The 111,893-nt window shown below is 38.2% G+C and overlaps 1 protein-coding gene across 1 annotated transcript; it reads left to right on the forward strand.

Moving 5' to 3' along the window:
- The first annotated feature begins 13,005 nt into the window (after positions 1–13,005).
- Positions 13,006–83,507, forward strand: MCCC1 (methylcrotonyl-CoA carboxylase subunit 1). Its single transcript, XM_079100868.1, has 19 exons — positions 13,006–13,170; positions 16,734–16,780; positions 18,579–18,715; positions 23,201–23,296; positions 38,801–38,922; positions 39,431–39,578; positions 39,661–39,782; positions 46,492–46,603; positions 47,844–47,925; positions 49,366–49,493; positions 61,559–61,742; positions 64,066–64,175; positions 65,876–66,092; positions 67,333–67,419; positions 72,056–72,105; positions 74,850–74,987; positions 76,268–76,375; positions 78,971–79,042; positions 83,154–83,507. Exons 1-19 carry the CDS (start codon positions 13,082–13,084, stop codon positions 83,280–83,282), a joined length of 2,178 nt encoding a protein of 725 aa, XP_078956994.1. The 5' UTR covers positions 13,006–13,081; the 3' UTR covers positions 83,283–83,507.
- The last annotated feature ends 28,386 nt before the right edge of the window (positions 83,508–111,893 follow it).

The raw sequence follows: 111,893 nt of genomic DNA on the forward strand, positions 1-111,893 counted from the left end.
TAAGAATGATGTTGGCCATGGGCTTAGCATAGATAGCCTTTACAATGTTGAGGTATGTTCCTACTATTCCTATTTTTTTCTAGTGTTTTAAGCATGAAGAGGTGTTTTTATGTCAGCATCTATTGAAATAATCATGTGATTCTTAACTTTAAGCCTATTGATGTGATGAATTACTTTATTGATTTCCAGATATTGGATCAACCTTGCATCCCTGGGATAAACCCCGCTTGATCATGGTGCACTATATTTTTAATATATTTTTGTATGCAATTTGCCACTATTTTGTTAAGGATTTTTGCATCTATGTTCATCAGGGATATTGGTGCAAAGTTTTCTTTCCTTGATGTGTCTTTGTCTGGTTTTGGTATCAGAGTGATACTAGCCTCATAGAATGAATTTGGAAGGGTTCCTTCCTTTTCTATTTCCTGTTATACTTTGAGGAGTATTCGTATCAGTTCTTTTTTAAAGGTCTTGTAGAATTTGACTGAGAATCCATCTGATCCTGGGCTTTTCTTGGTTGGTAGGCTTTTGATGGCTTATTCTATTTCGGTGCTTGAAATTGAGCTGTTTAGATTGTGTACGTCTTCCTGATTCAGTTTGGGAGGATCATATGTCTCTAAAAATTTGTCAGTGTCTTTGATATTTTCTATTTTGTTGGAGTATAGATTTTCAAAGTAACTTCTAATTATGTTATGTATTTTAATGTTGTCTGTCATGATCTTTCCTTTTTTATCATGAATTCTTGTAATTTGAGTTTTCTCTCTCCTTCTCTTTATTAGTGTGGCTAGGGGTTTATCAATTTTGTTTACCTTTTCAAAGAAAAAACTTTTTCTTTTGTCAATTTTTTGAATTGTTTCTCTTGTTTCAATTTCATTGATTTCAGCTCTGATTTTATTATTTCCTGTCTCCTACTATTTTGGGTGTTGATCTGTTCTTCTTTTTCTAGGGCTTTGAGATGTAATGTTAGGTCATTTAGTTGTTGACTTTTTATTTTTTTAATGTATGAGCTCAATGCAATGAACTTTCCTCTTAGTATTGCTTTCAGAGTGTCCCAGAGATTTTGATACGTTGTGTCCCTCAGCAGTAGGGGGGCAGGTGGACAGGCTCAGCTACCAGCCTCGGTCCTCGGTGCCGGGGCAGGTTGGGGGCTCAGCACTGGGTCTGTCCTCAGTGTGTGTGGGGGCATCCAATCTCCATGTTGAGGGGCGGGCAGAAATCCGCTTATGTTCTTTGTCTTGATTATTCCTGCTCCAGATTTACTAAATACTAATAAGTAGATGTCTACAGACAACAGAATTAAATAAACAAGCAACAATAACCATGACCCTATCAAACACGTGTGTCAGCCACTAGCCTCAGCCATTTACACACATCTCATTTAATCCTCACAATTCACAGATTAGGAAACTCAGATTTAAGGGCTACAGACCACTTAAACGCCATGTACTTAACAAGTGGCAGAACCAGAATGGGATTTCATGTTAGTCTGGTAGGAAGGTCTTTGATGTTTTCATGATACCGAGTTGCCTGCCAGAACAATGACACTAAGTGCCGCCCTGCCTCCCACCCTCATCTGCTCCTTAATGTGGGTGGGGTGGGGGTATGGATTAACCCAGAATCATGAGACCTTAAGGTAGTTGAAAGATTGCAGATAATGAAATAGTCCATCTTTAATAAACTTTCCAGGCTCCCGAAAGAGACTGAGAGCCTCTGTAAAACATTAGTCAGTTTCTCACTTTTATTTTTTATCTGTGGCTGTAAAGATGAAGGAAAGCAATACCCCTCTCAAAGTTCCTTCAAAAACCAAGACTGAGGGCTGGGGAGATAGCTCAGTCGGTAGAGTGCTTGCCTTGCAAGCACAAGGCCCTGGGTTTGATCCCCAGCCCTGCAAAAAAAAAAAAAGAAACAAAAAAACAAAAACCAAGACTACAGACCAACTCTTCTTTCTTGAATGTGGATATCGCCCTCTTGTGGTAACTTGCTGCTTCTGTATTTTATAGTCCTTTTCTATTATAATTCAATTTATTCTGCAGAGCAGCCCACTAAGAGTTGTATTCCTGCTGGGTTTTGCTACTAAGGAAAGGAACAGAGTCAGAATATTAGCGGCAAAGACCGCATGACCCTAACTTCATTAGCAGGGGGACATTCAAGTCAACCTAGAGAACATACTGACATTCCCAACTTGATTCCTTGTAAATCCATAGGGTCGGTAAGGTCCTAACTTTAGTCTTAATGGAATATTAAATTGTATTAAAAGATTTTGTAATAAAAATTTATTTTGAAGATTCATTCATGTCGTTTATTTCTTGTAATTAGTTTTTGTGCTATTTAAATTTTTCTTTTCCTTTTTTTTTTTTTTTTTTTAAACTAGGCACTGAACCCAGGAGCACTTTACCATGGAGGTACATCCTCAGTCCTTTAATTTTTTTTTTTTTTTTAATTTTGAGACAGGATCTCACTAAGTTGCTGAGGCTGGTCTTGAATTTGTGATTCTCCTGCCTCAGCCTCCTGAGTCACTAGAATTACAGGCGTACGCTACAATACCTGGTTAAAATTTTCTTTACCATCTTCCTTTATATGGATGTTGTTGCTTGAATCAACAAATTAAGTCAACTTTCTATAAATGAATTATTTTATTCTATTCTCCACTGTCACATTATTACTCAGTAGGAAGACCCTATTGGGAGAAGCTGAATGCCTGCCAAGAAAAACCACATTCAAGTTATAGACAAGATCTCTCAACTCAGAATAACCAACTGCATACTGTCTAAAGTGCCACCATTAGTGGCCCATTCGTTCATACAGTCAACACTGATGAAGAACTTATTCTGATAGGGGCTTAGATGAATAAGAGGTCCTGTATTAATTATCTATAGTGACCCAGAGAGAGACAAAATAGTGTCTGCTATAACCTAGTCACAGAAGGGGCATCATCTGCTACCATTTGAATGTTGAATGTTCCCCAAAGGTCAAGGGGTTAAAGGTTGGTCCCCAGGGTGGTGTGACTGGGAAGTGCCCTGGATCTTTAAGAGCTGGGTCCTTCTGGGAAGTCCTTGGGTCACGGAGGTGGGGGATTGTCCTGGAAGAGGATTGTGGGACCCTGGTCACTTCCTGTCTCTCTTCATGGTTCCTGACCCACAGAGTGAGCAGTTTTGCTCCACCATGTGCTCCCACCATGAGGTGCTGCCTCACCAGAGGCCCAAAGCAATGAGACCACTGCATCTTGGACTGGGACTTCCAAAGCTGTAAAGCTGAAATAAACATTTTCTCTTCTAAGTTAATTTTCCCTGGTATTTTTGTTATAAGAGCTGACTAACACAGCTTCGCTTCTCTGTATTCTGTAGGTCATAATGTGGGGCCGGGGGCTACACAAGGGTGTAAATACCAGGAAAGGGAGAAAGCACTGGTGGCAACTTGGATGTCACCTGCCTCCCAGCCCTACTGTCATGGTGCTCACTGTGGGATTTGAGCTTAACGGGGACTCACATAAATAAATTCCAGTATGGGTGCTGAGAAAAGTGGCTAAATAAGAACCTATACAAAGGGTGATGAGAGAAGAGCCTTTCCAGAGGACTTCCAATCTGGCACAGGTGTGCCGTCTCCCCAGGAAAGCAGCCTACCATCACAAAGGCTGTTGGTGGCCCTTCTCCACAATGCTAGTGTTGAGTTCCCTTTTAATTAAGGCCAGCGACCAGCATGGCTCCCACCCTCCCCAGTCTGTCTACCTTTGTTCTCCTTAAGCAACTTTTCCTGCTTTACTGAATCATGGATCCCAGTGGGTCCTCCCTCTGGACTACAGTTTGGCCCTCTAAGTCAACCTCAGGTCCATAGGCCATTGGAAGGCCTGAAAGATCTGAGGATACAAATGATGAGCTGATTCCTGACACAAAACTTTGTTTCTCTAGAATGATTCACTGAGGGTTCTCCAGAAAGAAAGAGAGAGAGAGAGAGAGAGAGAGAGAGGGAGGGAGGGAAGGAAAGAAAGACAGTAGGATATATATGTGTGTGTGTGTGTGTCTGTGTACACACATGAGTGTGTATGTTTGGAATCTCAGACAAAAGTTGGTGCTGCACTCTTGAGGCTGAAATACTTTTTCTCGGGAATATAGCAGGTTTTGCTCTAAGACCTTCACCTCATCAAGGAGAATCTCCTTTACTTAAAGTTAACTGATGGTAGATGATAACCACATCTAGAAAATATCTTTATAGCTACACAGAGTACTGTTTGATTTAAAAAACTGGGTACTATAGCCTAGTCAAGTTGACACATTAAACACTCATGCTTTGGAGAAAACTAAAATATGGGTTTCCCCCAAGCTTTCTCCTCAGTCACCTTTTTCAACATCCCCTCCTTGGTGTTCCGGGTGGAAGTGTAACAGACAGATCTCAAACCTAACCAGTTGAAAACAAAGTCTCCATCTGTATCCTTCACCCTCCAAACCCTCTCATCTGCTTCTTCCTCCCATCTCAACACCACTTGTCTGGGTTCCAACAGCACTGGAGGCATCCTCATCCTTCTCTGCCTCTCACCTTCTCTACTCAATCCATCAGCACGTCCTGTCCTTACTGCCTTTAAAATGTATTGTGATCTAATCACTTCTCACCCGGCCACCACCTCAGTCAAAGTCCCCATCATCTTTCTCTCACGCCACTGTAACACTCTTTTCTTCTGGCCACCTGGAGCCCACTCTTTAAAACATAAACCAGATCACATCCTCACATCAGCCGTCCGATGGGAAGCCTTTCTATGGCTTCCACTGTGGGAACCTGCCAATTCCAGGCCACCTTTGCCCTGATCATAGGCCCTGCCTCTCTCGCTGGCTTACACATCCAGCCTTGCTGACTTGCTTCCATGTAGGCCTCCTCAGAGGGCCATGGCTTGCCCCTGTCCAGTCCTTTATGTTTACTCCTCTTTATTCAGGACACAACACCACCCAGAGTAGACCCACTACTCACCCCTGTCACTCTTAATCTCAGTACCTTGACCACATTCATCATACACAAAATGATCTAATTTATTTGTTGTTATTGTTGTTTCTGTTTCCCATCTGCCATGTAAGTTTTATGAAGAGGCAGGGGACATGGTGTAGGGAGTGGAGAACAGTGACTGAGATTGGGGGCTCTCTGATGACCTCATGGCTGTGGCCATCTGGTGTCTGGGATAGGATGCCTAGCTCCTTTGGTAATGCTCTGCATGAGGAGGCTCTGCAGAAGAGTCATCAACTTCAACCTTGATCTCAGGCACACAGTTCCCAGGGATAGAAGAATTCTCATGTGAGACAGCCACAGTGTTTCCCCAGTACTGCTACTCCTGAGCCTGCCCTCTTGACAGTAACTTTAAACAATGAAACTTTTTGAGAGCTACACAAAGCTTCTTACATTGCACTTTGCAACTGTGGATTGCCACTGCAGAAAAGCTGCATGGATGTTTCTAAGTTTCTGTAATTTTCTGAGTACAGAGAATAATGCTTGCATAGTCTTTAACTTGATAATGAGACATAAATAAATATTTCTGCCTTAACTCTTTAGATCTGCTTCACCATCAGAGAGCAGCAATCCACCTGATCCCAGCTTTATCTTCAAAACCTGAGTGTGTGAGTCTTTACTTTCTAATTCCCCATTGCCCTTCACCCTGGAACCATAAGGACGCAGTAGGCAGTGCCATCTACTCTCTGTGTTCCAGCCTGTGATGGCCATGAGCTCAGCTTTGCAGACCTCTAACAACAGGATGTCAGCCAAGGGTCCCAGTGGCTGAGTTCAGAAAGCTTTTGTCATGTTTCCACCAAAGCCACAGCATCTTTCATGGCCAGCTCCCAGTCATGAAAATGGTGGGGATACTAGAGTCAGACCATTCTTGGGGTTCACAGCCCTCATCTGACAGTTGATTTTGGCTGGGGGACTTCTCCGCTGCAGGCAAGGTCTTCCCAAACTTTCTTCAAACTGAATAGCTTCCACCCAACCTTCTCCCCTTTCCCTTCATGCAGGTTCAGCCCCATGAACTCCTTTGGCTGCCTTACCATCTTCTCCCACAGGCTTTTCTCCTAATAAAATTCACACGTTGGCATTTTCTTTTGGAAGACCTGATCTAACAAGTGGTACTGATTGTGGCCCAAGAAAAGAGGCAGGAAGAAGGGGATTTGGAACCAGCTCACCCTTTACCTAACAGGTGGGGGAGACACTGTCTTGTTGATAAGTGAGCGCAGAGTCCCTGGCTCTAGGGGGCAGCTCAGTTGCTAAAAATTTCCTTGGTAGTGACTTAGAGAATATATTTATTTTTTATTTTTTATTTTTTTTGGTACTTGGGATTGAACCCAGGGGTGCTCAACCATTGAGCCACATTCCCAGTCCTTTTTATTTTTTATTTTGAGACAGGGTCTCACTAAGTTACTCAGGGCCTTGTTAAGTTGCTGAGGCTGGCTTTGAACTTTAGATATTCCTGCCTCAGCCTCCTTAGTCACCAGGAGTACAGGAATGTACCACCATGCCCAGGAAATGAGCACATTTGCTAAGGGATGGCACTTGGAAGCCTGGAAAAAATGATGGCCAATGCTCAGCAAGGTGGAAATTCTATAATTACCCTGGTAGATGGTGGAAGTAAGTAAAAGGAAGTTGAAGAAAGTAGGCATGTTGGAATGAATATATTTTATAAACTCAAATACACATTGGAGGATTATTTTCCCTGGGAGGCTCAGAGAAAGCATCCTTTATTGAGGCTATCACAAATATATTGGTGACAGGGTCACCAACATCACTAACAACTTCAGTGTGGCTCTCTACTAAAGTAGAGATGGTAGGAAAGGGGACACAGAGCTGGAACCACAGGAATGATGGGCCCCCATCATTCAGGTAACACAAGTCAGGAGAATGCCTTACCACAACAGATGGCAAGGTCAGAGCAGCAGCCAAGGGAGCTTGATTTGTGGGGGTGGGGGATAGAGTTAATGGAGCATGACATCCTCAGGAGCAAAAGAGATGAACAACCAACATGGTGCCACCAAACTTCTATAACAAGAACAACAAAGCAGGAATGGAGGAGCCGGAGGCTAATGGTGTTCACTCCCATAAAACTCCAAAAGTCCTAGCTCAGTTTTTAGAACTGAGTCAATTTTCAGATCTGGAACCCAATGGTTAGATGTGACAATGTCCCTAGGAGGAAGGGCCTATGAATATTTTAGTGGTTTTTTTTTCCCCCAAGGGGAAGTGGGACTGGACACTTACTCAAGTGACTGTACACAAGAAAAGGAAATAACCAGATATTCCAAGCACTATTAGAACAGGGTCTGAGTTGATATTGCTACTCAAAGACCCACACTGTCATCACAACACTCCTGATTGATACAGGAACTAAAAGAATCAAATAATAAAGCTCGTGGTGGATTCAATGGATGTGCAAACCTATTCAGTGGTCATTTTTAAAGACCAAGAGCAATAAGAGTCTATATATTTAGCAGTTGGAGTAAACCTCATATTGGGCCCCAGTCTGGAGAATAAGATATTTTTATTAAGAAAAAAAAAAAGAAGAAAATAAAAGAGCTATCATTGTAGCAAAAACCAAGTGGAAATCTCTGAAATGCCTTCCCCCTTGTCCCCACTGAAATAATAAATAAAAAATAATTTGGTGTTCTGGAGCAGGGTGGCAGAGATCAGTACGACCATTAAAGAACTACAGAATTTCCAGTCATTTCTCTGTTGAATTCATTAGTCTGGTCCCTGCAGAAGCAGAATGGACCCCAGAGAATGATTCTAAATTCTTGCAAATGTAATCAAATAATAATCTTGACTGCCGCAGCCATCTGATGGGGGATCATTGCTATAGCAGATTAATAAGACCACTAGTACATGGTAGGCATCTATTGATATGGCAAATATGTTTTTTTCCATTCCAACTACAAAGAAAATCAAAACCAGTTCATATTCATGTGGAACAAACAACAATATTCACTTACAGTTTTGCCTCACAGAATCGTTAACTCTCCTGTCCTCTGCAATAATGTAATCCAAAGAGACCTGGACAAACAGAGACATCCTAAAGGACATCACACTGATCCATTCCACGGACATCATCCTAACTGGACAGAATAAGCAAGAAATAGTTAGTATGCTGGAGACCTTGGTAAGAAAAATCTTTATAAAGATAAACTTTATAAAGATTCAGGAATTGTTTTCAGTAAGTCTTTAGGGAACCAGGGGGTCAGGGATATGCCAGAATACGCCTCCTTTCCACAAAGAAGGAAGTACAGAACTTGGTGGGTCTCTAAGAGTTCAGAAAGCAACATTCTCAAATCTAGGAAAATTCCTCTGAACCATTTAATAGGTGACCAAAAAAAGTTACCAATTTTGATGGAACCAGAGCAGGAAAACAAATTACAGCAGGTCCAGGCCACAGTGCAATCGACCCTGCTGCTAGAGTCACAAAGTCAGACAGATCTTATGGTGTCAGAGGTGGGAAAAGGTGAGATATGAAATTTTTGGCAACTCCAGTGGGAGAATCATAATATAAACCTCAGTCACTCTGAGCAAGGCCAAGGGCATGCCATTTGCCGCAGAAATATATCCCCTCTGAGGAACAGCTCTTGGCTTGTTACTGGGTCCTGGAACACTTGGCCATAAGTGATGATGGTAGAACTGCCCATCTTGAGGTGAATTCTGTCAAATCCACTAAGTAATAAAATCAGACCAGTCTAGTAATTTATTGTGAGATGAAAATAGTATATCTGTGATCAAGCCCATTTAAGATCAGAGGGCATGAATAAGCTTCTTGAGCAGATAGTCCAGACCCTGCTGGGTCCCTCCACTGACTTGCATCAATTTTTTGGAGGGATGTGGACAGGGAAACATGTAAGCAATTAAAAATGGAGGAAAAGTCAAAATTGGTTTATGGGTCAGTAGATGAGTGCAAGCACAAACTGGACAGCAGCTGCTTTGGCTACAGTCAGAGGTGGCCCTGAAAGAGAGTGGGGAAGGGAAATTGACCAGCAGGCACTGCAGCAGGCAGGGCACTGGTCATCCAGTGTGGAGGGAAAAAGTGTCCAGGTGAGAAAACACAGAGATTCCTGGACAGTGGTGACCCAGCTATCTAGCCAAAGGTCTGAAAGAAAAGGATTTCAAGATCAGAGGCAAGGGCCTTGGGGGAGAAGTGTGTGAGTGGACAGTTTACCATAGGCATTAAGTGTGAAGATTTTTGAAGATCACATGTTAGTACCTGCCAAAAATCAGCTGCCATGAAACACTGAACAGCTAAGTTTAAAAAAAATTTTTTTTAAATATCCAGTAGAGTTCAGTGACCTCTGTCATTCAAAAATAGAATCTTCACAATGGGCATGTGAATGGAGTAGCTATGGCAGCAGAGATAGAGGCTATGTAGGACCCAGTAGCATGGCCTCCCACTTGCCAAGACCAGTCTAACTAAAATGAGATACTATTTCATAACCTCCAAAATCACTAAAGATGTAAATATTGGTGAGAACTGTCATTCATTGCCAATAGGAGAGTAAAAAGATACAACCACTTGCCAGGGTTTGGCAAACTTTTTCTGTTAAGGACAAAATAGTAAATATTTTAGGGTGGACAGTTTCTATGGTAATGGCTTATTTTGCAATTGTGGCATTAAAGCAGTCATAGATGGTACATAAACAAATGAGCATGGCTAAATTCCAGAAAACTTTACTTATAAAAACAGGAAACCTGGGACTGGGGAGATAGCTCAGTTGGTAGAGTGCTTGCCTTGTAAGCACAAGGCCCTGGGTTTGATCCCCAGCACCCAAAAAAAAAACAAAAAAAAAAAAAAAACAGGAAACCTGATCATGAGCCGGAGCCTACTGACTGTATGCCATTACCCAGAAACTTGCCAACTAAGTACACATGCGTATGTTCACAGAAAGAGGTGAAAAAAAATCCTCTTGGCAACTTTATCTAGGATTAGCCCAAACCAGAAACAAACCAAATGTGTCTCATCAAGAGAATGGACAAAGTGTGGTATTTTCATGTAATAAAGTACACACACATAAATTAAGTTCATAGACATTATGTTGAATAAAAGAAGTCTACCACAAAAGAGCACACTCAGTGTATTGGTTATCTTTTGCTGTGTAACAAAATCACCCCCGAAACTTAGTGGCTTAAAACAACAGCTATTTATTTAGCATGACTATATAGGTCAGTAATATGAGCTGGCCTTGATGGAGCTCTTCTGATCTTGGCCAGGTTCACTCATGCTTGTGCGACCAACTACTGAGACAGCTGGTCCTGGCTAGTACAATTACCAATTTACATGAAATGCCAGGGTCAAATGACCATGTTCAAACAGATCAAGAAGATGCAATCAGCAAAACCCAAACCCAGAAGCTATAGGATAAACTATCACATCTAATTTTTTTTAAATAATCAAGGAAATTAGATGAGAAATTAAAGAACCTATAGGCTAGTAGAATCATAAGAATTCTATCAGCCAAATGTAAAGTTTGAACTTTTTAAGAGAATCTGGTTTAAACAAATGCAAAAATTAAATTTTAAAAAATTTTAATGAAGAAAGAAAAAGTTATAAAACAAAGAAACTTGAAAATCAAGTTTGTCTGATGATATTAAAAATTATCATTAATATTTTAGGTATGATTATTATATTCTAACTACTTTTTAAATTTCTTGCTTTTGGATTTATATGTTCTGAGAAGCACATGGGTGAAATTTAATGATGGTTGGGATTTGCCTCAAAATAATTTGCTGGAAGGTGGAATTGGATGGAATAGAAATGAAAAAAAAAATTAATCGGTAATTGTTGAAACTGTATAATGGGAGCAGGGATATGTTATATAATTATATCTACTTTTATATATGTTTAAACCTTTTAATAATAGAAAGTTTTTTAAACCAAGGAATAAAAATTGAAATGCATGGAATAAAAATTTAAATGTATGGAAGAAAAATGTCCTTTTTTGGCTGGGTGTTATGTCTGTTGTGCTGGCAGGAACTTCGGCTGCTTTCTTCTGATGTTGAATGGCAGAGCAGAATGGGGAAGCATATGCCTGCATCCTTGATAACAGTATTGAGCTATTGAGTTAATCAGTCCTGGAAACTGTCTATCTTCTATTTTTGTTATGTGAGATGATAAGTTTTCCTCATTTGGGGTTGAGTGTTCTGTGACTTACAGGCAAATGCATCCTAACTGACATAGGGAATGACATGAAATTTGTGAGACTGACAAGATCACAGAGTTTAATCAAAACTGTGGCACTGATGATGAAGAAAATATCTGAGCCTCTTTCAGATACTGGAAAGTCAAGCCAGGATACATTTGTTTTCAGTATCACTGAGCCTTGCTCTACTTTACTAAATGGATTTTCAGACTTATAGAGACAACCAGAGCACTTTCATTTTTTCGAGGAATATGTTTTTTGAAATTCAGGAAAGCCAAAACAATGCTTCTAAAATTGTCTATTTTGAATGGTTATGTGTAATGAAATAACATTTTAACACAAAAAGTTACAATACAAAGGTGTGGCTATTCACAGAATAATTATAAGATAAAAGCAAAATATTAACTTAAGATCTTCTGTAAGGGGTATAGTTCAGCCCAGAAGCACAGGTTCAAATTTCTGTCCATCTAATCATTGTCTTTTAGGGACTATATAGATGATGGTCTAAATTTAAGACTTTTTATGAATGGAAAGTCTGGGTTGCTAGCCCTCTAGGACCTCCTGATCTTTCTTGCAATAAGAATAACTTATATGTATATAGTATTTTACAGTTTCAGAGGTCATTTGACATAAATTATTTAATTTTCAAAATGGTCCATGAGGTAATGTGGGCTCTTGGGGAGAGAGAGAAAAAAAGACCCTTAGTAAATAAAGACCCAAACTCTGAGCATGACCAGTCATGCTTGTCTCTTCAGTTAGATGAACAAAACCTCCTGCATATGCTTGAAATGGATCAACTAGAACAAAAACATAATTAATTTGAATGTCACCAAATTCAAAGACATGCAAGGTGCTCACAAATGATTTATGACTAAACTGACCGAAGAGAAACATGTGAACCCCAAATGGGATTGGGTTTTCAAAACCTGCCAGAAAAGTGGGAATTTAGCATTCTTTGACTTCATATTTGCTAATGGGTAGTGAAGATGGTATATTATAATACTGTACATTTAATTTATATTTATCTCATTTGATAAAAGGTTATGTGCTTTTCATATTTATTTACCTTTTTTACTTGTTTTTCGATATCTGTGATTTTCCCTGGTGTGTGTTGTTGTTTGTTTGTTTGTTTGATCATGTCAAGTGTGCATTTTTCTCCATTTATTTATTTTGGTACTAGGGATTGAACCCAGGGGATCTTAACCACTGAGTCCCATCCCCAGCTCTTTTTATCTTTTATTTTATTTTGAGATTGGGCCTCAATAAATTGTTAAGGAACTTGCGATTCATTTGCCTTACTCACCCAAATTGCTGAGTTTGCATGCCAGTGGCACTGCTCCCAGCGATTTATTAGCCCTTTGGTATTGTTTTCTTAATTTCTTTATATTTACTAATTTCTTCCTTCTGTTTTCCTCGAGTTTATTTTTTTTTCCCTAAACTTTCAATTGCATGTTTAATCTACTATGATTTTTCGTATGGAGCTCTTCTTTAGCTATATCAAATAAGCATCTATATATCGTGTTTACTACATATAGTATCTTTATTACTCTCCACCCCCATTTGACTTTCTCCCCATGGCTCGGGTTTTTCATGGAAAAGGTCACACGGGAATGTTCCTACCACTGAAGCTGAACCAAAGAGGAGGAAACCGGAGGCTCAAGGGAAAAAACAGCACGGCGCCCTGGGAGGCGCAGGAGAGAACAGACCCTTCCCGGAGTAGGCGCGGACCTGCAGGGGCGGGGAGACCACACCCCCGAGGGCACGCGGCCCGGTCGGCCAATCGTCACCACCGAAGCCTTCCTCTATTCTTTGATTGGCTTTCGTGGAGACGCCCCCATTCTTACTTGGAAGGGACGGTGGCCCGCGAGGGACAGTACTTTTAAGGTACTGAAAGGGCTTGCGTGCGTGGGACGCAGCCTCCTTTCTGCAAGCAGTCAGGCTCCCTGGATATGGCGGCGGCCTCTGCAGCGTCAGTACTGCTGGTGGCGGCGGAGAGAAACCGGTGGCAGCGTCTCCCGGTCCTGCTGCTGCCCCCGAGGTGACGGCGGCCGGAGGGGCGGTGGATCAATGGTCGCGGGCTAGGGCAGAGGGTGCATGGACCGCGTGAGATGTGGGAAGTGCGGAGGGACCCCAGGATCGCAGACTGGGAAAGGACTGAAGGAAAACCCCAGCCGCTGTCCGGGGGTTTCTGCCTTCAGCCTCTGCATCCGAAATGAGACATTGCCCACTCATCCCTTTCTCTTCCCGCATCCACACTTCAACCCGCAGTCTTGTTTTTTCCATTTACGACGACTTGGGGAGAGATGAGCTGGGCCTGCCACCCTCCATGCCTCTCTCGACACTGTGCAACTCCTAGCCGTTTACTTTGTGCTTTCGCAGCACTGCTTGTGTGGTAGCGTTATTACAATCCCGATTCTAATGAAGCTCAAGGAGACCAATGACCTGCCCAAAATCGCACAACTAGTAAGAAGCGGGGCCTGGACGTCCTCAAAATTCATTACAGTTCAGCTCTCCTATCCAGATCAAAGAAAGACTCCTGGGGTTTTTTTTTCCCATTGCTGGAATGAATTAGGTTAACAAGAGTAAATTCACTTTGCATAAGGCTGAGACATTTTGCCAAAAGCTCTGTACCCAAGTTGGAACAGAACTATCTATCAAATGACTCACTCGAGTAATCTGACTCCAGATTCATTTCAAATTTGAGCTCTAGGCATCAGTGATGATTACTTTGGCAGTGAAAATACCCTCAGATTTGTAGGTAGCTTGCTTCTTTATCTTTCTTTGCTTCTGTGTTATCATCTTCCACCTTTCTGGAAAGACAGTGTAGCTTAGTGCTCAAAGGCACAGCCTGCAGTTAGAAGGTTGGTTCTAAGCTTAGCGACTCACTAGGTGTGTGACCTTGGCCGAGTTACTACTTACTATCTCTGCTTCACTTTTCCTACCTAGGAGGAGATGATGCCAGTATCCTTAGTTGTGTAAATTAACATATGAAGAGAAGTTTAAACAGAATCTGATCCATTTCAATCATTTCATAAACAGACTCAACTGTTTAGATAAACGTGTTTCTTTGCTTTTATGTTCCACAAGTGATTGTAGCTGCTTTGGACTTTCAGTTACTAAATTATAGGACGCACCCCAGCAAAACAAGAACGTTGGTGAAAGTAATATTAGTGCTCTTCTCTTTCTCCTGGCTTTTCTTCAGTTCCCAGGGATCTTCGGAACACTACCACAGACCCCTTTCTCTCTTTTCCCTCTCAAAGTTTATGTATTTCCTACAGAGTGATTCTTACAGTAGTTGTCAGCCTAGAAAGTGTTAAAGCTATTGATTGTTTATAGAATTTTTTTTTAAGTTGAATAAGTATAAGGATTTTACATTTCTTTTCATGCCATGATTCTTGGATAGCTTAGAGAAAAGAATCTCTAGTGGTGGAGTTCTAGGCATGAGAATAGAAACTTTCTTGAATCAGGGTATATTTGTTTCACGGAAGCAACTTCTTAATTTTGTTTAAGTCACTCTTTTAAGTTGTAGCTTAGATAACTGTGCAAAATGGAATAGACCAATCAAAACATTGTTGAAATAGAGGATTGTAGTGGTATGTCTGTCTCCATCTGTTTTTACTAGAAGATGACAGAAGAAAGCGTTAAGTCAATAATGGCCTCGTAATCATCAAGTCTTGAGCTGGATTAAACAAGAATCAGCCATTTTCTAGAAGCATCTTAGGACAGGCCTTAAATCTTATCATTAACCTACCTGAAGAATACAAAAGAAAGACAATGCTATAAGCTAGAAAATACCTTATAAAAATCAGAAAAGAGGATCTTCCTTGAAGATCAAGAAAATGAAGTCAACTGAATTGGGAAGATGTGGGAAAATGACATTCTTCTGGGGAAACTGTCTTAGAGAACTCATGTGCCAAATCTGAGTGTCTTCCCACCAGTCTGTCACGGATGGCAGCATCCAGTTGAATGTGTATTATGTGGCAATGAGTATATAGAGTCACTACAGTGATCTTGCCTCCCGCATCTCTGCCCCAGCCCAATACTAGTCCTGTTCAGTTACATAGTATATATAAAAGATGTATATACTGCTACATAGTTATACAGTATCTTATGTACACTAAGTGGTTTTATCTTGTGCTTTATGAAGGCTTTATAACAATGGTTTTGCTACATCTTCCAGATATAGATAGAAAAGATTAAGATGGAATTGTTTCTGCAATTTGATTTCCCAGCATATTCTTTCTTAACTGAAATCTAATGAATATTACACTTTTTTGTTCTCAAAGTAAATCTTACCTGCTTTCCATCAGCTCTTGGTTAATGCTTCAATGTTAAATAACTGCATGAACAGGTATTGTGGAACTTAAAAATTATCATAGACAAACATGAACTTTTACCTAGTTAAGACAGCTCAAACAAGTTATTCCTCCTACCAGTTGCTCTACTTTCCTTTAATACAGGGACTTGGAATTGAATTATATATTTTTTAAACTGTGTTGTGTCTTCGAGATCACCTCTTACAGTCCTCTCTTATATAAGAACACTGAATACAAGATGTAAGTAAGGCATGCATCCCTAACTCATGGGGCTAATATCAGTTCCTGGAAGAGCAAGAAATCTTACATGATTTGTGGCCCCTTAGAGCTCAGTCCTGGCAGGGCACAATGGTACAAACCTGTAATCCCAGCGTCTTGGGAGGCTGAGGCAGAAGGATCTCAAGTTCAAAGCCAACCACAGCAAAAACAACTCAGACCCTGTCTCTAAATACAATACAAAATAGGACTGGGGATGTGGCTCAGTGGGCGAGTGCCTCTGAGTTTAAACCCTGGTACCAAAAAAATAAAAATAAAATAAAATGAAAACTCAATCCTACATATAAAATCTTATTTCATAGTTTTAAAGTTTTCTCATGAGGAGGGTAATAGTGAAAAAACAGTTGAGAAGCACTGATATCAGGTGACTTGAGCCTAGGCAAGCTGATCATTGATAGGTCTCCGATGGTCACTCAGCTCTTCTGGCCCCATAGCAAGCATTCTTTCTCTCTGCTGTCCTTCAGCTTCCTTCCCTTTGCTTCTCTGTTCTTAATAGCAAACCTGTCCTATCAGGATTGAATTCTGCTTTTTTTTTTTTTTTTTAACTATAGCATATTTTTAAAAAATAGAAGAGAAAGTATCAAAATGTAAGATTAGTTATCTTTCATGAAACGTCTGATTATGTATATGTATTGGGTAGCATTTACTGAGAGTTATTTTTTTTAAAGTTTGAAAAAAGCTGAAGTAGATGATCCTGAAGCACCTTGGATTTTTAATCTCTGATTTTATGTTTAAATGTCAGCGTCCAGCGTAAACCAGTTAGGTGACTCATTCAAGGACTTTGTAGTACAAGAGGAAAACGGCCAGAACTCTAACTCCTGATTTCTAGATTAGTTTTCTTTCCACAAAGAAAGTCTTACTAAATCACTTTGTTAGTGGGCTTAAGTTTTAATTTAGATTGTATCTGGGGTTGGTTTCAAGTTTTTAAAAATTTAGATTATTTTGAAAGAACAGTGACTGATATTGTGTTTTCTGATTAATTTTTATTCTATTTGGGTTGGTTTTATAGGAAATGGATTTGGAAGCAAGGAACCGTGAAGTATGGAACAACCACAGGTACTGACGGACTTTGTTGGTTTTGCTTCAGACTGTGAACTAAGAAAGAGGCATGTTTAGTTTGGGTGTGGTGGTGCACACCTGTAATCTCAGTGAGTTGGGGGGCTGAGGCAGGAGGACTGAGTTCAAAGCCAGCCTCAGCAACTTAGAATCTAAGCAATTTCATGAGACTCTTGTCTCAAAAAAAAAAAAAAAAAAAAAAAGGATTGGGGATGTAGCTCAGTGGTAAGCTTCCCTGGGTTTAATCCCCTATACCAAATCAAAAACCAAAAACTAAGAAAGAGATATGTTTAACCTTTAATTCATGAATAATAGAATTAGTTTTCATAAACCTTTAAAGTTTGGGATTTTCATGATAATTTTCTTACCAATTTTTAAGTCAGGTTTTCACTTCTTTTATATCATATGCCTCTTGCTGTTTAAAGTACAGTGGGTAATAATGGAGAACATTTTATATCTATGTTGTTATTTCTGTCTGTTTGACCCTTGTAATAGGTTGAATTGGAAAAGCCTAACTATGGTGGTTGGTACTTTTCAAACTGTTCTTTTTAAGTAGCAGAATCTTTTTTTTTTTTTCAAATAGAATTTTATGTGGAATTTCCAGTTATAAAAAATGGATGTATAATAAAATTATAAATACAATAAATATTACAATAAAAATATAATACAATTATGACTTTTATCCACCCTGTTTCCAAATACACACATAAATACTGGATCCCAGCAGCCCTTGTGATTTCAGATAACTCTTGAGTTCTGTGGATCCCCACAGGAAAACACTATTTTAAATTATATGAAGCTTTATTTTTTTGAGAATGGCTTTATTATAAGCTATCAATATTTACTTCTATTGATGATAGAAGTGCCTTTTATATGTTAATGTAATAGCATGTCATTATGTGACTGATGTCAGGCAACTGATGCAATAGTCATTTATATTTCAAGAGAACCATACAACCTGTGCACCTAGGAATAGAGGCAAGGGAACAGAATAACTCAGAGCTCATGTTCTGGAGTCAGGCAGACCTGAATTCACCACTTATTTTAACTTTATAATTTCAAGAGAGTAGTTTCTGTTTAAACCTTAATTGCATCTTTAAAACTGAGATAATGACAACAGTGTGAATATTTGATCCTCCTTATCCAGAAGTTTAACCTCTATGGGTTCTGCATTCATGGAATCAAAAAACAGCTTATAGAAAGTTTTCAGAAAAAATAATTATATCTGTACTAAGCAGGTACAGACTTTTCCTACATAATATAGCATAACAACCATTTACATAGCATTTATGTTGTATTAAATAATCTAGAGATGGTTTAAAAAATACTGGAAGACATGTGTTGTATGCAAATACTATACCATTGTGTAGAAGGGACATGAGCATCCAGGGCGTGTTGTATCCACATGGGTTCCTAGAAACTATCCTATGAGGATGTCCAGAGACACTCAGGTTGAATCTTTAGCATAAGACCTCAGGCATAAAAAGTGCTTATTAGATATTTGTTATTATTAACTAAGATGATTTTAAGGTATTATGATTTTGTCTTTGGCATAACAAAGCATGTTTTAATTTTACTTTAAGTTTAAAAAGCTAAGTAATTTAAGAATTTACTTCAGTAGGAATATCTTGAATTTCAGTGGAAAGAAATGCACTACTATTTGTTAAAATGATAATATTAGGTGTTGTTATGCTGATTTTACCAGAACAAGTCTTTATCAGCTGGTTATGAACATTCTCATTCTCCTTTCTTACTTCTCAGTAACGTTTGTGTGTGATCTTCATGGTATTTTAAACAGGAAGAAACATTACCAAGGTCCTCATTGCAAACAGAGGAGAAATTGCCTGCAGGGTGATGCGAACAGCCAAAAAAATGGGTGTGCAGTCCGTGGCTGTTTACAGCGAGGCTGACAGGAATTCCATGCACGTCGATATGGTATGTTGTTAAAATCTGGAAGCCAGGTCTTGTAAGTGATCACATTTGTTTTGTTGTGTTAGTTTCAGTTCTTTATGATAGTTGATATTTGCTAGGGTTAACAGGGTTTAAGTAGCTAATAATTAATAATCACCAATAATTCTAATTAAAAAAGACCCAACTACCCTGAAGTTTGGGTTATCAGTTATTACTAGCTATCATGCACCAGGCAGAACCCAGTCATGAGTGAATTCAGCTATTGGCCTCATTTAGCCTGCAGCAAGACTTTAAGCACCCACAAAAATTCATGGGGACCAACTTCTCCTGGGCTTTCATCACTTTACCACCCACCTGTTTACCACCCACTTGTTCACAGCAGATGAATTTGATTTCACAGAGAAACTAGAATTGAACTTCCACCCACAGAATCTGCATCTCAACCACGTCTGCATCCATCCTATTCCCATCCCGTGCCCGTCATCTGTCTGGATACTGGAGTCCTTCTTTTTTTGTCTTTTTCAGACTCTTCTCAAGCTGGGGATGTAGCCCAGTGGTAGAGAATGTGCTTAGCATGCAAAAGGCCTGGGCACCATCCCCTGCACCACAAAAGAAAGAATTTTCCCAAAAAATAACTAAAAGCATAAATGTCTCATCATAAAAAATGATATGTAAACCAAATGATGGGTATGTTAATTAGCTTTATTTGATTATTTTACATTATATAGATATATCAGAAATCATATTGCATCCCATATATACACAATTATGATTTAAAATATTAATAAAAAGAAATTAAGAGCTGGGGTTGTGGCTCAGTGGTAGAATGCTCACCTAGTACACCTAAGGCCCTGGGTTCAATCCTAAGCACCACATAAAAATAAAACTAAAAAAAATTTTTTTAATTAAAAAAAAAAAGCAAAAAAACAAATTGATATCTTCCGACCTCAAAAAACATCTTCCATATTCAGAGCTGTCTTTGGTCATTCTCCACTAGATCCTTCCTACAACTGTACACTGTACAGTTTCTTCATCTTCATGACTCTTGGCAATCCCCCATTACCCTCTCCCCACTTACCACTCTTTCTCTTCTCTAGTTTATTGCCAACTGAATAGTCATTTGCCCTACTCTTTTCTCTTCCTTGCCGGCCATTCTCTTCTCAACCCATTCCTGCTCAGCCTATGTCCTCAACCCTCTATTGACACTCTCCCTACCAAGGTCACTAAAATATCCATGTCTGAAAATCTGGTGGAGTCTTTTCAGGTCTAATATGACTTGACCTCTCAACCTTATTTAACATCATAGTAAACTACTCCTTTCTTTTAGAAATAAATTCTCCTGGCTTTCATGATCTCTGACCCTTCTGTCCTCTCACATTGTCCTTTTCTGGGATTTGATCCTTGACTTCCTTCTTCTCTCACTCTGTGCTCCCACTCTAGGTCATTTCACATAGTCTTTCTAACTTGGTGAAGAACTCCCAGGTTTGTTTCTAGTCCAGACTTCCTTTCGAGCTCGATACATAAACACCTAGCTACTCACTCCATAGCTCCACTTCGACGTGCCACCAAATTAGTATGTCTGACAATGAACTCTGACCTTTTATCTGTACTGAACCTGTTTTTCTTGCAGTCTTCCCTTCTGAGAGGATGATGACATCTTTGCTTATAAAAGTAGTAACACCATGGGCTGGGGATACATCTCAGTTGGTAGAGTGCCTACCTCGCATGCACAAAGCCCTGGGTTCAATCCCCAGGACCACAAAAAAAAAAAAAAAAAAAAATTGTAACACCAGAGATTTGAACATCTCTTTTTTCTCCCTACTCTATATACCCCACCTTCACCCCTCCCCCAAATCACCAAGTGCTATTGTGAATTCTACCTCCCAAACATTTCTTCCCACTTCTTCCTGCCCTCTCCTACCTGCACCTTAAGTCAAATCCCTGTCATCTCTTGCCTGGTCAAATGCTGTAGCCCCTTAATTAGTACCCCCGCTTCTACCCTTGACACCCTTCTACAATCTGTTTTCTACATTTCAGCTAGTCTAAGAGTTTAAAATAAAAATTTGGTCATGTTACTCCTCTGCTTTAAATGCTTTAAGTGGTATGACCTGCCAGGTTAGGAATAATTTAAAAGGTATATAATACTCAGTGTTGAAGGGAGTTAAAATGGTAAAACCATTTCAAAGGCTATTGAACCAGGAGCTAGAACCAGGTGCATATCTGTCAACACAAACATTCCTCTAGGTTTGTGTCCCAGAGACACATTCACATATATCTTCAGAAGAGGTTTGTACAAGAATGTTTCCTTCAGCCTTACTCATATCCAACTTTTTTTTTTTTTTTTTGCCACTACAATCTAAATGCACGTGAAGAAGTTCATGTTAAAGGAACTGTAATGCCTCCATACTGTGAACCATATGTGCAACTGTTACACAAAGCCGAGTAGACATGTGTACTAACAGTGAAGCAGCTCCAAAACATGCTGTTGGCGAGAAATGCAATTGCAGAAGATAACTATATAGTATGATTAAACACTAAAACTATGTGTTTATATAAATATGAATAAATAAGTAGGAATATGGATATAGAAAAATATGACTCAAACTGGTCATAGTGGAAGTTAGATCCAGAAGGAGATTGCAGCTGAGAGAGGGTAGGGAGCCAAAGACTACGTTGCCTTTGTATTACTGTTCACATTCTTTAGAATGGGAATGAATTTGCATTTTCTGAAACAAAAAGCTTAATTTTTTCCCCCACGTCTTGTTATGTGTTTCTGTAGAAGGAAATCCAAAACTTTTTAACCTGCCCCAAGGCCCTGTGAAATCTGTGCCCTACAATGTTGTCTACTCTCATCTCTGGTCCCTTGATCCTCCTTCACTATTCCAGCCACACAGGCTTATACTGGATGCTCAAAGGGTCAAACTTCTTCCCACTTCACAACTTTCATGTATGGACCTTTAGGAAGGTTTGCCCCATCTCCATTCTTATTCCCAAAACCATGATCCATCCATGTGCCAGGCCAAGTCCTCATCATCCTTGAGGAACTTTCCCTAACCTTCCCTTCTCACTTGTCCTGACCACTTTCAGACCAGATCTGGTTTTCTTCCTATCTCTGTTATGTACTTGGTTTTTCCTCAGGGCCTTCTTTTCCCCCTACATTTTTATTGGTGCATTATAGTTGTACATAATGATAGGGTTTGTTATGACATATTCACACAATATAAACAATATAATTTGGCCTTGGGGCCTTTACCACAGTTGTCATTAGGTATATGAATGCTTAATGACTGTCCCTCCCTCTAGACAGGGGCATGGTCTTGTTTACTGCTGTTCAGGCTGCTCCCACATCAAAGCATGGCACATAGTAGGTATTCAGTAAACTTTTTGAATGAATGAATATTTTTTCTCTCGTCTGCTGCAAAGGATGCTATTATTATGTGAAAGTTTTAAGGGACAGTATAAAATAGTTGACAAATGTATGGAATGAGTGTTATCATAATCCAGCCATTATGTAAACTTCAGAAAACTTTTACTCTTCTCCTGCTGTATATATCAGTTATATATTTTGTTTCATATCAAATTGTAACTTTTTGGCATTGCATACATGTAAGATTATTATTGTTACTAATGATACCTGATATATGACTGTTGCTTTCTATCGTAAGACTTTAATTTCATTTTAGTGTGTGGTTTATGTATAAAAACCACATACAAAAGATTATAAGACTGGCTTACTTTTATAATATAAGCATGAGCTGATGTTTTAGTCAGCTTTTTCACTGCTGTGACTAAAAGGATCTGACCAGCACAATTAGAAGGAAAAGTTTATTTGGGGGCTCATGGTTTCGTAGGTCTTAGTCCATAGAAAGCCAGCTCCATTCCTCAGGGCTCAAGGTTGCGACTAAACATCATGGCAGAAGAGTATGGCAGAGGGAAGCAGCTCACATCATCAGAAAGCAGAGAGAGAATCTCCACTCCGGAGATACAAAATTTATACCCCATAGACACGCCCCAATTTCCACCTCCTCCAGCTACACCCTACCACTTCAGTTACCACTCAGTTAATTCCTATCAGGGGATTAAATCACTGATTAGGTTAAAACTCTTACAACCCAATCATTTCTCCTCTGAATCTTTCTTCTTGCATGTCTCACACGTGATATTTCGGGGGACACCTCACATCGAAACCATAACAGCTGGTACTTCTGTTTCTCAATCCTTACATTGTCTGTCCATAAGGAGGTAGCATTTTTTTTTTTTTATAATCATAAAATAACTCTGAGGCACAGCTGGGAATGTGGTTCAGTGGTAGAGCGCTTGCCTAGCATGTGTGAGGCACTGGGTTCGATTCTCAGCACCACATAAAAATGAACAAATAAAGGCATTGTATCCGTCTACAACTAAAAAAAAAAAAAAAATTTGTTTTTAATAACTCTGAAGCAGTTCTAAGAAGCGTTTGAGTGTGTACTAGCCACGCCATCTTTTAAGCAGGTACTATTTCTTGAACAGGCAGATGAAGCATATTTCATTGGACCAGCTCCCTGCCAGGAGAGCTACCTCTCTATGGAGAAAATTATTCAAGTGGCCAAGATCTCTGCTGCACAGGTAAGACTTCTGAAGAGATTTACAAGAAGAGTAAGTTTTCTATAATTTGTACAAAATTATATTTGTCGAAATTATTTTCTATTTTTAGCCAAGATGTTTTAATATGGTTTTGGGGTTGTCATTGTAAACTAAGCACATCCCTTTTCATTCCTCTTCTTCACTGAATCCCGTGTACTTTAGATCTTTTCAGAAGTAAGTAGATGGAGGGTCTGAACTGTAAATTAAATTTGAGAGAGATTTCAGCTCTTCTATCTTCAAAACTAGGTGCTAGGAACATCAGACCCTTTGGGAAAATAGATGGTGCTCTAAATTACAAAGTAAAATATAATGAAAAGAGAAATCTTTTCCCCCTTGACTTCTAGGTTTCATTGTAGGGACTCAAGATCTGTTTTCCAGTATCCCAGGCTCAGAATTTGAATATTATTACTTCATCCTTCAAAATGAAATAGGAACCAACTTGTATGGAATCTTTCTTTGAAATGGTTCCAGAAACAGTTCTTTTTGATTATACAGCCAGATCTTTTGATCTCTTATCTGGACTAATGAGTCTCAGCTGATTTCCCTACTTTTAAATCTCTTACCAATTCAATCAGTTCTCCATACTTCTGGATGAACATTTCTTAAACAGGGTTCTTAATATCTCCTGCCTCTCCCCCTACCCCATTAAAAAAAAAAAAAAAAAAAAAAAAACTCTGCCCTTTCTTATCTTAGCTTTCAGTTTTTAAATCTTTGGTGGTTACAAAATAAAGTTCAAACCCTGTAGCATAGCATTCAAAAGAGTTTCAGATATGATCCCATTCTATGTATCAAGACTTACGTTTGGGGCCAGGGTGTAGCTCAGTGGTAAAGCCCTGGGTTCAATCCCCAGCACTGCAGATAACTACAAAAACCCTAAAGAAACAACTTGTGTTTCATTTCCAGTTCTGCTTCTTTACACACTCTGCTATTTCATCTCTGCATTCGCTGATTTGGGTTCCACCGGCCTCGAGTGTCTCTTCCCCCTTCCCCTTCATTCAGGCATTTATTCTTTCAGCCAGCACTGATTGGTCTCCTGTTTTGTGCCAGTTTCTAAGCATGGATGCAGCACTAAATAAGATGAAGAGAGTTGCATCCCTACAAAGCTATGCTGTATGTGGGTGAGACAGATAATAAACATTTAAACAAATAAAGAATAGAACAAGCAGAGTACTACTTAGTGAGAAGAAAGTAAAGTAGAATAAGCAGACAAAGACTGGGTGGGAGGTATTTTTAAATAGGATGGTCAGGAGCTAACAATGGAATAAAGACCTAAACAAGCCAGGAATGGTGACCTGAGTTGCCTGTAATCCCAGTGACTCAAAGGCTGAGGCAGTAGGATGGCAACATTGAGGCCAGCTCAGCAACTTAGCAAGGCCCTCAGAAACTCAGTGAAGTCCTGCTTCAAAATAAAAGATAAAAAGGGCTGGGGATGTGAATCAGAGGGTAAGCGTCCCTGGATTCAATCCCCAGTACTGCAAAATTATAACAATTATTTCATTTAGGCTGATCAGCCTCCTTATTTATCCTTTAAGAAACCTTAAGAGTTGGGCTGCAGTTGTGGCTTAGTGATAGACCACCTTCCTAGCATGTATGAGGCACTGGATTCAATTCTCAGCACTGCATGTAAATAAAATAAGAGGTTCACTGACAACTAAAAAATTTTTGAAAAAAAAAAAAAAAAAAAGAAATCTTAGAGTCAAAAACCCACTCCCTTTTTAACAACCATTCTCTGCAACCATTTTTTAGTTTAAGTACCAATTCTCTAGCAAATATATGACATGCAAAATTCCAGAGAATTTATCAACTCTGTATCTCTTTGGGTTAGTATAGTGTTAGGTACTATAACACAAATAATGAGAAGGTAATAGATACTATTTTGAAAAGAATAAAGTATTTTTTAAAATATCAATTTCACTTGAGTATTCAAGATTTAAAATAACTTGCAAAAAATTACAGATAGTGATGAAAATAAATGACAAAAGGATGAAAGACTAGTAATATGGAGAAAGAAGATTGAAATTAAATCAGAAAACTTAGATCTAGGGGCCGGGGTTGTGGTTTAGTGGTAGAGTGCTCACCTAGCATGCATTAGGCACTGGGTTTGATCCTCAGCACCACGTAAAAATAAATAAATAAAAATAAAGCTGTTGTGTCCATCTACAATTGAAAAAAAAAAAAAAAAAAAAGAAAGAAAAGAAAAAAACTTAGATCCAGTAAGGATACTTTACTTCCTGGCAATCCTGATCAGAAAGGAAGTTTAGTGGGTTTAACAATTTATAGGGCTTCCCCCTAAAAAGGGTATGTGTCAATTAGAAGAGGAAATCTTGCCCTAACTCTGATTTTGAAAAAGAAACTTGAGGGTCATTGTAACAACATTGAATAATACATGTATACTAATTTAAGCAGAGTTTGTCAAAACTGTAGAGTTGTTCTTAATGTGACCATTTTGATGTAGGCACTTTTATAGGAACTAGGGTAAAATTTACAAGTGAACTAAATGGCTGCTGATGTAAAATGACATAGCCCTATTCAGAGACACTAGAAGTTGGCAGAGATTTAAGGGTAGGTATGTTAGTCAGCTTTCCATTACTATATAACAAATATCCAAGATAATCAACTTATAAAGGAAAAAGGTTTGTTATGGCTCACAGTTTTAAAAATTCTAGTCAATGTTTTGTTGGCCTTGTTGCCCTGGGCAAAATAACACATCATGCTGGGAGTATGTGGTGAAGCCAAACTACTCACCTCATGACTGGGGAACAAAAGAGAAAAAGGAAAAGACTAGGGACCACAATCCCCTTTGAGGGCACACATTCCCAGTGACCTAAAGACCTCTCCTTAGGCCCCACCTCTTACAGTTCTACTACCTTCCATAGGTTGGGGACCATACCTTTAACACATGGACCTTTGGGAAAACTTATCTAAACCACAGCAACAGGAGATCCCATTGTTCTGCCTTTATTAATAAAGTCATAAACTTCTCAAGGCTGTTTTGGGTTTGCAGTTGTACTCTATTTTCACAAGGAGATAGCTGTTTCTCTCTGAGATTTATCTAGTTCATCAGAGTTCATCAAATTAATTATCTGCTAAAAAAAAAAAAAGGAAGCTAGCAATGAATACTTCAGAAATGAGATTATGAAAACAATTAACTTTCATAACAGCATCAATAAGATCAAATATGAAAAGTTAACACAAACAGTTCAAGACCTATGTACTAAAAACTCTAAATCTCTAATAAAGTGTTGCTGAAAGAAGTTTTAAATGAATAGATATATCACCAAAGGACTCAATATTGGTAAGAAGGTAATTCTTTCCAAATTAACCTGCATATTTCTTTTTTATTTTTGTTTTTGGTATCCTTTTGACACTAAGCAAGCACCTCACCACTGAGCTACATCCCCAGCCTTCTTTAAAATTTTATTTTGAGACAGGGTCTTTTTGCTAAGTTGCCCAGGCTGGCCTCTAACTTACAGTTCAACTGCCTCAGGAATTATATGCATACACCACTGCACCTGGCTTAATGCATTCGTTATCAAAATCCCAGCAAGATTTTTTTTTTTAGAAATTGGTAAGCCAATCCTAAGTTAGCCTACTTGTACTGGCTAAAACAATTTAGCTATACTAACTAAAACAATTTTGAAAAGACTAACAAATTTGTAGACTTTGACAGTTTCAAAACCACTAAAAAACTATAGCAACCAAGACAGAGTGGTATTAGTATAAGGATAAATATATAGGTCAGTGGAGCAGAATAGACAGTCCAAAATTAAACACACACACACACATACATACTATATATTATACAAATTAATATGGAAAGAATTGCCATCTTACCAATATTGAGTCTTCCAATGATATATCTATTAATTTAGAAACTTCATATATATATATATATATATGAATATCTGTCTGCAAAAAAGGTGAAGCTAAAAGTCTAGATCTTAGAGCCTTGTCTCATACCTTACACAAAAAATTTAATTTGAAATATTTTATAGACCTAAATACCAGAGCTAAAACTAAAAAATTTCTAGCTAGGAGAAAATTGTTGAGGCTTTGGGTTAGGCAAAGATTTCTTTCTTAGGCTACTAAGAGCAAGATCCATAAAAGAAAAAAGTGATAAAATGGTCATCTTCAAAATTTAAAATTTTGGGACTGGGGTTGTTGCTCAGTGGTGGAACACTTGTCTGGTATACATGAGGCTCTAGGGTAGATCCCAAGCACCACTGAAAGATATGTCCTTTAAAATATATAAAACTTTTGTTCTTCAAAGAAAACCATGTAAGAACTTAAAGACAAGGTTCTGACTGGGAGAAATGTGTTCAAAACATTTATTCAATAAAAGACTTGTATTCAGAATATATAAAGAGCAATTATAACTCAATGATGGAGCAACCCTTGTTTTTTTAATGAGAAAAGTATTTGAATCAATACTTAAGTAAATAAGATGCACAGGGCTGGGGAGGTATCTCAGTTGGTAAAGTGCTTGCCTTACAAGCACAGGGCCCTGGGTTTGATCCCCAGCACTGCAAAAAATAAACAAATAAATAAATAATAAGATGCACAAATGTCCCACAAACCCATTAAAATATGCTTAAAATATTAGCTATTTAGGGAAATACAAATTCAGTGACCATGAGATATCACTTCATATTCATTGGGATGCTATAATCAATTTAAAGGACAGATAATAAAAAGTGTTAGTGAGGATGTAGAGAAATTGGAACTCTCATACGTTACCTGTGAAAATGTAAATTGACACAGGCACTTCGTTTATTTTATTTTATTTTTTTATTTTTACAGACTGCATGGGTACAACTTTTCATTTCTATGGGTGTACACAATGTAAATTCACACCATTCATGTAATAATACATATACATAGGGTAATACTGTCTGTCTCATTCTACTATCTTTCCTTCCCCCCCCCCCCAACTCCATTTTCTTCTACACCATCCAAAGTTCCTTCATTCTTCTCTTCACCCACCCGGCCACCCCACCTCGTTATGTATTGTCATCCACTTATCAGAAAACATTTGGCCTTTGGTTTTTTGGGCTTGGCCTATTTCACTTAGCATGATATTTTCCAGCTTCATCAATTTACCAGCAAAAGTCATAATTTTATTCTTCTTTATGACTGAGTAGTATTCCATTATGTGTATGTACCACAGTTTCTTTATCCATTCATCAATTGAAGGGCATCTTGGTTGGTTCCACAATCTAGCTATTGTGAATTGAGCTACTATGAACATTGATGTGGCTGCATCACTGTAATATGCTGATTTTAAGTCCTTTGAGTATAAACCAAGGAGTGGGATAGCTGGGTCAAATGGTGGGTCCATTCCAAGTTTTCTGAGGAATCTCCATACTGCTTTCCAGAGTGGCTGCACCAATTTGCAACTCCACCAGCATTGTATGAGTGTGGCACAGGCACTTTGGAAAACAATTTTGTTGTTACCCCAAAACTTAAAGAGTTAACATGAAATAGTAACTCCACTTCTTAGGTATATATCCAAAAGAAATGAAAACATAGCCAGGCGTAGTGGTGCACACCTATAATCCTAGCAGCTTGGGAAACAGGAGGATCCAAAGTTTAAAGCCAGCCTCAGCAAAAAACAAGGGACTAAGCAACTCAGTGAGACCCTGTATCTAAATATAATACAAAATAGGGCTGGAGCTGTGACTCAGTGGTCGAGTGCCCCTGAGTTCAATCCCCATCCCCCTACCAAAAAAAAAAAAAAAAAAAAGAAAGTAAAGAAAAGAAAACATACAGGCATACAAAAACTTCAACATGAATGTTCATAGCAGCATTACTCACAATAGCCAAAATGTGCAAACGACCTAAATATGCATCAATTGAAGAACGGATAAATATAATGTGGCATTTCCATACTATAGAATGTTATCTGATAATAAAAAAAGGGAGTACTGATACATGCTAAAAAATGAATGAACCTTGGTAACATTATGTTCAATGAATGAAGTCAGTCACAAAAGACTAAATGTATTGTGTGATTCCATTTATATGAAATGTCCATGATTAAGCAAATTTATAGAGAAAGGAAGATCAGTGGTAGCGTAGGACTAAGAGGAAAAGCTGCTGAAAGGCTTGGGGTTTCTTTCTGAGGTGGTAAAAATTTGCCTAACTTGATTTTACTCAGTATCTTAGATTACTGGGTTGGTTGCACAACTCTATGCATATACTAAAAATCATTGGATCGGATGAGTTTTATGGTACATGAGTTATATCTCCATAATGATGTTTAAAAGGTGCAGTACCAGCACATATCCACAAGAATGCCTTAAGTCAGAAAGACTGACAATATAATGTGTTGACCTGGATATGGAGAAACTTGCACTCATCATATATTGCTAGTGAATGCAAAAGAGTACCACTGCATTAGAAATCAATTTGACTGTTTCTTTAAAACTTAAACATATAATTATTGTAGATAGGCCAACAATTGCACTCATGGATATTTACACAAGAGAAATGAAAAAAATATGTTTACAAAGACATATAGGTATATGCAACATTATAATAACCCCAAAGTGGAAAAATATCCAAATAAATAATGTGATATATTCATGCAATAGAATCTATACTATAAAAAAGAAATGAGCTCCTGACACATACAAGAACATGAAGTTATGCTTCATTAAAGAATCCAGACACAGCTGTGTGCAGTGGTGCACTCCTGTAATCCCAGCACCCTGCTCAGGAGGATTTTGAGTTCAAAGCCAGCCTCAGCCACTTGGTGAGTTGTTAAGCAACTTTTTTTTTTTTTTTTTTTCACAGTAGTAGTACTTTTTTTTTTTTTTTTTATAAACAAATGGGATACATATTGTTTCTGTTTGTACATGGAGTAACAGCATACCATTTGCATATTCATAAATTTACATAGAGTAATGATGTTTGATTCATTCCATTATTTTTTTCCTTCCCCCCCACCCCTCCCACCTCTCTTTTCCCTCTATACAGTCCCTCCTTCCACCATTCTTGTCCCACTCCCACCCCCCATTAAGTGTCATCATACACTTATCAGTGAGATCATTCCTCTTTTGGATTTTTGAGATTGGCTTATCTCACTTAACATGATATTCTCCAATTTCATCCATTTGCCTGCAAATGCCATCATTTTATTATTCTTTACATCTGAGTAATATTCCATTGTATATATATACCACAGTTTCTTTATCCATTCATCAATTGAAGGACATCTAGGTTGGTTCCATAGTCTGGCTATTGTGAATTGAGCCGCTATGAACATTGATGTGGCTGTATCTCTGTAGTGTGCTGATTTTAAGTCCTTTGGGTATAGGCCAAGGAGTGGGATAGCTGGGTCAAATGCTAGGTCCATTCCAAGTTTTCTAAGGAATCTCCACACTGCTTTCCAGAGTGGCTGCACTAATTTGCAGTTCCACCAGCAATGTATGAGTGTACCTTTTTCCCCACATCCTCTCCAACACCTATTTTTGCTTGTGTTCTTGATAATCGCCATTCTAATTGGGGTGAGATGGAATCTTAGGGTAGTTTTGATTTGCATTTCTCTTATTACTAAAGATGTTGAACATTTTTTCATATATCTGTTGATTGCTTGTACATCTTCTTCTGTGAAGTGTCTGTTCATTTCCTTAGCCCATTTGTTGATTGGGTTATTTGTATTCTTAGTGTAGAGTTTTTTGAGTTCTTTATATATTCTGGAAATTAGGGCTCTATCTGAAGTATGAGTGGCAAAGATATTCTCCCACTCTGTAGGCTCTCTCTTCGCATGGCTGATAGTTTCCTTTGCTGAGAGAAAGCTATTTAGTTTGAATCTATCCCAGTTATTGATTCTTGATTTTATTTCTTGTGCTATGGGAATCCTGTTAAGGAAGTCTGATCCTAAGCCAACAAGGTGAAAATTTGGACCTACTTTTTCTTCTATAACATGCAGGGTCTCTGGTCTGATTTCAAGGTCCTTGATCCATTGTGAGTTGAGTTTTGTGCAGGGTGAGAGATAGGGGTTTAGTTTCATTCTGTTGCATATGGATTTCCAGTTTTCCTAGCACCATTTGTTGAAGAGGCTATCTTTTCTATATTGCATATTTTTGGCACCTTTGTCTAGTATGAGAAAATTGTATTTATTTGGGTTTGTGTCCATGTCCTCTATTCTGTACCATTGATCTACCTGTCTATTTTGGTGCCAATACCATGCTGTTTTTGTTACTATTGCTTTGTAGTAGAGTTGAAGATCTGGTATTGCGATACCCCCTGTTTCATTCTTCCTGCTAAGGATTGCTTTAGCTATTCTGGGTTTTTTATTCTTCCAGATGAATTTCATAATTGCTTGCTCTATTTCTGTAAGGTACTTCATTGGGATTTTAATTGGAATTGCATTGAATCTGTATAGCACTTTTGGTAGTATGGCCATTCTGACAATATTAATTCTGCCTATCCAAGAACATGGGAGATCTTTCCATCTTCTAAGGTCTTCCTTAATTTCTTTCTTCAGTGTTTTGTAGTTTTCATTATAGAGATCTTTTACCTCTTTGGTTAGATTGATACCCAAGTATTTTTTTTTTTTTTGAGGCTATTGCAAATGGAGTTGTTTTCCTCATTTCCCTTTCAGCTGTTTCATCACTTCCGTATAAAAATGCTGTAGATTTATGCGTGTTGATTTTATAGCCTGCTATTTTGCTGAATTCATTGATGAGGTCTAGAAGTTTTCTGGAGGAGGTTTTTGGATCCTCTAAATATAGAATCATGTCATCTGCAAATAGTGACAGCTTAATTTCCTCTTTTCCTATTCGTATCCCTTTAATTTCTTTAGTCTGCCTAATTGCTCTGGCTAGAGTTTCGAGGACAATGTTGAATAGAAGTGATGAAAGAGGACATTCCTGTCTTGTTCCTGTTTTTAAAGGGAATGGTTTCAGTTTTTCTCCATTAAGAATGATGTTGGCCATGGGCTTAGCATAAATAGCCTTTACAATGTTCAGGTATGTTCCTACTATCCCTATTTTTTCTAGTGTTTTCAGCATGAAGGGGTGTTGTATATTGTCAAATGCTTTTTCTGTGTCAATTGAAATAACCATGATTCTTATCCTTAAGTCTATTGACATGATGGATTACGTTGATTGATTTACGGTTGTTAAACCATCCTTGCATTCCAGGAATGAACCCTACTTGATCGTGGTGCATAATTTTCTTAATATGTTTTTGGATACAGTTTGCCAATATTTTGTTAAGGATCTTAGCATCTATATTCATCAAGGATATTGGTCTAAAATTTTCTTTCCTTGATTTGTCTTTTCCTGGTTTGGGTATGAGGGTGATATTAGCTTCATAGAATGAGTTCGGTAGGATACCCTCCTTTTCTATTTCCTGGAATACTTTGAGAAGTATTGGAATGAGTTCTTCCTTGAAGGTCTTGTAGAACTCAGCTGAGAATCCATCTGGTCCTGGGCTTTTCTTGGATGGTAGATTTTTAATGGCTTCTTCTATTTCATTGCTTGATATTGATCTGTTTAAATCGTGTATGTCCTCCTGGTTCAGTTTGGGAGGAGCACATGTCTCTAGAAATTTGTCAATGTCTTCGGTACTTTCTATTTTGTTGGAATATAGATTTTCAAAGTAGCTTCTCATTATGTTCTGTATCTCAGTGGTGTCTGTTGTGATATTTCCTTTTGCATCATGTATTTTAGTAATTTGAGTCTTCTCTCTCCTTCTCTTTGTTAGTGTGGCTAAGGGTTTATCTATTTTGTTTACTTTCTCAAAGAACCAACTTTTTGTTATGTCAATTTTTTGAATAGTTTCTTTTGTTTCAATTTCATTGATTTCAGCTCTGATTTTAATTATTTCCTGTCTTCTACTACTTTTGCTGTTATTCTGTTCTTCTTTTTCTAGGGCTTTGAGCTGTAATGTTAGGTCATTTAATTGTTGACTTTTCATTCTTTTCTGGAATGTGCTCCATGCAATGAATTTTCCTCTTAGTACCGCTTTCATAGTGTCCCAGAGATTTTGATATGTTGTATCATCATTCTCATTGACCTCTAAGAATTTTTTAATCTCCTCCCTGATGTTTTTTGTTACCCATGTTTCATTCAATAGCATATTATTTAGTCTCCAAGTGTTGGAGTAATTTCCTTTTTTTTTACTTTGTCATTGACTTCTACTCTCAGTCCATTATGATCTGATAGAACACAAGGCAGTATCTCTATTTTTTTGCATTTCCTAAGGGCTGCTTTGTGGCATAACACATGGTCTATTTTCGAGAAGTTCCATGTGCTGCTGAGAAGAAAGTGTATTCGCTCATTGATGGATAGAATATTCTATATATGTCTATTAAGTCTAGGTTATTGATTGTGTTATTGAGTTCTATGGTTTCTTTGGTTGGATTTTGTTTGGAAGATCTATCTAGTGGTGACAGCGGTGCGTTAAAGTCGCCCAGAATTATTGTGTTGTGGTCTAAGTGATTCTTGAAATTGAGAAGGATTTGTTTGATGTACAGGGATGCACCATTGTTTGGGGCATAAATATTTACCATCGTTATGTCTTCCTGATTTATGGTTCCCTTAAGCAGTATGAAATGTCCTTCTTTATCCCTTCTGACTAACTTTGGCTTGAAGTCCACTTTATCTGATATAAGGATGGAAACCCCCGCTTTTTTACTGGGTCCATGTGCGTGGTAGGTTTTTTCCCATCCTTTCACCTTTAGTCTGTGGATGTCTTTTTCTATGAGATGAGTCTCTTGCAGGCAGCATATTGTTGGGTCTTTCTTTTTAATCCATTCTGCCAGTGTATGTCTTTTGATTGATGAGTTTAGGCCATTAACGTTCAGGGTTATTATTGAGAAATGATTTGTATTCCCAGTCATTTGGCTTATTTTTGGTTTTTAAGTTGGCTTGGTTTCTTCTTTGAGTGGTTTTTCTCTAAGGTAGTTCCTCCCTTTGCTGACCTACATTGTTGTTTTTCATTTCCTCTTCATGAAATATTTTGTTGAGAACATTCTGTGGTGCAGGCTTTCTATTTGTAAATTCTTTTAACTTTTGTTTATCATGGAAGGATTTTATTTCATCTTCAAATCTGAAGGTTAGTTTTGCTGGGTATAGGATTCTTGGTTGGCATCCATGTTCTTTCAGAGCTTGAAATATGTTGGTCCAGGCCCTTCTAGCTTTTAGAGTCTGGATTGAGAAGTCTGCTGCTATCCGTATTGGTCTCCCCCATATGTAATCTGATGCTTTTCTCTCGTGGCCTTCAAAATCCTATCTTTATTTTGAATGTTAGGCATTTTTATTATAATGTGCCTTGGTGTGGATCTGTTGTGATTCTGTGCATTTGGTGTTCTGCAAGCCTCTTGTATTTGATTTTCCATTTCATTCTTCAGGTTTGGGAAATTTTCTGATATTTCATTGAATAGGTTGTTCATTCCATTGGTTTGTATCTCTGTGCCTTCCTCAATCCCAATAATTCTTAAATTTGGTCTTTTCATGATGTCCCATAGTTCTTGGAGATTCTGTTCATGATTTCTTACCATCTTCTCTGTTTGGGCGACTTTATTTTCAAGATTAAATATTTTGTCTTCATTGTCTGAGGTTCTGTTTTCCAAGTGGTCTAGTCTGTTGGTGATGCTTTCCATTGAGTTTTTTATTTGGTTTATTGTCTCCTTCATTTCAAGGATTTCTGTTTGGTTTTTTTTTTTTGAGAATCTCTATCTCTTTGTTGAAATGATCTTTTGCTTCTTGCAGGTGCTCTTTCAGCTTATCGGTATTATCATTCATTGCCTGCATTTGCTCTCTTATCTCTTCCTTTGCTTCGCGAATCATCTTAATCATGTATAATCTGAAGTCCTTTTCTGACATTTCTTCTAACATACTGTCATTGAATTCTATTACTATAGAATCTAGATTTGTTCGGATCATTTTCTTCCCTTGTTTTTTCATGTTGTTCATGTATCTTCCCCTCTAGCGCTGCAGATCTGGGGTATTGCAGATTTCCCCCTATAGGCTTATAGTGGCCCTATAGGTGTCCCCTTTCTTTAAGGGGAGATCAATATTAGCAGTACCCAAATCAGACACTATGCAATCCTAGACCAAATAGCCCCTATGGGGACAATAACATCATGTAAATAGGGGAGAAAGCGACTCTGAGGGAACAGGTAAACAGAAGGAAAAGAAAGCAAGAAACATAAAGAAATAAAAACTTAAATTTTTTTTTAAAAAGGAGAAAAAAGAAAATCTACTGTATAATAGTCATATACTAATGAAACCTCCCAGTGTTCAGTAGCCTGATGTATGAGAGGTACCTGACAATGAGCTTCAAGCCTCCAGCAGGCGTCTCAGGATGGGATTTGCCCCACCCGAAGATCGGAGCTATGGCTTCCAGGATTATCCAAGATGGCTGCTCTGGCTTCCAAATGTGTTGGCAAATGGGGAGCTGCAGCTCAGGGGTGGATGTGGTCAGCTGGAGGTCCTGGAGACAGGATGCAGTTGGTCCGGCAGTGGTCCTGGAGGTCGGGTGTGTTTGGTGTGGTTGTGGGATCCAGGAGGCCGGGTGCAATCAGTTGGTGTGGGTTCCTGGTGATAGGGCACAGTCAGTTGGTCTGGGGGTCCTGGCGGCAGGGTGCAGTCAGTTGATGTGAGGGCCCCAGAGGCAGGGAGTGATCGGTTGGGCTGAGGGATCCTGGAGACGAGGCTCAGTCAGTCCGGCCAGGGGTCCTACAGGGCCTGGCTGTTGTCTCAAAATGGGGGCAGCCACGTGTAATCAAACCTGCAGGTACTGTAACAGTGAACTTCCAGGCAGCAGCAGGCAGCTGGTTCTCCACTGGCGGTCTGCGGTCTGCTGGTAGCTGTCGGACGATGGAGAGGTGAACCTCGAGCGTTGGGTGATGGATAGGGGCAAGGCAGGCGATGGACAGGCGAGAGGCAGGCAAATGGTGGATGACAAACGCCTGACAGTGAGCAATCTGCTCTCAAAAATGGCATCGGTATGTTGGCAGATTACAGGTGATCACAGCAGACAAATGGGGTAAAGAGCAGGGGATCGATAAGTAGCAAAAACTGCCTCACCGAGAAACAGATATCCTCTGCTTGAATCTGGCTTTGCGGAGCGACAAGGAACACAGCCTCCCTCTAGACCGCCATCTTGGATCAGTGTTAAGCAACTTAATGAGACCCTGTCTCTAAGAAAATATAAAAAAGGGCTGGGGATGTAGCTCAGGATTGAGTGGCCCTGAGTTCAATCCCTGGTACAAAGAAAAAAAAAAAAAAAAAAGAACGAATCCAGACACATGTACAATTGTCTTTATTTAAAATTTTTTACATATAAAAAATTTCCATATAAAACTATAAAGACAGGGCTGGAGATACAACTTGGTTGGTAGAGTGCTTGCCTCGTATGACAAGGCCCTGAGTTCAGTCCTCAGCACCACCAAAAAAAAAAAAAAAAAAAAAACTACAGAGACAGAAGACAGATGAGTGGTTGCTTGGGTCCCGAGAACAGGGATTGACTGCATTTGGGCATGTGGAAGTGTTTTCAAATGATGCAAATATTCTAAAACTAGATTATAGTGATAGTTACACATAAGTTTACCAAATCTATCAACCTATAAGTAGGTGAGTATTATGTATTACAAGTCAAAAACCAAAACCACCAAGGAAGACTAGGAGATAGACCTGTTTTACTTTGCATGTCATAAATGTTTGACCATCTCATATAAAAAACTAAAACTGAACTTTGAAACTCTAAACTGAGTGCAAAATGTTACCATCCAGGATTATCTATAACCAGATTTTGTTGTTTGCTGCCAGTAGGATGTGGATTATTCTATTTGTATGAATTTCCCAGACAACTGGAGCTTACCCCTTTAATTTGAAATGTTTTTTGAACTTAACTATTTTGAAATAGGGTTGTCTAAGATTTTTTCTTTTTGCATTCTCTTTACTATAATTATAATACATCCTTATTATTTTATTTTATTATTTTTTAAATAACTTTTTAAAAATATTATTTTAGATGTTGATAGACCTTTATTTTATTCATTTATTTATATGTGGTGCTGAGAATCGAACCCAGTGCCTCACACATGCTAGGCAAGCGCTCTACCACTAAGCCATAATCCCAGCCCCTATCCTTATTATTTTAGAAAAACAAATATGCCCGGGTCACTGATGTTGGAGAGAGAGAGTTGCTTCATCCCTTATTAAATCACCCACACCTCTTCCTTTTGGCTGACTTTTGTTTCCTGTTTGCTGTCAGCATGTTTACTCTTAGTAATCTTGCTGCTCTCGGTTACTGATTTTCCTTTCTATGGGCTAGAAAGCCAGACAAGTAAATCTAACAAACTTCATAAAGTAGAAGTGACTAGACTAAAGTCTAAGGGCTTCCTCTTTCACTAAAGTACATAAAAACTCTACTACCTGACTTTTTGCTTGTTTCTAAGCTTGTTTCTGGAAAAATAACATTGGCAGATAGTAACCTGAAGCTTATGAGGTATTAATGTGCTAGTGCATTCTTTTCAGCTTTGGATATTGCGGTTTCAGTTCTAGGCCAGTTGTCCACAAATATAGAGTAAACAAAACCCTATTACCCTGTGCTTCTTGACATTCTTCTCTAATACTATTATTCTTTTTACTTTTTCCCCGGTATGGGGATTTGAATCCAGGGACTCTTTATCACTGAACTATATCCTCAGTCCTTTTTATTTTTTATTTTGAGACCTTCCAAATTACTGGGGTTACAGGCATGTGCCATTATGCCTGGCCCTAATAGCATTTTTTTTTAATAAAATATAGATTTTTCTGTGCCATCTGATCCAGAAATTCCACTTCTAGGTATAAACCTAAGAGAATTTCAAGAAGGGACTTAAACAGATACTTTTATACACCAATGCTTATAGCAGCATTATTTACAATGGCTAAAAGGTTGAAGTAACCCACATGTCCATCAACAGATGAATGGATAAACAAAATGTGGAATATACATACAGTGCAATATTATTTAGCCTTAAAAAGAATGAAATTCTGATACATGCTAAAATAGGGATGAACTTTAAAAACATTATGGTAAGTGAAGTATGCCAGACCCAGAGGGACAAATATTACACAATTCCATTTATGCAAGGAACATAGACTAGACGAATTCATAGATAGAAAGTAAAATAGAACTTACCGAAGACTAGTGGAGAGAAGGGTATGGAAATTATGTTTGGAATGATGAAGACATTCTGGGGATGTAGCTTAGTGATAGTTTCATTGGCCTGGTGTGCAGACCCTGTTTTCCCCACCACCGGAAAAAAAAAAAAAAAAAGTAGATTCTTCTGGCTTATATAAGACTTCTGAACTATAGTTTGCATGTTCCAGACATCTCTTGGGAAGCAGTTTTGATAGAGACCATAGCGTTCCTCTGGCAATGTGTAGAGAAGCCTTCCTGGAGGAATATAGCTTCACCTGCATCAAAGCTCTGCCAGTTGAGAACTAGCTAATAGTTTGTCATTTTATTTCTCACTTCTAGGCTATCCATCCAGGATATGGTTTTCTTTCTGAAAACGTGGAATTTGCTGAACTTTGTAAGCAAGAAGGAATTATTTTTATAGGTCCTCCTTCATCTGCAATTAGAGACATGGGCATAAAGAGGTACATATTGATATCTTTTTAAATATAACCAAAGAAAGTTCAATTAAAAGTTTCCTTTACCTGTAATTGGTGTTTTAACTATATCCTTTTGTTGTCATAGTCATAAGTTATTTATCCACAATGTAGGAAAATAACATTGAGTTACAGAAATATTCAAGTAATTTTTTTTTTTTTTTTTTTTTTTTTGTAGTGCTGGGAATCGAACCCAGGGCCTTGTGCACGCAAGGCAAGCACTCTACCCACTGTGCTACATCCCCAGCCCTTAGTGTTTCTAATCAATATATTAATTTTTTTTTTTTAACTTTTGTTCAAAAGGTGGGATAAGCTACACAAAATGAGGAAAGGTAACTAATAGACATTTTAGCATACGTATTAATATTTGTTTTCTCACACTGTAGTTCTTCCTTTACCTATAGCATTCTTTTTTTAAAAAGACTGCCATTGTAATCTTTGTGGTTCTTATGAAAGATTTATAGAATTGGGGCATCTTGGTGTTCTTACTCTAAAGCACATCCAAGTCCATAATGGCCGCTGCCGGGGTGCCCGTCGTGGAAGGTTATCACGGTGAGGACCAGTCTGACCAGTGCCTGAGGGAACACGCTGGCAGAATCGGTTACCCCGTCATGGTTAAAGCCGTCCGCGGTGGAGGAGGAAAAGTAAGGCCGTGGGTGCTTGCCTTTGCCGCTTCAGGGGAGTCTTCTTTAAGCCAGAGTCATGGCCCTTCTTTTCCTTTCTCAGGGCATGAGGATCATTAGATCAGAAAAAGACTTTCAGGAGCAGTTAGAGTCAGCGCGGAGGGAAGCTAAGAAGTCTTTTAATGATGACGCCATGCTGATTGAGAAGTTTGTGGACACGCCAAGGTGGGCTGAGCTTTTTTTTTTTTTTTCCTGACTCAGATTTTTTAAATTAAATTATAAAAGTAATACATGCACATTCTATGATATATAAAATTCTAGGAATAAATGAGTCCATTAAGTTCCTCAGTCCCAACCTCTGATGTAACCACTGAATAGAAACATAGGTACATATAAATGCAGAAAAAAATACAAAGAATAGTAAACAAAATAATATTATATATTAATATTGTATCCTATTCTATACTAATACATCGTTGGCCTCTTTCCATATCAATAAAATGTAGTTTACCTCACTCTTTTTATTGGTGGCTTAATGGTTCCTTATGTACTAGTAATTCATTATGTTTCTTAGTGGTAGAATTGAAGGTTTTTTAATATAAAAAATTTCTTGTAAGAGATTAAGCTATATTTATAGAACTCTGAGCATCTGTTGAGGTGGAGATAGTTACCCAGATTGAACTTTAAATGCTAAGTTAATAACAATGCCAGCAGCTAACAGTGAAATTGTGTTTACCATGTGCCAGATTTTAAGTATTTTATATATACTAAATATTTGCTGTTCTGATTCTAACGGCAGGTACTACTATTCTCAATTTGCAGGTGAAGACAATGGGTAACAGAGTAGTCATGCTATTTGTCTGAGTTCACCCAGCTGTTAAGTGGTAAAGCTGGAACTTGCTGTGTGACTCTAACATTCATTCTCTAAGTCACTATGCTAAACTGCTTCACTAGGTAGCATTGCAGCAAATGCCATGGGGAATTTTTAAACATTTTGTTGTTATCTGAAATTCCTGTTTTGTTTTGTTTTTTTTTAATTGCTTTTGGGGATCAGGGATTTGATACCAGAGATTGAACCAAGGGCCTTTGACCACTAAGTCACATATATAGCCTTTTTTTTTTTTCTTTTGAGACATGGGCTTACTAAGTTGCTTAAGGCCTTGCTAAGTTGCTGAGGCTGGCCTCAAACTTTCAATCCTCCTGCCTCAGTCTCCTGAGTTACTGGAATTATAGGCTGTGTCACTACACCTGGCTGGAATTGTTTTTATGTCTGTTATTTAAAATAAGACACTTATTTTAAAGTTTCCTATTTCGTAGATTTTTGTGGCAATTTAAAAAAAATACATATGACCTGCAAGTGGAATGAAAAGAATAATTCATTTTGGAGCCATGACCTGAAAGAGATTTACCTTTAATTTAATGAACTTAAAGTTTAGACTCTTATTTTATATGAGCCTCTTCCAGGACTCCCTACCTAATTATGTATTTTTAATTTTATCTTCTTTTCCTGAAGGAGGGACCCAAACTGTTTTTATTTCAGGCCCTACAAAACCTGAGCACAACACAGTAAATGAAATTTAATTACAGTTTGATAGTAAAAAAAAAGCAATAGGAGAGTACAGCATGAGCCACTTCTTGGTAGGAAGTAAGGCAAAAATGGAAGAGGTTCTAAATTAAATTAAAGTTTCTTTCCTCAATATCTTTCAAGAAAGAATAGGCTATCCATCCAAATTAGCATGCTCTTGAGTTGTAGAGGGATCAGCTCTAGCTATTTCAATAACTACAGCTCAATGCCTATGCCATTTTTTCTTGAAGATGTAAATTCTTTACTTGTGGAATATTAGCTATACAATGCCTCCAGTTGTAATTTATTCTCCCAATACCTGGAAAATTCCTGGGGAAGAAGGACCTGCTGATATATAGCATTTTATTTCCTTGTATATATTACTTGGCATACTACTTTCCTCATAGTAGTTACTAGTATTTTTTTAAATATAGAAGTAATATAAATACATTTTAAAACTGCAGGAAAATACAGGAGATAAAACAATAAAATACCCTGTAATCTTATTCTCCTAATATAAGTATTAGCATTCCTGTTCTGTAATTTCTAGCAGTAACATTGGAATATCATAATCATACTGTATATACTTTATATACTACTAAATAATTACCTGTTGAACTAATAAAATGTCAGAAGCTGGTAAGGGTGGTGCTGACAACTGAAAATGTAGATATCAAGATATTTTACAAATCTGATCAGAACTATTAAGCTTATCTGAGAGATTGGGATAGGAAAATATCTTCAAAGTATACTATTTTAGAGGGGAAAATATCACATTTCTTCCTCAATTTGCATTCAATGCAAATGTAAAATGATGGATTAAAAATATAAATAAGAGGGTTTGGGATTGTAGCTCAGTGGTAGAGTGCTTGCCTAGCATGGTTGAGGAACTGGGTTTGAGCCTCAGCACCACAAAAAATAAATAAATAAAAGAAAGGTTAAATTCTTAAAAAAAAAAAAAAAAAAAAAAAATATATATATATATATATATATATATATGTTAAAATTTTGGTAGTCTTAGAAAACATCAAGGCACTCCTGATAGAATCCAGCCAGACTCCAGCAATGGCTGAATTGGAGCCACTGGGATTTAATGCACCTCCTGATTCTCAACCACTTCTAAACACTGTGTTCCTGAACCACCAAGTTAGATAAAGCCACACAGAAAAGGGTCCATCAGAAAAAGGAAAAACAAGTGATTGGGTGACTACAGAAACCACAACAGAGAACCCAGTCTTCCTTGAGCTTTCCTTGTATATTAAGTAGCCAAAGTAAAGGTGTTTCCATCTTCTGAAAATGCAGAAAAGAGCTGCTGTGTGTCCCTGGTGTGACCCCAATGTGTTCCCTTCATGGCCTCCAGCCCCTGCTGTAGTGTTTCCTTCCCTGGGACAGCTAGAAGATGAGGAAAAACCAGTGAAGTGGTAGAATTTACAATTGGAAATTGATAAATAGTTCAGCTCCAACATGTAAAGAGCTTGAAAGTCATTGCTTCCATCCAGAAAGCAAGCAGAAAACTGAACAAAACAAAAGATAAGCAACATTTAGAGCACTGGTGAACACCACACGGAGCAAACCACCACTCAGAAATCTGTGCAGGCCTGTGAGTTCAGTGCAGCACAGCTGAGATCAACCTTGAAGCAAAAGCTGCTGGAGCTCAACACATCGTGGGAATTTTGCCAAATGCCTGGAGGCTGAGTGTGGATTAGACTGAAAGAGAGAGACCCCATGGGGCACAGATTGAGGGTCCGTTCCACCTTCATGAGCTTTAACTCCAAGAACCCCATTAAGTACTCACAGTGAAAATCCAAGGAAAGTTTCCTTATGATTTGGAGCAGTGGGCAGAGGGAAAGTAACTATTTTGAAATAGACTCAGAGCATTCTGTTCTCCCCAGCAAAAGGATTCCTGACTCCCAGGGAAATGTTGCCAGAGCCTCTTCTGTGCTGGGGGAAAGACAGCTAGCCAGCTCTAACTCCTCTAGCCCTTCTGTTTCATATAAGGGGAAAACATTTTTAAAAGACTAAGAAACACTTCTGAAAGTCACAGCACAAACACAGGCCCACCAAGAGACCATTTCATCACAAGATTATAGAATGCTTTTCCTCCCCCACACTCTACTACCACATTGCTATGTTCTGAATGTTTATGGCCCTCCAAAATTTTCATGTTGAAACCTAACTCCCAAAATGATGATACTCAGAGCTGGGGACTCTGAGAGGTGATGCGACCTTGAAGGCCCCATGCTCCAGAGTGGAATTATTGCCCTTCTAAAAGGCTTGAGAGAAACCATTTGCCTCTTCTCTTTCTGCCACATGAGGACACTGAAACAAGGCACCATTTATAAGGAAGAGGCCCTCACCACACACTGAATCTACTAGCCCACCCATCTTGGACTTTCTCTCCTCTAGAACTGTAAGAAATACATTTCTGCTATTTATAAATTGCCTAGTCTAAGGTATTTTGTTAGGGCAGCAGGAACAGATTAAGATACATCACGAGGGCTCCAGCAGAGTAAGAGTGAATCATAACTGAAGGAGCTATGAAACACAGACAGTAATTAAGAACTTTTTGGGAAACCCAAAGACAGTAGAGGTTAAAAAAAAAAAAAAATGAAACAAGGACACTAGAGGAAACTGAAACTTCTGGTATCTCCAGCCACTGCAAATGTGAAGCACAGCCTACTTCCTAACCATTTTAATGAAAGACATCACTAAAGTTCTCTTTACCTCAGATCTTATTACCTGATATATCATGTCCTACTTTTAACAAATAAAATTACAAGGCATGCTAAGGCCCAGTAAAAGTACAGTCTAAAAAAACAAAGTAAGCTTCAGAACCAGACTGAGAGTGACACAAATTTAGAAATGATCAGATAGGGAATTTAAAGTAACTGATTAATATGTTAAAGGCTTTAATGGAACAAGGAGACAACATACAAGAACAGATGGGTAGGGCTGAGGTTGTAGCTCAGTGGTAGAGCACTTACCTAGCATGTGTGAGGCACTGGGTTCTATTCTCAATCCCACATATAAATAAATAAAATAAAGATCCATTGACAACTAAAAAAATATATGGGAAAAAAAAAAAAAGAACAGATGGGTAGGGCCGGGGATGTAGCTCAGTGGTAGAGGGCTTGCCTAGTATGCCCTTGGTTTTATCCCCAGTACTACACGCATGCACACACAAGCACACATACACAAAGACAGATTAGGTAAGCAGAGAGGCGAAAATTCTAAAAAAAAGAATTTTTTAATGATAGATATCAAAAACACTCTCCCAGGAATACATGCATTTGATAGGCTTATCAGTAGCCTAAACTGGGAATACCCAAGGACAGCATCAGTGATCTTGAACATATATCAATGGAAACTCCCAAACCTATATGGAAAGAGAAATAAGAATGAAAAAAAAAAAAAAAAAAAAAAAGTCAAAGTGAAATAACCAAGAACTGTGAGAGTTTTAAAAAGTATAAAACGTTATTTGAATATCACAAGGAGAAGAGAAAGAGGAGCAGGAGAAATATCTTCAGATATTACTTCAGTAATAACAGCCAAGAATTTTCAAAATTAATAACAGACACCAAATATAGAACCAGGAAGCTCAGAAGAGGACACCAAGCAGGTTAACTATCTACACATGTGCATTTCGTATTCAGACTTCAGGAAATGAAAGGTAAATAGAAGGAAGCTATGGGGGGCGGGACACATTACCTATGGAAGATCAAAGATGATAAGCAATCTCATCAGAAATCTTGTAAGTAAGAAGAAAGTAGAATGAAATATGAAGTGTTAAGAGAAAAAAAAAGCCCTCCTAGCTTCTGTATCCAGCAAAATCATTCTTTAAATGTGAAGGCTGAATAGTCTTTGTAAGAGAAATTAAAGTTGAGGAAATTGGTCACCAGAGGACCTGTCTTGCAAGAGATGTTCAACAGAAGCTCTTCAAAAAGAAGGAAAACGATATAGGTCAGAAACTCAGGTCTACATAAGAAAGGAAGAGAATTAGAGAAGGAGTAAATGATGATAAAGTCTCTTCTCTTTCTTATTCTAAATTGATCTAGCTGATTACTGCAAGGGGCTTGGGATGTGACCCAGTTGTAGAGCACCTGTTTAGCACACGTAGGGTCCTGGGTTCCATCCCCAGCACCACACAAAAATAATAATTATAGTGACAACAACGTGTTTGATGATTTTAGCTTCTGGATAAATGAGATGAACAGGAAATGATCAACAAAGCAAGAATTTTTAAAAAAATTATCTCCATGTATTTTGTCAAGAGAATGTGTTAGACGAGTTGGAAAATTTTAAAATGGAACATTCAGGAAAGATAATATGTGAAGACAATGAATGGTTTCAAGTAGTTAAATGAGGTGCTTCATGAAGTAAACAAAAATGAATAGAAATGACTCATTGTGCTGAAATAGTACATTTACAAGACTTCCTGGTTTTATTTCTCTATGTTTGTCAACTTTTATTTCAAAAAGTAATGGAAAACAATTGCATTCCACTCATTTCCACATTCGGGTGGTGAAGATGTGAGTTGATCTGTTGTGTGGATGTGTCAAAACAAACCTGCTGATCAACAAATGGCCTGCCTTAACCTTATTTTCATAAGTACTGTGTACTTTCACTCTTAATATCATTTATCTTAATTTTACCATTTTATTCTCTACATTAAAGTGCCTGCGTGTGCGTGGTTTTGGGTATTAAGCCCAGAAGCACATGCTCTACTCTTGAATTATATTCCCAGCCTGTGTTGTTCTTAAAATACTAATGATCTATACTTATTATTTCACTTATTTCTTAAACTTTTTGTGGTTAAATCATTTTTATTTCAATCTTCCATAGTTTATAAAATCTGACCATAAGAGCTACTCATTAAAAGGTTCCATTGGTGGTGAAACATGTGAAATACGACTAGTTTGTGATTTGTTTTTATTTTTATTTTTACAGACTGCATTTTGATTCAATGTACACAAATGGGGTACATCATTTCATTTCTGTGGTTGTGCACGATGTTTGTGATTTTTAATATAGTCAAATGAATCGATCTCTTCCTTGACAATTTGTACTTTTTGTGATTCACCCTTATTTTTAGTCTCCTCTATTTTTAGTCTTTTTCTTATTTGCCAGTCATTTCATATATGTAAATATTTTCTCTTTAATGTTTATCATATAAGCGAAACTTTTTCATAGAGTTTTCATGATATTATAGTTCTGTTTGTAAATCCATAATCTCTATTCCAAGGTCAAAAATTAGCTCTTCCTTAAAGAAGGCAAAAATCAAGGAATCCTTGCCACCATGGCCAACGGTTTTGAGTTAATTAATGTAATATTTGTCACCCCTAAAATACGTGTGTGTTTGCTTTTAAATAGGCATGTGGAAGTCCAGGTATTTGGAGATCATCATGGCAATGCAGTGTACTTATTTGAAAGAGACTGTAGCGTGCAGAGGCGACATCAGAAGATCATTGAGGAGGCCCCAGCGGTAAGGATGTTGAAAGGAATTAGTAAGCATCTTTATAGTGTAAACCTTATCTTCACATCAGAAATCTGTGAAGCTAGTGACTCCCACCCCTCAAAGTCCTGCTGGATGATAGTTTCCCAGCAGTGATGTAATGATAAGGTCTCCCTGCAGATGAGGAGGGCATTGGTGACCTGGGGCTACAAACAACAGGGTCATGTTCTTTGTGGGTGGAATCTGGGAAAATCTACTCTGATCAAGTGTCTGATTTAGAGTGAGCAGCTGGACAGTGAGGATTCAGTGCACATTTTAAGTTGTAATTAACTAGAATCTATTAAAGCAATGGAATGGAATGCTCAGGTTAATTGAATGTGTTTTTTATCGAGAGAACATTTTTAGCAACTATTTTAGACGTTCCTAAGATATGTTAGCCATCTTCCTACCATAAAGAGGAGGAAAGAGGGTCAACTCTTTTGCCCCTAACATTAACTTTTTTTTACATATCTCCAAGTCTTGCTCTTAATAGGTTTAGGTTGTTGTCTGGGTTAAGACCAACTGTGAGGACTTTGTATTTTTGAATTTATATTTGTTTTGGTCCTGCTACTGCCTTGGGTTAGATACATTTTTTTGTTTTGTTTTGTTTTTTGTTTTTTTTTCCAATAAGTGTTTCCAAAAAAATCAGGGATGTGAGATTTCTAGTTTTTCAATGTAATTTCTGTTGCAAAGTACATTATACCATTTGAAGTACATGTCAACAATAATTTCAGTAAAGCCTATTTTCAAGCAGTGATTGCTTAAATGTATACCTAAAGAGCACTGTTGTAACACGTTAAAAACTTTCCTTGTTTATTCATTTTATGAACCTTGCTTATTAATTTGGAATCTTTATGGGTTCCTTTTATTTCAAGAAATAATTAGGCGCATGATTCAGATTACTCTCATTCTGAGGCAAAATGAGGGTCATTGAAAGTTTTCATATTAATACTTGTAATTTTTCATATAGGTATAAAAGTTATTCTGTATATGACATAAAGGTAAGCAAATATGCTGAGTGATACCTATGATTCAAAGAAATCACAAGTAGAACTATTAAATTTTAGTATATTGACAGTTAAACTGTCTTGAGAAAGTATATAACATTAACTTTTTATCTTTATCTTTTTAATTCAGTTATTTGATACCTAAAGTGTAATATTGCATTTTACTGGAAATATCCAGTAAGAAAAGGTACTAAAGAAAAAATTTTTTAAATTTTTTTTCACAGCCTGGTATTAAACCTGAAGTAAGACAAAAGCTTGGAGAAGCTGCAGTCAGAGCTGCTAAAGCTGTAAATTATGTTGGAGCAGGTATGTTAACTGAAGTGTCAAAAGTAATTTATTTTTGTTTCAGAAAGAAAGAGAAACATACTGTTGAAATCAGTGACTTCAAGCTTCTTTGATTATATCCACAGTAAAAAAATACATGAAAAAAACTTTTTTATAGTTGTAGATGGACAGCCTGTATTTATTTATTTTTATATGTAGTGACTAAGGATTGAACCCAGTACCTCACATATGCTAGGCATGTACTCTATCACTGAGCCCCAGCCCCAGCCCCAAGAAATACATTTTATATTGAGACCCATTGTGCACACATAGGTGATTGTAATTGTATATATACATATTTGAAACAAATATTTCACCATTACTTGCCCTGATTACATATGAGTTTTTATATTTTCCATTCCTTCTCTATTTATTTTGGTACCAGGGATTGAACTCAGTGGTACTCAACCACCGAGCCACATCCCCAGCCCTATTTGTTGTATTTTCTTTAGAGACAGTGTCTCACTGAGTTGCTTAGTACCTCACTGTTTCTGATACTGGCTTTGAACTCCAGATCTTCCTGCCTCAGCCTCCTGAGCCACTGGTTTTACAGGCATGCACCACTGTGCTCGGCTTCCTATTCTATTTTTAAATAAAATTACTGAACTTATTTTTTGCTTAAAGTTTGAAAAATAAACTTAGAGTAGTTTTTGGTTTGGGGTTGTCGTTGTTTTGTTTTTGCATTGCTGGGGGATTGAACCCAAGTCCTCATGCATGCTAAGCAAATTCTCTACCACCGAGCTACATTCCCCCACCCTTTAGAGCAGTTTAAGTTCACTGCAAAATTGAATAGAAATTCACAGAGTTCTCATATATACCTACACTTAAAATAAGGTTAGTTGTTTAAAATTCAACCTTAATATATGTAAGGGAGGCTTGCCTAGCATGTGTGAGGCCCTGGATTTGATCCCAGCACTGCAGGAAAAAAAGTGGGGCGGGCATTGTAGGTCTTTATAGAGTGCTGATAGATAAAACGTTAATATATGGCTTAGTTGCTAGACTACCTTTTGGTGTGTCACCTGCAAAAGGGAACTTCCAAGAAACTTCCACAGTCAGGGGAAAAAATGTGGTTTTTTTCCCAGAGAGTTGGAATGAGATGGGATATCTGGGGATCGTGGTACTGCAGTGCAGCCACACATGGTTCAGTCATGCTCTCACTACAACAGCTGAAACTGATTCGTAATTTGGGCTTACCATTTGCTCACAGACCCAAATATACTTTTCCATTGCTAAATCTTATGCAGCCCCCTATTTTTACCTGACACTTATTTGCTGCTGAATGTGAGATGTTTTCTTCCTTAAATGAAAAATGTTTACCATTAATTAAAGACATCAGTAGGACTCAATATGCTACATCATGGAAGATCTTGATTTGCTACTGACTTAATATTATCAAAAGGTAACTTGTATTTTATCTTCTAGGAACTGTGGAGTTTATTATGGACTCAAAACACAATTTCTACTTCATGGAGATGAATACAAGGCTGCAAGTGGAACATCCTGTTACAGAGATGATCACAGGAACTGACTTGGTAGAGTGGCAGCTTAGGGTGAGAATATTTTTTCTTTTGAAGATCAGTCTCGAAGGAGCTAGGATGCCATTCAGTGGTAGAGTACTTGTCTAGCATGAATGGGGCCCAGAGTTTGACCCCCAGCACCACATACAGATAATAATAATAGTAAGTAAAGATCAGTCTTGAAAATATATTACCTCTGGCTTCCTAAAAGAGGTATCACTTTGCTGTGATGCTGTTGGCACTTTAGGGACTCCAGTTCCTAATTTCATTTAGACACCAGACAAACCAGCAGTTTAGGTTCATCACTTAGAGTTGTGATAAACATGGTCTCAAGGCAAAGCTTTGTGGTCTATTTAAGGCCATTCTGGCCCATACCATCATTAGATTTTAGAGGCAGGACAGATGCCAGCCAAAATGAAATGAGTTTAAGGCAGACTTGAGAATGAAGAGCCAGAGAATGATCTAGACCAATAGAATGAGCCACATAAAGTCTTGATTTGTAAACCGTTCCCAGCTCTTGAGTAAATGTTCATTCTAGTAGCTATTCAGAGTAAATACTTAGAAACTTTTAAAGCATTTTGACATGGCTATGACATGCCTTCTATATTTTACAAAAAGAAATACACCCATAACTATTCTTTTACTGTGAATTGTTTGAGAATCACTAGTATAAACCAGAGTTTCCTAAAACATATCCTTCAAATATTAATAATAAAAGCTTAGTCTGTTTTTGTACTCTTCATTGAAAACAGGTGACTTTTTAAATTCCCCCTCTTTTGATTCCCCTTTGTTAATATGGAAGAATGTATTTGTTAGTTTTTTGCAACGTTAGGAATTGAACTCAGGTACTCACACATGCTAGACAAACACTCTAAAACTGAGGTGCATCCCCAGCCCCAGCTCCCCCAATTTTAAGTAGTATCAGTCTAAATTATGTTTTTCCATGCTGTGATATTGAAGTCTTGATTATTTTAATACCTTTGTCTTTTCAGAACTCCCATGGGCAATAATGTCATGTTCCTTTTGCGGTCTCTTGGGATGTTTGGTGGTTTTAACAAACCAAAAGATTCTTCTAGGCCCGTTTAGCCTTGGTACTAATAAAAAAAAAAAAAAAAAAAAAAAAAAACCAGATATATCAGGCCAGTAAGTGGTAGTGAATATCAGGAAGAACTAGTGAATTAGAAAATTTCTGGCAAGAGTGATTATGTTTCCCAAATTCAAAGAAATGGAAGATATTTTTCTCTGAAGCAATAACCAAGAGAGTCTAGACCTTTGAAATCATAGAGGATAAAAGGTTTCTAAGGATGGAGGAAGCAGAAAGGTTTTGGATATGAGGGAAATCGGCATTATTTCTGAAACTCAGGAAATTATAATAGCCTATCAAGTTTCTTCAGAAAGAGAAGGCTTTCGTCATCTGAGGAAAGAGTCTTAGAAGAGTTAGGGAAACTGCTGGAATCGTCTTACAGAGTTCAGGGCATAGTCTGGTTTCCAGGCAAAAGGGAACCAAGGGAATTCTCCATTTGATGAGTTGAAGTTTGAGCTCAGAGACCTGCCTCTGGAGGCAAAGGCGTCTTAGAATGTGGGTTCCTTGATGTGGGCATCCTGGTTCAGGCTACAGGTAGAGATGGTTACCAGCATTCAGAAGCTGGTGAAAACATTCAAGGTCAGGGGTTCCAAAGGGTCACTATATAAGCCTCAGAGAACCCAAATGGCATAGAATTCTAAGTACCTACAGGCCTAGTTGGGAACAGTCTCTCTTGGGCTCAGATGGAAACAGTCTCAGGAAAATAGGCAAAAATAACACAGCTCAAAATGGGTCTAAATGGTTAGAAATAGATCACATCTTAGAATATGGATACATGGCCATTCAAATTTTTCTTTTTTAAATATTTTTAGTTATAGATGGACACAATACCTTTATTTTATTCATTTATGTGTGGTGCCAAGTATCAAACCCAGTGCCACACACATACTAGGCAAGTGCTCTACCACTGAGCTACAACCGCAACACTCAAATTTTTCTTTTTTATATTAAAAACAGATAGAACTCTTTATTAAAATGTTAAAGATAATTTCATTAAAAGGATAGGAATGAAATAATACCAAGTAACACATAATGCTTACTGTATGCCAGGCATTTTTCTCTGAAGCATGGAGAGGGTAATCCATTAAGTTCTAAGTTTTCAATTCTGTGGATATTTTAACAGACACAGATGCATTAAAATGGTTTGGAAATCACAATCTAGGGCTAATATATCCCTTATTATCATAAAAACAAAAATGTAAATTTTCCCACATGTAGGACACTGGGATAATGTAATATCTTTTACATATATATAAACCATCTTATAAATAGTACATTTGGCAAATAATGACATCCTTTTGTACATTACAAAATATACAAAGAAACAATTTTCATGACCTCTTAAATAATTAATTTTGGCAGAAAAGAACAAAATACTTGTAACCTTCAAACAAAGGATTGTATTACATTTTTTGCATGTGGTGTCAGTTTCACGTGATATGGTTTGTTTTGGCATTGTCCTTGTTCTTGCCATTTGAGAATAATACAGCTTCTCATGTCAACTGATATGATATCATCTTGGACATGAGTAGGTCTAGGAGTATTGCATGCTCTTCCTGAAGATGGTTTCTCATTGCATCTTTTAGGTATGCTAAGCAGACGTTTCTTTTGAAGTCCAAAAAATTTTTCTTTCTTTCTTTCTTTCTTTCTTTCTTTCTTTCTTTCTTTCTTTCTTTCTTTCTTTCTTTCTTTCTTTCTTTCTTTCTTTCTCTTTCTTCACAGTTGTGTGAATAATCCATGCATTTACAATTCACATATCAATTACTTGAGTGAACAAAAACCAAAGCCATTTTTACCTCTAACAGAAGTAGAATATTTGGAAGTCAACAAATCATGGTTGTGCATAGCACCACTGAGATTGTTACAGGCACCTACTGTCTTTGAGTCACACTGACTACACTCTTTCTTTTTCATTTCCACTGTTGAACTTTGCCAAGTTGTCCCACTATGTCATAATTCAATCCAACAATGACATATTTATTATTTAACCACTTTGCAATGAGAATTTCATTATTTGTATCAAATATGATCATATGACCCACTGACTTGTTTTTCTTCATGGTGCCTCTAACTTGGAAACAAATATTTCTTCCTCTTTCTTTTTTTTTTTTTTTTTTTTTGAGGTGGAGTGCTGGGGGCACTCAACCACTGAGCCACATCCCCAGCCCGTTTTTGTGTTTTATTTAGAGACAGGATCTCACTGAGTTGCTTAGGGCCTCACTAAGTTGCTAAGGCTGGCTTTGAACTCACAACCCTCCTGCCTCAGTTTTCTGAGCTGCTGGGATCACAGGCTTGTGCCACCTCACTCTGCAGAATTCAATATTTCAAAGGTGTACCAACAAGTCATACTTAGTGAATAAATTGCCAAAGGAAAAAAAAAAAAAAGCATGAGTGGGTTCTCTATCACTTCAAACATTTATAGAACTCCCTTACTCCCAAGCAAAGGCCCATCATTGGGTTCTTCTCGAGCACTTTTTCCAAGTTAAAGTCATAACAATATCTCAATGTTCCTCACTGTGCCCAGAATGTGTAACCAAATCTTATGGGCTTACCTCTTATAAATTGTTTCAGTGCATTGTGTCCATAATATCTGATAATCATTTTATCCTCTGTCAAACATTCTTCAAAGAAACCAAAGGTCATGATGACTTTTGAATCATCTTTATTAGAAGATGAATTTGAAAACATTTATCTTCCATGTTGTCATTCATTATTGTTGAAAAAATATATGATACTTTCCAGCTCCTGGAAATAATTTCTTGACATTGCATTTTGATACTAGACATACCCAAATCTTCATCAATTGATCAGTAGTTTCTTATGGAAGCCAGCTTATGATACTTTTGTTATGAAAATGTAATAATTCCTAGAAGTATTTAACTCATCTAAGTATTTCAAATGTGTGCTTACCTTCTGCAGAATAGTATGCATCATCTATTTCAGGTGTCAATATTTCTTAAAAAATCTCCAGGCTGGCCAGGTGCGGTGGTACATACCTGTAATCCTAGTGACTGGGGAGGCTGAGACAGGATGATTGCAAGTTCAAAGCCAGCCTCAGCAACGGAGAGGCTCTAAGCAACTCAGTGAGACCCATCTCTAAATAAAATACAAAAAAAAATAGGGTTGGGGGTGTGGCTCAGTGGTTGAGTGCCCCTGAGTTCAATCCCCAGTACCAAAAAAAAAAAAAAAAAAAAAAACTCCAGGCTGAAATACTCTAATGGAATTCCTCATTTTTCTCAAGTATTCAGAATCAGTGTTTTCTATAATACATTCTTTTTTTTTCCCCTTTTGTACCAGGAATTGAACCCAGGGGTATTTACTCACTGAGCCACATCCTCAGCCTTTATTTTTACTTTGAGACAGGATCTCACTAAGTTGCTTAGGGCCTCGATAAATTGCTGACTTTGAACTTGAGATCCTCCTGGCCTCAGCCTCCCAAACCACTGGAGTGCACCACCACACTTGACTCTAATATATTCTTTTGAGTAGGGATACACAGGTCACAACTTGTCAACAAAATAACCTCAAGTAGCAATGCATTAGAGTTTGTCATGTAGCAGTACAGTGCATGATACGTTACTAAGAATATACATTGTTTCTGTGTCCTATTTATAGGACAACAGCTTTTGAACGTTGATCATTTGAAATACAATGCATTCTTTGAAATAAAATCATGACCTAGTTCCAGAAAATACTTTAATGTGTGCATTTCCTATATTACATATCAGTTATGTACATAATATTTTGTTTAGTTGAACATTTAGTAAAAGTAACTTTTGTTGTAAAATTTGTGCCATTTTCACAATGAATTTTAAAATATTTCAAACACTCTAATCATTACCTATTACTTTCCTCAAAAGAATAGGACACTACAAACATAATAATTATTCCAAAGTTACCATTGGTAAATGGTATATTTGTTGCTCAGTTTAAGTTTTTAATAGGTGTCCCACATCTGGGATGATGAGACCAAAAGCATGCCCGGGTCCCAATGAGTGTAGAGACAGAGTTTGAACCCAAGGAGTAAGGAATGAAGTACTACCATAACGGCTCTCAGTTCCTTTTCCTCTCATTCTCAACAACTGTGGTTCCTGATCTTTCCTATTTATAGATTCCAAGAGATGAAACATTTGCTTCTGTTTTATACTTACCTGTTTAGCTCAGGACATCCTAAGTTACTGAGAGTCTTTTATCCTGTATCTATATGACTTCCTCAGGTTGTCATTATCTCATCTTGAGGAAACGCTTGAAGAAGAGGGTAAAGAGAGAAAGTGACCAAATATGCTTCATTAGCCTTTTCCAAGTTATACTAGTTGAAGAGAAAAATTCATTGTTTTTGTACTTAAGAGTCAAAATAGTAATAATTATAGTAGCAATAAACAATACAAATGAAACTGTTTATAATCTGGTATTACACATAAACATAATAAACTTAAAACCCATGATGTTGGGGCAGGGGCTGTAGCTCAGTGGTAGAACGCTTGCCTAGCATGTGTGAGGCACTGGGTTCAATCCTCAGCACCATGTAAAAATAAATAAATAAGACAAAGGTATTGTGTCCATCCACAACTTAAAAAAAAAATTTTTTTTTTAAGTTTTCAAGAGGTGGGGAATGGACTGTTAAAAAAACAGGCCAATAAAGAGGGCAAAAACTTGAAAAAAAAAATGGTGTTCCCTTTCCCTTTATCACTCATTTGCTGATGAAGATTACAGTGTAGGATTCCTAAGGTCAGCATACTTCTTTCATGTCTGTGAATGTAGTCCTAAACATCAAGTAGTGATTTATTATAAAGAAAGATTGAGGCGATCCAAGATGGCAGACTAGAGGGTGACTGCATCTCCAGTCGCTCCAGAACCCAGGATTCAAGAAGGGGAGGCATTGAGAGACTCGGACTAAAATAGAGCCCGGGGTGAGTCTCCCCCACTGGGTGAAGCTCGGCCTGGGCGGCAGGCCCGGATAGGGACGGTTTATCAGAGTAGGGCAGGGCAGCTAGAGTCTTCCCCTGGCAGCCCTGCGCACTCTGGCAATGGGCTCCTCCCACACGGTCAGCATCTCGGAGCAGGCCCCCCAGTGAGAGCCTTTCCACACAGAGCCAGCTCCAGGCCCTGGAACCAGTAGCGGGCTAGGGGCAGCTTTCTTCAGAAGCACTGCATTATCAAGTTACTCCAAGGCTTCAGGCTACTGAAGGCTGGGAGGTGATACACTAGAAATCTACAGGGACACTATAAGCCAATAGAGGAAATCTGCAATATCTCAGAGTCCCACTGACATCTGACCAATATGAGAAAACAAGGGAAGAAAATGTCCCAAACAAACCTAGATACTATATCAATAAAACCCAATGACAGCACAGCAGAAGAAATGTCACAAAGGGAGTTCAGAATGTACATAATTAAAACAATCAGGGAAGCAAACGAGGAGATGAAAGAGCAAATGCAGGCATTGAAGGAGGAGATGAAAGAGCAAATGCAGACATTAAATGATCCCACCAATCAACAGTTAAAAGAGCAAATACGGGAAGCAAGAGATCATTTCAATAAAGAGTTAGAGATACTAAAAAAAAAAAAAAAACAAACAAACAGAAATCCTTGAAACGAAGGAAACAATAAACCAAGTTAAAAACTCCATAGAAAGCATAACCAATAGAATAGAACACCTGGAAGATAGAACCTCAGACATTGAAGATAAAATATTTAATCTTGAAAACAAAGTTGACCAAACAGAGAAGATGGTAAGAAATCATGAACAGAATCTACAAGAATTATGGGATATCATCAAAAGGCCAAATTTAAGAATTATTGGGATTGAGGAAGGCTTAGAGAAACAAACCAAAGGAATGAACAATCTATTCAATGAAATAATATCAAAAAATTTCCCAAATCTGAAGAATGAAATGGAAAACCAAGTACAAGAGGCTTATAGGACTCCAAATACACAAAATTACAACAGACCCACACCAAGGCACATTATTATGAAAATACCTAACATTCAAAATAAAGACAGAATTTTAAAGGCCGCGAGAGAAAAGAATCAAATTACGTTCAGGGGGAAACCAATAAGAATATCAGCAGATTTTTCAAACAGACCCTAAAAGCTAGAAGGGCCTGGAACAATATTTACCAAGCACTGAAAGAAAACGGATGCCAACCAAGAATCTTATACCCAGCAAAACTTACTTTCAGATTTGACGATGAGATAAGATCCTTCCATGATAAATAAAAGCTAAAGGAATTCACAAAAAGAAAGCCGGCATTACAGAACATTCTCAGCAAAATATTCCATGAGGAAGAGACGAAAAACAACGATGTAAATCAGCAACGGGAGAAACTAGCCTAAAGGAATAGCCAAATAAAGGAGAAACCAAATCATGTCAAAAAACAAAAATGAGTCAAATGACTGGGAATACAAATCATATCACAATAATAACCCTGAATGTTAATGGCCTGAACTCATCAATCAAAAGACATAGACTGGCAGATTGGATTAAAAAGAAAAATCCAACAATATGCTGCCTGCAAGAGACTCATCTCATAGAAAGAGATACCCATAGACTAAAGGTGAAAGGATGGAAAAAAATATACCATGCACACGGACACAGCGAAAAAGCTGGAGTATCCATCCTCATTTCAGATAATGTGCACTTCAAGCCAAAACTAGTCAGAAGGGATAAAGAAGGACATTACATACTGCTTAATGGAAGCATAAATTAGCAAGACATAACAATCATAAATATCTATGCCCCAAACATTGGCTCATCCATGTACGTCAAACAAATCCTTCTCAATTCCAGAAATCAAATAGACCACAACACAATAATACTAGGCGATTTTAACACACCTCTCTCACCACTGGATAGATCGTCCAAACAAAAATTGAATAAAGAAACCATAGATCTCAATAACACAATCAACAATTTAGACTTAACCGACATATATTGAATATACCATCCAACAAAGAACGAATACGCTTTCTTCTCAGCAGCACATGGATCCTTCTCTAAAATAGACCATGTTTTATGTCGCAAAGCTACTGTTAGCAAATACAAGAAGATAGAGATACTACCTTGTACTCTATCAGATCATAATGGATTGAAATTAGAAATAAATGACACAATAAAAAACAGAAACTTCTCCAATACCTGGAGATTAAATAATACACTATTATATGATGAATGGATAACAGAAGACATCAGGAGGGAAATAAAAAAATTCTTAGAAGTAAACGAGAACAAAGACACATCATACCAAAACCTCTGGGACACTATGAAAGCAGTACTTAGAGGAAGATTTATTTCATGGGGCACATTCAACAAAAGAAGTAGAGATCAACAAATAAACGACTTAACACTACAGCTCAAAGCCCTAGAAAAAGAAGAGCAGACCAACACCAAAAGTAGTAGAAGACAGGAAATAGTTAAATCAGAGCCGAAATCAACGAAATTGAAACAAAAGAAACAATCGGAAAAATTAACAAAATAAAGAGTTGGTTCTTTGAAAAAATAAACAAAATTGATAAACCCTGAGCCACACTAACAAAGAGAAAGAGGGAGAAAACTCAAATTACTAAAATTCGGAATGAACAAGGAAATATCACAACAGACATGAGTGAAATACAAAACAATTAGAAGCTATTTTGAAAATCTCTACTCCAACAAAACAGAAAACCTCGAAGACATCAACAAGTTTCTAGAGACATATGAATTACCTACACTGAACGAGGACATACACAACTTAAATAAATCAATTTCAAGCAATGAAACAGAAGAGGTCATCAAAAGCCTACCAACAAAGAAAAGTCCAGGACCAGATGTGTTCTAAGCCGAGTTCTACAAGACCTTTAAAGAAGAGCTCATTCCAGTACTCCTCAAGGTATTCCATGAAATAGAAGAGGAGGGAACCCTCCCAAACTCATTCTATGAAGCCAATATCACCCTGATACCTAAACCAGACAGAGACACATCAAGGAAAGAAAATTTCAGACCAATATCCTTAATGAACATCGACACAAAAATTCTCAACAAAATTTTAGCAAATCACATACAAAAATATATTAAAAAGATAGTGCACCACGATCAAGTGGGTTTTATCCCAGGGATGCAAGGTTGGTTCAACATCTGGAAATCAATAAATGTCATTCACCATATCAACAAACTTAAAGTTAAGAATCACATGATTATTTCAATAGTTGCAGAAAAAGCATTCGATAAAATACAGCATCCCTTCATTCTGAAAACACTAGAAAAAATTGGGGTAGTCGGAACATTCCTTAACATTGTAAAGGCCATCTACACTAAGCCCATGACCAATATCATTCTAAATGGTGAAAAACTGAAAGCATTCCCCCTAAAAACTGGAACAAGGCAGGGATGCCCTCTTTTACCACTTCTATTCAACATCGTCCTTGAGACTCTAGCCAGAGGAATTAGACAGACCAAAGAAATTAAAGGGATACGAATTGGAAAAGAAGAACTCAAACTATCCCTGTTTGTTGATGACATGATTATATATTTAGAGGAACCTGGAAATTCCACCAGAAAACTCTTAGAACTCATAAGTGAATTCAGTAAAGTAGCAGGTTACAAGATCAATGCTCATAAATCCAATGCATTTTTATACATAAGTGATGAATCTTCAGAAAGAGAAATTAGGAAAACTACCCCATTCACAATAGCATCGAAAAAAATAAAATACTTGGGAATCAATCTCACAAAAGAGGTGAAAGACCTCTACAATGAGAACTACAGAACACTAAAGAAAGAAATTAAAGAACACCTTAGAAGATGGAAAGATCTTCCATGTTCTTGGATACCGCAGAATTAATATTGTCAAAATGGCCATACTACCTAAAGTGCTATACAGATTCAATGCAATTCCAATTAAAATCCCAATGAAGTACCTTACAGAAATAGAGCAAGCAATTATGAAATTCATCTGGAAGAATAAAAAACCCAGAATAGCTAAAGCAATCCTCAGTAGAAAGAGAGAAGCAGGGGGTATCACAATACCAGATCTTCAACTCTGTTACAAAGCAATAGTAACAAAAAATGGCATGGTATTGGTACCAAAATAGACAGGTAGATCAGTGGTACAGAATAGAGGACATGGACACAAACCCAAATAAATACAATTTTCTCATACTAGACAAAGGTGCCAAAAATATGCAATGTAGAAAAGATAGCCTCTTCAACAAATGGTGCTGGGAAAACTGGAAAACCATATGCAACAGAATGAAATTAAACCCCTACCTCTCACCCTGCACAAAACTCAACTCAAAATGGATCAAGGACCTCGGAATCAGACCAGAGACCCTGCATCTTATAGAAGAAAAAGTAGGTCCAAATCTTCAACTTGTTGGCTTAGGATCAGACTTCCTTAACAGGACTCCCATAGCCCAAGAAATAAAAGCAAGAATCAACAACTGGGATAGATTCAAACTAAAAAGTTTTCTCTCAGCAAAGGAAACTATCAGCAATGTGAAGAGAGAGCCTACAGAGTGGGAGAATATCTTTGCCACTCATACTTCAGATAGAGCCCTAATTTCCAGAATCTCTAAAGAACTCAAAAAACTCTACACCAAGAATACAAATAATCCAATCAACAAATGGGCTAAGGAAATGAACAGACACTTCACAGAAGAAGATGTACAAGCAATCAACAGATATATGAAAAAATGTTCAACATCTTTAGTAATAAGAGAAATGCAAATCAAAACTACCTTAAGATTTCATCTCACCCCAATTAAAATGGCGATTATCAAGAACACAAGCAACAATAAGTGTTGGTGAGGATGTGGGGAAAAAGGTACACTCATACATTGCTGGTGGAACTGCAAATTAGTGCAGCCACTCTGGAAAGCAGTATGGAGATTCCTCAGAAAGCTTGGAATGGAACCACCATTTGACCCAGCTATCCCACTCCTTGGCCTATACCCAAAGGACTTAAAATCAGCATACTACAGAGTTACAGCCACATCAATGTTCATAGCTGCTCAATTCACCATAGCCAGATTGTGGAACCAACCTAGATGCCCTTCAGTTGATGAATGGATAAAGAAACTGTGGCATATATATACAATGGAATATTACTCTGTCATGAAGAATGATAAAATTATGGCATTTGCAGGCAAATGGATGAAATTGGAGAATATCATGCTAAGTGAGATAAGCCAGTCTCAAAAAACTAAAGGACGAATGATCTCGCTGATAAGCGGATGAGGACGTATAATGGGGGGTAGGAGGGGTTGGCATTAGGGTTAGGGTTAGGTTTAGGGTTAGGGATAAGGAGGGTGGTAAGAATGGAGGAAGGAAGAACTGTATAGAGGGAAAAGAGGGGTGGGAGGGGTGGGGGGAAGGGAAAAAAAAAACAGAAAGAATCAAACAACATTGCCCTATGTAAATTTATGATTACACAAATGGTATGCCTTGACTCCATGCACAAATAGAGAAACAACATGTATCCCATTTGTTTAAATAATAAAAATAAAAAAAGAAAGATTGATTTATTGATTTTGGACTGGAGTGCTAATGTTTTAAAATGAAAACCAAGAATATCTTGCCACTGAGAAACTTGAATTTTGGGCTGGGGTTGTGGCTCAGTAGTAGAGCACTTGCCTAACATGTGTGAGGCTCTGGGTTTGAGTCTCATCACTACATATAAATAAAATAAAGGTCCATTGACAACTAAAATCAAAAAGTGTTTTAAAAAGATTTTGATTATGTTAAACAAATGTTGATTTTTATATTTGCAAATTAGCCATCAGTTTGCCTTTCTCCACTTAAAATCTCTAGGAAACCCCTTGTAATTAATACATGATTCCCAGGCTGCATGTTTTTAAATCTATTTTTGTTTTGCTGAGTACTCAAGTGAATGGATAAATCATAGTTTCATTTGGCTGTATTTCAAAGTCCATTGTACACTTTCTATAGGAAAAAAAAAGATAGAACCATTGACTTACCAAGTGTTGTAACTGCCATAATTCGTATTTTCCTAAGAGGCAATATTCATCTATTATCAGATTGCAGCAGGAGAAAAGATTCCATTGAGCCAGGAAGAAATACCTCTGCAAGGCCATGCCTTTGAGGCTAGAATATATGCAGAAGATCCTAACAATAACTTCATGCCAGGGGCTGGACCACTGGTGCACCTCTCTACCCCTCAGGCAGACCTTTCCACTAGGATTGAAACTGGAGTACGGCAAGGTAAAGTGAAATGAAAAGTCTCTCTTGTTAAACTTCTAGTAATGTTTTTTTGTTCTTGGTTTTTTTTTTTTTTTTTTTTTTTCTTTTTCCTTTGAGACAGGATCTTACTGTATTACTCAGTTGACCTTGAACTTGGAGGCTCAAGTGATTCTCCTGCCTCAGCTGGGACTACAGGCTCCACCATTGTGCCTGCCTTTGGTACATTATTTATTTTGGGGTAGAGGCTTATGGAAATGTCTGGCATGTTTTAAAGTAAGGGACTTAATTGATTTCTCATCAAGTTTTTCTTTTTCCTTCTATAATAGTTATTTTTAAAGCATAATTAGTATTTTAAACAATGTACTCTTGTTTTGAAATACAACATACTTGGTAAAACTTTACCAAGAAAAATTTCATATCTGTTGTTTTATTATGTAACTCTGCCTTGTTCTAAAAGTGATTAAAGGTGACTGTGATTTCTACTACAACAGTGTAGGCACTCTGCCTTCAAGGAACTTAAAGTCAAGTTGGAGAATTAAGTATAAAGTATAAGCTAAATAATAATTTAAAAAAACAGATTACAATAGAAAGGAACAGTGCAAGAGCTTTCATAGTTCAGCATATGATCAAATAACATTGGTTATAACTTAACTCTTTAGCACCTCCTATGTATCTACAGGCACTATTCTTTGTGATTTTTTGAATGGGCGTCTTTCAACATGAGACCCACCTCCCTTATAAGAAGGCATTTTTACCATCCCCATTTTTGAGGTGAAGAAAGTAGGTCACAAGAGGAGTTAAGTGATGTAACAACTCTCTCCAAGGTCATCTTCAGAGCTGAGATTCAGACCCAGGCATCTAGCTTCAGAGTCTGAGCCATTAAGATGGCTATTTACTTCCATTTTCATCTCAGTTGCCAGAGTAGTTACACAGTGATGAGACGTAGCAATTCTCAGGACTGAGAGGTTATGTTAGTCTGAAATAATCAGGACTAGTCTTTAAGAGGACGTCTGGAGTGGACTTATGTAGGCAGATTTAATAGCATAATGAAAAGTGAAGAAAAGAGAAAGTGAAAGGTGTATTTAAAGAACTATGGCTGAAGGCAAAGGTCTGGAAGGCAGGTGGTTGGAGATGTAGTTGGAGACACCATTTCAGGGCAAATCATATAGCGTTTTACAAGCCAAAATGAGGAATTAATACTTCTTGATAATAAATTGGCTAAGCCACAGCAAGATTTGGCAGTTGATAAAATTTTTAACATATCACAGAGCACATTGGAAACAAAAGAACATTGCAGTTGGAAGAAGAAACCTTTGCGACAAACAGAACTTGCTGCATAGTTTAGTTAAGTTGCTCAAAGGGTAGCAGAGATGTAATTCTGAGAAGGGCTTCCAGGTTCTTTCCTTGGTCCTAAGAGGGATAATCTAGTCCAGGAGACTGTCCCTAGCCCTCTGTCCTGTGTACCCGAAACCATTCGTGCATTCCTTGGGCAATGCCCATGTTGTACTCCTGTCATCTTTTACTCCTTGTCTCATGCCCCTCTTAGATTGTAAGACTCTTAAGAGAAGGACTATGCCTTGCATATTATATTTGCAACACCTTGCTCCAACTGAGGCCTAGTAGGTCTTCAATGTGTGTTGATACGTGAGTAGGTGTGTGTATGGGTAAGAGAGTGAATTGTATCCCCTTGATGTTATAGATGAGGACCTGCAGTTCAGAGAGGTCAAATGACCTGCCAATGTGAGGAAAAGGTCCTCCAACAGTCTTAATGATGCACCACATCCTTGCAATTTGAACCATTTCTGTCAAGTGGGATGTGCCATGGTTCTTGTTGACTAGGATTGTAATCTCAGTAAGATTGCTGCTGTTTGCTTATCAGCTTTGCCAGTCATAGCACTTGGCACTTTATTGTCACTCCTTCCAACACCTTACAAGAGAGAGGAATTATCTTTATTTACTGATGAGGAAACTGAAAGTGTGGAGGGGGGAAATGCTAAAAGCAGAAGTGAGTTTAATGTGAGAGGTAGGAGTTTGCATGAAAGGAAAAAAAGTTTCAAAAGGAGTTTGAGAAAGGAAAAAAAGGTTCAAAATAAGATAGGGATGGGGAAGCCAGCCTGCATGTCACTGAATCACCATGTAGGGCCTGCTGCTCTTGGGTGACCACATCCTGGTTAGATTTTGGACAAATTTTAAATTCCTCTGAACCTCTATTTTCTCAAAAATAAAATAGTGGTCATGAGTCCACCATTTGGGAATTTGAGAGGACTAAGTATGAATATCTTGCTTCTCATATTTTATTTCTTCAAGTGTGACTTTGAAACGTTCTGTGGGTTTTCAATTTCAGGAGATGAAGTTTCAGTGCACTATGATCCCATGATCGCGAAGCTGGTCGTATGGGCTGCAGATCGTCAGGCGGCCTTGACAAAACTGAGATATAGCCTTCGTCAGTACAATGTGAGTCACTTGGGGTCAGAAGAACCCCTAATGCCTTTGGTCAGCATCAAAAGTCTTCCTTTGTCCTTGTCAGAGCCTTAGTCTTGTCACCTATTTCCACCAATTGCCCATATGTCACCAAATGAGTTCACATGAGGAGATTTCCTGTGGGTCAGAGTAGGCTTTGAGGACTTCTTGATTTCAGAAAAGAAAGACTGCAGAAATAAAACTGTTAGAATCAGCGTGTTATATTTTACTGAAATCCTAGTCATTCTGTAAATAAGGCAGCTACATGAGTTTTCTCTACAGTCTGGTAACTCCTGTTCAGAGGAAAATAATTATATTCAGTTTCATCCTTTTGATTGTTGGTTATTTTTCTGTAGCACATTAATTTTCTTGGGTCAGAAAGTCTCATAACACATTGATTTAACTTCATAGAAGGATTTATTAACCCATGATCTTAAAATTTTTACACTGTTAATTAATCAAACCTCTGATTTCTGTGGCTCCAGCTACAGTGGCCTCCTTGCCATTCCTTAGGCACACCGAGCCTGGAGTCATGTTCCTGTCCTCTCTAGAGGACATCTTCTAGAATATTCATCCCCCACGTGATCTCAGGGATCTCTTCCGACTGTCATTAACCCTGCTTACTTCACAGGGACCTTTCCCAGCCTCTCTCTTTAAAAATAGGACCCTTTGCTGTTTTCTGTTCCCTTTAGCCAACTTTAGTTTCCTTGATAGCATGGGACATTATATTAGATGTTTGCTTAGACATGTTTGTTATATGTCACCTCTCTAGAAAATAAGCTGTGACTTGTGAGCACAGGGACTTCATCTGTTTTAGTCCTCACTGCCTAAAAGGTACTTAGTAAATGGCTATTAAGTGAATGAAGACATAGATGAATGAATGAATGAATGAATGAATGAATGAATGAATGAATGAATGAATGAATTCAAGACTCATGCAGCTAGTTTTACCTCTTATTAGGTAGATTTAGGTTAATTTTATACTTTTTTAAAATCAATGTGTAAAGTTCATATTCTTATGTTGTAAAGAAGTTCCTTTGAGGCCATTGAATCCTATACCCTCCCCAGTGTAGCAGTCCTGACTGCTCTTTGCAGTCATCTTATTTTGTGGAAGTTATACTGAATCATTCTTCAGTATCTTGCAAATAAATTTCATTTATATTTCTTAACTCTCTCCCCCTCCCCGTGCTAAGAATTGAACCCAGGGGTGCTTAACCACTGAACCACATCCCCAATCCCTTTTTATATTTTATTTACAGACAGAATCTCATTAAGTTGCTTAGGCCTTGCTAAGTTGCTGGGGCTGTCTTTTAACTCAATCCTTCTTCCTCAGCCTCCCGAGCTGCTGAGATTACAGGCATGTGCCACCACACTGGCTGTTTCTTAACTTTTACCCCTTTCCTAATATAAGTCAATTAAATGTCTCTACACTACCTACTATAACACCATTTCCATCCTCTTTCTCTTATTAAAATATAACTTTTAACTGTGAAATTCACATATATGGTGGTAGATATGGTGCTAGTAAGTGACATTTCATCACATGGTACCATCATAGGTTTTTTCATTTTTTTCTAAGAGTTTCCTTTTTTCCACTGTAGAAAATACTTAAGGGGAACGGGGCAGGAAAAGATGCTTTTCTGACTGGCTTGTTTTTCCTACTCAGTAGGACCTGGGCTTTATTCTCTTCCTAGATTGTGGGACTATGCACCAATATCGACTTTCTATTGCGCCTGTCTGGCCATCCAGAGTTTGAAGCCGGGAATGTGCACACTGATTTTATTCCCCAGCACCACAGAGAACTGCTGCCCAGTCAGAAGGCTGCAGCCAAAGAGTATTTATGCCAGGCAGCTCTGGGTCTCATCCTCAAGGAGAAAGCTATGACTGAAGCTTTCAAACTCCAGACACAAGGTACAGGATGCTCTTTTTCCTCTGCCTTGAACACTACATGAATCATCACTGAACACACTCCCTTGTTTGTATGCCTCTCTTGCCTGCCTTCTCTCCTCGCTGTGACTGACACCATTCTCTGCAGATGTGTTCTTTATTGTGGAGGAGAGCTCTGCACAGATCATGGATGTACCCATAAACACAATTTCATGCACTAAGCATAGCCTAACTAATCCCCTAACTTGTAGAAATGGGTCTGTTTTCAACTAAACACTACTTTCTTGACCTCTTTCTGATTCCTGTGATGTCTGTTGTTCACTATTCCTTGAGGTCTACTTTGTTATTTCTCTATCCTTATTAAAAATTTTTTTAAAAATCTAATACATTTATTCTTCTTATTAGAATTATTATATTGTATTTTCCTCTCTTTTTATAAGATTTCTTAATTTCTAGATCCATTCAAGATAGTTTTATTTTATTTATTTATTTATTTTCTGGTTCCAAGATTGAACTCAGGGTGCTTAACCACTGAGCCACATCCCCACCATTTATTTTTTATTTTGAGACAGGGTCTCACTAAGTTGCTGAGGCTGACTTTGAACTTGCAATCCTCCTACCTCAACCTCCCAAGTTGCTGGGATTACAGGAATGTGCCACCATGCTCAGGATTCAAGTTATTTATTTTGAAGGCTCAAAATGTACAACTCTGTCTTTAGATTTGTGCTCTGTTCTTTTACACTGAATGAAAAGGCACCAAAATATGCCCCATGTGAAATTACTAAGCTGAACTTAACATTTTTAGAATGGAGTGTCCTCTTGCTATCACCTTTCTTTTTAGAATTTATAACTAGTACAGATATGAGCTTCTAAATAAATGACTTCAAGACTTGGTGAAACAAAAATAGTGAGTGGTAGAGATTTTGGTGACCTAGCATGCATTTGCCCTGTCAAAAGGGAGTGGCCACTGCACAGTTTATGCCACCAGAGAATGAGAGTTTAGGTTGCAAATATTCTGATTCTCCCAGAGAAGCTTGGATTTCTTTTATCAAATTTTCTAAGATATAAATGGATATATAAATACAAATATATAAATATGTTATCACATAAATAGAAGTATCTAATTTAAGTACAGTGAAAAGAACAAAGAAAATATCTTTGAGTTGGCAGTTTAGGACCTGTGGTTTATGTTTTCTTTTGTAAGGTATAAATTAAGTAGGGTTGACATTTATAAATTTGTTGTTGAATTTTAAATTTTTTCTAGATCAATTCTCTCCATTTTCATTCAGCAGTGGAAGAAGGCTAAACATCTCATACACCAGAAACATGACTCTTAGAGATGGTAAAAAAGGTAAGTAATGTGTCATTAATAGAGAAATATGAGTCATAGAAATATGTCACATTTAACTGAAAAAGACAGTTCAGCCTGGTCAGGACGAATTACATTTTTAAAAATACCTACCCCAAACAATGAAAGGGAATATGCCAAAATTAGAATTGATTGGTTCTTGGTAGTACAATTAATGATTCCTATTTTTCTTTACACTTTTTCTATGTTTGTAAATATTCTAAAATATGTCATAAAATACACACACAGCAAAACAACTGATGAAATATACCAAAGTGTAAGCAAGGTTATCATAGAATGGTAGGATTTCCCCCCAATTCTTTGTACTTTTTTGCTTTGCAGTAAAAGTATATTATTTTTAAATAAGAAAAACAATATCCAAAACTGTGTCAGGGCGGGAGAATTGCCCATTGCTCAGGCAGTGTTTTGGATGTTTGAGGTGGAAGTGGGTTGCTAAAGAGCTATAATTTATTATGTACCTTGTCACGTGTGAGATTTTGTCTTCACAACAATTTATGGATGATGAAACTGAGGCACAGAAGGAGAAGTCACTTACACAAGGATAGTAGGTGGCAAAGCATTATTGACACCCACTCTTTCTGACATTGACTCCCATGATGTTTCTACCACTTTTCCAGTGGAATATAATTTTTATTACAAACTAATTTCAGTAGGTTCAAAGTAAGGTCTGGTTTATTTTAACTGATGTCAGAAGAGGCTGATACCTAAGCCAGAAAATAGTTAATAAATGTATGCCCAGGGTCACATACCAGCAGGATCAGAATCCTGTGATGGCTGGTGACTATATCCCTTCTTCTACAGGACAGTGTGTATGGGAAGCCAGATGGGTGCAGTCATCTGATGTCCTTGTGAGGTGTCCCTGATAGCCCCATTTTCAAAAATGTCTGAACAAGGTGGAGCCAAATCCTTTTGCCAGCTGATTGTTACACCCTCTTTTTCTGAACAGAGTTAGATCTTTTCTACTTCAAATCTAGATATTCACTCACTTAGTAACAAATTCTTCATTCACGGAAACTGATTGGGTTATGACTCTTTAGTATTTTCTTATGATGTGCATTACCTTAAATGCATTGGTGTATCTTTAGGCCATCATGAGGAAAGTTTAGAAACATCATTTACATAGTAGCATTGTGCAAATGGTTTACCTATCCATTTTATGCCAATGTGTTTCATTTTATCCCAAAAAGCAGCCCCCCAAATCTGGGAAAATCTTTCTCTAGAATCCTTTATGCTAAATGCCAGTATCAAAAGCAGTAAAATTTCAGTGACCTCTTCAACTTCAAACAGAAGAATTATGTGTGGGATTGTAATTCACTAGATTGACCAGTTGTTATTTGGCTAGAATCTTCATTTAATCACTAAGTAGTGTTTTGAATTATGCTGAATTTTTAGAATTAAAAAAAGATAGGGGGTGGGAGGAGGGGAGGAGGTATGGGGACAGGGAAGATGGTAGAATGAGACAGACATTATTATCCTATGTACATGTATGATTGCATGAACGGTGTAACTCTGCATGGTATACAACCAGAGAAATGAGAATTTGTGCTCCATTTGTGTACAATGAGTCGAAATGCATTCTGCTATCATGTATAACTAATTAGAATAATTTAAAACATTTTAAAAAAAGGTTTCATTGAAAAATAATAAATACATAATTGAAAAACTAATGTGATTACTATTCACTATATCCTTTTGGCGACATTCTACAAAAATAATCCAGGTCTGAGTGTAACACCTTTTAGAAATGTTATGGTGAGTCAGGCATAGTAGCACATGCCTGTAACCCCAGAGACTCAGGAGGCCGAAGCAGGAGGATCAAAATTTGAGGCCAGCCTCAGTAACTTAGTAAGACCCTGTCTCAAAATAAAAAATTAAATGGACTGACAATGTAGCTCAGTGTTTATACCCCTAGGTTTTATCCCCAGTACCAAAACAAAAACAAAACAACAACAAAAAAAAAAAAACAGAAAGTTATGGTGAGTCTCTGAATAATGCTAATCAGCATGACTACCGTTAAATAGGAAAATACACCAAACAGAAGCCTAAGAGCCCCAAAGCATTTAAAAATCAAAAGTAGAATCAACTTTTCATGATCTCAGTGAGAATAAGCAAGTATTTTAAATACTGTATTCAAGGCCTGAAATTTTTTCTTACTTTGTTATCGTTGGCCATGTTTTACAGAACCTTGCCCAACCCTCAATGATAATAACAGCAAAGATACATTGATTATTTGGTGTATGTTAGATACTTCATTAAACACTTTCCAAAGATCATTTCATTTGCATTTTCAGAACAGGTCAGTGAGATCAGTGCTATTAATGTCAACTTTGTAAATTACTGATCTCTCTGAGCCAAGGCCAGAGCATAGAGAGAGATAAGTAACATTCCAAAAGTGACACTAAAAGTAATTGGAGGAGCCAGCACTTGAAACCCTCACTCTAGGAACATAAGCATAGTTGCCTCTGCGCCATGCTGAATTTCCATACCATATTAGATGCACGAGGGTGTTCAAGTTTCTCTGGTGAGTGACAGAAATACGTAGGGGAGAGAGAAACAAGTTTAATGACTCTATAATGCTGTAAGAGAATTTGGAGTGTTCCTGGCAATGTCTTTATGATGATTCTACTGGCATTTGTGTCAGTTAAATGCTTTTCATATTTTATAAATTGAAAGAACATTAATCTGTTGTAATTCGAGGAATTTTCTTCTCAGAAAGTTAAAGCATGTTGACAAGATAGGGATAGAGAATTTTCATACACCCAGTATAAAGTCTTTGAAGAAACAGATACACTGATGATGTGGAGAAGAGGGGAAAAAATATCTTTGTCCCCTTTTTTCTGTCAAGAAATTCACCACAGGCCTGGAGTTGTGGCTCAGTGGTAGAGCACTTGCCTAGCACATGTGAGGCACTGGGTTTGATCCTCAGCACCACATAAAAATAAAATGAAGGTTATTGTGTTCATCTACAACTAAAAAATTAAAAAAAGAAATCACCATTTGGAAGTGTGTGTTGGGAAGATGGATGGGGTAGTGATTAACATTGCAAACTGTGGAGTTTTTGTAGTGTTTGACTTTTGTGAACACTTTCATTATTAAGCTTTTTAAAAACAACTAATGAAGAGAAAACTCACTGTTATCATAAATCAGGATGAGGGGAGAATCATAATGATGTTTTATGTGCAGAAATCCAAATATTCAAGGAAGAGAGAGTTCATCCTGCCAAGTCAGATTCTTCCCAAGAATAGAGAGCTTGTGAAGAAGCTCTGTGTGAAGAAGGCAGGCATGGGGTTTTGTTGTGGTTGGGGGCAGCAACATGGTGAAGGAGGAGCCATGAGCAAAGAGGCACATATGGGAAGTACTAATTGGCCCATTTCCCCATTTGGTTGGAGCAGAGGTCTGAGTGTGTTGAGGAAAGGTAGCAAATAAGGCTGAGAGATTGGAGCCTTCAAACCAGGCCAAGTATTTTGAATATAGCTGGGACAAACTAGGAAGCATCAGCTGGAAGGGTTGAGACAGGAAGCAGGAAGATCCTGGAGGATCTCCTCAGAGCCATCCAGACCTGAGACAGCCTGGCCTGGGTCAAGGTAGAGGAATGGGAATGGAAAGGAAGGCATGCATAATACAGATTCTCAGAGGAAAGAATTTGGTAGCTGTATGGGAACCGTTGGAGGTGGAAATCGAAGAAGGATGAGGCAAGGATGACAGGTTGTAAGTACAGGTAACAGGAAGGATGGTGGCAGTCATGAAGCTCCCAGGTCAGGAGGGGACAGTGATTTGTTGGACCCAGCATGATCATTTTAAGATGCCAGTGTAGCATCCAGCTGGCAGTGACTAATCAGAGTTCTGGAGAAGGAAGGAAAGTCAGGGCTAGAAACAGATTTAAGCTGGCAGCATGAAAACGATGGTTAAAGTAGCAGGAGGTAACAAAATGACTTTGACCTATATACTCTGCCCCATGAAACTTTCTTCTTTTTTTTTCCCCCTGGTGCTAGGGATCAAATCCTGGGCCTTGTGTATTTTAAGCATGCATGCTACCCCTGAGCTGCACACTTACACAGAACTTGATTTCCAACTCCTGGGATAGTCTTCAACCAATTCCATATTCATATAATAGCATGAATAATTTCCTAAACTTGTATAGTGTATTACTGTCTATAAAGCACTGTCTCACTTATTTAATCATTGTTAAATTCTCATACCCATTAAGTAGCTCAGAAAATAAAGGCTCAGAGATTTGGTGACTCAGTCAGGACCCCAGAGGAAATCAGATTGCAGATTTGGGTCTTAAACCAGAACTTCTGTTTATCAGTTCATTGTATTTTCTGCTATGACACTGCAGATTTTTCATTGCAGGGCAAATATGGAAAATATTCTATAACTTTAAGATATCTAAAACTGAATTTTTAAAAAAGAAAAGTTTGAAGTTCATCTTTATTGAAACCTGCCTGCCAGATGCTTTTCTAAGAAAAAGCCTTTATTTCCAGGGAATGAAAAAGATGATGATTCTTTTGTGAACAGCTGGTTATCTTAAGGTTGAAAATGAGATTTTTGGCATCTCAGTTATTGAATAAGTGAATATCTTCTAATTTTTCTTTAATTTTCCCCCTTTTCCATAAAGATGTAGCAATAGCTGTTACATATAACCATGATGGGTCATATGGCATGCAGGTAAGCTTTAATCAGGTTTTATTCTACAGTTCAGAGCTAACTCTGGCTTCTCTCCTACTGAATGGGTGTTTTTTTCACTCTCCAGTTTCTCTTGAGCCTTTGACTATTGTAGTTAGGAGAATGTTATGTGCTTTTATTTCAGTACAGTTTGGGGAAATTACCCCATATAGAGTTTCTAACTCATTATTTACTCATTTTGGCCATGGTTTCCTTAAGAATAAAAACTTGGCAAGAAGTAATAGCCTTGAATCAGACATGCAGCAAGCCCTTAAAGTTGTATATGTGTTTGCATTAAAATCAGCAGTTCTCAAGTTTTTGGTGTCAGAAACACTATACATTCTGAAAAAAATTATTAAGACACCTCCCAAAAGATCTGTTGTTTATGTTAGTTACATCTATTGGTATTTACCATTCAGAAAATATAACTGAGAAAATTGTGTTTTTTAATTATGGCAAAATACACATAACACAAAATTTACCATTTTTGTCATTTTTAAGCATACAATTCAGTGGCTTTAAAATACGTTCACATAGTTATGCAACCATCCAACTTCAAAACTTATTTTATCTTGCAAAACTGAAATTCCATAGCCATTAAACAATATTAATTCCATTCCCTTTTACTCTCAGCTCCTGAGGACAAATTCTATTGTTTTTTAGTGTTGTACCACTGCAGCTAGCTAGTAATTCTATTTTTCACGTTGAGAAAAAGCCGTACTGTTTTCTATAACAACTCTACTGTTTTGCATTCTGACCAGCAGTGCACAGGATTCCAATTTCTCCATATCCTGACTACTACTTGTTATTTTCTGTTTTGTTTTGTTATCAGGAATTGTTGTTTTTAATAACAGCCATTCTAATGGGTATGAAGTAGTATCTCATTTTGACTATAATTTGCATTTCTATAATGACTAAGAATATGGAAACGTGTGTGTGTTTGTGCGCGCACGCGTGTATGTGTGTGTGTGTGTGTGTGTGTGTGTGTAGTACTGGGATCAAACTCATTCATGCTGGGTGAGTGCTCTACCAGTGAGCTACACTCTAACCTGAGCATCTTTTTTATATGCTTATTGGCCATTTATGTATCTTTTTGGGAAAAATGTCTATTCAGGTTTTTTGCCTATTTTTTAATCCAGTTGTTTTTTTGTTACCACTGCATTATAGGCTAAACAGAAAAATTTAAAACCTACGATTATACAAGTACACATTCCATTAGCCATCAGAATGATATCATCAAATGTCCAGTAGCTTGTAGAAAATTCCACTAGGTACTCATGAGAGGATGAGGGTAAAAGGGGGAAATATCTTAGTCTTATTATGAAAATAGTTTGACTTCATGGCTCCCCAGATGGATGTTGGGAACCCCAAAGGATCTACGTAAGAACCTCCAATGTAAAGCTCACGATAGTCTTCAACTAATGTTAAGTCCATTAAGTCAAACATAGTAACACATGCCTGTAACCCCAGCAGCTCAGGAGGTTAAGGCAGGATGATGGTGAGTTGAAAGTCAGCTTCAACAACTTAGTGAGGCTAAGTAACTCAGTATGACCCTGTCTCTAAATAAAATGTTTTTAAAAGGGCTGGGGATATGGCTCAGTGGTTAAGCGCCCTGGTTCAATCCCCGGTACCCAACCTTTGAGATACACTGGTTTTCTTTCTCTGAGATCCAGAACACCATAAGACGTCTACCTACTTTGGTATATGAGAGTTGTTACTCATATTGGTGCCTCTTTTGAGGACCTCTCTTGTCCCTTGATAACTAGTAATTGTCAATTGACTCTATATCAGTTAATGAAACTAAATCTACAAATTAAGAAGGTGCTTTTGTGACTCTTTAAACAAAACTGTTTCCAATCTAACCTTTACGTCCTGAGGATTTGTCAAACATTCAAATTACCATTTTAGAAGGTTACAAAGCAGAGTAAAATGTCATATTTAACTTAGGATAGATGAGAACCAATATATAAATACTGCAGTATGACCTATTTCACCTTAGCCTACATAATATGTTTGAAAAGAATAGCCATAGGATTTCTACACTGACATCATGGGAACTGAAAGGAGAAGTACAGAGAGATTTAAGCAAATTGTCTATGCATAAGAGAATTTTTCCCTTGAGTGTATCTGTGAGAAGATATTCTTTAAGCAATTTTTCATGTTCCTTTTGTCAGCTTCCTTGAAACATTACATCTGAAATCTGTTCTTTGGCACACAGTCTCTTAGAGTGAGAAAACTGTGGTCAATCTTCAGCTAATTTGTCATCTTAAATCATAACTAAGGCTCAAGAATTGGATCTACACGTTGATGAGATGAAAGAAATACCATCTAATTATGTGGTTCTAGCTTTTTTCATTACTAACACTGGCAGAGGAAAACCAAATTTGACTTAAACTCAAGTCCTCAGAAATGAATATTAACATGTAACATACCCAAATGAATTTCAATAATTTTGCTTTATTTGATTTGTATTTTTATTGCTATTTTTTCTGTTCTTAAATGCAACTTTATTAGTGACATTGTGCTTTACGTAGTTTTTTTTTTTTTTTTCTTTCAATTATCTCACTGTTATTTCTATCTAAAGTATTTTGATTTGAAATCTTACAGGAAAAGATCCTACATGGATTTTTTAAAGTATATCTTACATGTTACCTTTTGAAACTACAAAATAAAGATTGATTCTGATTTTATTAGTTCTGTAGGATTGTTCAATTACTTCAAAAATTGTATTTTTCTGTTTTTTTCAGATTGAGGATAAAACTTTCCAAGTCCTTGGTGATCTTTATAATGAGGGAGACTATACTTACCTGAACTGTTCTGTTAATGGAGTTGCTACTAAAACTAAACTAATTATCCTGGAAAACACTATTTACCTATTTTCCATGGTAATGTCTCTTTTTATAATATCACTCTTAGGTTTGGGACAGAATTGCTTGACAAGAGGCATTTCATTGAAAGGTCAGAAAGATTCCACTTCCTTTAGCCACCATAATGATAATTTTGCCCTCAATTTCCCTCTCCATTTGTTTCTCTTTGCCCCTTTCCAACCTTCTCCAAGTGCTCTGTCTCATTCACACAGGTTCTCATTATTAGATGCATAATCATTCTCTTCCTTGAATTCTAAAATAAGACTTGCATACTCCTCGTGAGTCCCCCTGGTCAGTGGGCCATGTTCTCACAGGGCTTTGATGCCTGCGTACCTTCCCCAGCCACCATCCTTCTGACACTGGGAATTCTGGGGATCTGAGAGGAGGCAACCACTGGGAGAAGAGTCTGTTGGAAGGTGGGCGGTAGGAAGGAAGGTGGGGTTAGTGGTGGTCTCTTGCAGGTTGTGCACGGTCTTGGTTAGGAAGCTGCTGCCTGCTGAGTCCTTATCCCCCTGTCTAAGCAGAAAGAGAATGAATTACAGATATACTCTGGCCTTTTTGGAGACTCCTCACATTTGGGAGTCCTCACAGTGCTTGGTGATGAGATGACTCCAGTAGTCTATACGTGGAATCAAGGATGATCCCACTTTCCCAGGCACTTCTTTCCACGGTTGACTGTGTCATAACAATACAGTGGTAAAGACAGAACATGGAGTGGTAGAGAGCAAGAGTTCTAGAATGTGAAGCTGCTTTGTTTCAAAACCTGACCCTGTCTCTTAGCAGTTATGTGACTTTACACTGTTAAACTGGACTTCAGTTCCCCATCTAGGAATAGAACTAACAGTATCTCTCTCATAGAGTTGTTGTGATGATTAATGACATAATTTGTATACACACGCACATGCGCGCGCGCACACACACACACACACACACACACACACACATATGTCAAGTTCCTGGGATAGATTAAGCACTCAATAGTGAGAGTGCTCCTAGAAGTCACTTCCAGACAGTGGCTATTACCCACAGCTACATGCTTTAAGTCTTTAATCCCCAATGAGACATGTACACCATTATTTCTTTATAATGGGAAACCATCACCAAGAGAAAAGAAGTTCAGTGATTTGTTCATGGTCACAAAGCTAGATTAGACCCCAGTGTTCTGATTAGAACCCACAGTAAGAAATCAGTGATGACTAAGTTAACAAATAGCTTGAAAACAATCTTTACCTCAGGTTTACTAGTAAAACACTGTGATAGGATCTTGAGTCCATCTTCAGGTTGTTTTCTTTTTATAGGAAGGAAGCATCGAGATCGGCATTCCAATACCCAAATACTTGTCTTCATCGAGCTCAGAAGGAACTCAGGGAGGTACCATAGCTCCTATGACTGGAACCATTGAAAAGGTAATCACGTGGCATCCACAGGCCTTGTAAGTGCCTTCCTTGAACTTTGTCATATATATTCTTTTTCCTCTCTAAATCATGCTTATTGGAAAGCATTCATTTAAATAAACTAAGATTCAAGTTCTGTATTTCAGTCTTCAATGAAAATATCTATTTACCTAATTTATGATATGACTACTGTTTGTTTTGTTTGTTTTTGGTGCTAAAGATTAAACCCAGAGCCTTGTGCGTGCTAAACGCCTCCTTTAACTTTGAGCTACAACCCAGCCCAAGACTGCTGTTTTTGAAGGTGGGAATTTTTATCAAAGTACCAGTAATCTTGGGATGTAGCTCAGGGCCCCGAGTTCAATAAGTAAAAATGTACAAATAATCCAAATTGTGATTAAAATGGAGCATTCACCAAGCATTAGCTAAAAAGACTGTGTTTTAATGTTAAACTTAACGGCAAATAATTTTATCATGAAATGACATATTGGGCACAGGGAGGCTGAGGCAAGAGGATCACAAGTTCGAGGCCAGCCTCAGCAACTTAGTGAGACCCTGTCTCAAAATAAAAAATAAAAAATAAATAAATAAATAAATAAAAGGACTGAGGATATAGTTCAGTGGAAGAGCACCCCTAGGTTCAATCCCCCCAGTTCAAAACAATAACAACAAAAACAGGCAATAATTCTTTATAATCACCTCCCAAAGGCCCAACTCCAAATACTGTCACCTTGGGGTAGGATTTCAGCATGTGAATTTTCAGGGGACACAGATATTCAAACCAAAGCAGAGACTGATATAACTTCAAAGGGTGATAGATCAGTAGCCTCCTTTTATACACTGGAATACAGAAGAATTTTCCCAAATGCATTTAAGTCATAAAAATTCACCTGTATTTTCTTGGTACCCAAAAAAGAAAAGAACTATTTAAACAATGTGGGTGATTCCACCCACTGTCTCCTCTGAGAATATTTGCTCCCAAAGGGCTTTGAAAGGAGAGACCTGGATCTGCCTTTAGCTAGTTCAGTCTTGGTTCCCACAGGCCTCTTGCAGAGTAGCATCCCTGCAGAGGGTCAGTCTTAAAGAATTTTTTGTTGTTGTTGTTTGGTTGGTTTTTTGTTTGTGGTGGTGTTTCATTTTCATTGTCATTGTTACTTATTTTTGCAGTGCCGTGGATTAAACCTATGACCTTGTGCATGCTTGGCAAGTGCTCTACCACTAAGCTACATCCCCCACTCTAGTCTTAGTTTACAAATAGACATTTCATTTAGGTACTATGACCTGTACCTGGAGTCCCAGATACTCAGGAGGCTGAGTAGTAAGGATTGCTGGAGTCCAGGAATTTAAGTCCAACCTTGGCAACACTGTGAGACCCTACCTCAAGTAAAAAATTAATAATTAAAGATAGAGCCACGCGTGTTGGCACATGCCTGAAATCCCAGCAACTCCAGAGGCTAGGGCAGGAGGATCACAAGTTTGAAGTCATCGTCAGCAACTTAGTGAGGCCCTGCCTCAAAATAAAAATAAAAAGGGCTGGAGAGGTCACTCAGTGGTTGAGCACCCTGGTTTCAATCCCCGATACCAAAAAATAATAATAATTACAGATAGATATTTCTCCCATAACTGACCTAACCCCAGAAGTGATTTTTTGGGCAGTACTAAAGCATCACCCAGGATTGGGTGATTTGTGGGACTTTCAATTGTGCTTCTTTCTTTTCACAATTTTAGCTCTGCCCAGTGACTTTAGAACCTAACTTCACTGTGTGATGTTTCTGAAAACTCTTTGGTGACCTTAAAAAGTCAGTGAGACCATATAGGATACTTGAGTTCATTTAAACATGTAAAAGAGAAAGTGGAAATACTTTTCTTGGGTTGCTAATAAGTTGAATTCTCTCAAATGATGGTTATCTACATACTCACTTCACAGTTGCCTGAGGACTTGAAACAGCTATCCTAGACAATCCCAAAAAAATAGTCAAGACCCTCACTTACCCTCTATCCCTGTCTGTGGTAGAGACATTTACACATATTAGTCCTTTCCTATTGTTGATATGTCTTGATTGTACATTCATGAAAAAAACTAAAGGATACCAAGATACGTAAACTGTCTGATTTACGCAAGACTAGATGATTTGGGAGGTGGGGATGGGGGCTGGCAGGGCTGTCCCCTGGCAGGGGTGCCTCAATGCTGTATTAACCTGGAGATCTTCAATTTGTACCAGGACATTTGTCTTTGGCAGACGACACCACCAGATGGACACACATGTCTGCTTTGTATGTTTACATGTCAACTCTAAAGTTAATGAAGGAGCTCACACCTGTTTGGTGGCTCACACCTATAATCCCAGTGGCTCAGAAGTGAGGCAGGAGGATCACAAATTCAAAGTCAGTCTCAGCAACTTAGTGAGGCCCTAAGCAACTCTCTGAGACCCTGTCTCTAAATAAATTATTTTTAAAAGGGCTGGGGATGTAGCTCATGATTAAGCACCCCTGAGTTCAATTCCCAGTACCCAAATATAAAAACATATATTAAACAATAAATTAAAATAACTTAGACTATGAAAGACCTCTCTGTTTTTAAATATTAAATGTATAACTCTGAATTGCTAGGTGTTTATAAAAGCTGGTGACAAAGTAAAAGCTGGAGATTCTCTGATGGTTATGATCGCCATGAAGATGGAGGTACGTGAAATCATGAGTTCAGTTGCCAACTAAACATTGGAACCTCTCAGACCTAATTGTTCTCTTTCCTTATTTTATGAGTAAACACCATTTTAAATATCAAAAGCCATGAATTGGCTAAGCATTAACTTCAGGAAACAGAACCAAAACTATCCTTCTTATAAATACATTCTCATTTTAATTTTGTGAAATTACACCTGTCATTTTCTGATTATGGGGTTATCACTAGCTTGGAATCAGGTCATAACCCAACTGAATATTAGCTATTAGTATTTTCTAAGGCTGAACTTAGTATGCCAAGCATTAACATCAAAGCAAAAACCTCAACCAAATTAAGTCAACTGTCTAGATTTTGAGACAGTTGGAAATTATAGGTGAATGGGTCTCATCCCTTGTCAAATATTACATTTCCCAGAGAAGTTTTTCATGCTAAGTAGAAAAAGTGAGGCTCAGAAAGTCAAGGGATGAACATTTTCTTTCATATGTGGAAGCTAGAGAGAGAAAAGGGGGAATCTCACAAAAAAACAGGAAAAAAATCAGTAGAGTAGAAACCAGGGAAGAAGGAGGAGGGGGGAGGGAAGGGAAAGGAGAAGAACCCGGGGAATATAGTTGACCCAATTATGCTGTGTGCATGTATGGATATGTCACATGCATTCCAAGTTTTTAAATAACATAATGCACCAATTAAAAAATAAATAGAAAAAGTCCGGGACCAGATGGGTTCTCAGCCGAGTTCTACAAAATCTTTAAAGAAGAGCTCATTCCAATACTTCTCAAAGTATTTCATAAAATAGAAGAGGAGGGAACCCTCCCAAACTCATTCTATGAAGCCAATATCACCCTGATACCTAAACCAGACAGAGACTCATCAAGGAAAGAAAATTTCAGACCAATATCCTTAATGAACATCGATGCAAAAATTCTCAACAAAATTTTAGCAAATCGCATACAAAAACATATTAAAAAGATAGTGCACCATGATCAAGTGGGCTTCATCCCAGGTATGCAAGGTTGGTTCAACATCAGGAAATCAATAAACGTAATTCACCATATTAATAGACTTAAAGTCAAGAATCACATGATTATTTCAATAGATGCAGAAAAAGCATTTGATAAAATACAGCACCCCTTCATGCTCAAAACACTAGAAAAAATAGGGATAGTGGGAACATTCCTTAACATTGTAAAGGCCATTTATGCTAAGCCCATGGCTAATATCATTCTAAATGGTGAAAAACTGAAAGCATTCCCCCTAAAAACTGGAACAAGGCAGGGATGCCCTCTTTCACCACTTCTATTCAACATCGTTCTTGAGACTCTGGCCAGAGCAATTAGACAAACCAAAGAAATTAAAGGGATACAAATTGGAAAAGAAGAACTCAAACTATCCCTGTTCGCTGATGACATGATTATATATTTAGAGGAACCTGGAAATTCCACCAGAAAACTCTTAGAACTCATAAGTGATTTCAGTAAAGTAGCAGGTTACAAGATCAATGCCCATAAATCCAACGCATTTTTATACATAAGTGATGAATCTTCAGAAAGAGAAATTAGGAAAACTACCCCATTCACTATAGCCTCGAAAAAAATAAAATACTTGGGAATCAATCTCACAAAAGAGGTGAAAGACCTCTACAATGAGAACTATACAACACTAAAGAAAGAAATTAAAGAACACCTTAGAAGATGGAAAGATCTTCCATGTTCTTGGATAGGAAGAATTAATATTGTCAAAATGGCCATACTACCTAAAGTGCTATACAAATTCAATGCAATTCCAATTAAAATCCCAATGACGTACCTTACAGAAATAGAGCAAGCAATCATGAAATTCATCTGGAAGAATAAGAAACCCAGAATAGCTAAAGCAATCCTTAGCAGGAAGAGTGAAACAGGGGGTATTGCAATACCAGATCTTCAACTCTACTACAAAGCAATAGTAACAAAAACGGCATGGTATTGGTACCAAAATAGAAAGGTAGATCAATGGTACAGAATAGAGGACACGGACACAAACCCAAATAAATACAATTTTCTCATACTAGACAAAGGGGCCAAAAATATGCAATGGAGAAAAGATAGCCTCTTCAACAAATGGTGCTGGGAGAATTGGAAATCCATATGCAACAGAATGAAACTAAACCCATATCTCTCACCATGCACGAAACTAAACTCAAAATGGATTAAGGACCTCGGAATCAGACCAGAGACCCTGCAGATTATAGAAGAAAAAGTAGGTCCAAATCTTCACCTTATTGGTCTAGGATCAGACTTCCTTAACAGGACTCCCATAGCACAAGAAATAAAAGCTAGAATCAACCACTGGGATAGATTCAAACTAAAAAGCTTTCTCTCAGCAAAGGAAACTATCAGCAATGCGAAGAAAGAGCCTACAGAGTGGGAGAATATCTTTGCCAATCATACTTCAGATAGAGCACTAATCTCCAGAATCTATAAAGAACTCAAAAAACTCTACACGAAGAATACAAATAACCCAATCAACAAATGGGCTAAGGAAATGAATAGACACTTCACAGAAGAAGATCTACAAGCAATCAACAAACATATGGAAAAATGCTCAACATCTCTAGTAATAAGAGAAATGCAAATCAAAACTACCCTAAGATTCCATCTCACCCCAATTAGAATGGCGATTATCAAGAATACGAGCAACAACAGGTGTTGGCGAGGATGTGGGGAGAAAGGTACACTCTTACATTGCTGGTGGGGCTGCAAATTAGTGCAGCCACTCTGGAAAGCAGTGTGGAGATTCCTTAGAAAACTCGGAATGGACCCTCCATTTGACCCAGCTATCCCACTCCTTGGCCTATACCCAAAGGACTTAAAATCAGCATACTACAGAGATACAGCCACATCAATGTTCATAGCTGCTCAATTCACAATAGCCAGACTGTGGAACCAACCTAGATGCCCTTCAATTGATGAGTGGATAAAGAAACTGTGGTATATATATACAATGGAATATTACTCAGCCATAAAGAATGATAAAATTATGACATTTGCAGGCAAATGGATGAAATTGGAGAATATCATGCTAAGTGAGATAAGCCAATCTCAAAAAGCCAAGGGACGAATGATATCGCTAATAAGTGGAGGATGACACATAATGGGGGGGAGGGAAGGCTTAGTGTTAGGGTTAGAGCTAGGGTTAGGGAGGGGGGCAAGTATGGAGGAAGGAAGGACTGTATAGAGGGAAAGAGGGGTGGGAGGGGTGGGGGGAAGGGAAAAAATAACAGAATGAATCAAACAACATTACTCTATGTAAATTTATGATTACACAAATGGTATGCCTTTGTGCCATGTACAAACAGAGAAACAACATGTATCCCATTTGTTTACAATAAAAAAAAAAATAAATAAAAAATAAATAGAAGACCAATAAAGTAGAAGAAGGAGATTAAGGGGGTGGGACTGGGGAATCAAAATGGAGAAAACTGTACGCATTCATGAATACGTCACAGTGAACCTCACCATTATATATAACTATGATGCCCTAAAACATTTTTTTTCTTTTCTTTTTTTTTTTTTTTTTTTTTTTTTTTTTTACATTTAAGTCAATGATTTAAAAAAATGAAAAAACTGCTTCTCCAAGTCAAATTAGGATCTCCAAAAGTTGAATTGAGATCTCCCGGGAGTAGGACCCAGGGATTAGTACCTTTTTGTTTGTTTATTTTGTGGTGCTGGAGAGGGAACCCAGGACCTGGAGCATGCCAGAGAGGTACTTCACCACTGAGGTATAACCCAAGCCCTAGTACTCTTTAAAAGTTTCCCAGGTAAGATTATACTGTGAAGCCAGAGTTGAGAACTCTCAGTTAGACCAGAGCTTCCCAATCATGTGCTCGGATGGGTTATTGTTGAATCTAAGTTTGATTGTGCTTGACCGTAAAAATGCTACCATTTTCTCTGTAATGCCATTTGTATTAAAAAAAAAAAAAAAAAAAAAAAAAGTGGGAGAAGTTAGGATGCATTGTGACTATACAATATCAAAATAATTGGCCATATTTTTCATTTTTGTTGGACTTTTTCGACTTGCTATATATTTAGTCCTCATTAGTATTCCAACCATTGTTGTATCTTGTCTCTACAGCATACCATAAAAGCTCCAAAGGATGGCACAATAAAGAAAGTGTTCTACAGTGAAGGTTCGCAAGCCAACAGACACGCCCCTTTAGTAGAATTTGAGGAAGACGACTCTGATAAAAGGGAATCAGTATAAACTCCATCGAAGAAATGGTCAACTGAGCAGTATCTTTTCTATACCAGAAACAGAAAGCACCTCCTGCCCTTCGCTGGGTCTCATGAACAGTTTTACTAAATAAATGATTGTGTGGTTGTGCTAAAACGTTTCACCTTTGAGAATCATGCTCTTGGGTCACAAATGCAACAAAATATCTCAGAAGATTTCATACTAATAAATTTGAATTCTACATTTTAACTGCAAGCCAGTGTTGTTTGTTTCTGCCTCAAATTTTATACATTGTGGTTTCTTTTAGGAAGGAGGGGTAGCAACTTGATGAAAAGAGAACGATTGAAAGAGAAAAGGTCATTTAAGCAAATGAATTGCTTCCCAGTTACAGTCATAATGAAAATTGAGAGTAACATATTTTAGAGACAGATGCCATTGAGCTAAACTCAACCAAGGTTTTGTATTGAAAATAGCAACTTATTAGGCAGTTGAAAGGTAAGAATGTTATTTATTTCTAGTCTTTGTGATTAGAAAGTTTCTCTCTAGACTGCCTCTGCCTTTATTGTCCTGTCCTTTCTAAGCTTGTAAAAAAATATGTATTATGCTAAAATGTATTATTAATATTTAATTTGAATAGATTTGAAAAACACAATTTTACAGAATGGATAAGAAGAGAAAGCCAGGGTACTGCATACTTTTTTTCTGGAGAAACTTTTTTTCTTAATGAAAATAACAGAAAGTTTCAATTTTATTTTCTTCCTTTTGTCTAGATTTTGTTACTATTCACATGCAGCCCTCTGTATTTTGATGTATTCATTGAAGTGTTAAATATCTATTGAATTGAGCTTGTTGAATACATTAGACCATGTTAAATGTTGTAGAGAATCCAAAGAAATACAAAGACAGTTTCTGCCCTTTAAGATGCCTATAATTTAATTGGGAAAGTAAAGCATAATCATGTCAATTTATATCGTGTAGGAAAACGTCAACTCCAAAATTTATCTTCTGTGTGCCAAGGAAGCAAGTTTGCCAGCAAGACACTGGGGGGAAAGGTACCAAACACTAAAATTGGAAATGCTGAGTACTCAAATAAATGTGATTACACAGCTTAGTTAAAATGTCCATTTCTCCAACAAGGCAACCTGAAACTTGATATCCCCAAGATGTGGATGGAAGTGAAGGCTGCTGCCATGTCTGGTGCAGGAAATAGGTATTTTGGGAGATGGGGTGAGTAAGAGTTCTGTGGGCAGATGTGATCATGGTAGGGTTCATGGAGGACCGAGGGGCAGGAGGGGTATGGAAGTTGTAGATGAGCAATGAGGAAGGAGCAGGGTGTCGCTGTTGAAAATGAGCAAGATGTGTTTTGAGCCAGAGCAGATTTGCGCACAGTGGGCAGTGCCTATGGGGGAGGGGGAGGGAGTGCCAATGAAAGTGAAATTTCCATTGGGGCCAGATTAACTAGCATGAAATGTTAGATTCGCGTTTTTCATTTTGATGTGCTTTGTTTTTTGGTAAGGAATACATTGAATTAGTTTTTAGAAGGGAGAGCAGTGACTTTGGGGGGGGGGGGGATGTACATTATTAGAGCCCTTCAAGGAAAACACATTATTTTACAAGATTATATATTTTCATGTCCTATAACTAACATCCCAGTTTTAGAAATGCCCAGATAACACTAGTGCACCAAGAATGTTTGTAGGCCAGATATAGCTCAGTGGTGAGCACTTGCCTAGCATATGAAAGGCATGGGGTTCTAACCCCAGCAATGGGAAGGGGAAAAAAGTTCATTTTCACATCCATAAAAATAAGGCATTAGAAACAGACTTGGTTGGCCGAAAATAAGGTAGTCACACATTGGACACTGTGGAGCAATAAAATAAGCCGATTAATAGTCTACATGGATGAATGCTAGAACCATAATGCTTTGTGATAAGCATGTTCCAGGAAATACAATATAGTACTGTTCAAACCTCCAGAGTCAGCAACCTGACAATATGGTGTTTAGCTCATATATACATATGATAAAACTACCTTTTCTGAAAATGGAATAAAAAAATCCAATGGAAAATAACTATTAGTTTTAGGTATTGATTTTAGTGATTAGTGGTGGATATTGGGCAAATCATTGGGATAGATGAGGTAGTAGTATTTAAAACCACTGTTAATGTTCTAGTTGGGCTGAGTGATCAACTGGTTGTTACAGAATTATATTACATAAACGATTATAATTCAAATGATATTTTAAAAATATTTTTTAAAATTTTCATCTCACATCAATATGCAAGCTGGATGGAGAAAGAGAAGACAAAAGCCTGGAAAACTAGTCAGGAAATAGTTCTTATAGATAACTAAGCATGAGGAACTAAAGAACTAGTGCATCTAAACCAGGGCTTTTCCTACTATTTTTAGCAACAGACTTTTCTGGTCAAACAAAACTTTCTTATTTCTTTCTTTCTTTATTTATTTAAGTGCTAGAGATCAAACCCACGTTTTTTTGCATGCAAAGCAGACACTCTACTACTGAGCTACATTTCCAGTCACCAAATTTTCTCTATAAGAGGAATAAGCAAAGGTGCTCTGATGGAAATTTCTAGTTGTTGCTTGCTACCTTTCAAGAAATGCTATTTGTATTCTTCAGTGGAACAAGGTGGAGTGCTCTGTTTCGTTAAATGACTGTGATGGGGATATGTGGATAAGAAGAAATACAAAGCCAATTAGCCCAATTTCCCCTATTTGTGAAATTCATGGTTTAGGATCACCCGAGCTGTGGTGCTATGTGAGCATAATTTCCTTCTCTTGATTGCCTGTTCATTCTACAGACACTTCCAGAGGAGGACTTGCTGTCTACCAGGACCTCTGGAAACAAAAATGGTAGGAATGTCTTCTGTCTGCTCTAATGGGAAACAGGATCCCAAAGTATAGGAACATATACATAATTGGTAGTAAGTGATAAACTCTGCCTGGGTTCTAAGTGCTGTGGGGGGCCGGTGTGTAGAGAGTAATTCTACTTTGGGTCAGGAAACTGAGAGAAGCGGTGACATTCGAACCAGGCTTTGGAGGTCAGCCATTTGCCAGATGGAGAAAGAAGGTGGCAAGTCCAAGCCACTGCAGGCAGAGGGACTAGCAAGAGCTAATAATAACAGCAAAGCATGAAAGCCACATTGGTTTTGGGGCACGGAGTGATCTGACATGAACTAGACCACAAGGGGTTTGGCAGAGAGGGGCTGAGAAAGCAGCTGCCCAGCAGGAAAAGGGCTTTTCCTGTCCCAGACTTTATTCTGGAGGCAGTTAAAGTCATTAGAGATTTTCTTTTTTTTTTCCTTTCTTTCTTTTTTTCTCTTTTTTTGTTTTTGGTATTGGGAATTGAGCTCAGAGGTACTCAATTACTGAGCCACATCCCCAGCCATATTTAAAATTTTATTTTGAGACAGGGTCTCACTGATTTGCTTATTAGTAACTCACCATTTCTAAGGCTGACTTTGAACCTGGGATTTTCCTGCGTCAGCCTCCAGAGCCGCTGGCATTACAGGCATGCAACACCACACCTGGTCCACTAGATATTTTCAAACAACTATTTTTCAGGTTGTTTAATGTGTACAGTCTGAAGTTCAGATTGGAATGTGGAGAGAGAGTGGAGACCATCCAAAGGAGGCATCCAATGTGGGGGCCTGGAACGAGAAGACAGACCTTGATACCCATCTCCTTGACTTAAAAGTAGTTCTTCTGGGTTGGGGTGTAAATAGATGGTAGAGTACATGCTTAGCATGTGCAAGGCCCTGGGTTCCATCCCTAGCACTAAAAAAATAAAAAATAAAAATCTTCAAGGACCCCAAATAGAGTCATAAACTTGGAAAAAAGCAGTTTGCACTCTTCTTTGACAATAACATTCTGGTGACAGCTGTTTAAGTGTACAATAACCAAGAGAACAATAAGTTTCAAAGCCTTGGTTGCTTTTGTTATTGTTGTTGGTGTTGTGCTAGGGATGGAACCCAGGCCCTCACACATGCTGAGCACATGCTCTACCACTGGGCTACACCCGCAGCCCATGCATGGGAGGTGGTGGTGTTTGGTTTTCTGTTTTGTTTGGTACCAGGGATTGAATCCAGGAATGCTTAACCACTGAGCCACATCCCCAGCCCTTTTTATCTTGTGACAGAATCTCTTTAAGTTGCTTAGGGCCTCACTAAATTGCTGAGGCTAGTTTTGAACTTGCAATCTTCCTGCCTTAGCCTCCCAAGTTGCTGGGATTATATGCCTGCACCACTGGGCCTGGCTTCTGGTGGTTGAGACAGTGAAAGGGCATGCACAAAGTCCAAACAGAGTCCAAGCATCACACCACACATCAGAATCTCACAGGAGATTTATTGTCAGTAGCACATGAGCCAACCCACAAGGCTGTCCCCCCCGGGGAGAGCAGCAGCATGTTGGTTCTTACAGAGCAATTTTATAACCTGCAATAGGAATTATTCCTAGGGGTTGTATCATGGGCTGGGTGGGGTTGACCTCTACATTTTACAGGAAGCTAAGCAGCATTGCCTCAGGATCGAAACTTAGGAGCCCCATAGGTAAAATGGCTTCCAACCTAAAATGGTGGATCCGATACCAATAGGGTCTCCTTAATGCTGAGGTTGGCTTCAAAGTTACAATCCTCCTGCTTCAGCTTCCCAAATTGCTGGGATTACAGGTATGTGCCACCACAACCAGCTGATCCATGATGGTAGCTTTTTAATCCCAGGGGAGAATACATAGCATTGTAGTTAAAATACAGCCTTGGAATTCAAATCTTTGCATTCAGATTCTAGCTTTGCCTCTTACTACTCATATTGCTTATAGCAAGTGATTTAACCCCTCTGAGCTTTGTCTGTGAAATTGAGGTGGCAGATGTACCTCACAAGGTTATTCTGGAAATTAAATGAGAAAATTTAGCTATTGCCTTTAGCATTGTCCCTAGAATGTCATTTATACTCAACTAGTAGTTACTAGTAGTTATTCATTTCTAAACCCAGTTATTGCTAGGGAGCAATTAAGAGAATGGACTAAATTAAGTTTAACAGGTTACACTTGCTAGCAAAAATGCCAGGTCCTTGGGTGGTTAAAACTCCTGCCTGGACATGCATCAGCCTGTGCCCTCTCTTCCCTCCCTCCCCCAGCCCTAGCCTGTTTCAGTGTCACCCAGGCACCTGTCAACCACAAGCAGATTGTATTGCCTCCAGTCGACTGCCAGGCTGGCATGTCACTAGAGCCTGTGTGCTGATGGGACAGCCGCATGCTCAAGGGCAGCTTGCCTCTTACATGAAGGCTGAGCCTGGACTTACTCCATCTGCCCCAATCAGTTGTCATATGCATGTGTAGCTGGCGCTGGAGGGGAGCCTTCCTGGCTGGCTCCTGCCCTAGTGTGGGTGGACATCACCACTTCTGCTGAGTAGCAAAGCAGGGTGGTCTCTTAGCCCAACTCACTCTTTTTTCCTCTGTGATCATCTATCTTCTCTCCTCACTCCAGTACACCTACGGTTCTTAACCCTTAACTAGTTCTCTTAAGGATACTAGAATGTGCATCTGTGCTCTACCTTACCAAAGCACTTCTGCTGTTAAAATATTTACAGTGTTGATAGTAATACTCTGCACTTCTGTCACACCTTTCACCCAGAAGATCTCAAAAAACACTCCGAAACCAGGTGCAGTGGCACATTCCTGTTATGCCAACAGTTCTGGAGGCTAAAGCAGGAAGATCAAGAGTTCAAAGCCAACCTCAGCAATTTAGCAAGACCCTAAGTATCTCAGTGAGACCCTGTCTCTAATAAAATACAAAAAAAAAAAAAAAAAAAAAAAAAAAAAAAGCTGGGGGGTCTCTCAGTGGTTAAGTACCCCCTAAATTCAATCCCCAGTACCAAAAAGAAAAAAAAAAAAAAAAAAAAACCCAGATATTCACATTAACCTTCAAAATTCTCAGGAAGAGGCAACCAGTGATTGAAACTGTGTGAGAGGGAAGGAGCCAGATGTCCCCACTGTTTTGACCCAGGCCCAATGCAGGCAACCTTGGGTCATTGGTTCTTTCCTGCTAATGACACATTGTTCCCTGAGGGCTTCCCCAGGGTGCTGCATTCTTGGGGTTAGTAGTTATCCCCCACCATACCCTGAGTGGAACAGGGCATTCCAGGAAGCCCCGCCCAGGGCGCTCGAGCCTCAGTCTTGTCCAATTTCCCCCAACCCCTGTGAATAACCCTGGGGACACCATTCCTTCTGACCCACAGGGTGCCTGGGCCTTCAGTAGATGACAGCCCTGATATCCATGATTACCCTGCCACACTGACATTTGTCGCCCATCTGGATCCTCAGGGAATCGAAGTGCCTCAGTGCCTCTGACAGTCTCCCATGGTGAGTTCCAAGTACAGTGTGGGCTCCCTCACTCCACTCTGGAACCTCCGAGCCACAGGGTGGATGTGAATTTCCTCCCTGCTAAGAGTGGCTAGTTCCATTCTCTGTTCATATCACCCTTCATTATCATTTTGCTAGATCTTTCAGTTAGGTTAGAAATAATTCTCAAAGGGCTAGAGTGTAGCTCACTGGTAGAGCACCTGCTTAGCAGGTGGGAGGCCCTGGGATCAGTCACTAGCACCAACCCCACACCACCAAAAAAAAAAAAAAAGAAAGAAAGAAAGAAAAGAAAAAGAATTTTCATTCTCAAATCTGAAGGATTATGGAAAATAATATTCCTACAAGATAGCACCCCAAGAAAAATGGAGGAACAGTGTGGCTCAGGAGGAGGGAGGGGAACTTGGTCAAACATTAAACTTCTCTCAGTTCACCCTTTCCCAATAACAATGGGCCCTGAGGGGACAGATAAAGCAAACTTTCATCCCTCCCCAGGTTCATCCCCAGCATCTGCACCAAAAGCAAACATTTACCCCTTCCCAATGAAGGAAGGAGGCAAAGACTGAATGCTGGGCCCTGAACTCTGAACTTCCCCCATGGCAAATTAATCCTAAATGGAAACTCTGGGTAACAATGGATCCCAGAGAAAGTGAAACAATGGGTAAGATTTGAGTACTCATCCCTCAGGATCTGGACTTCTAAAATAATGAATTTCAACCTTTTACAACTACCCTCCTAAGTTAAAGTTCTAACCTGTACAACTGGCCCCGGACTGTCCAAACTGCAAGTCTCAGTCTCCAATGAGACTATAAAACCCAGGCTCCTTCTGTAACTCGGGGGCCATCTCCATACCCAGAAAATGGGTCCTCCCATGCCTGATCCATGGACTTCTCTGCAGAATAAAGGAAAGCTCGCTGATCTGGGGTTTGCTTCCCTTCTCCTGCCTCTGTCATTGTGGGTCAGAAGGTTACAAAACCAACCCTCCTCCCAAACAAAAATCCACCAATAGAAGATAACTTGGGACTTCATCTTCCTCTCAATTATCTCTTTATCATTACCAACTGTATCTTAAAAGCACTGTGAGTTTTTTTCCCCATTATTGAAAGCAGGCTTTATGTTGATTATAATTCAGGCTGGCATCCCCCCTAGATCCGTTCCTTTGTCACCCATCTGGCCCCACCCCCATTTCTCATGAGCCTGTCTATGCAGGCTTCCTCCTCTAGCCGGGTCCATGGGCATTTGTCCTGGACCTTTCTAGTCCTTTCATAAATCTGACTGTACCGGTGGTCTACTTTAAGCTTCGAGCATAGCCCTTGCTGCTCTGCCACTGCAACTTGTTTTTAGAATGGACTTGTTTCTTTCTCTTCCTCTCTCCCTGCTCCTCCCTAATCACTCCTCCTCCCTAATCTCAGGGGAAACAGGATTACCATCCCCATTTTAGGCAGATTTATCTCCTTGAGTACACACCCACCATAGGAAGGAAGCTGTCCAGACTTTGGGGATGGTACCAAGAGATCTCAGAAATGACTATCTCCCAAATTAACAAGTGAATTACAACTCTGACAGAGATCACCTGGAATGTAGCCTTTGAATCACCTCTTTAAAAGCCCCCTATTCCTGCTGATGGGCAGAACCACAGCCTCTAGGACAGGAGTCCACTGTTTTTCTCCTTTGCTTGCAAAGCAATAAAACTTATTTTTCCTTTTTCTCAAAGCCATGTCTTCATTATTAGATTGACACTGCCCTTTCCGTTGCATCACAACCTAGCTTGTCAGTCTGAAAGCTGCTCTCCCCGCCCTTTCCGCTGCAGCCATTTCCCCACCTCCCAACTACTTGTCAGTCCGTGAACATCCTAGCTAGCTATTGGTTCATCAGTCAGCTTGCAAGTATCCTTCTCTGTTATTGGTCCCCTGTTAGGCCTGCGGAACTCAACTGTTTAAGGGTAGCTCCCCTGCCATATTTTCTCTTGCTTTCTCTCTCCTACTCACTTTCTTTCTCTCTCCTCCTCTAGCGCGTGCCTTTTCTCTTTTTCTCTCATTTTCTCGCTTACCCTGCAGGGAGACACTTTGTTTGCTTAATAAACTCCCTTATGTGATTTCCCGTGTCTGGCATGGTTTTCATGGGTTTCTTACAAGGACAAAACTTTGGGTAACATGACCTGTCACGCACCTTAACGATGGAGTCACTTCACATTAATACATCAATTAATTATTCAATATGTATGCAAAACAAACCATGAGTATTTTGTTCCCTGACCATGTAAATATTTTTTCTCTTCCTAATTAAGTGCTCATTTTTTTTGAATAGGTAATACATTCCATGTTTCAAAAATCTAAAACTACATATTAAAAGATACACAGTGAATAATCTCCCTCCTACCCCCCTCTGATCCATCTCCACCAACAACTAAACACTATTATTTATAATAGTTATATACTATTATTTATTTCTTGTATATCCTTCTGGTGTTTATGCACTCAAAAAACAAATATAACTGTACAGTTTAATTTCCTCCTTTCACAGAAAACAAAGTACCATTCTATGCCCATTTTCCTCACTTTGCTTTTTTTTTTTTTTTTTTTTTAACAGTAAGCTTAGAGATCCTTCTATAACAATATAGAGATTCAGCTGGGTGAGACGGTGCACACCTGTAATCCCAGCGACTCAGAAGGCTGAGGCAAGAGGATGAAGAGTTTAAAGCCAGCCTCAGCAAAAGTGAGGCTCTAAGCAACTCAGTGAGACCCTGTCTCTAAATACAATACAAAATAAGGTTGGGAGTATGGCTTGGTGGTTGAGTGCCTCTGAATTCAATCCGTGGTACCAAAATAATTTAAAAAAAAAAAAAAAACAACAATAAAGAGTTTCTTTATTCTGTTTCATAGTTGTATGGTATTCCATTTGTTCCATTCAAAGGATTATTATTTATTCAACCAGATACAAGAGCAGGGACCTAGATTTGAGCAGCATGGTACATAGTTGAATAGAGCGTCTGACAATTTAATGCATCTCCCTCCAACCATGCACACCAATGGCTGCAGAGCCCCCAGAGTGGCTGAAAGTGCTACCAGTTCTCACTCTTCGAATTTCTTGTTTCATTTGCTCATCTCCAGTTTATGAACATATTTTTCTTTAGGTTTATAAATTCAATCATTAGACTGTTTTCCCTAAAATTTCCCAAAGACAAGAATCTCCTGGAGTACTTGCCAAAAGCAAGTTTCTGAATTAGAATTTCTAAGGGAGAGGTCTGGCATCTGTGTATTTAACAAATACCCCAAGCCATTTTTTACCAGCAAGATTTGGGAATGATGAGTTAGTCCAGTGCATCTCAAATACAAGGTCCCCACAAACCACCTGCCAATCCTGATTCCACTGGGCTGAGAGAGATTCTCTATTTTCTAACAAGCTGCTAGGCGCCAGCTGGGAGACCCCATTTTGAGTGCAGCATTAGCAGCCTGGGAACTTGTTAGAAATGCAAGCCCTCAGCCCCGCCCTACAACTACAAAATCAGCATCTCTGGAGTTGGGACTCAGCAACCTGTTTTTGCAAGGCTTCTGGGTGAGGTGTAAATACAATTCAAGAACTGCAGCTCTGTAGTTTGCTTAATTCCTTCTTCCTGCTTCCAGCAGTAAATTATTTCAGTTAACATGCTTATTTCTAATCTTATTTGTTTTAGGTACATTTGTGTAATTTAACTTCATTGGGGAGATGACTCATTAGTACCATTGTAAATGGTTCAGAAATATCAACAAGAAAGTCATCTTGAAGTATGTGGTACGGGGGGACTTGTATCTTGTCAGATTAAAGTTTGTATTAGTATAAAATAATAGGTTAGAATGAGATTTGCAGATGAGAAAGCCTAAAGGAACCAAACATGCTGACACCACCAGTAAGTGAAATTTGGCCAGGGCCCTTGGGACCTGCAGTCTTGGGAAATCAGCGGCTCCTCTGTTCCACCCAGCTAGGGCCAGGTCAGGCCAAGTGGGAATGGGTGCCCAGGATGGTCACATCCCCCATTTTTTTGCATGAAATCTCTTGATTTTAAAAATTTGACCAACTCTTGAAATTCACTGTAGATATTCTATGTTCCTAACCAAGCTGGTTTTTAGTTAGAGCTCTACTAGGCCAGGGAGGTGAATGGCTGTCTTGCTGCCCCTCCCAGGGTCATTGTCTCATAAAGAAGCAAACCAGGGGCTGAGGTCATGGCTCAGTGGTAGAGTGCTTGCCTAGCATGTGTGAGGCACTGGGTTCGAATCTCAGCACCACATATAATAAATAAAATAAACATCTATTGACAACTAAAAGAAAAAAAAAGATTAAAAAAAAAAAAAAAAAAACAAAAAAAAAACAAGCTAAGGTGTATATTTCCAGCTCTAGGGGCCTACCGCTGTGAAATCCAAACAGTGAAAGGCCAGACAGCTCTTCTAAGTAGCTCCCCAAGCAGCCAAGTGTTAGCACTCACAGAAATAATGAGAACATTTTATATTGGGAAATGGACACGTTCACACTGTGTAATCTATCTGAAAGCAAAGAATACCTATTAGAAGAATGGTTCTAAGGACAGATCCAGGTTTTGTGGGTCTTGAAGCAGATACAATTTGGGGGGAACTCTGTATAAAAAAAGATTATTAGGGTGGCAGGGCATTGGTGGTACTTGCCCCTAATCCGAGCTTCAAAAAGTCTAAGGCCGGAGGATTGCAAGTTTGAGGCCAGCCTGGGCAATTTAGTGAGACACTATTGCAAAATAAAAAATAAAAAGGACCAGAGGTGTGACTCAGCGGTAGAGCACCCCTGTGCTGGGGGAAGGCAGATGTCAGGATGTGGAGTGTAGTCAAATGGTAGGGGGCATGTTTAGAATGGATGAGGCACTGGGCTCAATCCCCAGCACACACATACCGCATGCACGCGCGCACGCTCAAAGAAAGAAAGAAAGGTGAAATGACAAGTACAAAATTAGTTACAAAAGTAAAAAGAGGTCTTAATATTACAAAAATCAAATGACCAAATGACCGGGGTCTTGGAGCTTCCAGAGTGTAGGGCTGTGTCCTGGTGGCCACTGGGACACAGGCAGGGGTTAAGATCGGGACTGAAAGTGTCAGAGCTCTTGGGCGGAGATGTTCTATTTCTTGACCTGGCTGGGTAGGTAATTACCCTAGGGGGCCATTTGACAGCAACTTGTTAAGCTGTACACTAATGTTTCTTGTATATTCATGGATACTTGTTATCTTTCATGATTTAAAAAGATTATTTGTTCTAGTAGGTGTAGTGTCTCTGTTCTAGTGCATAAGTCTTTGATCCACTTGGAGTTTGTGCAGGGTGAGAGACAGAGGTTTAATTTCATTTTGTAACATGTAGTTTTCCATTTTTCCCAGCATCATTTGTTGAATAGGCTATCTTTTCTCCAGTGAATGTTTTTGGCACCTTTGTCTAGTATGGGATAACTGTACTTATGCAGGTTTGTCTCTGTGTCTTCTATTCTGTACCATTAGTCTATGTGTCTGTTTTGGTGCCAATGCCATGCTGCTTTTATTACTATAGCTCTGTAGTATAGCTTGAGGTCTGGTATTGTAATGCCTCTTGCTTCACTCTCCCTGCTAAGGATTGCTTTGGCTATTCTGTGCCTCTTATTTTTCCAAATGAATTTCATGATTGCATTTTCTAGTTCTATGAAGAGTGTCATTGGATTTTAATAGGAATTGCATTAAATTTGTAGAACACTTTTGGTAGTATGGCCATTTTGACAATATTAATTCTGCCTATCCAGGAGCATGGGAAGTTCTTTCCATCTTCTAAGGTCTTCTTCAATTTCTTTCTTTAGTGCTCTGTGGTTTTCATTGTAGAGGTCTTTCACCTCTTTTGTTAGATTGATCCCAAGTTTATTTTTTTTTTTTTTGTTTTTGTTTTTGAGGCTACTGTGATTTCTCTTCTAATGAATCCATCACTGATGTATAGAAATGCATTTGATTTATGGGTATTGATTTTATATCCTGCTACTTTGCTGAATTCATTTATTAGTTCTAGAAGTTTTTGTTGGAATTTTTTTGATCTTCTAAATATAGAACTATGTCATTGGCAAATAGTGATAATTTGAGTTCTTCTTTACCTATTTGTGTACCTTTAATTTCTTTTTTCTAATTGCTCTGGCTAGAGTTTTTAAGGATAATGCTGAATAAAAGTGTTGAAAGAGTGCATCCTTGTCTTGTTCCAGTTTTTAGAGGGAATGCTTTCAATTTTTCTCTGTTTAGAATTACGTGGGCCATGGGTTTAGCACAGATAGCTTTTATGATGTTGAGGTATGTTCTCTATCCCTAGTAGACCCAAATCTTCACCATATCAGTTAGGATCTGACTTCCTTGACAAGATTCCTAAAACACAAGAAGTAAAATCAAGAATCAATAAATCAGATGGATTCAAACTAAAAGCTTCTTTTCAGCAAAAGAAACAATAATGTGAAAAGAGAGCCTACAGATTGGGAGAAAATCTTTGCCACATGTGCCTCAGATAAAGCATTAATCTCTAGGATATATAAAGAACTCAAAAAATCTCACACACACACACACACACACACACACACACACACACAAAACACACCAAATGACCCAATCAATAAATGGGCTAAGGAACTGAACAAACACTTCACAGAAGATTACAATTGATCAACAAATACATGAAAAAAATGTTCAAAATTTCTAGTAATTAGAGAAGTGCAAATCAAAACTACTCTAAGATTTCATTTCACTTTGATCAGAATGGTAATTATCAAGAATACAAGTAACAATAAATGTTGCTGAGGATGTGGGGGAACAGGTACACTCATACATTGCTGGTGGGACTGCAGATTGGTGCAACCATAATGAAATGAGTTATGGAGATACCTCAAAAAAGTTGGAATGGAACCACCATTTGACCCCGCTATCCAAGTCCTCAGTTTATACTCAAAGAACTTAAAATCAGCATATGGTAATGCTGCCACATCAATGTTCATAGCAGCTCTACTCACAACAGCTAAACTATGGAACCAACCTAGGTCTCCTTCAACAGATGAATGGATAAAGAAAATGTGATATACACACACACATACACACACGTGTGCGTGCACACATGCATATATATGATGGAATACTATTCGGCTTTAAAACGGAATGAAATGATGGCATTTGCTGGTAAAATGGATGCAGCTGGAGAATATCATGCGAAGTGAAATAAGCCAACCCCCCCCAAAAAAGGCTGAATATTTTCTCTGATAAGCAGATGCTAATTCACATTAAGTGGGGGTGGGTATTAGAGAAGAATAGTTACTTTATATTAGGTTAGAGTGAAGGGAAGGGAAGGGACATGGGGGTGGGAAGGATAGTAGAGTGAAACAGACATTATTACCTCAAGTACATATATGACCGCATGACTAATGTGATTCTACAACATGTGCAATCAGAAAAATGAGAACTTATACTACATTTATGTATGATTTATCAAAATGCATAAATACATTCTACTGTCATGTATAACTAATGAGAACAAATTAAAAAACTTTAAAAAATTATTTGGCCCTTTTTTTGTTGTTTTTTTTGAGGGTGGGATGTACCAGGGATTGAACTTAGGGCACTTGGCCACTGAGCCACATCCCTAGCCCTGTTTTGTATTCTATTTAGAGACAGGTTCTCACTGAGTTGCTTGGAGTCAGCTGAATATGGACTGAAACCCTGAAACCGTGAGCCAAAATAAATCTTTCCTCCCCTACATTGTTCATGCCTGGCATTTTGGTCAACAGCAACAAAAAGCTGGCTACACGTCTTATTATGTTATTAATTATTCAAGTCGCTGTTGCTCAATAGATAATCTCATGCCACCATTATGCGATTCTGGTTTTACACTATAAACAACATGAGAAAGAAGTACATTTTTACTATTTTGAAGGTTTGGTTTCTCTCTCTCTCTCTCTCTCTCTCTCTCTCTTTCCCTCTCCCTTGCTCTCTAATTTTTGTTTTTCTAAACTATACCCCCAGCCCTTTTTAGTTTCATTTTGAGACAGGTTCTCACTAAGTTGTTGAGGTTGGCCTCAAATTTGAAATCCTCCTGAGTCACTGGGACTATCAGTATGTGCCACTGTGCCTGAATGAAGGTTCAGGTTCTAATATCTATCCTAATATCTATTAATATTTAGTTTAGAAGTTCAGAACCTCTTCACTCCTCTAGATTCTTTTCAATTATTTCTATCAAAAGGGACTTTGGTGTTAGAATTTTAACTTTCTGGGTTTGACAAGCCACGTATACTTTTAAGATGTTCTCTCTCCCTGTCGCCCCTCTCTCATAATCCAAAACCACATATAGTTGAAAATGAGCTTGAGTAATATGTATTACCACCCTGAGCTGATATATTCCCACCTAAAGGGAAAGAGTTTCAATCCGTTGGCAGTAAAAAGCATTTCTCATTCATCTAAACCATTTCTAGACTTTTACATATTGAAAACAGCCTGGGATTCATATTGCTACCTTTTTCTGCAGTTGGGATATAGCTCTACCAATTAAATTATAGGTTCAGGGGTGCTTATAAAAGGCTCTGGGTATATAAAACAATGTAGATATTTACCCTTCTCATTAACAGGATTACTATGCAAAAAAGTACATGAATTAGTAATTAAATTTGGGGGTGAATACTTACTGCCATTTTTAATTTTCTGCGAAGTAGGTAGTTTTTTTTTTTTTGAAGCCCCTCAGCTCCTGCCAACCCTCCTTTTTTCCCCTTGGATATTCAGTTCTGTTCAACTAACACTCAAGAAGACCTAAAAATGTACAACACATGGTCCTTGGGGGGACAGGTGTTCACCTCTGGCTCTAGGAGCTGGAGCTGCATAACTGTGGGGGGGCGCTCACCTCTATGTCTAGGAGTTGGGCCTGCACAACTGTGAGCAAGGGATTTACCTCTAGCACTAGGGAGTTGAGGCTGCACAACTGGGGAGTGGCACCTTTGGCTCTAAGAGCTGGGACAGCTTCATGGAGGAGCTGAATGTTGAAAGAGGAGGAGGCTTGTGAAAAGTAGAGAGGGGAGATGGGAAGATGTGTGTTCCTGAAGAGAAGCAAAACCATCAGGAAATTTTATATATATATATATAATTATATATATATTATATATTAATTATATTATATTATATTATATTATATTATCATAAGAATTGACCTCAAGCAATCAATTGCAGAAACTGATCAATCAGTCCTTGTAAGGCTGTTATCTCCGTGTCTGAAGTTGGAGCTTCAAGTCCACAATGCAAACATAAGGAAGGGAGGATGAATGTAGGGAAGCAGGGAAGATGCAGAGCTGGCTGGAACCCACAAGCATCGACTGGAACTTTGCAAGTATGGACTAAATGCCATTGTGTCACTTCTTGTTGCCTCTGATGCTGGTGTCAAGGTTATTCTGCAGAAGTTAGGGCCCCCTGTCACAAGGTTGAACACAAAACCTATCCTGGGACTGGAGAAGCTGAAGGAGCGAGGGGAAAGGAAAGAAGTCGGGTTAGGTGCTGTGTTATCCAAGGAGATGAGTCAGCAATTAGTCAAAATGTTGATGATCTCCGGTGGCCGCAGCTTCCCTTTTCCTCCAAATCGCCCCAAATCTTCTGTATGGCCCACCTTAGTAGGAGACATACAAGAAAGGGAATCCAAGGAAATGTAGCTCAGATGCAACCCAAGCCATCACAGGTTGTGTTCAGAGAATGGAGCTCCTCAAACTCAAGCGAAAGAGTTTGGGTGATACAGACAGTAAGTGACCACTGAAATTATTTTCGAGCCCAGGTGATGAGTGAAGCTGACTGAGACCTCAGTGGTGGGGAGAGATTTGAGGCCTGCCTCTGGAGCCCAGATCATCAGTTGAACGGTGACAAAGTGACTGGGGAGGTTGTAGTGGAAAGGGAAGTGAGAGTCATGACTAGAAACTTTGGGACTAGAATTCAGGGCACAAATCTTGCTTTTGTGTTCTTGGGGAAGAGAACAGGTCTATACACAACGTGTTCCCTGCCCTGGTACCTTTCTCTCATTCATCTTTTAAACCTAGAAAATTTTAACTACACCAAAATCCAAGGTTGTTACCCCTTTCAGCATCTTGAAAGGACAATATCAGTGGATATATGTTATATTTTGTGACACCCAATGATAGCAATTAAAAATCCTTTCTGCGTTTGAAGAATTTTTGACATTAGGGTGTTTCCACCCCACCTAGAAGTTTTCCTAGCTTGCTTTCAACCCAGGGAGACTCCAATTTTTAAGCAAAAGGGAAAAAGGAACCACGTAGTATCACTTTAAATTGCTGAATTACGTTCCACTGTGTAGGTATAGCATATTTTCTTTATCCATTCACCCATTGATAAACATGTGAATAGTTTCCAGTTTTTGTCTATTATGCACAATACTGCTATGAACATATATTTTTAAATATAGCTTTTTGTTGAGTTTGTAATGGTATCTCATTATGGTTTTAGTTTGCATTTCTCTAACAACTAATTATGAACATTTTCATACATTTATTAAACATTAATAGATCTTTCTGGTGAAATATTCATTCAAATCTTTAGTCCATTTAAAAATCAAGTTTCTTCCTGGGCACAGTGGTACATGCCCATAATCTCAGAGGCAGGAGGATCATAAATTCAAGACCAGCCTCAGTACATTGGCAAGGCTGTAAGCAACTTAGTGAGATCTTCTCTCAAAATAAAAAATAAAAAGGACCATAGATGGGCTTAGTAGTTAAGTGCCTCTGGGTTAAATCCTCAATACCACAAAAAAAAAAAAAAAAAAAAAATCTTATAAAAGTTCTTTACATATTCTGGATATAAGACCTTCATTAGTTATGGGATTTGCACATATTTTTCTGCAGTTTGTGACTTATCTTCATTTTCTTAATGTCTTTGTAAGTATAGAAGTTTTAATTTTGATAAAGTCCAGTCTATCATTTTTTTCTTTTGGGTTGTGTTTTTGGGGACATGTCTAATGACTCCTGGACTAACTCAAGGTGATGAATATTTTCTCCAGTGCTTTCTCCTAAAGTTCTACAATTTAGCTCTTACATTTTGGCCTGTGTTCCAAATTTTAGTTTTTAGATTTTTGGGTTTTCTTTATGGTACAAGGTGAACTTTAAATTCATTTTTTTAAACAAGATATCAATGTGTTTCAATGCCATTTATTGAATAGACTATTCTTCCTCCCACTGAGTTGATTTCATACCTTTATTGAAAATTAGTTAGACCTGGAGATGTAGCTCAGTGGTAGAGCACTTGTTTAGCAAGTGTAAAGCCCTGGGTACAATCCCCAGAACTGCAAAAAAAAAAAAAAAAAAAGAAAGAAAGAAAGAAAAAAAAGAAAAAAAAAAATCAACTAACCATAAATACAAGGGTTTATTTCTGGGTTCTTGATTGTGTGCAATTAATTTATGTCTGTCCTTATGCTAGGACTACAGTATCTGGATTTCCACAACTTTCTAGTACAGTTTGAAATCAGGAAATATAAATCTTCTGATTTTGTTATCCTTTTTCAAAATAAATCTTTGAAGTTCCATATACATTTTAGGATAAGCTCATCAATTTCTATAAAGCCTTTTGAGATTTTGATAGTGATTGCATTGAATCTATACAATAATTTGGGGAAAATTGGCTTTTTTTTTTTTTTTTTTTTTTTGTACCAGGCATTGAACTCAGGGGTGATTAACCATACTGCATCCACAGACTGTTTTTTTATTTTTTATTTTGTTTAGAGATGCGTCTTGCTGAATTGCTTAGAGTCTTGCTAAGTTGCTGAATCTGGCTTTGAACTTGTGATCCTCCTGCCTCAGCCTCCTGAGCTGCTGGGATGACAGGTGTGTGCTACCAATCCTGATGAGAATTGCCCTCTTAACAATATTGGCTCTTTTAATCTATGAACATGGGATAGCCTTAACTTAGACCTTCCTTAATCTCTCTTAGCAATGTTTTATAATTTTCAATGTACAAATCTTGCATTTCTTTTAATTTATCCCTAAGAACTTTATTGTATTTCATGCTTTTGTAAATTAAGTTGGTCTCTTAATTTCATATTATTTGTTGCTTGCATGTAGAATTACAATTAATTTTTTAAATATTTATCTTGTATTCAGTGGCCTTGCTGAACTACTTTTTTTTCAGTTCTAGCAGTTTGGGGTGGTGGTGGGGCATCTTAAATTTTTCTATATATAAGACAAAATAATCTGGACACCTTAACATTTCTCCCTTAGGGAACTGTTTGGAACTACAGTATAATGTTGAATAGTAGTGGTGCTATAATTTGGAAGTACTTTGTCCCCCAAAGGTTCATGCATTGGCACCTTGGTTCCCACTGTGGTGGTGTTGAGAGGTGATGGAATCTTTATCAAGTGAGGCCTGGTGGGAATTGATTAGATCATTGGTGGCACTGCCTTTGAAAAGAATTGATGTAGCTCTCCTGGGATCCTGGTTAGTTCTTAAGAAAGCATTGTTATAAAAAGTAAGCCTGGCCCCACCACTATCTCTCTGGCTTCCTGCCTCACCATGTGATCTTTCCCTCTGACACATCCTCCTACCATGATGCCATCTGCTATGATATGATGCAGCCAAAAGGACCCTTATCTTATGCATGCTATTTGGACTTTCAGCCTCCAAACCTGTAAGTTAAATAAATCTCTTTTCTTTACACATTACCTAGGCTTGAGTATTTTGATATAGCAATGGAAAATGAACAAATACAAGTGGTGATATCAGACATTTTTGCCTTGTTACTATTTTAGGGAGGAACATTCAGTCTTTTACCAAGGAATGTGACATGGTGCAAGGTTTTTTTGTAGATACCTTTAATAGTAAGGAATTCCCCTTCTTTCCAGCTCATTGAGAATTGCTACCATGAATGAATACTGGAATTTGTTGAAGGTTTTTTTTCTGCATCTATTAAGCTTTTTGTCTTTTATTCTATTAAAACTATTTTTATATTATGCATTATGTCAATTGATTATTTTCAACTATAAAATCAATCTTGCATCCTTGGGTATTTGATCATGGTGTATAATTTTTTTGTACATTGTTCAATTCAGTGTGCTCATTTTAAAATATATTATTATTATTTTTTAATTTTTGATGGGCATTGAACTCAGGGCCTCACACACATGCTTTACCACTAGCTACACCCCCAGTTGTTTGTCAATATCTTTTCAAGTATTTTTGCATCTATGTTTAAAAAAATAATTCTTTCTTTTATATCTTTTTGGTGGGGGTGATGTTTGGAAACAGGAAAATAGAGTCTATGGAATGGCAACATCTGCCTTACTTCTGCAGACATATGTAGGGATAATTTGCATTATTGTAATTTCTGCAATTATTCAAATGCTTTTCTTTCCTTTTGTGAAACAAGTTTCATAAGTTATAATTAAGGGCTAAACCATATCTTATCTAACAATTGGACCATCATTTGATCAGGGTGTCATCCAAGGATCTGTCTACAGTGCTCTATTGACACTACCCATCTGTCTTTTGCAGTCATGAACAGAGACAGATGACATGTCAGGACCTCAGTGCCTCAGTGTCAAATTGTTGCATTGACTACAGATAGGAGAGAAAGAAGTTGCCTCCTCTTGCTTTCTTTGGTATCACGGAGAGGTTAAAAAAAATGTTTCCTAAATAGTCGTCGACATCATCATCATCATCACCATCATCATAACTAATTATTATGGCCCCTTAAGATTTGGGGAAGAAATTAGATAATGGCATGAAGATATCTGTAGCCAATCAAGTTGGCTGTACTGGTCAAAATGTTTCCAGGTGCTAGAACCATGTCAACTGTCAGAATAATCTGTGTGTTGGCATGGTGTTTAAAGGGAACTAAGTGGGGCCAGGAGTGTAGCTTAGTTAGTAGAGTGCTGGTCTCCTTCACACAAGGCCCTGGGTTCAATCCCCACCACTGCAAAATAAATAGATCAAGGGAACTGATTATCCAATATTGCCCTCAATGCGTAACCTTAATGCTTCCTATAATCATAGGAAGGTTTGGGTTATTTTTTTAGTCTATTAAGTACAGTGCTCCAGTTGAGAGTGCTTTGGGGCAAAAGAGACATATAGGGGATTTTTTGTTTCGTTTTGTTTTGCTTGGTGGGGATCAAACTACTATGCATGTTAGGCTAGTTAACACTCTTTCACAGAACTACACCCCCACCCCCTTGGCTAAAGAGACATCTAAATTGCAAATGAAATTTTTGTTTATCTCTGAATTGTTTAACTGTTCATGGTATATCATTTTTAGTATTACTTTCCTTTTCTGAAAGCCAAACCAAGTCACCTCTGTTAGAGACTTGCTGTTGTTCATTTTTTGGAGCTCCATTCATATGTCACTTCTGCTAAAATGAGTGGCCATTAGATGTCAAAGTTGTCAAAGCCCTACCACTGGTATACAAGTTGTCTTATTTACTTTTCACACAATACTACAAGGTAGGCATTTACAAATGGTGACATGGGGACTCAGAGAGGTTGAGAAATGTGCCATCATCACCTCTGTAATAAAAGGCACACACTGGTTCAAGCACAGATTCAGGTCACTCAAAGTCCAGCTTCTGTTACTAAACACAGCCACCATTATGCTCACAGTCTCCTGGGTTCCCCAGAGGCAGTTCTTGTACAACCTTCTTCAGAGACCCCTTTTCGCCTCCCCTACATTCCTATTACTTGATCCTGAATTTCTGGGTTGAGTAGGTTGGACAGAGGTGTCAGGATTGTTTTGTTCTTTCCCTATAGCCTTAACATTTTATGCTGTGGCTAACCTGTACATATTCAACTAATATTGAAATAGATGACTTAATGAAAACAATTATACTTCCTGGAATTTTGAGGAAAGCTCACATTTCAAGTTGGAAGGAAACCAAAAACTTATTTAATCTAGTTCTCCTTTTATTGTCAGTCAGGGGGATTGAATCTCAGAGAAGCGGGGTATGATTTAGTGATAGCCAAACTAGAATGTGCTTTTAGTCCAGGATTCTTTTACTTAATCCAGAGGCCTACTTCAGAAGTTCCAAGGCTGATGTCACACCAGTCTCTAAGTTATGTAAAAATAATAAAAAATGTGAAAAGAAAATACTGAGAGATCTGAATTTCAAATAATGTAGGAGATAACTTTGAAAATTCTAGCTACAATGACTTCATAAGTGATTATCAATAGTTTATTAGTTCTTTTGAAAAATCCTCCATCTGAAGGATTGAAATAAACTCTCTGACTCTTCCCAAGCACAAAATCAACCGACCAAACAGAACATCTGGCTCAAGGGAGGTAAACTAAGAACAAGGGCTCTGTGCCACCGACTTTGCCCAAGGTACGCGTCCTGTCACATCTGCACAGACTGAGCGAGGTGTTCTTTTCCACATTCCACAGCTATGCTGTTACTCCGTAGGGTTGTATCCTGTGGATCAAGACTGAAAATAATCTCTCCCTCTCCTTTAACCCCTCCTACTGGCTGTTGTATCCAGACAGACCTGATCTGCCCATTGCACTCAACGCCTCCCCAGTGCTCGCCCAGCAGGCCTAACCATGAGGCTTGGTACTTTCTTCCTCTCCACTCAACACCCATCTCCTACCTGTCCCATCCATGGTCGGGATGTCAACCAAATCAAGGGATCTCTTCAAATTCTCTTAAATTCAATATCTTGTTTCATCGTGGTGTTTTGTGGCCCTGACCTTTTCCTTTTCCTTTTGGTCAATTAAGTGCTACTGTGTCACATTTTATCTTTAAAGAACTTGCCTGGGATCTCCTTGCCCATATGTTCTGAAGGATGCTCCCTGGTCTCCCATAATATGTTAAACCATTCAGTTTTCACCTTTTCATTTCATTGAATTTCTCTCTCTCTGTCTGTCCTCAAAATGATCATCTCATAATATTAGCATTCTGTTAGTCATTTTTTCTCATTCATAGTGCTATAGTTTAATCTGACCCCAATACTTGTTTTTAATCTTATAATATTTATGAAGAAAACTTTTCCCCCAAACTCTTCTTTTCCTCACCTGTGCTAAGTAACTCCTTTGCAAAGAGAAATTTTTTTAAGATTTCTCCATTTTCCTTCAGGAAATATTTAATTACTTACTGTATAGCCCCAAAGTACTTGTGAAATGTATTTTGTTGTTTCATATATCATATTTTGATTGAAAAATTCTTGTGTAGAAATCACATTAAACAGGATGACATGTTCAGAGCCAGGCAAATTACAAGTGCTTAGAAGACTTATAAATTTGTATGGATGTTTTTTGTAGTTTGTTATATACACTGGAAACAATTAACCCAGAGATATTTATTTATTTATTTATTTATTTATTGTACTGGAGATTGAACTCAGGGGTGCCTTGATAAGATATTTATTTTTTAAAAATAAGTCTTGCTGGGCACAGTAGCACATGCCTATAATCCTAGGAACGCAGGGGGCTAAAGCAAGATCATCACAGGTTCTAGGCCAGCCTGAGCAATTTGGTGAAATCCTGTCTCAAAATACAAAATAGAGGTGGCATACGCCTTTAATCCCAGTGGCTGGGAAGGTTGAGGCAGGAGGATTGTGAGTTAAAAGCCAACCTCAGCAAAATGAGGCACTAAGCAACTCGATGAGATCCTGTTTCTAAATAAAATACAAAATAGGGCAGGGGAGGTGGCTCAGTGGTTGAGTGCCCCTGAGTTCAATCCCCAGGAAAAAAAAAAAAAAGAAAGAAAGGAAGGAAGGAAGGTCGGTCTGGGGATGTTGCTCAGTAGTAAAGCACCCCTGGGAAGAAAGGAGGAGGGGGAGGGGAAGAAGGAGGAGGAAGAAAGAAAGAAGGAGGAGGAGAATGACGACAATGACAATGACATTGCTCTCTTGCCAACTGTTTTTTTCCAATGGAGGGAGATGAACTTCCCCAGTGCTAAGTATTTTTGTGTCTGATATTGATTTACATATAAATATCTCAGGCTTACTTTGGTTTTCATTGATATCCTGAAGGTAAGAGTACTACAACTCCCAACTGTTGCACATTTACTTCAGGCCAGCCACCGCCTAGGCTGTGCTGACCAAAATAGGAGCCACCACTACAATATGGCAATCAAGCACTTAAAATGTGGCTTGCCCTAATTAAGATATACCTAAGTGTAAAATATTTGTGTTAGTCAGCTTTTCATTGCAGGGGAAAAAATACCTGAGATAAATAACTTAAAAGGAGGAAATGTTTATCCTGGATCATAGTTTCAGAGATTTCAGTCCATAATCACTTGGGTCTGTGGTGAGCTAGTATATCATGGTAGAAACGTGGCAGGAAAGCTGATCACTTCCTGGTGGTCAGGAAGCAAAGAGAGAGAAGAAGGGCCTGGGGTCCCCATATGCTCCTCAGATTATGCCCCCAATGATCTAACTTCCTCTCACTAGGCCTTTCCTCTTAAAGGTTCCACTACCTCCCAATAGTGCCATCATTTGGGAATCAAACCTTCAAAGCATAATTCTTAGGGAACATTTAAGATCCAAACCATAACAATACTCATCAAATTTCAAAGACTTACTATGACAAAAAAAGTAAATTATCTCAATAATAATTTACATTGAATATATGTTGAAATGCTAATATTTTGGATATCTTAAATGTTAAAATCAAACACACGAGGCTCTTTTTTACGTATTCAAATGTCATTACCAGAGAATTTAAAATGTAATATTTGCTCTACATTTGTGGCTTGTCTTATATTGTCAGATAGGGCTGGTATAGACACTTTATATACTTGGAAGGAATGAATGAAAGTGACTGGCTATATTTTCCTGATCTGTGAGGTAAGCTCACAATAGTCTACTAGAAAGTGATCAAATAAACTCAGAGAGTTTGATGGAAATTTATTGTAAATCTAATCTTTTCATTTTGTTCTTGAAAATACCAAATCCCAGAAAAATTTTTATGACTTAAGTACCACCCATTGAATCAAGAGAGGAAAGCAGTGGATGATTCAATACCAGCATCCCTTTGTCATCAGTGGAAAATGCCTTGGTCATGTACCAAAAGTATCCACAGACAAATACCCAGGATTCTGCAAGGATCACCTACCCTGCTCTCTAGGTGTTTCAGTCAGTATGGTATCAGTGAACTCATTCTTTGCAACCAAACCAAGCTGTCCAAGACAAAATCCCTGGGCTGAGTGTGTTTTCATCTGGGACTAACCAAGCTAGGCTGGTTGGGACTAACCAAGATACGATGGATAGTATGGGATAGTGGAACATTGTGACATCATCAGTGATTGTCTCAGATAGCTTCCCATCGCTGATCCTCCAGTCCCAGCTGTTACGCCAAGTCCATTCCTCTACCATGAGTGTGGAGCAGCTAAAATCAACAGATCCACATGTACCTTGAGGTGACAGACTGGCTCTGGTGAATATTTCCTCTTTTTTTTTTTTTTCTTTTCTTAGAAGGTGACCCATTGGAATCCTGTTTTTTAGACAGTCTTTGAGGTTTTTCCTTCTGTACTGATTACCGATTCTTCTTCAAATGGTTCAGAACATGAGGGAAAGTGTCCTAGGCAGTCATTCCTTCAGCTTACTGGTAACATCTTTGGAGGGAGGGGGAAATCCAAAAACTTTTTATTTTAACCCCCACTCTGATTAATTTGGCATGAATTTGGGACTATGGCTTCCTCATGAGACTTCCTATGACCCTGAGGTCTACTTTGTCTGCTTTACCCTTTAAAAAATTGTTATAGGGCTGAGTATATGGCTCAGTGATAAAGCACTTGTCTAGCATGCATGAGGCCCTGGTTTGATCCCTAGCACTGAAAAAGGAGGAGAAGGAGGAGGAGAAATTGTTTAAATCTGGAGGTTGAGGGGATAGCTCAGTGGTAGAGTATATACATAGCATATATAAGGCCCTGAGTTCAATTCCAGCATAAAAAAAGATAAGTATAATTCTGGATTGAAAGATGTAAATGCCATGTTTTGAACCCAACCAAAATAAGTTGCATTGGTCAATCTAATTTACATATTTATAAGTAGGAAAGTCTGAATCTAATAATGTAAATGTAAATATTGGGCAAAATTAAGTCTACCCAAGTGAAGGATGGGAATTTGTTGGCTGTCTGTCCCTGACTAGTGCCTCTGAACTATAACTAACCCTGCAGGCTTAATTTTAGTTAGATGAACTACCAGAAATGTCAGCAATCTGTCTCTTCAGATTTCTTCTGCTCTTTCTTTCTGCTAAAGACAGATTCTGAAAGTATAGAATCCTTAGTTTTATTTGCTGCTTTAAACAGAACTATAATTATTTTATTACTGAACATTATTAACGTGAATTTTTAAGCTTTTGCAGCAACTATTATTTTCATCTTAAAATATCACATATCTACAAATACTCTGTGTTTATGTAGCTGTTAAGTGTACAGTGAATATGTATGTGTATGTGTGTTTTGTGTGGGGAGAGAAAAAGAAAGGGAGAGAGAACAGATTTCAGCAAGATGTTTCCATCTTATTTCTTATTATTGTATTGAGATTGTTACAAAAAAACTCTAGAAATTCTGTACTTGAAAAAATACAAAGTCTTAACCCAAATACTTGAACCCTCATAAAAAGTAATATAAATATGTTAATGAATATCCTTTTGTTAATCAAACATTGTAATGTATGCTTTATCTTCATGACGCTTTTCCATATTAAAAATAACTAGGACAATTTTAACAAATACATTTCTCACACAATGATGATTGAGTAATAATTCCCCATTTCACATTCAGTACTGTAGCTAGGAAGTACAGTGATGGGTACAGTCACTACTACATTTACCATCTGACCATATGGTACAACATACATCTGCCAAGGACAGAAATTCCATTACAATAACAATATAGGCTCAATCTTTTTTGTATATTTATTTGTAGGGTTGGGGATTGAACCTAGGGTCTGGCTCATGCAAGGTAAGCACTTTACCACTGTGCCATACTCTCAGTCCTAGGTAGTCTTAAGACCTTTCTTTCTTTTATTTATCCAGCTATTACTGTGTAGCACATATAATTTACATAGGTCAGGCCCTCACTTTGACACTAAAAGCTCAAAAGATGTATATAACCAGGTCTCTGTCTGGAGCAGTGCACAGTCTGGCAGGGGAGGTGGTCATGGAGGCAAATGATTATCATATGATGTCATAAGTGTAATGGAAGTATATACAAGGTGTCATAGAAGTACTGAAGGAGAAACATGCCCAACTGCTGGAGTCCAGGGATGAGTCAGGAGAAAATCACAGAGAAGACCGTCTTTAAGTTGATTACTAAGGTCTTGGTAGGAAATACATTGTGGTGCTTTTAGAGAATAGACTGTAGTCAGATTGTTTGAATTTAAATTCCAGCTTTATTACTTACTTGTTGTGGAAATTTAGGCATGTTATTTTATGTCTCTGTGCTTCAGGTTCTTCCTCTGTAAAATGGGCATAATAACTAGGCATAACTCAGAGGGTGGAATTGAGAATTACATGTGTGTGATCGGATTAGAACAGTGCATGACTTGTAGAAAACCCTCAGTCAGGGTTAGCCAGTGTGCCAGGGAGAGCAGAATGAGTGAAAGCAAGGAAACATCAAGGAGTATACAGATTTGGCTTGTTAAAACTGGAACATGAGGGCTGGGGATATAGCTCACTTGGCAGAGTGCTGCTTATCTCCCAAGCACAAGGCCCTGGGTTCAATCCCCAGCACCACAAAAACAAACAAACAAACAAAAAACTCTAATATGAGCTGCAGTTGTATGGAGGGTGGTGGGGAATGGCAAGAATGACCAAGGAGAAAGGACCTACGCCTTGCCAAAGAGGCTCATACTAAGATAGTCCTAGGAGAATTTACGAAAGAAATTAGGATTTGCATTACTGAAAGACAATTCTGATGCAGTGGGAAAAGAGCAAAGACCAGATTAGGTAAGAGGTTAGCTGGTGAGACAAGAAAGGGGAGAGATGACAAAGGCTTGAATAAGGAATAGAAGGTAGAGTGCAGATTTAAAAGTTATTTAGGGGATGAAATTGATGAGACTTGGCTAACAGCTTAGATCAAGGCAGAGAGTTGTGGATGATTCTCAGATTTCTAAATTGGATGATCTGGTAAAAAGACCAGAGGAAAGAGGGTTGAGGGATATGATTTTGGATTTGTTGAGCTTGAGGGGGCCTGTGGAATGAGCAGTGTTAGTGTTCAGGTCTGTTGCTTAGGAGCTGGAAGTAGGGGAAATGAGGCTCCTTGAGATATGGGCAGTACTAGCCATTGTAGGAATGTGAGAACATGACACAGTTTTTGTACAGGAAGAGATTAGGGATGATTCTGGAAAGCCTAACATTTAAAAGCCAAAGAGTACAGCCAATAAAGGACAGTGGCCACAGAGGAAAGGAGGAATGTAGAAAATGGAGTCCTGGAAAGTGATGGAAATTCAAAAAGGAAGCCTTAAAATGTAGGAGAGAGGTCAAGTAGAATGAGAACTCAAAACTGTCCTTTGCCATGGGCAATTTGGAAAAACCAGCTTAACAAAACCCACAAGCTATTATACATCAGTGAAGTAGATAGAGCACAGCTGGGCAAGAGATACAGTTGAATTCTCTTTGTTGAGACCCTAGATGTTAGTTAATGTTTTAGGTCAACCTAATATTTTATGTTGCCAGATGAATTCCTGGAGATCACCCATGGATGGGATCCTTTCTCAGGCTTGCTGCATGAGGCAGATCTGGCCTGTCTTTGGAAGACTATCTTCCCAGAGCTTAGCAAGACGCTTACATTAGTATGTACACACTAAATGTTGGTGGAATTAAGGAAGGAATGGTCTGCAGGGGGCAGAGATCTGTCTTGGTGGGAGCCCAGGGGATTCTTACTACACGGCTGCTTCCAGGAAGTGTTAGGAAGCCCTAAGAAGTTACCTACCAAAAAAAGGAGTTGATTTGATAAGCAGTTCAGAGTTGTTAAGATATGGGGGATCTGATACGTTGGGGTGGCGCAGGGGGCAGTTTTGGTGATGACAACAGGTCTACTCCAGTTGGTCTTGTTATGAAACATACATAAACTCTTGCCCCAGTCTTAGATGTGATTTTATGAGTAGGGCTGCTATATTAACTTTCTTATTACCTTCCCTTGTATGGGAAGGTGACTTCTCTCCATTAGGGTAATACAGGGAGGTAAGGGCAGGGAGCACTCTAAGGGAGTGTTATAGTCCTTGCACCACATGTTTGTTCACTTGATCCCCAGCTCAGAATCCTGGTGCTCCTCAGTCCCAACAGACTTAGAACCCATGGTAGGTCATGTTTGGACTGTCCACCAGGTGC

Source organism: Sciurus vulgaris (assembly GCF_902686455.1).
Source record: "Sciurus vulgaris genome assembly, chromosome: 10".
NCBI classification, from domain to species: Eukaryota; Metazoa; Chordata; class Mammalia; order Rodentia; family Sciuridae; genus Sciurus; species Sciurus vulgaris.

Bases quoted from the DNA above. Each gene is read 5' to 3' on its own strand.
- MCCC1 (XM_079100868.1), top strand. From the start codon at position 13,082: ATGGCGGCGGCCTCTGCAGCGTCAGTACTGCTGGTGGCGGCGGAGAGA. The intron at 39,579-39,660 runs GTAAGGCCGTGG...TTCCTTTCTCAG, and splicing joins TCCGCGGTGGAGGAGGAAAA to GGCATGAGGATCATTAGATC. The intron at 76,376-78,970 runs GTAATCACGTGG...CTGAATTGCTAG, and splicing joins TGACTGGAACCATTGAAAAG to GTGTTTATAAAAGCTGGTGA.